The sequence below is a fragment of the Diabrotica undecimpunctata genome, chromosome 1, assembly GCF_040954645.1.
Source record: "Diabrotica undecimpunctata isolate CICGRU chromosome 1, icDiaUnde3, whole genome shotgun sequence".
NCBI lineage: Eukaryota > Metazoa > Arthropoda > Insecta > Coleoptera > Chrysomelidae > Diabrotica > Diabrotica undecimpunctata.
In genome coordinates, this window is record NC_092803.1 from 77,873,935 (window position 1) to 77,995,655 (window position 121,721).

The window sequence follows — 121,721 nt, forward strand, 5'->3', positions numbered from 1 at the left end:
AGTTCCTATTTTTGCATTATTTGCTAAGGATTTACAAAAAAAACATTTAGAATGTTCGTTTTCATAAGGTTCTCCTAGACCCGATGCTCCGACTCGTGATTCTCTGTAGGGGGCGCCCCGACTGAAGAGCCAAATAAGGTTTTCGATTGATCTATATGCTTTAAACACTCGAAGAAGATAGACTTTTCTTCCACTAAGATCTAAGATCGTCTAAGATTTTCTTGTTTACTTTGTATTCACATTTATTTATCAGTTGATATAACATCAATTTTTAAAAAATGTTGACTATGTTGACCATGTTCGAATTGAAGTATTGACAATTGTGATAATAAATCTACGTGGAATATTGTATTTCTTATGCCTGTCTTGTTTAGGAATGATGGGGTGTAGCAGGATGTATCGTGTAGTGTTAGTAAAACTAAATTCTTTCTAGGTGTAGGACCATTTTTTGTCATTGTTGGCTTTTAATTGCAACAGAGAAAACCGTATAAATACGACATAGAACTATACAATATGCATACAGACTTAAACAAGTTTTTAATAGTTTGAAAAGAAACAAAATGCTGGAAAATATTCTAAACCTGAATATATCTAACAAATATATCAGCGTTATAAAAATGACATTACAGGCGTCAAAAGCCGCAGTAAGAGTACACTATCAACCATGCTGTTTAACCTAGTTCCTGACGCGATCATCAGAAAAACCAATGTAACAGGCCAGATAAATACCAAACCGATACAAATTACAGCATATGCAGATGCATATGCATAGCAAGCAACGACTAATTTAGTATTTAATAACGGGAAATTTTTCTCGAAGCATGAAAAATGAGGCTTCAAAAGGACACCTGACAATGAATATATTATCGTACACGATACAAATAAACTTAATTTTAAAGTAAAATTGTGGCTTATTCCCAACAAAAATAGTAGATTGCATTAAGATGCCACCCACAAGAAAATAGCTTCAGAACAATATTAACCATAGTCGTTATAAATAAATAATTAAAAAGCTAATAAGTAGTTAAAACTGTATTATATTACGTATTTGTCATCAATAAAAAAGAACATTTAACGAAAACTTTTTAATTTTCACCCTTTAAAATATTTTACAGCTTTTAAATTTGTATTCAAACTATTTTAATTTCAGAAATGCTATTTGTTTACATTTACTTAAGCTCACAGCAACAATAAACACCAAGACAATAGACGAAGAAATTGCTTTTCACAAAAAAAATAAAGACATTTGGACCAGATGGTATCCATGGGTAAGTATGGACAGCGTAAAGGGAGACTGAAACAAGTTGGCTAACAGGTTTGTTTAATAGAATTTTGGAAGTGAGACAAATGCCAGATGAATGGAGAAGCAGTATCTTAATAATATACTAGTGTAAACAAACAAAGATATTCAACAATACACAAACTAAACGGCCATAAAACTACTTAGTCACACCATAAAAATATGGGAAAGAGTAATTGACAGGCGGATACGTAAGGAAACCGAAATATCTGAAAATCAGTCTGGAATTATGCAAGGCAGATTAACAACAGATGCAATTTTCATTATAAGGCAGCTGACTAAAATATAGAATGTTCCTATACTATAGGAACAAATAAACAAATGCTCATAAACATGGTACCTCGAGAGGTTATATGGTGGGTACTCAATAAGAAACGAGTTTACATTGTATATGTTAAGATTGATGGTAACAACTAATGTAAGAACAGCTGTGATTAAATCAAGGCTCAGTACTTAGTAGTTATTTATTTTGATTATTGTTGGATCAGATCATAGAAAAATCACAAAATAACATTCCTCGGTGTTTAATGCACACTGGTAATGTGACGACAGTAGGAAATACTGAAAAATAATTACAACAACTACTGAAACATTGTAGACACGTGCTTGAAGAAGAAGGTTTAAAGCTTGGTAGTACAAAAACAGAGTATGTAGAATGTTCAAATAGCTACAGAATTATCATTTCAGTCTCACAAAATCTTAGTTTTCTCGGTCTATAATTCGGACATGTCCGCTTTTCTGATTACTTCCGACCTTTAGTACGTTTGATTTTTGGTTGCGCTGTGTATTTCCTTTGGAACTGTCGTCATCTACTCGCCAATAAATTGCGCCAGTGGACCCTTAATCAGTAGAGGCAAAACAATCAGGTTTAGCGACTGAAAAAATCAAAATCACCAATAATTCACTACGAGTAACAGCTGGTTCGAACAGCAAAACAAGGTGTTGAAGCAAATACGCTAATAGAAATTGCAAGACATTAAAATTCCAAACTCTATAAAGCCGTATCATCAAGTAGTTAAGGAGAAACGATTCAAGTTTTTTTGAAAAATACTTGAATTTAACAAACTCAATAAACAGTGCAGTAATATCAAAAATAGTTAGCTTTATAAACTTACAGTGAAGTGAAAAACTTGTGTTAAATGGTAAAATAAATGAAATTTTTTAAATGGATTACAATTTCATTAGAACGTTTTCGGTCTTATTAGACGATCGTCAGTGAACACCTAAAATTTTATAATTGTGTTTTTCACTCCAATTAATGTATTTTTTAGTTTTTATTAGTGTTGTAATATTTCAGAAATATGTGTCAATGTATGTTCTTTAGATACTTTCTTTTCATTTATTTCTTTTATTCGAAAAATATTTCTACCTAATTACACCAGCGTGTCAAAAGATGTAAAAGCGATATTTTTTTATTCAAACATGTTAGTAAAAAACTGCATTCGGCTATAAATATATCTTACACATAAGTCAAGTAAATTCCTAGTAAGTATATAACCACGTAACGTAAAAGAAATTTACTAATTTAAAATAATGATGACAAGGTATCCATTTATATAAATAATAAAAATATCCTGAAAATAAAAATTATAAACTACAATGTTCTAAAAGTAGATGTTATTAACTCTTAATTATTATTACATACACATTCATGTGTTTTTCCAGTTTTCAAAAAATATATTTATATTAAAGTTGGTTTTAGAAAGTGTCACTTGTGATAAAAATACGGTCCACCTGTTTGATTAATGTCTGAAAAACGGAAAATGGTAAATACTCTAGTTTCTTACCTTCTAATTCCACAACCTTTCCTGCTCTTTTGAGAGCCTTCACAGCCTCGTCATGTGTCGCCTCCCTTAAATCATCTCCGTTGACCGACAAAATAGCATCCCCAACGTACAACTGCTCCGTCTGATCAGCTGCCATCCCTTTGAAGATCTTACTAATGAGTATCGGCATCTTATTCTCCCGCCCACCCTTAATCGAAATCCCCAAACCATTATTCTCCGACTTGATGACACGCACCAATCTCTTCTGATTAGCTACGGCCTCCGGTATGTCAGGTGTATCGCTTAGACCGGAAGGAGTTTCTATGTTATTGTTTAGGGTTCCGTTAAGAGTTGTGGTATTTTCGTAAGATTCGTCGAGAGTGATACTCAGATAGTCTTCTTCGAGGGTAACAAACACACGATACCACTGACCGCGAACGTGAGTCTCCAAAATACCGGATCTACCGAAAAAGCCGGGAGACGTCACTTCTTCACTCATTTTCACATTTGACACTATCCGCTTCCGCCTGTTGTCAACAATAATAACACCTGCACTCTCGTTTACTATACCGATCAGCTGATTCGGTCGAGACAGCAAAGAGAGAGAAATTTTAAGTCACTCGCTAGTAGACTGACCGACGTGATCACATCTTTTACGTACGCACTCGATGGCACGCTGGTTGGCCTGCGGCCCACTGCTTACTGGTGCTCCTGCTACTGCTACTCTTCCTTACAGTTACGTTACGGATCAGTGCGGTGGTAGCGATGTTTAGATTGCCGGACTCGTATTTTACCGATGATTCGGCGCGTCAAGACCCCTTCGGTCGTCATGGTAACGAGCGTCCCACGGGGTTTTTTCAGCACTTTGATCTGAATGATAATGTGACGGTCTGCGCCCTCTATTTGTTAATGTCGAAACTATCTTGCTGAGTTAGTAATCTCTATAGTCGACGCAAGATGTACACGAAGCGCTCTCGGTAGAGGGCTTCAGAGTAAATAAATTTTTAAAATTCGTAATTATAAAGTAAGGGACATTCGATAACTATGTGACTTAATATGAACAAAAAATGTGTAAAAAGTACACTGAAATGCTCAAAAAAATATGGTTTTTCGGGCGAGAATTTTTTAATTTTGAATTCTTCATTTCTAAGTTCTGTGTATTATTTAGAAGATATCGATTATGTCCAATATTTGACATACTATTACGAGGGTGGTCTTTTTCGACCATATATGAAGCAGTAATAGTTTTTGACTGGACAACGCCCAAATTTTGCATTTAATAACTGTATGCTAGGTAGTAAATTCCAATAGTTCATTACGATTAACTTTAATGTTACTATATCTCAAACGAGTCTACCTTAATATCTGGATATTGTGCAAGCATGTTTAGCGCTTCGTATTATTTTAATACTTATTAGAATTAGTAATTATTTAATATAAACCATAACTGTGATTAATGTTATGGCTTGTTTTTCTTTGTTTATTAATGATAGTCTCGCCATAAAATTCCCTATATCTTAGCTTTTCTTTTTACTAATTTACCATTACTATCTATAAACATTCCACAGCCACAAATTTCATCGTCACATAGCGTCCACTACTAAACATAGATATTTCGAAGTTATTCCTAGTGTTCCCGAGATTGTGCCGTGTAAATTCAGTTTGTTGTAACCATCTATATATGCCTGAAATCTAGGACGCGACTTTATTTTGTGTTTAGTCATTAATTAATTTAGTATCATTAATAATTCTCGCCACGTGACAGTTTCAGTTCCAATTTATATGTGCATAGATGCTTTTCACAGTATCTGTAAGCTCTGTTTTAGATTGTGTAGTGGTATTTGGAACTCTATCTCTTAGCGTTAATCCCATCATCATCGTTATACTTCGGTTGACACAAAGTTTAGTGTACTTAACTCTTGGGATTCTTTGAGACCATCTGAAATCAGCACGACATTTTCAGCGAAGCGTAAGTGGTTTATTCTTTCACCACCGGTGTTCATTCTCATGTTCTCCCACTCCTTAAGTTGCTTAAACATATGTATATTCCAGCAGAATTGTAAATAGTTTTGTTGTAGAGATATCACCTTGCCGTACTCCGCATTCCACTTTAAATGTTAATGTATTAGTGTGAAGTTTGAGACTTGCTGTTGCGCTTTTATATATAGTTTAAATTAATGTTGCATATCTTTAGTCTACTCTACGATCAGCTACTGTAAGAATTATTTTGCATTAATATTGGTCCACCGAGTCAAACGTTTTCTTTTAGTCCACAAATATAAAGACCAGGGCTCCATTGTTTTTCTATAAGTGTTTTTTATAAATAGTAATTGGTCATTTGTACCATAATTGGATCTGAAACCTGCTTGTTCTTTAATGCTTGTTCTTTAAGTTTACAGATATCTAGTTTGGAGGTTAATAATCTTATTGGCATATTTATGAATAGTTTGTATATATGGGAGAGAAAACTAATCAAAAGGTAGTTTTAAGATCTGTAGGGTCGACTTTCTTATGCATAATTACAATAATTGAATTTTTTCATGATGTTGTGATTCTTTCAGTTTATAAACATCTATTAAATAACCTCATCTTCTACTGCGGTTGAGATGTACAGCATGCTATTGAAATCTTCCAATATTTAGATTATTTTTTCTTTCATCTGATGTTACTATACCTTCTGAGTCACGGAGTATCTTTTATTCCTTGCGCAGATTTCTTCACAATGCTTCTAAACTTTTATTCTCTTCTATTACTACCGAAAGTTTTTGTATTATATTTTTTATTAAGTTTCTGTATTAAGATTTATTTGATTATTTGTTTATATTCTGTTGAATCCTTCAATTCGATTTGTTGTCGTTTTTGTGTATTGTCTTATTTAATCAGATGTTTTATTTTGTTTATTACAAGATCTGTCTATGGCTTATTTCAGAAGAGCTATTTCTATTGGATTATATATATATATATATATATATATATATATATATATATATATATATATATATATATAATCTGCAAGTTTATGCAGATTCTAGTTTTGAAGGTCTACTTCCACATACTCTGCGTAATTAGAATGGATTTTTGAGGATATTCACTTCGTCAACTTCTTTCTTTTGACAAGTTTGGTTCATCCTCTTTTTAACCCTCTGTTGGTGTTCTGGGGTATACGGTATACCATACCTCAGGTACTCCTTTTATTTCTATAAAATCGAAAGTAGATGAAATAGCGCCTTCTAGCGACTAGTAGCTGTAGTTTATACATGTTTTCCCACGATGACCTTGTTACCAGTTCTACATACAATTTCAGTTTGAATCATGAGTTGGTCAAAGATGGTTGGGGTATGTGATACCCCGGTACACTACTGTTGTAACTTTTAGTTGTTTTGTGTTCTAGAGGTAAATTTACATGATATTTTTGATATTTTTTCGAGATGTACTATTATTTTTATTGTTCTTTCAGCGATACTGAATTGTAGAATAATTAGGTATGTCTTACGAACAAGAGCAGGAAAGGTTAAAGCGTTTATGGGCGGAGTTTGACAGTATTTCTGACGATGATAAATCGTTCATTGATGGTGAATCTAATGAAGAACAAACCGCATTAGAAAGTCAAGAGATAATCATATTGGAAGAAGGGGCTCGAAAGACAGTACACAAAAGAGAGGATTCTAAAGAAATGGAAGCTAAAGAAGAAAATGAATTTTCAAGTGGTTCAGAAAGTGGTAGTAAGAATAATGGTAAAAGATACTTTTTATATAAAGAAAAATCAAAGTGGTTCAAGCTTCCAAAAAACAAACGAGTGAGTGAGTCGGACAATCTATAATCAATATTACATATTTACCTGGTGTAAAAGGAATAACACGAGAAAAGCAGAGTGTTCTTGATTGTTGGTTGTAATTCTTTACAGAAGAAATGTTAGACGACATTGTTGACTAAACAAATGTAAAATTAGTGACGAAAGCCCTACGGTACGATGCACGACATCAGTATTTAGTCAAAAAGACTGACAAAATAGAAATCAAAGCTGTTATAGGCCTGTTCTATTTGACGGTACAAGTCAAACCGATAAAATATTTCAGATCTTTGGAATACTGATGAAAGCGGTATTGGTCTCGTTCGAACAACAATGTCACAACAAAGATATTCCATTTTGTTGCAATGTTTGCGATTCGACAACGTGCACAATAGAGTAGAACAGAAACAGATCGACTAATTGGCAGCAATTAGAGGTATATTTGATCAACTGTAAGACACTATATCGACACTATATAAAAACTGGAATCGTTTAGGGGACGTGTGTCATTTCTTCAATACATACCGAATAAGCCAGCGAAGTATAACTTAAAAGTATTTGCGCTAGTGGATGATAAAACTTACTACTGTCTAAACATGGAAGTTTACGTCGGCACAGAGCCAGAAGGACCTTTCCGACAAAGTAACAATCAGCAAAACATAGTTGAACGTTTGATTGGGCCAGTTTCTGGTACTAAACGTAATATAACTTTTGATAACTGGTTTACCAGTTATCCGCTTATGATCAATATATTTCAGACTCATCATCTTACATCGGTTGGGACAGTTAGGAAGAACAAAAGGAAAATTCCAAAAGTACTTCTGAATACACGAGGAAGAGAAATTCGCAGTTTAAAATTTTCCTTCAAAGAAGATATAACGGCTCTCTCATATGTGCCAAAAAAGTCAAAAAATGTAATCCTCTTTTCTACATTGCATCATGATGATACTATTATTGAAGAAACTGGCAAAAAGAAATTGCCTGAAATTATCGACTTCTACAATTCAACCAAAGGCGGTGTAGACACATTGGATGAGCTGTCTGCTAATTACAGCGTATCAAGAAATAATCGTTGTTGGACTTTGACACTATTTTTTTTTTTTTCGTTTTTGAATACAGCTGAAGTGAATGCTCAAGTTATATATAAACCAAATACAAAAAACGATAAATTAAAAAGACGAATTTTTTTGAAAGAACTGAGTGTGCAGCTGATTTCTGAGTTTCGAAACCAACGAATACAAAACCCTTCCTTGCGTCGACCACTAAGTAATAATCAGCAACCAACGGCACATCAGTTGGGACCTAAGCGACGAAGGACAAGCAGTATATATATAGTATATATAATATAAGACGCCATATCGTTAAATTTCAAACCAGTGTAAGTCAATAATTTTAAATGAAACACCCTGTATTTTATTATAATTTTAATAAAAAAAGAAATTTGTTTTCTTTCGATGTCTTTCAAATAATATTAGGGTTCTCTATGCCTAAAGTTAATACTTTTGGATTTTGATGTAATGTTAAAGATAAGATATTATTATTGTTTTATTAAAGCAGACCGTGTATGAATATGTCATAATTGCCATTATTTGTGGTTATTGGCACTTTTACAAAAATTAGGAGGAATGCGTAAATTTACATTTAATATCTATATGTAGAATGTGACACGAGTTATTTCTACAATATGTGCTTTATTTGCTAAAAGATATGCAAATCGACCACGATCCACCCGTGACACTGTGAAGAGGGTACTTAAAAATTTAACAGTTTTGGTTATTTGCAACAAAACGTTAATAAAGCGAAGCCTATTGTTGATAACCGTTTATACAATTAATGTTCTTGGTTACTATGATGCTTATGTCGAAGCGTCATTATATTATTTAGAAAACTAAAAAAAAAAACAAAAATTTTATCTCTATTCTTACACCACAGTTTAAAGTTTAAAGAAAATGGAATTTAATAAAAGAATAAGATTTGTAACGATAAATAATTTCAAGAACATAATGAATTTTTGGAAAATATTCATGGTGTAACAAATCAAAATTTACAAAAAATGGAATGTTTAAAAAGCAAAGTAAATTTACTAATTTTTCATTGTTTAATTCTAAACGAGCTCTTTATATCAGTTTGTTAAAGTGCCAAATCACAAATAATGACAATTATGACATCTTCAAAGTATTACCTGCTAAAATAAAATAATGAAAATCTTACCTTTAACATTTAACGACACTCATCTCCAAAAGTATTAACTTTAGGTGTAGGGAATTCTAATACTTTTTAAAAGATAATTGATTTCTTTTTTTTATTAAAATTATAAAATATAGAGTGTTTTATTTAAAAAATCCACTTATTGTAGTTTGAAGTTTAAAGAAACGGCGTATCAATTGTGAACACCCTGTATCTAGATATTAAGTTTGAAAAGTTTGTCTCTAACTGTCAATTAAAAAAAAAGATGAATAGTTAAAAAAATATGAAGTTTTGACCTTCTTCTTCTTCTTAAGGTGCCGTGCATTTCTGTGTAGGCGTCCACCGTACATCATCTTGTCAGGTGAGATGTTAAATAGTCAGGATTAAATAATTCTGTTTTTAGCAGCATTGCGAAGCATTTCATAGCTGTGGATTCCTGTCCATTGTCGAATATTGGAAGTTTTGACCAATGATACCTTCAGAATTTAAAAGTGCAGCAATTATACAGGGTGTTCCATATAAAATAACAAAGCTGCTCTTCACTTCCGGTATAACCGGAAGTGGCATGTCTGTCAAAATATTTTTTTTAAGTTCGTCATAGCTTCTAATCCGCATAAACCACTTTGTAAGTAGTTTCCTCTAGGTATATAGATAGTGTAAACTCGTAAATTTTTAAACCGATTTTCGCATATTCTTGTTTAACCCATTAACGCCTACGGGTCCCATATGGGGACACAAAACCGCCCTCTATTTATGTGCGTGTACTAACTGACAAATTTAATTTGAAAGCCACTAACTGAGAACTAATCGTTCAAAATGCTCATCGGATGCGCCTGACAAGATCAGTTGCTTGTTGTACTCGCGAGTGAGAGGTTGTGCTATTTTTTATTGGACAGATTATTTTCGACGACGAAAATATGGACATCCCGTTACGGTAAGTTAAATTATGTGGATCTTATTTATTTTATTGTATATCTAGGCGATCGATTTTATTTAAAAAACGTATTTTCGCAATACTGTTTGTTGATTTTCTAAATATATGGTTCTAGTTTTTCATAATTTCCTCGTAAACGTCACTGTCACCATATGGGACCAGTAGGCGTACTACGGAAAATATGTATTAACCTATAGTTTTATACGATAATTTTAGTTTCAGAGGAATAACTCTTCAAGAAGCGTTAGATATCGCCTACTAATCTGATAACGAAGTCACTGATATATACATACAGCCACCTGACTGTCAGGATCTGGCCGATGAGGATTCAGGGGATGAAGATGAGGGTGGAACTGTTGAAAATTTGAGTAGTCGTCAACTGTTAGCTCCAGCTGAAGTTGTATTCCAGCTGTTCAAATGGTACGAGAGTGGAGGACACATCTGAAGATTTAGCAAATGAGCAATTACATACTGTGGTACAAAGTGACGCTAAAGCAAATTCAGTACTGATGGTATTCCATGGTATTCTTTATGTGAGGTGGATAGACAATAATGTGGTAACAGAGGCCAGTACGTGTTTTGGGGTTACTTCAGTGAAATCTGTAGAGAGATTTTCAAGGAAAGAAACGTACCTATACCACGTCCGGATGTAATTTCCAAATACAATAAAAACATGGGAGGCACCGATCTGATGGATGCAAATGTATCTTGGTATGTAAAGTATATTGATTATAATAATATAATAACATACATTGTTTCAGTTATCGTATTGGTGTAAGATCAAAAAAGTGGTACTGGTCGATATTCACATATCTTATTGATGTATATATACAAAATGCTTGGATTCTCTACCGCAAAAGTGGCAGAAATATCAGCCAGTTGGAGTTTAGGCGAAGTATTGTTCAGGTAATGTTATAATTTACTACATATTTACGTAGTCTTACATGTTGCTGTGATTTTTAGACATATTTGGCAAATTACAAATCGACAGCTAAAGGTCCAGGTCGAATGCCTAAAGCTGCTGGAAGTAACAGCCGTGTTGGAGACGATGTCAGATTTGATGGGTTAAACCATTACGTAGTAGTAGTGCCAGAAGGAAAAAGAAGATGTGCCGGGTTCAATTGTATAAGCAAAGGGCGTACAATGTGTATTAAGTGCGATGTTGGTTTATGTTTAGAATGTTTTATGAAATTTCACACAAACACTTAATTCAGATAATATTTTGTGTATACCCTGGAACGCCTACAGGGCTTATATGGTGACAGCATGTTTTATTTTGAAATAAAAATTTATTTTTTTCCAAACGTAGGTTAATTTTACACCTTTCTTTATGAAAGTTCAAATAAAAAAATCGTAAATTCAAAAAAAATTTTTTCTCGGCGTTAATGGGTTAAGCTCTTTTAGAATGTAGAAGTAGATGCTCTTTTGATTATGATCTTCAATGTCCGTCTCGACGATCAAAATCAGTACACAGAACTGTAATTTATCCAGCACTGTACTCATTACAACTAAGTATTCTCAAGTCAAAATGGCAGCAGGTATAGCAGCTAAAATCTGTCATACTAAAAGATGATTTAAAATTTGTTTTTAAAAATGTGTTTGGAAAGAAATTCGTTAGAAAATTATAAGAAGGCCTTTTAATTTATTGTCAGTTTTAGAATACTAATGATCGTATTCACAAACCAACTAGTTTTACCTTTTTTCTTCTTAAGTTTCAATTTCATAAACACTTCATTATATTTGTTATAATTGCCTCTTTCAATAATCAATTTGTTTTTCAACAGATCTTATAATGAAAAGCCTTCTATGTCAATTACTTTTATCAGGAGATGAAAAAGACACACAAAGAATACCAGTGCAATTAAAAAAAAACGGGTGTGGCAGTCCAGTGGAACTGCCGGTGGAAGTTGTACTTCTATACACGCGTTCGCCGTTAAAAATTTTTATAGGGGTCAATCTGCACAACCATTACATATGTAATGCTATAGGTAAGAGAGAGCAGAAAGAGAAAAAGAATTAGTTATATAGGTATATGGTGCATCGTTTGCTGTATATAAACATTTGACCTGTAATAGGAGTATAGTAAATGAAGGATTGTATCAATATTTTAATGAAAATATATATTTTTATATATGTATAAAAGGAGTTGAATGCAAAAAAAAATTTACACATACTCTGCAGTAAAATTCATTGTTTATTTTGTTATTAATATAAAAATTACAATACAATATATACACTGTAACATAATTCAATATAATAATACAATATAAATTAAAATGTAATATTCATAAGTATTTAAAACTGTCAATATACATAACTTACTTTACGAAGATAAAAATAAAAAACCAACAACTCGGATTATGTTGTAAATTTTCATTTTATTTTAAAATTTATGTTTTTTGCGTATATTACATATATTTAATAAGATTAACGTGAGGTTTTTAAATATTTCAAAAATAAAAAAAGAAATTCATAATTGGGATTCGAACTCACAACCACCAGCGTATGAACCAAACACGTAAAGGATTTGCCAATTAGACATGACACTAGCGGATTTCAAAATTGACAGTTCTCGGTAAAACAGTGATTATTTTGAAATACAAAACCCTAAAATAATTATAAACGTTTAATTTTAAATAATACAAAACATATCACATAAATAATAATATTAATACATATAATATATATTATAATAATATATAATAATATATAATAATATAATACATATTATATTATATATAATATTAAATATATATACAAAAGGAACATTTTTATTCTCGAGAGAGGAAGAGAGAGAAAATATATCTTCTATCTCTCTCTTACTCATTATCTTACATATGTAATGGTTTCACAGATTCACTCTCATGCAAATTTCCAAAGCCGACCGTGCGTATAGAAGTATAACTTCAAAAAATATTTATTTTTAGTTTGAAACATACACACATTTTTTATCAATTTTATCATAAGAACAATATTTTTTTTTTTTTCATTTTCTATAAAATTGTATTTTTAACATAGTCGTTTTCACACTTCACCATCGATATTTGAAATAAAGAAAATTAATAAAAACTCAAAAACTGACTAACATATAAGCCCATAGTGAATAATTAGTTTATTTCAAATGCATATCTGACTTTTGGAATAAATTTTACATAAATATATTACCAGTACTTAAAAGTTAATTTCCGAAAACAACGAGACTTGAAAACATGAGATAAGGTAGAATAAAAAATACCAAATTATCAACATGAGTAGTGACGTATTATACTTCATGATTTTCTTTTTATCTTATTAGTTAGAAATAGAATATGAGACAAGATACAGGTATACATAAAATAGTTGCAATTTTCCTGATATAATTAGTTTTGCATAATTTTCGAACGCGGCTGTGTCTTCCTTGTGTAAATATTTATTTTTTCAAAAATTTTGTTTGTTTTTAAAACATGTCGATGATTGTTATTCCTGGGAACTTTGAAAATGAAGATAATGAAAAGTAAGAAAATTTTTCTTTTTATTTTTTCTGGTTTTTATTTTATGCACATTTGTAATTGTTTCTTGAAACAGTTTACCTCTTTTCTGCTATTTGGTTTTGTAGTTTGTAAATTTTTGCTTGGAAAGTAGGTACCATTTTGATCCAAATGACGATGACTTTAATTCAGATACCTGTATTTTGGCAACGTTAAAAGAATAGTTTTAAACTATAATAAGACACCGTTTTACCCCTATAAAAACGGCTAAGAAACGGAATATACCCACTATTTTTTTGCATTTCTAACGCATCAAACCTTTTTTGTTCGATTCTATATATTTTTTTAAGTTCAAATATATATTTTTTAAATTTTTCCCAGTGGACTGGAAATTTTTATTAACAAATAACTTATAATAAAAAAAAAACAATTTTCCGAATCAAGTCATATTCTTAATTTTTAATATTTTTGTACTTATCAAAATTTCAGATAATACTTTCAAAATGTTGTAGCTTGTACAATAATGTACTGATATTATAAATAAATGTATATTACACAATTTTTCAAAAAAAAATATATATTAAAAATATGTTTCTTCTTCTTCAAGTGCCGTCTCCATCAATGGAGGTTAGCGGTTATGGTGGCAAACGTTTGTCTATCTTCAGCTGTTCTTAAGAGTTCCTCAAATCCAAGTCCTGTCCAGTTTCTGATATTACGTAACCAGGACAATTTTTTTCTTCCAATTCCTCGCTTTCCTTCTATTTTGCAAGACCACAAAAGAGGTGGGCAGATGATATCAAACAGCAGTGGACGAATGCAAGCTGAAGAAGAAGAAGATACGTGGATGATACTTACAGAATTATAAGAGCATCTGAAGTTAGTGATGGATCTCTTGTGAAAAGCTAGTGAGAGAATGAGACTGGAGACAAACACGGAACGACTAGCATATGTCTAGGAAAAAAACAACGTTAAACTAGACCATTCAAAATAAATTAGAAAAATACGAATTAACGTAACAAAAGTGGGGTTCATCAAAATGTGCGAAACGTGTTGTGTTGAAAAATGACCAAACATCAAGCACAACATGGATTTTGAAATATGTATAAAAAGCCACATGAATTTGAAATGTGGTTTTATATGCCAATGTTAAATTTTAGCTGAAGTAGGAGAATGACCGGTACAAAAATCCTAAGAAAAATCAATACTTATACGTTACCTACTTACATCTACAATTAACACAAGGAAAACAGCCTAGCTGTATAGCAATAACAGCCTACGTGGTGCATCAAGTATCCAAACAGGACTCACCCAGAATATCAATAGATAAAACTTATGTCTATTCATATTCTCGCTTGGTGATATTGTTTTTAATTATTTTTTTCGTATACATCGTTTGATGTCTCTTGGAGCACAACCTTTCTGTACTGAATCTATTTCTAGATGTTTCGATTCTTCTCTCAAATATTCAGACATGTATATTCAGGTAGAACGGTCCATTAATGCTTTATGGCTCCTCTCTTTTGTTTTTTCTTCTTCTTTTATGTAGACATGATTCTGTCTGTTTTTCAACGTTCCTCCAGTAAGTTGTCGTCCCATCGTTGTTTTCGCGGTCTTCCTACTGATCGTCTTCCTATTAGAGAATCGTCTTTTGCCGTCTTTACTACTCTATTTTTTGTCAATCGGCTTAAGTGATTATTCCATTCTACTCTTCTATTTCTTACCCATTCCTTGATACTATATTTGTACTTCTAGCTCTGTCCCATAGTGTTTTACCATCATTTTTTTAAGTGTTTTCATCTCTACTGTTCTAACATTTTTTTTTGCTTTCTCTGGTCAGGTCATGTTTTTGCCGCTTATGACATTTTTGGTCTAATGACTGTTTTGTAAATTCTGCCTTTCATTTCTTTGCCAATATTTTTATTTCTTCATAATGTTTTATTCAAGCAACATGCAGCTCTGTTTGCTTTATTTATTTGATTTTCCACTTCTGTTTCGAGCTTTCCCTAGCTAGATAATGTGATGCCTAGTTCTTGTTCTATTATCTGACCTTCTAAAGTTTGTTTTTTTTTAGGGAAATTAACATGTTAAATTTTCTGGCAGTATATTAAATTGGTGTAGCATACGTTGTAAATCATCTTCACTTTGAGAGAGTAGTATTGCATCTTCTGCAAAGCAGATTATTTTAAGTTGTCTTTCTTCCTTTGGGTATCCTTTTTTAGTTTTACTTTTTTTTAGTAGTCTTACTTTTTTTATTATTTTATCTATAATCAGGTTAAACAATAGAAGATTCAGAGAATCTCCCTGTCTTATCCCATTGCCAGCTTCAATAGGGTCAGTTAGTTCTTCTTCTACTTTTACTTTTATTGTATTGTTTTGGTAGATATTTTCGATTGTTTTAATTATTCCTAAGGATATTTCTCTTGAATACAATAAGTAGATAACGTCCTTTCATTTGACCCGGTCAAAAGCCTTGTTAAGGTTTACGCAACATAGATATGGCGTTTTGTTGTATTCTAGTGATTTATCTTGCACTTGCTTCATTATAAATATAGCGTAGGTGCATGATCTTTCCTAGCTAAAACCTTGTTGTTCTTCTGTTAGTGTTATAATGTCATTCATTTTATTTGTTATCACTTTGGTTGTTAATTTTAGTGTTGTTTAATAAATTAATTCCTCTGTAATTTTCCGGGTCCGATTTGCCTCCCTTTTTAAAGAGTGGTATTAGGATGCTTGATTTCCATTATTGAGAAATTCTCTTTGTTTTATTATTTTTTGGATAAATTTTAGTAGTTGTTTGGTCGGATCTACTCCTCCGTACTTTAGGAGTTCGTTAGGTATTTTTTTTTTGTTTAGTGTTTTTATTCGAGATGTTCAAATAACGGCCCGCGTGTTGTGGTATACTCTTTGGCGCTATCACCACTTCGTGAATATAATATTCGAAAAAAATGCTAATTTCATCCCGAGGGTGCTTTAAAAGTCCATCAACGGGAGGAATCCAATCTCAAGTGGTCCAGACCGATGAAGTTGGATCTGACATCGAGTCATCCATCTATTATTATAATAATCGACTTCCATATTTTAATTCCTCATTTATCTTCTATTTAATGCTATCTCCATTTAAGTATTTATTTATTCCAATGTATATATTTATTATTATTATCTTCTTTTCAAATTGTATTCGATATTAAAGTTTAAATTCTCGAAATGAGAATGCCGGCATCAATCCATTGTCTACTACTTCTTCTTCGGTGAAGGAAGGGTAGATGGTAATAAACCACAGTATTTGTCGTGGACAACCATAGCCCAACAAAAGGAGTCAATTTCTTGAGGAAATTTATAAAGGAATTTTTTAAATAAAAATTTTTATGATTCATGGTATACAGCCAACTACAGAAATTCAGTTTCCTTGTGGAAGGTAACTTTATAGTAGTGGAAAAGGCCTTTCATTTAAGATCCAGGAATACGTCCAAGTTCACCAAAAACGTGTAGTCTTTTTCTGTACTTTATGGAAATTAGGGACTGTTCATATGATATGACGTGTTTATACGATAGAGGAGAAGGTGTTAATTAGTGTAAAACTAAAAATATTAGTTTTTTATGTAAAATTTTAACGTTGTAGTTACCTATTTGTATAGTCATCGAGGAAATCCTACATCGAGTTTCTTTCTTTATTTTCATGCTTAAATTTGCAATTTAATATCGTACAATACAATTATTATAACATTCTAAATACAACATATCTCACAAATTGCAAACTATTATATTTTAGAGTTCTTTACCAGATGTCTTTATTCCTTCTTTCCATTAAAATTCCTTCTTAAAATATTCTGTCTTTATGCTTTTTATATCTTGCCCATTACTAGTACATTTTTATACCAAATTTCGCAGCAGGAGTAATTTAGATATTCTTTTATTTTTAGGTTTTGCAAATTTTCTAACCCAGCTGCTCTTCGTGAGTTTATGGGATTTGTTATTTTTATGTCGTTATATAGAGTTTCTGTTTATTTATTTTTATCTTCTTCTCCACATAATTTCTGTATTTTTGGTAATTCCTTCATATATTCCTCTTAGCATTTTTTACTCCTATCTTTCAAACATATCTATTAGATTTATTTCTCACTAACTAGTTTTCAGATTCATATATTCTTCTTCGCTCTTCTTCTTTTAATGCCTATCCTCTGCAGATCTTGGCAATCACGTTGGTCCACATGACTTTTTACGATGCCAAGCATACTTAGTAGATTTATAAAATTGTGAACATGGAAGTTCCATATAAAAAGGTGGAAAGCGCATAACTGCTCCATGCTCTGACTGAATCCTAGAAATGACAAAAATGTATACTTTCCAAAGGTTTTTACTTGCTCTAGATTGATTTTGCCATTCACCGTTTTTGCTTACCTACTATAAGAATTGCAGACTTGTTACAGTTAAATTTAATGCCGTATTTATCACATGCTTCCACTACACGGTCGGTAAGTGTCTGTGTATCCTTCGTCCCATATACCCTTTTTATTTTCAATTTTTTCAAGATGTCGTTTCCTTCCCTTACAGTCGCCCCTTGTTGTAAGTGTGAATACCTGATTTGAGGCAAAGTATCTTATAATATGTTTTTGACGTTCCAGATACAATTACGAAACACTGAAAGAAACTGCAGATTTTTTAAAGGAATCAGTCTCTATTAGTCCTAAAGTTGGCATCATTTGTGGATCTGGCTTGGGTGAGTATCGAAATAAGTGCTTATATAACCTGTACTTTAATTTTTATTTGTTTAGGTACACGTTTCACAATAAGGTAACCTAAAATTGCTACGTATAATATATAATATATGTATAATATATAACAAAGTATTTTTATTTTATCTAAAAGAATAAACAATTTTTCTACGGTAAATTGAATTTATATTTATTTATGAAAAACAAAATATTAAATCATACAGAGGTTAGTATTTTTAAATACTTTCAAGTCTCGTAATGATAATAAAAGAGGTTAAAGGCCGATTGAAGGTTGTTTCCATACTCCATTTTGAATAGACGAAAAGTGATATAAAATAATGTTTTCTAGGTTGTATCGTTGATTGAAATATTTTAATCAACGGTTGTATGTAGTTAAATAATATTCCATAAACAGTTGTAACTTATTTCATATAAAATAATTAAAATATAAATATACTTTTTCTATTTTATATTTACTAATATATCGTCGGTATACTGCGAAAACCAGGTAAATGTCAGAATACCGAAATCGAGAAAAAACGTTTTTAAAGTTTAGTTCTTTATTGTGAATTAAGCAGTCAGCTTGTTTTTGATATTAGATATTCTAATGAAAGATGCATATATCTGAAACGATATTCTATCATTATTTTGAAAAAGTTGAGACACCTATCTGACTAATCCTAAATTTAAGTTGGAAATGCGATCACTTACCTGGTTTTACCTGTAAATCTAAATAAATCAGTTACTCTTCAAATAACATATTTAACACAAATATAATAAACCAAGTATATTATTTGTCAGTTTTGTGATCGAGATATGAGGCTTTTACTAGGTAATAGCAATGTTTTAAGGTATTAGTCGATAGTTATGACATTTAATTGGTTTTCCCTGAAAATTTTATTAACAGCTGTTTGTGTTATTATTTATATGAACGATAGGCAGTTTTATAGAAAAAAACAAACTTATTTCGAATATCATAAAAACAATATTATATATTATAATAATATAAATATTATTATGAGGCTTCCTCGCCCGATTCGTTACTGAAAGCAGGCTCTGGCAAGATGTCTGTTACATCATTTCCCGTTTTCAAATTACGATGCCACCCGTGATATTCTTCCGGTATCACTCCCTTATCACATAGCAGTACCAAATTTCTCTTTCTTGCTATGCTACTTGGCGTGTTTATTCTTGTTTACTACACGGCAGTATCACTAAGGAAATAATTGAAGCTTGTTGACATGTCATCATTAAAATAGATTCTGTTTGTCTCTCCTTTCACGAATCTCATTATTTTGATCTTCAACCACATTATTTTTTCGCTTATAGTAAGCTTCCTATTTCAGAACTTCCTCGTCTACCGTTAATTTCGGATCAGGCAAAACAGTAAGCTGTTTGCAATCTACTTGGAATCTGTAGTACGGCCTGTAGATCGACACTAATTGAAACAAAATCCCGTTGTTCATTAGATCGTTTTTTATCATTATGTTTTTCAAGGTTACATACTTCTTTTCTTTTCTGATGTTCTTTGTAACTGTCTTCGATTCGATTTGTCAGTGGGATTAAACCTATCATATTTATTACAAACTAAACATTGATCTTTTTTAGGAACAAAAAAGCTTAAATTATAGTCGTTAATATTCTTCGATATGTAATTTCGCTAACACCTTCCAGTTTCTTCTGCCCACAGTCATTTATATAAAGTTGGTACATTTTTCTTATGCTTAAATTTTTGTCCAAATATCTACGCTTTGAACTTTGGCGAATATAATGTGGGCCCATGGTTGGAAAAGACTCAATATGAGCCTTCACGATTTGTCGGGTTTCACTGTTTGTTTTATTTGGCTGTGTTTACCGCTGAACAATTAACTGGTTTTGAAAATTTTGCTGGTCTATTCTTTTTTTTTATCTCATAAGGCAAACCCTTAGCACGCCTCCTTTTTGCGACATTTATTACCCATTCTTTGGAGTTAGCTTTTCACCAACGTTTTAGTGGATGTACGTCTTTCCATACTTTGTCAGGAAGTAGATTTACTAACCTAACCTTGCTATTTCAGTTGACACTAAATTGTTCGTGGGTGCCCCTATTTCAATATTTTCTTTCTCATAACTTAGGCTATCAAGGTCAGCTGTTTGTAATTCATATAGACTTCCTACAGAAAGTGATCCCTCTTCACTTGGCTGATATGTGGGGTCTACATCTGAAAAGTCACTATCAAAAATGGAGTCCATCATTGAGACTATATTGTTTTGAGAATCATCAACAATTGAACTGCTGTCTTCAGTTTCAGAGAAATTTAAAAAACAAAAGATATTGCACAACAAGTAACTAATTAATACCTATTAACAAAGTATTTTAAAACTTTTTTCCTATCCACAAATATAGAAGAGAAGCAATTTTATTTAATAGTCTGCTTAATTTTAGCATAATCTTTTAACTTAACACCATTAAGATCATTTATAGTTTTAGCTTAGTAATCACTTCTAAATTTTAACTCAACCCGTTTTCAGGTAGAAGGAAGTAAGTGTACTTAAAGGTTTTTACTAGTCGATATGAAAGAGAAATTTTAATAAATCATACACGTAAAATGTATTAAAGACACTTATCACCTTTTTACTAAATATGGTATGCAGTAGTAGAAATATATTGTTGTCCAGCATGATAATATATGCGGGCTTACTTTGTTTTACATGCAACAGAACTTTAATTTTATGGAAGTAAGTAGCGATATATTGTTTTATTTGAATATGAAAAGTTAGTTAGGTGTAACTTATTTGTTTATTACATAAATTATCTGCTGCATGGTAAGTCGTATCATTTATTGGGTTTTACCTGTATGTAGAGCGGAAAAGCTGAGAATTTTGGTATAGGTACTTAACTCAATATTCTAAAATTTGTCATTTACCTGGTTTTCGCAGTATACCGACGATATTTTATGTTACTTGCGTTATACTGTAAAAACCAATTTCAGCGTCGCTGTTTTTTTTGAAAGCCTTCAGAAACACAATACGAGTAGGGTATCATGATCCAAATTTTCAGATTCAATATCTAATAGGCTGACTAACAGTGTCTAAGAACTCACTTTCAGGAAATATGTTTTCATTTACTTAATATAATCCTGTTTTTTTGAACGCATTAACTATATTGCTCGGTGTAAAAACTAGTGGGAATGCTCGTCTTACTAGTTTTGCTGTCATAAATTGTAGCTTGTTTACCAGAATTTTCTGGTGTACCCATCCAGTTCTTCATGGCAGTATTATAGTAGGCCTTGAAGAGCCCATACTCCCCTGTCAAGTGGTCTCTGACTGGTGTGGGGATGAATGTAATCAAAGTTACTCCTTTGGCATTTTGATGGTCTTGACAGATATATGGCTTTCGTGGTTGTCCATTAAGAGTATATCTGGATTGGCTTGGCTGGCATAACTAAATTTAATGAAATGTTTCATGAAATCCAGAAATAGGTCTTCATTTGACCAACCACTTGGATTATCTCCCCCAATGGTTCCCACTGGAGCACCCTGTAACATGTGGTCTTTAAAGTTTTTGCTGGGGAAAATTAACCTTGGTGGCATAAACGTACACCCATCATTTACTGCTGCAACCATTATGACATTAGTACCTCTTTCAGCATTAGTCATGCTTCCTACTTGCTTGATACCTTTGGTAGCTAATATTTTTGGTGGCACGTGAACTGTTAAAATACCTCTCTGATCACAATTCCATAAATTACACAGTGATATTGCAGGATTCTTATCTAAATCCTCTTTGCATTCTTTGCATGAAAGGCATTCTTTGCCAACCATCTTGTTAGTCTCCCATGAAGGATCATAGGATTTTTTATTTTCTTTAGCAAGTTGATAGGCTAATTCCCTAAATTTTTTTTTAAAGTCAAGCTGTAATAAAGATTTGATGCATTGAGTATGTAGTTTAAAAGAAGATCCTTCTCCTTCTTAAAGGACGATTTTATATTATTAATTTTATAATTGTAATGTGATAACTCTGTCAATATCATTTTGTCTTTATTTGGTTTAATTAGAGCCTAATGCGTAGGCCTACATTTTCTTCACTTTTTCTTTAAATTTAAACAAGATTATTAGGACAATTATGCTTTATTTAATGTTATGGTTTTAACTACAGCAATACATTTAACTACATTAAACACATTTATAGCATTATTATTAATTGTTTATAATTAATCATTGTACAAAAGTCATACTTTTTAGCCTAAATATATTTAATGTAACTAATGTATCATCATCATCATAAGTGGCTCGACAATCCGTTGTGGATCTTGGCCTGCTCACAAAGAAGTCGCCACTCCTGTCGATTCCTGGCAACTTCCCTCCATCTTCTAACCCCTAGAATCTGTAGGTCTTCTTCCACATCATCAATCCATCTCATTCGTGGTCGTCCTCTGCTTCTTGTGGCCTCTGGTTTTGAAAATGTTAATCTCTTCGTGTATTCGTGATCTGACATCCTAGCAATGTGTCCAGCCCATCTAAGTCTCTGCACTTTAACGAATTTCACAATATCTGGATCGGTGTATAACTGATACAGTTCAAAGTTGTATCTTCGACGCCATAGCCCATTTTCATTTACGGCCCCAAAAATCTTTCTAAGAATTTTTCTCTCAAAAATACCAAGAAGTCTTTTATCATTTTGAGATAAGATCCACGTTTCAGCCCCATATATCAAAACTGGTCTTATTAAGGTCCTGTATATATTAAGCTTTAGTGCACGTTTTATATTTTTATTTTTTAAAATAATGTAACTAATGTATATGTAATATATTTAATGTAACCGATTCAAGATACAATACTTCTACTAGGTTCAAGGTACACGACTTGCCTATTTATAATAAAATTAGTTGGCTGCCATCTTGTAGGTTAGGTTTACAGCATGGTACTTGTACCATGGGTTTACAGCAGCCTTCTTCTTGTTCTTTTTATATAGACATAACTCTGTCTGTTTTTCAATGTGCCTCTAGTAAGTTGTCGTTCCATCGTTTTCGTGGTCTTTCTACTGATCGTCTTCCTATTGGGGAACCTCTTGCCGTCTTAACTACTTTATTTGTTGTCATTCGGCTTATATGATCGTTCCATTCTACTCTTCTATTTTTTACCTAGTTTTTGATGTTCTTCACCTTGCATCTACGTCGTATATCTGTACTTCTAGCTCTGTCCCATAGTGTCTTACCATCAATTTTTCTAAGTGTTTTCATCTCTGCTGTTTCTCACATCCTTTTTATCCTCTCTGTGTCAGGTCTTGTTTCTGCCGCGTATGTCATTATTGGTCTAATGACTGTTTTGTAAATTCTGCCTTTCGTTTCGTTTCTGAAAAAAACTGAACAATCACTAATAAATCCACGACATCTTTGTAAAGGTGTGTCAGTAATATTCTAAAAATAAATTATTTGCCCAGCAGTAGGTATGCATTTGAATAATAGGAAATCAGAAAATATAAAAGATAACTAAGTTGTTTTCTGGACACTTTTCTAGTGTATATGATACCTAATTTAGACTACCAAATCCTCATGTTCAACTTTAACACCCACACCACGATTGGCATAAGCAGCCCTCAGGTTTATGTCATCTGAGTACTGTCTGAATCTGTCGTAAAATTCCAAACCTACTTTTTAAAAACAAATGTCGTCCAAACAAAATCTCTAATACATTTCTTAGAAACATTGCAATAAACATCATAGAATGTAGTAAGAAGTACGTATTATCGTTTATAGTTAGCTATATCGAGTAAGTATAATTATCTAGATACACTAATAATTTAAACCAACAAGTATGAATATACTGTAAATATGAGAACAAGACGAAAGCATTGACGAAGAAACACTACGAAAAATAAATAAAGACGTATCAAAAGCTATAAGGAAAGATTTAAGAAAATTTAAGAATGAAAAGGTCCACCGAACTATAGAAGAGAATAACAGTCTGAAAGTCCTGAGAAGACGGCTAAACAATGGAAAATGTGAAATACACAAACTAAAGAACAAAGAAGGAGTCCCCATATCAAATGGAGAAGAACTACTACACATAGTTGTAGACTTCTATCAAGAACTATACACAAGTCAAGAGAAGACCCAACGAACTTGGAAGCCGCCGCATCACGCAAAATCATCAACCAGGGTTCAGAGCTCATACCAGAGATCGCACTAAGCGAAATCCAAGACGCAATGAAAAAGATGAAAAACAACAGCACCAGAGAAGATGGAGTCGTAATAGAAGCTATAAAGATGGGCGAACGTGCCCTTCGCAACCAAATAAAAATTTTGTTTAATCTTTGTTAAACAGATTGTTGCATACAGGAAACGTGGAACAATGCAGTAACAAGAAAGGAGACAAGGCGCACCTAGAAAACTATACACCAATCAGCTTATTGAACCACATCTATAAAACGGTTACCCGAATAATTACGACAAGACTAGAAAAAAAGTTGGATTTCTACCAGCCCCGAGAACAAGCTGCCTTCCGCTGAAAATTCGGATCAAACGATCACCTACAAATAGTAAAAACCTTAATAGAAAAATCGATAAAATGTAACAGATCACTGGTACTTATCTTTGTAGACTTTCACAAAGTCTTCGATAGCGTGGAATTAGACAGCATTATAATTGCTCAGAAAGCTAGAAAGCAGAAAGCATCTGCCAGGAAACCCTTTTGCAAGCAAACGAAGGAATCGTAATCAATGGAGAGGTTGTAAATAATATTCGATACGCAGACGACACTGTACTAGTTGCACGAACAGTAGAAGAATTACAACGATTACTTACAAATATAAATATTGCCTGCAACAATTATGGCATCAAGTATCAATATCAAAAAAACCAAGTATATGGTCTTCAGTAAGAACATGACACAACCAGCACATATTAGTATAAACGGCATTTAAATTGAAAAAGTATCAAGTTACAAATACTTGGGTATTTCAATAAACGAAACTGGAAACCAAAACAATGAAATAAAAATACGTATCGAAATTGTCAGGGCCACCTTCATAAAGATGAGAAAATTCTTCTGCAACAGAGATATAAGCATCCCTTTACGAATAAGAATGCTAAGGTCTACATATTTAACACGCTATTATACGGTGTAGAGGGCTGGACGCTCAAACAGAACAACATAAAAAATATTGAAAGTTTCGAGATGTGGTGCTACCGTCGAATGCTGAAGATAAGTTGGGTTGAAAGAGTCACAAACTATGAAGTAATGCGAAGAATAGGAAAGGACCCAGAAATTTTGTTAACGATCAAACGAAGAAAACTCAAATATTTGGGTCACATGATGAGAGGACATAAATACGCATTACTTCAAAATATAATGCAAGGAAAAATAGAAGGAAAACGGAATCCAGGATGTAGAAGAATGTCATGGTTGCGTAATTTGAGAGAGTGGTCTGGCAGTACCACTAATGAACTCTTTAGGTCAGCTGTAAACAAGGTCAGGATAGTCTTGATGATTTCCAATCTCCGATAGGAGTGGCACAAGAAGAAGAAGATAACTGCTTTGAACAATAGTAGAATAGACTACTGGCTTACAAAGTTAGCACAAATATTGTACCAAAACGTCACAATGCGTGTAAAACTACATGATACCACCAGAGAAATTCGTATAAAGCGATGTGTGAGAGAGGGCGACACTCTCTCACCTAAATTATTTACAACGGTCATCAAATACGCCTTTAAAATGCTAAAGTGGGAAAATAGAGGAATAAAAATAGACAGGAAAATGCTCAATCATCTGCGTTTTGCCGACGATATAGTACTTATTACCAAAATCTGCGTGAAGTACAACAAATGCTACAAGAATTAGAAAACGTATCTTCAACAATAGGTCTATTATAAAAATGAACATCAGTAAGAAAAAATTTATGACAAATTTGGTTCCCACCGAAAACATAACCATCCAAAATCAAGTGGTAGAATTGACAGAAAAGTACATATATCTCGGTCATGAAATTAGAATAGGCAAGGATAATTAGAACTGTGAATTTCAACGGCGAATAACACTTGCTTGGGCGGCGTATGGTTCATTAAGAGACATCTTTAAGAGCAACATCCCGATAGCTATGAAACGGAAGACATTTAACCAATGCGTTCTTCCTATTATGACATACAGGGCAGAAACTCTCACTCTCACAAAAACAACAAAGGCTCATGGAAAGATCAATTCTGGGCGTGACAAAAAAAAAAAGACAAAATAAGAAACCAAGACCTAAGGAAAAGAAGAGGTATCACCGATGTCGTCGAACATATAGCCAAGCTGAAATGGAATTGTGCAGGTCACATAGCGAGACTAAAAGATAGATCAGATAACTAATTGACTGGCGCCCAAGAAAAGACAAACGCAGCAGAGGACGACCACCAACACGCTGGATGGACGGCATTAAACGAATATCCAAGAAATGGTAACAAGACTCACAGAACCGTGAAGAGTGGCGAAAAATGGGAGAGACCTATGGCAAGCAGTGGACAGAAGAGGTTGCATCATGATGATGATGATGATGAAGAGAACAAGAATAAAGAAAGCACTAGAAAATTTTGTCATGTTTTGAATGAAGAAAATTATATTTGGTGATGATTTGTATCGGAATGTAAAGACGCGATTAATTAAATGTTACGTGTTCAGTGTATTTTATTACGGTTTCTAAGCGTGGATACTATACAAAAGTACAATAATGGAAATTAACTCTTTTGACATATAACTGCAATAAAGCATCGGAACAAGACTATATCCTGACTCAGAAATTTGGATGGGAATGCTTGGATATAGTTCAAATCAGCTCACTAGAGCAGATGTTCCAAAATCGCAATAGTCATAATTATAGCCGTCTTTCGTAACGAAGATGGTATCTGAAGAAGAATGCAGTTGACTTATAATGAATTTATAGACATTATTTTGTCCTATACTGCATACTTTTTCTTATCTTTCTATTATCTGACATATTTTCCTGCTTTGGCCCTTCAACGCGTAGTAATGTAAGATGTCAACAATGGCTTACTAAACCTGAAATTCGGCATATTAATTCCATTTGTATATTCTTTAAGAACAAAAGCCATATTTAACAAAATTGACCATTTGTTTAAAGGTACCTTGGCAGATGGTTTGGAAAACAAAGTTACTGTACCATATGAAGACATACCCAACTTCCCAAAGAGTACAGTGCAAGGCCATGCCGGTGCTCTCGTTTTCGGTAATGTTGGAGGAATCCCTGTAATTTGTATGAAGGGCAGATTCCACTATTATGAAGGGTATCCTTTATGGTTATGTGCAATGCCTGTACGAGTGATGAAATTATTAGGAATCACCCATCTTATAGCTACCAATGCTGCTGGAGGACTAAATCCAAAGTAAGATACTTTTCATATTATTACATGATATGTTGAAAATTATTTTATACTTTAGTTTTTTAAGTTATCTTGTGTAAAAGTCGTATTTTAAAATGAATACAATTTTATTAATATTAACTGAAGAAGAAAACCTCTATCTTCTAGCATTATTTTGGATGTTTTAATAAGATAGGTCCCCAAATTCTTTCTTAAGTACTCTTCCCTGCTCCTGATATCTTCAATCTGATTTTTATTACAAATTCAATACCAGTAAAATAAATTTAGATATATTTTAAATTCTTAAACAACTTTGAGATTAGATTAGCTTTTGCTTCAAATAACATGTTTTACTAATTTAGCAATATTTAATCACTCGACTTACTACTATAATCACTATTCTTCCTCGGTGACTCTCGTCATTACTCATGTATTATCTGTGCCTGTATGTATTCGCATATCAAATTACATTAGGTAATTCACCAAGTAATCAATTCAAATAGGTAAAAGAAATAAAATAAGATTTACTCACAATCAATTTAATTTTACTACCAAAACGACCGGTTTCGCTTTCTACACTTTGCAAAGTATCTTCAGGTCAAACGGTACAAAGTACATTAAACGCTGAAATTATAAAAAGCCCATATTAGGATGCTGTCTTATAAAGATAAAGATCAAAAAAGTTATAGTAATTATGCCAATATTACATGTCTGTGTTTATTAATATGCATAAAATTGATTTAGCAGACAAAGTAAAAACCCACAAATTGGTAAGAGATAATCTATTGAATTGTAATAAATTAGTAACAAACAAAATACTACTTACATGCGGGTACAAGAATGATTAGTTAATGAATCTATGTATCACGATGTAACAAAAACAACTGAGGAGTGATATAACAAAACAAATAAATTAAAGCTGGCTAGCTGAATGTGCCGGAGAGTGACTACTCAACACTCAAAAGAGGATTCGGCAAATTTGCATGCCCTACAGAGACCGTAGAATAAGAAAATGAATGACAAGGTAATAAACAATCTATAGGTATATAACTAAGGTAAATAAAAATGATTATAGAAGTTGCTCCAAAATGTGAGTGGGCGCCAGGAAAGTATTAACATAAACTTTCCAAGGTATCTTGTAAAGCTATTTGCTGAAATACAAAAAAAGGATACAGGTATAAATTGAAATATTTAGTTTTCACCAAAAATTTAATCCCTATCCAATATATACAATCTAAATTTACCCTAAAATACCCACCACCAATTATGTACAGTGAACTTAGTTAATTATATACAAAAAAAAATAAATGCCCTGGTTATACGCAACTGATCCTTGATGATCTAAATTTACCAATAATAAGATATAGGAAAAATTGTAATGATTGACCTAAAAAGGTAATTTACTTGCCTCAGAGATGCAACTCTGTACTTTGGCTTTCAATTGAACGTTGTAATAAAGTAATGAGGACAATATCCTGAAGGGATAAATGTCCAAAGGTTTGAAAATATAATAATAATAAAATCTTAATAAATAACTCTCTGATTAGATGTGTACACATAAAATCGCACAAACTAAGTTAAATGGGAGGATTTAAAACCTCGACCTGGACGTGACAATTTTAATGCTTATATATTTTATAATTATTTAGAAAAAATGACGGGTCTTTATTATTAAATGAAACAGTATGATTTAAGATTGGAAAAAAAATATTATAAACAAAATTATTAACATGAATAAAAAAAATATAAAAAATGAACAATGTTCCACACTCTAAATAAGGGAGGTCTTTCGGGCTGGTATCCTGAAGTGGTCCGAGAGTAGTCTGAGAGAGCTCTGGACCTCTGATGGAACAGGCGGGCAAATGGGCAAATTCAAAAACGTAAATTCTTTTTCTTTTCCTCCTTGTAAAAAAAAATCCCCAAAAATAAATGAAAAAAAAAAATCCTCGATCCTGGATTTAACTTCTTGGGGTAGGCTAAAAAGAACAATTGTGTTACAGTTTTTCCTTACGCTTAATAAAAAGAAGGGAAAAATACAAGGTTTATTAACAAATGAAATATTACAAAAAGTTGCTGGGAAGCTTGTATCAAAGAAAAAAGCTGTAATGATTTTGTAGATAATGTGACCTTCGCATGGTCTGACAATATTTGATGTAAAATAAATTGATCAAATAGATAATTTTTAACGAAAACTTGCTACGGATATATTTTTGAATGTAAAAGAACGATATGAGGCAGAATATGTTTACAGATAGTCTTAATAGATAATAGATAGTTTTAAAAATTGATAATTATATGTTTTTAAGGCCGGGAAGTAAAATAGAAAATTGATATAATTTTATAACATTACTATATCTAAATCCAGAATGTTTGTTAATGAAATAATGTGATAAATGACAGATAGATATATCACTAACGAAGGGAAAAATGACGATATTATAGAAGTTAAAATGGCTGATGGTTTTTACACTTTTATTTATAATTGAATCAACTTACCGACTAGAAGTAGCTTATAAATCAACGGGTATACACTACGAAACAACTAAAAACTGTATATATTCTTCCTTCCCAACGAAATTAATATTCTTTAAAACAAATTTAGCCTTCTTCCGTCGCCTACCCTTTTTTTTTGTTAAACGATGTTGTCTACCAAAAGGTTAAAACCAGAATGAGCGCTAATTGCTAACCGGATGATCATGTTGCCCTACATCATCCTAGGTGTCGCTGTTTAAGCCAACTTAGAAATTCAAAATTCAGAAAAGCATTAAGAGGATTGGGATTTTAAAATTGTATTTAAAAATGTTTACTGGTTATTAAAGTAACGGACTCGTTACAACGAATCATTAACTAATAATTCTTGTACTGGCATGTAAGTAGTATTTTGTTTGTTACTAATTTATTACAATTCAATATATTATCTCTTACCAATTTGTGGGTTTTTACTTTGTCTTGTAACGAGTCCGTCACTTCAATAATCCTTTAAACATTTTTAAATAAAATTTTTAAATCCATATCCCATTAATATTTCTTAATTTTGAATTTCTAAATTGGTATTAAACAGCGACCCCAGCGGCTGTTTTAGGCAGACCTTCTTATACGACTAATAAGTAAGAATTATCGGGCATTCTGGTCTCAACTCTGGACAGAGGAAGTTCGTTGAACTAAAATAAATAGGCGGCAAGAGATGAGCTAAATTTGTTTTAAGAAAAGTATTAAAAAATAAGAAAGTTCTAGTTTGTTTTAGTGTATACCATTTGAGTTATAGCCACTCTTAGCCGACTACAGAAGTTCAGTCCAGAATCAAGAATTCATTTTTATTTTTGTTGGGGATTATATAAGAAAAGAAATTGAGTTATTCCCTACTGGGTTGGCACCTCTGCCGTCTTCCTGAACTGTTCCATCAGAGATCCAGGTCTCATATAAGACTTCCCGGATAACTTCAGGGAACCAGTTGGAAATACCACCCTAGAGTGTGGAACACAGCTAATTTGTGTTAAGTTTTGTTATCAATTTTAATAATCTTTATATACTATTTTTTTGTTTAACTTTAAATCCTATTACTTAGACTAATAATAAAGACCCGTCATTTTTTATTTAAATAATTTTAAATAACGTTTAAGGACTAATTGTCAATTACAGGTTGAGTTTTTAAATACTCCCTTTCAACTCTGTTGTATGGTTTTATGTGTACACATTTAATCAGAGAGTTATTTATTGGTATTTTATAATTATATATTAAAACCTTTGGACATCTATCCCGTCAGGATAGTGTCCTCATTACTTGATTAGAACATTTAGTTGAAAGCCGAAGTACAGAGTTACATCTCTAGTAGGCAAGTACGTTACCTTTTTAAGTCATATCATTAAAATTTTCTTATATTTTATTATTTGTAAATTCAGATCAAGAATCAGTTGTGTATAACCAAAGAATTTATTTTTTTTTGTATATAAGTAACTAGGTTGACTGTACGTAATTGGTGCTGGGTAGTTATAAAAGAAAAATTATACTATATATTTGGATATGGATTAAATTTTTGGTGGAAACTAAATATTTCAATTAATACCTGTTTCCCTTTTTATTTCAGCAAACAGCTTTACAAGATACCTTCGAAAGTATATGTTAATACTTTCCTGGCGCCCACTCACACTTTGGAGCAACTTCTATAATCACTTCTATTTACATTAGTTAAATATATATTGTTTATTACCTTGTCATTCATTTTCTTATTCTACGGTCTCTGTAGGGCATGCAAATTGACCGAATCCTCTTTTGAGTGTCAAGTAGTCACTCTCCGGCACCTTCTGCTAGCCAGCTTTAAATTTTTTGTTACCTATACATTACTCCAAATACTTGTGTTACATTACACATACACATTTTTATTACATTGGCGTCCTAAACCTCGCAGTCCCACATATTTTGTTACAGTCTGCTTAATCAATTTTATGCATATTAATAATGTAATATTGGCATAATTATTATAACTTTTTTGATCTTTATCCTTATAAGAGAGCACCCTAATATGGACTTTTTATAATTTCAACGTTTAATTTACTTTGTACCGTTTGACCTGAAGATGCTTTGCCAAGTGTAGAAAGCGAAACCGGTCGTTTTGGTAGTAAAATTAAATTGAGTAAGTCTTATTTTATTTCTTTTACCTATTTGAAATAGAATCACACAAGCAACACATTCATGATTTTAATCAATTCAATTTATCCATGATATGGATATATGGCTGAAGAAAATTGGATTGTGCTTGAATGTGTGGAGGCAGAAAATCTTCCTATAAGTGGGATCTGGTGTTAGTTGGCACATGATGTATTTACATGATAGTTTTAACATTTAGGAAAAGCTCAAACAAATAACCGAAACAATCAAAAACAAATATTTATTTGGAAAAATTATTCTAGATGAAAATGAATTACAGGCTTTATGGATGACTGATACTACAGATTTTTCCTTGATAACATAACAGCACTTGGTACTTTCCTTGTTTAATCTAGTGAACCAAGACCGTTGGATTTACTTTATTTATCGTATGACCATGGGCACATATATGCACATACATTGTATAAAACATAATACACATATTACAAGTTTAAAACCGTACTTCTAAATTATTACGTTAACGTTACCTTACCGTTGTCAATGATGTTTGTATACCTATTTGTGACAGAGAATATGCGTCATAATTTGGGGAGTGGAATGTGGTTCAGAACAACCATTACGGGTGCGTACGCCAGTAATTATACTCATTGTGTTGTTGAAATGGACATAAATTTTTTGTACATACGGGTGTTAGCCAGACTGCGGAGCAGTATTTCGCAGTCGAGAAGACAAAGCTCAGGGTAGATGATCGCAGGGTGAATGCCAATGCTTCCCATGTTGTGCCGCATAGCTTTTGGATGTTGCTGTTTCTGAATTTCAGTTTTTCCGATGTTTTAGTTAGATGTTCTTCGAAGGATAGGGTACTATTTTTATTGTAGACGTGTCTGGTGTTTTCGAATTGTATGTTAATTATTCTTCCTGTAATATTGGTATTTAGATGGAAACCGCAGACCTGTATTTTCGTGAATTTTAGTTGGAGCTTCTATTTACCAAATATACTTTCCCAATGTGTTAACTGTGGGAAAGTACTGTGAGTTGCTACCTACAGGTCCTCATAGACTCGCCTCAGGGCCAGCAACCACAATTTGGGAATCTTACGTTACCATGAAGTAAATTTCGTTTAAAACTTAACCATCCTATAACATTATCAGCAACAATGTAATTTCATACTAATTTAACAACATTTAAAGGATTTTTACCCGTATATTTAGTGGCGTCACTCAGGTTTACCTAATAGAAGCACTGATGATCGAAAAGTAATTCCGAAAAAGTTCTGTAATGTAGCCTGAAATCGTTCTTTTATAGTATTATATCTTTTATAATGAATATAAATTATATATTTTGCAGATAACATTTAACGTAGTTCCCATTATTCATATTTTTATATAATAGGTACAAAGTGGGAGACATAATGCTTGTCAAAGATCACATTAACTACGTTGGATTCGCTGGCAACAATCCTCTTCAAGGTCCCAACGATGAAAGATTCGGGCCCAGATTCCCATCCATGAGCAGACCTTATGACAGAGAATTAATAACAAAAGCTAAAAGGATAGCTATTGGTCTGGGTTTTGGAAGAGACATCCATGAAGGTGTTTATAGTTGCTTAGGAGGGCCAAACTTCGAAACGGTAAGTACTTACTACTTTTCGTGTTGAGGTCACTTCTATAAATTTTATGCTGCCAATACTCCGCAACTTGGATAACCTTTTGATTAGCTGTCATTACGTCAAGAAGAGTGTATTCTTGTCTCAAGTACGTGCTGAGGATTCTGTATTTTGCCACAGTCACATCTATCATCCTCTGAATATTACCACCGCTTTATATTTGAAAAAAAATTCCGACGTGATAATAGTGCTAATAACCCTTGTACTTCTTTAGGGCCTAAGAAACCAACGCTAAAATCTCCAAAGCTGAAGGCGAGGCTGTTGAGCAGTGGTTTTAACTGAAGTCGTGTGACGCATGAAACTTACCGCGTGTTGCCTAAACATAGGAGGATGGGGTTCTTCTGATGGTATAAGGAGCATTTCATATTATCGGGTATATCTTATATACTGGAGTGGGTTTTAAACAACCAGATATTCTTCGGCTAGTCTCAGTAATAGCGTGATCAAAGTAGCGAGTGTGGCCAGAACGGGACCAAATTGGAGCTGGGTATTTCGCTATAGAGAAACACAAAGTCAGGGCTGAGATCCGTAGCACAGTTGGCTTAGCTCCCAACTTATTCCAGTTACGGAACTTAACGGTTAACTTTCGAACTATGTTGTTTCTTGAAGAAATTTTGGTTCTTGTATCTTAGCAGTGGTTTTTAAATGTAAGAGCCCAATCCAGTCTTACCTCAAGATATTTTGGTCCTTTGCAGTGATCTAATAGCTTACCTCCCCATGGTATGTGCAGCTTCTTCCTATCTCACTGCTTGTTTAGATGGTAAGCGCACACTTACTGAGGTTTTTGAGGAGTTTAATTTTAGAAAGTTATTTTTCTAGTAGTCTGTAAGCTCTTTTAGTGCAGCCGCCACTTTCTATTTTTTTTCTCCGAAACATTTAACTTGTACAGCCAATGCCGTTTCATCAAAACAGATAAAGGGTCTGGTTTCAGGATGGCTCGGTAAGTCCTTTGCATATATGTTATAAAGGAGGTGTGCCAATACATTCCCCTGAGTCAAACTGGTTTTTTTATTCCTCTAGCAATTTATCTAAAATCTCTGGTCATATTGTACACCTTTACTAACAATCTTTAGTGGTTAAAAGTGTCATAAGTTGCAGTTACGTCAACGTAAGGGAGGCCAGTCATTTGCTTCCGTTCAAATTCATTTTGATAAAGAGATAACTTAAAACAAATTGACTGATCAGTTGGTTGTTAAAACCAGTGCCAATAAAACACAAACAAACATTTTAGATATGCTGCAATATTTGACCACAATTTGATAGTGTGTAATCTAATCCGGCGTTATTTGTGTTATGTCCTGTGTGACGTTGTACGGTCATTGCCGTCAAGATTTTTTAACAATTTCCACGCACGATGGCTATTCTTTAGACACGAATTCTTGCTCCTTCGGCAAACTGCTACATCTTTCATTTTTGAAGTTAGGTACCGCTTTCATAAGTTCTACGCCAAGCTCAATTGTTTCATCAGAGAATGGGTCACTATTATATTTTTGCTGATCGTTCTAGAGCAAGACCTGTTACATATATTATGTTCTGTATCCTCACGAGAAAGGAAGCGGCTACAAAAATGGGTTTAATAATAAACACCAAAAAAACAAAATACATGAAAATAGGTACGCAACCACAAACACTACGGCCACTTGTTATAGAAAATGACGTCATCGAAGCAGTTAACGAATTTGTATACCTGGGAACGCTCGTCAATACTGAAAATGACACTACCGCAGAGATAAACCGCAGAATTTGCACGGCTAATAGATGCTATTTTGGGCTTAATCTCCTTTTTAAATCTACAGTTATATCAAGAAATACAAAAGTAAAACTCTACAAAACAATAATACGCCCAGTCCTAACATATGGTTCAGAAACCTGGACTTTAACAATAAGCAATGAAAACATGTTAGGATGTTTCGAAAGAAAAATACTAAGGCGCATCTATGGAGCGGTAAATGAAAATGGTGTCTGGAGAAGACGATACAACTTCGAACTCTATAGGATATACCAGGAATAAGATATCGTAAAACACATAAAGATAGGACGTCTGAGGTGGGTAGGCCATGTAATGCGGATGGAGCAAACCGACCCAGCTAGACAAACGCTCCTTGATAGACCTATTGGTCAAAGAAGAAAAGGAAGACCCAGAACAAGATTCCTAGATAACATAGACCAAGATATGAGAAATATGGAAATACGTGCTTGGCGGAGGAAGGCGATGGATAGGGACGACTGGAGAAAAATTCTTGGGGAGGCTAGGACCCACACAGGGTTGTAAAGCCAAAATGATGATGATGAACCTCACGAGATATGCTTCCTGTATTCCATTTTAACGAGTTCATAAAAATTTTCATAATTTTCTGGTATTGGCTTTAATTTAAGTTTGATTTCTTAATACCCTCCCGACGAAATTTCACCAAAAATTGACATTATCCGGCTTCATGTCGTTTCGATTTCGATGTATGATTAGATGACAAACCATACGTTGTTTTAAATTTTCTATTATTTTAGGTTGCAGAACTTAGAATGTTAAAAAAGTTTGGAGCCGACGCTGTAGGCATGTCCACGGTCCACGAAGTAATCACAGCCCGGCATTGCGACCTGAAAGTCCTAGCTTTTAGTCTTATTACAAACGAATGTATTGTCGACTATGACAATTTAGCTGTTGCCAACCATGAGGAGGTATTGGACGTAGGAAAATTAAGACAGGAGACACTTCAGAAATTTGTCAGACAAATCGTGGAGTTCATCGGAACAGCATTTTAGGATTATTAATTGTAAAAATATATGTTTGTAATTACTTTTAAATTAGTGACACACAGTGAGTTTTTTATTTCACATTACTCTTTATGTTAAGCAGGCATGGCAGTTCTCTGAGAATGGTCTATAGGTGGAAATTCGCCGTACCTTCTTTTATATTAGACCTTTTACTTAAATTGAGAACACCCAAGTTATGCATCCTTATTTCCCGCATGTTATGAATGGAAATAAATAAAAATTAAAAAAAATGGTAATGGAAAACGTATCCAAAATCATACTAATTCCAACAAGGATGTCCAGCAGACTAAGAAAGAATTACTAATCCCCACTAGTGGTGGGCTAAATTGTGATGCTGCAATCACAGGTATAACTGTGATCGTGATTTTTTATTCTTTGTGATTTTTTCCTGTGATTGGACAGATGTTTTACTTGCATGTGCTTTTTTAAATTAGATGTGCTCGTTTTATAGGACAACTTTGCCTTATTGCATGATGAATAATTATCATCCACTTCTATAAAAAAGTTTCATAACCTATTAATTTTCCTTTTTTTATTTGGCACTGGTGGCATTTTAAAAATGTATGAGAATAAAAATTATTGAATATTATACAAATACGAAGAGTTACACAAATTCAATCAACTGAAACTCTAAATACCCTTGTCATGTTCTTCAAATATTTGTTTACATACTAATATTATACTAAACTAGCGATGTTCATATTCCTCCAAAAACGATATATTATCTTTGTCTTTGCATTTATTAGAACGAGACTTCACAATACCGCCAACTACCTCTATCTCGTTCCTTATTATCCTGTTACTCGTCTCTTATTTCACAACTCTGTGATTGAGACGAAAACGTGAAATATCACGTTTTGGCGATTAAACCTATTTTCGGCGACTGAAATCACAGTCACAGTATATTTTGTTGTTATTCACAGGTCGTGATTGTTTTATAATCACAGCTGTTAAATCACAGGGTAGCGCCATAAATTCTCTACGTAGTGAAATGTCACATGTTTTATTAAATATTATACTACCATTTGCAACTAATAATGACACATTTATAGAGAATACAACATTTTTTAAATAAATTATCGAATATTGAATTTATTCGAAATAATATTTTAGTAAGTTTTGACATAAATAGTTTACTTACAAATATGTAGTTAGATAATACTTTAACAATTAGAACAAGACTAAAATTTTGGTCTAGCAATGGGCCTTGTTTTATCTCCATTATGAGCGAATACATTTATGGAAGTTTTCGAAACAAAATTTAAAACCTACAGTATGGTATCTCTACATCTTCTTAAAAAGTATGGTACAAATAATGTAGATTATGTGTTCTCAATCAGAGTTGTTAGATACATTCCTTAATAATATAAACGATAAAGAACAGACAAAAAAAGAGTAAAATAACACATTACCTTTCGTTGATGATTAATCTCAAAGAATGATACTGGATATAAGACTCAGGTGTATAGAAAACCGAAACCCACAAACAGATATCTAAATTACAAATCAAATCCCTACTGTTCCCATAATTTCCATCCCATAATTTATACCTACTGTATAAAAGAAACATACCAATCAATATTATACAAACCATCGAAAACGTCTACTTCCATAATCGAATACAGGCAAGGGTAAATGGAAAACTAACACAGTGTATACCAGTACAAAGCGGAGTCAGCCAGGGTGACTCGTTAAGCCCACTTCTCTTTAATATAATAATGGACGAAATAATACAAGCAGTACGTAAAGGTGATGGCTACAGAATGGGGAACAAAGAAATCCAAATATTATATTACGCAGACGACGCCGCATTAATCGCCGAGACAGAAGACGGACTCCAAAGATTAACACACATCTTCAATACAATATTCAAGAAATACAATATGATAATATCAGCAGAAAAAACCAAATGTATGATAACATGTAAATACCCACTACGATGTAAAATCGAAATTTATGGGAAGATAATAAAGCAGGAAGCAAGGTTTAGATATCTGGAAATAGATATAACTAGTTACGGAGATGTTGAAGAAGTACGACAACAAAGCTTAAAAGCAAGTAAAGCGGCGGGATCTCTTAATGATACAATCTGGAAGAACAAACACCTAGACAAGACACAAAAACAAGAATCTATAAAACAGCAATTAGACCTATATTAACATACACGGCGAAAACAAGACCTAAGACACATCTAAAACGAGACGACTACTAGAAACAACAGAGATGAAAATACTTTGAGGAATATCAGGGAAAAGTCTGTTGGATAGAGAGAAAAGCGAAAACATAAGAAGAGCATGCAATATAGAAGACATAAATAAATGGGTGAAAAAACGGAAACAGGAGTGGAACGAACACATTAGTAGAATGGCAGAGGATAGGATAGTACGAAGAGCACGAGATAGGTCACCAAATGGACGAAGAAGTATTGGCAGACCAAGAAAAAGATGGTGCGACAATTTAAACAATTTAGGAGGCTAATATTGAAGAAGAAACATGCTTTAAAGCCTACATACAAGAAGTAAGAAGAAGACAAATCAAATCACAACGTCAATATTATAAACGGAATCATTAAATACTCATATGATAGAGCCAAAATTACTTTTAGGATAGGAAATTTTTTAGCATCTGTTTTATTAAAAAATGATTACCTTTGATATGAAATGATAAACATTTTAACAACACTAAAAACGACGAACACATTCTGATCTACTTTATCTAAAACTAAACCTAACAATGAACAAGAAAGAACAAAGAATTGTATTTATAAAATACCTTGTGAATGGGAATATTTTTATTTAGGTGAAACATCAAGACCATTAAATTTTAGAATAAGTGAACATCAACCTTATATAAAAATAGAGAATTTGATGGATCTCAAATATGTAAACACGCATGGGATAATGAACATAGGGTTCAATGAAATGATTCAAGTATAGTCGTAAAAGAAACGGATGGTAAAAAGAGAAAAATCAAAGAAGCGGCTCCTATTATGTTAGATCTCAAATATGTAAATGCGCACGGAAAAATGAACATAGAGTTGCGTGGTGGAAAGATTCAAATGTAGTCCGGAAAGAAACAGATGGTAAAAAGAAAAAAATCAAAGAATGTTAAATTCTTTAAGCAACTGCGTCGTAAATTTTTCGACAGAATGCAGTAGGATCTGGTTACTCATCTTAAAAGAGGAAATCAATATAAAGAAAATACCACTGTCAGTAAGTCAATAACATATCGAGTATACGTCATTTATGTTTTAAAATAAAATACATAAAAAATTAGAGTTTGATGTCAATATTGAGACTAACTAAATGTAAGGAAAAATACTTGTCGGGCCATGTTGAGCTAGTATCATGAGGTTTTTCCTTATGACTTACTATGGGATCACTAACAGGAGAATTTTACTGTCATCATTGCATGCAGTTATCGAAAGACAAATCACATGCTATGATTTTTCAGTTGATGTCATGTAATCGAATACTCTCGAATACTTATACTCCACTAGTCGTCCCAGGAACGCAAATTAAAAATATTTACAATATCATTTTAAAGTCAAATGAATGACAATTAAAGTCATATGTCAACTTGTCACTATGTCACACTTTAGTTAAAACAGTTTATATTTAAAAGGAAAAAAAATACCGGTATATTTTTTAAATGTATTTACTTTCTTTTGAAAATATAAATTTTTTATCGAGTCTTTTAAATACGCACACAAAATTCTTATCCTATGCTTAATTAAATCAACGAACATAAATTAAATCACATTTTATGAAATGCCTATTAAGAATATCTGTTGACAAAATTCATATTACAATTAAACAATAGTTGAAAATAATATTAACTGTAATATTTCTTTTTCGTTAATGGTGATGATTCTTCGATGACCACAAGGAATCTTATTTGAAATTAAGAGAAGAATTAATACCAACCGAAACCAAAGTAGTGATGCCGACTCTTAGTCAACTTTCAAAATTTCTTCTGTCTAGCCTAATAAAAAAGTCCATGTCATAATTGGTTACCAATAAAAGTGCGTGAGATCAAGTATAGTCGATCTATCAAATGACACTGAGAGCAGAATTTTAAATGAAGAATTATTAATAAAAAAAATACTCCACGCGCTGCCACGATTTCTCATAGCGAAGTAAGTCTCATAACTTTTTAGCACATTTTTAGGATAATCCAAGGATTGAAAAAACAATAAATATTGAGTGTGCCATTGTTGAAACACGTTAAAAAACGTGAAAAAAATAAAAAGGAACGGTATCATTTGGTAAAAAAGAAAATTATTTTCCAGCCGGATAATGCAACAACCAACAACAATTCATGGAATGGTTACTGTTTCCAAAAATTAACACCTGTTGCCAAAATTGGAAAGAGGTGATAATCACTGAGATTCGACATTTGATAATACAGGAATTGCTAACTTTGTATATAAAAGCTTTTTACTTTTTTAGGCTAGGTACCAAAGAATCATCGTAATACACAATCAACCCCAAAGGTATTTATTGAGACTTCCTTAAAATAGGATACACAAGAAAAACATCCAAAAAAGTGTTTCCAAACTGTTACACCAATTTATATATTAATAAAATTAACTGTGTGTTCACTGCTTCAAAAAAATTACATTTTTGTCAAGATATTCGACACAATAATAATTACGCTTAACCTTTAATTACAGCTATAGGTCTTAGTTTAATAGCCTTCTTCGAAATTCCGGCAGCATGGCATGTATTTACAACATCAGTGACGTTTTTGTAAGATTCTGGAGCCTCTTCCATAACTAGCTTCGGTGATGCGACTCGAATGGAAATTCCCATGTATTCGAGCTTCCGTAATACATCAGTATAATCCAGATTCCTTCTTGATTTGGCTCGGGACAAAGCTCGACCCTAAAATTAAGTTATTAGGCTCATAAAACACGTTTCCTATATTTCTAACACAAAAACATTTTTATAATAATTGAACTTCGGTTGAGTTTCTACAAAAAAAACATTCATGATTCACTTATAGACTACTTAAACCTAACCTAGCTAAACCTGACTCTATCATTTGGTGACGTCTATCTAAGCACGAAACGATGAGATCCGACATTACTGAAAACATTTAATTGTCTTGTCTGTAGTACGTTCTCACGGAAAGGCAAAGTAGAACTAGTTTTTGCGTAAGTAAAAAAGTTTGAGTATTTATTGTTTTTCTGCTAATAGTCGTTTGTAAGACTTTATATTGGATACCAAAAATTTAAGTTAAATTATGTGTATTTTAATATTTGTAAACTTTCTTTTATAAACATAACCGATATTTAATATCTTTACAGGAAAAGTAACAATAAAAAAGTGGTACATAGCTAGGGAGACAAATTATTTTTAATTTGTATTACAATATAAAAAGATTTGGGATATTGCACAATTCTGTTATCTTTAATATAGCGAGTAGATCAAGCAACTGGTGTCTCAGAAAGTATTGTAAAGAGGGTAAATAAATAATGTCACAACAAACCATTAACTTCAAAATTTGGTTCACCCCAAAGAAGCATTTGCAAGGCCAGCCTCAAGTCGACGGTTAAGCGTTTTGAGGAACACATTATAAGAAACTAGTAAATTTGAACATCGCATGCGGCGGGGATCCAATCAGTTGTCATCTACAGTGTCATTAAATTTTTAAAATAATAAACTTTTGCATATAATCCAAGTAAATATCTCCGCTACAGGATGGTTAAATGTTATGTATGGTCCATATTGTTATACGGCATGGAAACATGGACGTTAAGAGTACCTTCCATTAATAAGTTGAGGCCTTCGAAATGTGGACGTTGCGAAGAATGTTAGAAGATACTGTGTAGTGCCCTTTTGGCAGTCGCCTTGTTTGTTTTTTGTATCTGAATATATTCGTTATATCCTCTTCTTTTATTTGCTATGTCGCATTTGCTCTTCCATTGAGAGAAAAAGTACTTTCGTCCCTAAAACCATTTTTTTTATGTAATCGGGCTGTTGGTTAATTTTATTGGACATATTTTCACAGAATTCTAGTCTTCGGTCGGGGTCATCATCTGAAAGTTGGTGTACAATTTTTAATTTGTATGGATGAAATTTGTTTTCAGCCAAAACTCCGTGTACTGTCTTTTGAATGATTCCATAGATAGATGCAACTTGCGCTGTACAAGAAGTAGGGTTCAGTACCATTTCTGAAATTATGTCAATTTTTTTGTCATCACTGACTGTTGGTCGACCAGATAGTTTGACATCTTGAACACTACCTGTTTTGTTTCTTGTTCCTTCCTCAAATAAGCTCTCGATGTAGGGCGATCGGGGTACCTCTCATTAAAAAGACGTTCCGCTGTATGGAAATTATTTCCACATTCACCAATTATTAACACAGCTGCTACTTTGTCGGCTACAGTACGTACCATTCTGCCTTTGTAAAAATTTAAAAGTCTCAAACAATAATTAAACTAAATATTAACTAAGAAACAACTAACTAAAAACAACTTGATTAAACTTGAATTGACTAAACTAAGCAGAAACAGAAACTAAATATTCAGGTATAAAAGCGTTTGCAAACTCAAAATAACTAGAGAATTGACTAAACTAAGCAGAAACAGAAACTAAATATTGAGCTGTAAACGCTTTTGCAAACTAACAACAACTAGAGAATTGACAAACGTCAACTTTTTTGATAAATAACCAAAGGCGGATTAGAATTTTTATTAATTAACTGCCAAACTAGAATTTTAGTATCTATTTAATTTATTTTTAAAAATCATCTTAAATCCAAACAAAATTAGTATGCTTAAATAGATATATTAAATTAATTGTAGTTTCGCATTTAATAAATAAATATTCTAACGTTTGCCTCTGGTTAATTGCCAAAAACTTGACGTTGACGTAAAAAGTAACCAGAGGCGGAGGTTTTAATATTTATTAATTAAATGCGAAACTACAATTTTAGTATTTTTTTAATTTATTCATCAAAATGAGCTTAAACTCAAATAAAATTAGTATGGTTGAATAGGTATTTCCAATACCTTTCAAACGAGGTATCCCTTGCCATAAGATCCTATTTAAAATTATCAGTCACCGTGGCGCTGTAACGGCATCTGTCACTATTACGTCACTTGTTATGACTAGTTAAGAAGCTTACGTCTGTTTATTACCTTCCTCCAAATTTCACTATTATAAGTATGACCGTTCAAAATGTACGAGGGGAGAACGGACTTTTGACTTAGCACTGTATATAGTAATGAGACATGCATACATAGGTTCCCACAGTTCCAAAAGGTTGGGATGATGGACAAAACATTGACTTACAATCTCCTGCATCTAAAGGACAACGACTGATCATTTTACACTGTAGTGGTAAAAATAGATTTGTTGAAAACGCTGCTCCCATTTTCAAATCCGGACTAAAAACTTGTGATTATAATAACGACACGAATCACCAGAATTATATGAAATGGTTGAATGGAAAACCTTTCCCAATTTAACTTCTAATTCAGTTTTAGTAATAGACAACGCTTCATATAATAATGTTGAAATGAAGGTTGAAAAAATTATACATTAGCTTCGAAAAAAGACGTCATGAGAAAATAGTAGAGAGAAAGGAATATATTTTTTGGGGAAACTGAAACATACCGGAACTGTAAAATAAGATATTCTGTGCTAAACCTAAAATCCCTGTGTATGCTGTGATCAATTACTAGAAGACTTTACCGCCATATCATTCGGAACTTAATCGGATCGAAAAGATATGAGACATTTTAAAAAATGAAGTGGCGTCCTCTTTCAAATAAAAATCCTATTATTTTTCTATCATACGTTGATTCTTTATTTATTTTCTCTCTAAGAATTTTTTTCACTTCTTCAAAGGTTTATTTATAATCAAAATTTGTGCAATGTAAATTGTTACACAAATTGTAAATATTTTACATAAACATATATTATAAGGATTAATGTTTTTCTCCATGAAAAAATTAAATAATCCTTTCAAGTGTAATTAGTGGGTTATCTCTATTAAAAATAACCTGTCGTATTAATAGGTTTTGTCACAAATTATTTAAAATTGATCGTATAATCGTATTTATTTACGTACTAGTTTTAATAAGCGCAATTCAGTATAAAATTAAAATAGTCAATGTCTTTCGGATTAATTTTTTAAATACAAGGCATGGGTATTTTCAAGGAAGATTCGTAATGAGACAGAAAATTAATTAAAATTGATATGTTTAATATAGCAAAAATTTATTTGTTAGGCGACTCAACGTTTAATGACTGAAATCAGACATAAATAAGTAGGTTTTGAAACGTGGCATACAATGATTATTCTCATTATCTCAAATAAAACGCAAACTAATCTACAAATAATAATAAAGATCTAAAGTAATAAAAAAAGTACTTACGGCCCCGTGACATGTAGATCCAAACGTCTCCAACATTCCCTGTTCGGTACCAGTTAGAACATAACTACAAGTTCCCATAGTACCACCAATCAACACTGGTTGTCCTGTAAGCTGATAGTCTACAGGTATGAGTGGATGATGTGGTGGAAAAGCTCTTGTAGAGCCCTAAAATTATTAAGTAATAATAATTTGTTCATAACTCAAAAATAAATATTAACTAAGGAAAGAAACCACTAGCTATGATTTTAAAAATGAGGGATGGAAGGGAATCTCGAGAGTAAAGAAGGCATCAAAACCTTTTTCACTATTACTTCGGATTAATACAAAATTAATATCAAACATGGGCAAAGTACGACCAGCGGGCCAAGTGTGGTCAATTGGTCTATTCAATCAGACCCGTGACATGGTTTTGAGTAATCTCAAAACTCACGCAACATAGGAATGTACTTCAAATGTTTCCCTCTGTTGCCTCGTCAACTTCTGCGTTTCCCCACCATCACAGTCCCCTTACCAGCAACTCGTGGTGAAAGGTGATCTTGAGTATAATGCGTGTGTTGCTCGGCTAAGTTCGGAACATATCGGGCGCTACCATTGTAGTTTCGCCTTTTCTAAAGGTCAGTTCTGTTTATTTGGATTTGGATCACTCAAATAGTCATGTAGGCATGACATCCATCTCGGAAAACTGTTTCCACAGTTTTGCTTTGTCTATAGTGCTTTTATTAGTGACATTTTTATTGTTAAAATGTCAATTAAAAAACGTAAGTAGAATGTAGTGCTTTTAAAGATGAGTGGACTTGTAAATACTTTTTCATACATATTAAGGATAAACCTGTGTGCCTTTTTTGTAATGAATCTGAAGCCGTATTTAAGGAATTAAACCTATAAACAACACTTCATAACAACACATAACAATATCACCTATGAAGCTATGGCCGAAGACGAAAGCAAAAAAAGCACGAGCTCTACTTAAAAAACTGTCAGGTCGGCAAAATATTTTTAAAAAAGAGCGTTGTTCTCAAAAGCAAGCTGAACATGCTATTATAGTTAAGTCGACTTTACACTACATTATTTATCATATGACAATATCATATGAGATTGGTTACGATTCCTCGTTTCTATGATGTTTTAAAAAATTATGTTTACACTGAATGACATGTTGTGACTTATGGTATGAGTGACAATGAAGTTATGTTGATTTTTCTTCTTGATTATGGTCATAAAGATCATAGATAAATAATACAGTATGATATAGATATTACACAGTATAATTTAACAACTATTAGATTTATTAACTTATAATGTAAAATGAATCTTTGTTTGCATTGGCTTCCTTTGCTACTGACTTTTAATAATAATAAGTCAGCAACAACTGCTTACAGCTAATAGTAAGAAGAAAAAGATCAGACGCCTTTATAGCTCGCAGGTTACTCTTACGAAGGGTTAGTGGACTGGGTATATCATATTTAGTGTTACGGAATTAAAATTCGAAGAGCCAGAAAGTTTTAAAATTTTTTTTCTCATGTCATAAAATGCTTTTGACGAACTTCTATATACTGTTGAACCTCTTATAAATTTATAAAACATTCAGATACACAATTGCGTGAAGGTGACATAAGAATAAGGCGCGATATTTAAATATGTTGGTGTTACCGGTATTACATGGAGAGATATTACCGAGAATCATATGATTTTATCATGCGGAATAGGTACCGTCCTATTCTCTTTTGACGAGCTATGATGAGCACATGAGAATGCTTATAACAAAATTATATTACAAATTTCACAGTATAGACATGTAAATTTCACAGTGTAAACATGTAAATTTCACTCCATGACTAAATCCTATGATAAATTATGTAGTGTAAAGTCGACTTTACGTTTTAGCATGTTGTGGGGTATTAACAAACAAATGTACTATTACAAATTAATAGTACTTAATTAACAGAACTATTCCTTCGACAACTCTGGCGAGAAAAATGGACTTTTCCTCATTGGTGCAAATAATTATTAAAATTTAAATGGTTGCAATAAACAATCAAAAACAATTTATAGGTTTAGGTAAAACTAGGTAAAAACTTACCGCTGGGTCTAATTACCAGGGTTTGCACTACAAAACAACGAACGAAATCAATTCAATATGCGTGCATGGGTTCCCGTGCCGGGTTGCGTCTTTTCTTTTCAACGACTGGTGCTCTTCTCTCTCTTAAAGGGACGCATTCCACGAGCCCGATGGCGGTACTTATAGGGATCGTAGGAATACAGGGAGGACAAATGTATTGATCAATTTATACAACCATATTTAAATTTAAACATTCTCCCCCCCTTTAAAGGCCATAAGGTCTTTAAAAAACAAAACTAATTCCAAATACTATCATTACTTAAACAACTAAAACGATAATTAATACAAACAATTCCTATACAAATCTTACACAAATATTCAAAACTTAAACTACAATAAAAAAATTAAAATTAAAATGGTGGTTTCGTCGCGGTTATATTGACAAAAGTCGAACAAAACAAAATTAATAAAAACGTTGTAAAGCGGCCAAAAAAGCTTCCGCGGTCAAATCACTAGCTAATTCGAGATTTAAAGCCTTAGTACCGCAACATACAAATAGACACAAATAGGCCTTTTGAGTTCTAACTCCCCTGTAACGAGACATGGTTATCGAAAACGGTCCACCATAATCTAACCCACAAATCGAAAAGGGTTTAATGGCACCGAGACGAAATTTAGGCAAATTACCCATAGGGGGTTGTAAGTTTTTAGGAGATTGTTTCCAACATCTAATACATTTGGATAATACCGAATTAACGGCTTGTTTAGAAGACATTATCCAAAACCTTTGACTAACCAAAAACTGAGTACTCTTAAATCCAGCATGTAAATATTTCTCATGATAATGACGAACTAGAAGAGTAGTAAGACGAGATTTTTTTGGTAACAAAAACGGGTGTTTTGCTTCATACGATAACGAAGACTGAGATAGACGACCACCTACTCTTAAACACTGAGTACTATCATCTAAAAATACTCCCAACTTACGAAATGGTTTTGGAAAAGAATTTGATTGAAGATGTTCTTCAAAATACTTTTCTTGTGTAAATCTGACAAGAATAATCAACGAGTCTTCTAATTCTACGAAAGTCAAGGGTCCTGACCGTTTCGACCTTTTATAACGAGAGTTGTGCGCGAATCGCAACATAAAAGCCAAAATTCTTTGGATCGAGGTAAAAGACGATTTATTTTTCAGCAAACAAGACAGAAAATGTTCCTCACGAGTGGAAACAAACACTAAAGCTTTCTTTATCTCTTCCAAAGAGGATTTTTCCTGCAATGAGGGGGGAACCTCTGGAAAAATTAATGGAATATTATACAAAAACGAAGGACCTGTTAACCAGTCTAATTTTGATAGAAAAGCGGCCGGTAGCATGCCTCGCGAAGGCGCATCGGCTGCATTATTTCGAGATTCGATATAATGCCAAGAATAATTTTGACTATGGGACTGGATATACGAAATGCGATTTGCGACGAAAGTTTTGAATCTCGAGTGGGAGCTTTTAATCCAGTGCAATACGATTTGAGAATCTAACCAAGCATACACATTTTGAAATATTATATGCTTCCACGACTCTAACACAAACGACATAAGTTTTACCAAATGAACAGCAGCTAACAATTCTAATCGAGGTATAGTAATCTGTTTTATAGGAGCTACTTTCGATTTGGCACACAGTAAATTAACTTGAACTAGGTTACGAGTATCAATACTACGAATATAAACGACACAAGCATATCCCTTCTCACTAGCATCGGCAAATCTATGAAGCTCTAAGATGGGACATGAGGAAATATTCAAAAAACGAGGAATTTTGAACTGTGAAATAAGAGATAGTTCGCTCTTATATTGCTCCCATACACGAATTATTTCCGAAGGAGGGCGATCATCCCATTTAAGACCGGTTGCCCAAAGTTGTTGGATTAAATGTTTAATAAAAAAGGTAATAGGTGTTAAGTAACCACAAGGATCATAAATTCGAGCTAATTCGGACAAAAACGATCTTTTGGTACAAGGGACGTCTTGCAATTTGACTGAAAAATGAAAGACGTCGGACTGTGCAATCCACTTCAAACCAAGGATTTTTAATGAAGGACCATTTGCTTCTGGATCAAAATTAATGGAATGAGGATTAATATGGGATTCAGGAAATTGCGACAACAATTTGGGTTCATTCGAACACCATTTCCGTAACTCAAAGCCTCCTAACTTTAACAAAGCGACTAATTCGTCAACTAAAATTTGTGCTTCTTCGAGAGTCGAAGCACCAAAAACAAAATTATCAATATACGAAGCGTGACGAATAAGCGAGACGGCGTTAGGAAAACGAGAGCCTTCGTCTAATGCTAATTGTTGGAGAGTTCTTAAAGCGAGATACGGCGAAGATACTATTCCAAAAGTAACAGTTAATAAACGATATTCCTGAATTTCCTCAGCGCTAGAAAATCTCCATAACACGCGTTGATAATCCGTGTGTTCAGGAGCGACTAAAATATTACGATACATCTGACGAATGTCCGCACACAGCGCAAAACGATTAAGTCTAAAATTCAACAACAGCGAGACTATGTTCTGTTGCAGCTTAGGACCGACCAGTAAATAGTCGTTTAAAGATTTACCGCGACTGGGACTTTTCTGAGACGCATTATATACAACTCGAATTTTACTTGAAACACTATCTGGTTTCACAACGCAATGATGTGGAATATAATACTTTCCTCTTTTCTTTTCGGCATTAGAGACTAACTGCATATGACCTAAATCAAGATACTCCTGCATATGAAAAGAATATTCCTTTTTCAAACTTGGTTGACGAGATAAGCGTCGTTCTAATGATAGCAATCTATTTAAAGCAATATCATAGCTATCTTGCAAACAAGGCGGCGATTCACGAAAAGGCAAAGATACAACATATTTACCCGAGACGTCCCGATTATGCGTTTCCAGATAAATGTTCTCACACAGAACGTCTTCTGGTTCTGAAACTGGCTTTTCCGGTACGTTTTCCAGTTCCCAAAATTTCGTTAACGAAGAATTTAGTGGGTCTTCAATATTTGAAAGACAAACAAGCGAAGTCGACGAAAGGTTAGGTGTGCTAGTAGGTCCTAACAAAATATAACCAAAAACGGTATTTAGGGCATCTGGTTGTCCCGCTTTACCTTCAATTTTACCTTCTAACAACACCTTCGAAAATATGCTACAACCAATTAACAAATCTATAGATTGACTACAGTTAAATTCGGGATCGGCTAACTTCAAATTTTTAATATAATTCCACGTCGATATGTCAATTTTGGTGCTCGGCAAATCCGAGCAAACCCGATCTGTAATAATAGCCTCCAAGTGAAACACCGGTGACTTCTGATGACGAGGTTGGATAGAAAAACTTATTTGACCTTGATTCAGTTTCGTTTGCATCGAATTGAGTCCGTTAACTTCAAATGAACAAGGAGTTTTAGGCCAACCTAATCTACTGGCAGCTTTACGACTAATGAACGAACTCATTGAACCTGAATCTAGCAGACATCTCAAGGGCTGTTTACACCCCTTACTATCAATCGCGTGAACTAAAACGGTACCGAGCAAGATTTCCTTTTTTGTCTCGTTTTTCTTCCCTACAAAACTAGCAGCACAATGTGATATTTCAGGCGAATTTTGTTCTACTCCCGATGCAACTGAATTATTAGTATTTTCTGTGGACGACTGATTATTGGAAAGATTTCTATCAAAGTGCAACAAACTATTATGAAGCTGACTATTACATTTACTACATTTAAAGGCCTTTGGACACGACTTGACAGAATGATTAGCCTGATTAAGACACCTAAAACACGAGGAAGATTCTTTACAAAATTGGTATCTTTCTTTTGGAGATTTTTTCAAAAATAACGAGCATTGGTTTAGAAAATGACTTTGTTTACATAAAGCACAACATATTGACGACGAATTTGTAACAAAGGATGAACTACTATTATGCCTTGACTCCTTGGAATGTTTATAATTACACTTTGGCTCCGTATAAGTTGGAGCCCTCGACGATTTCTTAGATTCACTTAAGCTACTATTCAAATTATCGTAAGCAATGTACTGAGTTTCAATAAACTCTACCAATTTTTGAAATGACGGGATTTTATTCGATTTATTTTCTAACTCAAATAACTTTACTGAATCCGCGTCTAATTTCGACAAAAGTAAATTAAACATAATAAAATCCCAATGTTCTGTCGGAAGACCTAATGTTTTCAATGCGGCTAAATTTTCTAAAAACGTATCTACTAATTTAGCCAGATTTTTCGAATTAACTACCGATATTTTCTGTACACCCAAGATCGCATCCCAATGCGCGGTCGCACAACGACGAACATTTGTGTAGCGTTTAACAATTAGATCGTAAGCAATTTGATAATTATCGCTATTTATTGACAAATTACGAATCAAACTAAGTGGAGTCCCTTCTAAACATCCTTTCAAATACTTAAACTTTTCTACGTCTGCTAGGCCTGCGTTATTATGTACAACCGAATTATATAAGTCTAAAAACGAACTAAACTCCTTAAAATCACCCTTAAATTTAGGCAGCTCTATTTTAGGCAAGCGAATATTTGATTGTGGAACTACTACTGATCTAAACGGTTCTGGAGTTTCAAATTGTGGCTCAAATAATTCCGCACTAAATAGTTTTATTTTATAAAATTGTTCCAAAAATAATTCCCGAACATTTTCTTCAACCCTCGTATCCGCGTCTGGTACAGAAAGAATATTACTAATAATATTAGTGTGATGTTTTAAGAACTCTTCGCGAATCGAATCTAATTCTTCTAGTCTAATTTTAAATAAAGGGCGAATAGAAACGTCTGAAAGGGCCTTAAAACCTAAATCGAAAATTAACTGAATATCATTTAAAGCAGTTTTTCTTAAAAATTTGAGCTTCCTATTCTTTTCTTCAAGTTTTTCCATTTTAAATTCCTAACAAGTTCCAATAATATTATACAAACGAAAATGTACAAAATGTGGTCTAAAACCCCGAAATTACCGATTTGTAATTCGATACTTTATTAAAACGAAGATAATTCCCTTCTAAAAAGTCCCATATGGTCGACTTTACAAAAAGGTCATAAATTATTCTCGAGCCACGACAAGAGACGCAAACTTAAGATAAGAACCCTCAAAACGATAAAAAATACGACGAGACGAAACCAACCATTCAAATTTAAATATAACAAAAAATATTTTTTCAATAAATGAGTTCAAATCCGGCTAGATAGGCCAATGTGGGGTATTAACAAACAAATGTACTATTACAAATTAATAGTACTTAATTAACAGAACTATTCCTTCGACAACTCTGGCGAGAAAAATGGACTTTTCCTCATTGGTGCAAATAATTATTAAAATTTAAATGGTTGCAATAAACAATCAAAAACAATTTATAGGTTTAGGTAAAACTAGGTAAAAACTTACCGCTGGGTCTAATTACCAGGGTTTGCACTACAAAACAACGAACGAAATCAATTCAATATGCGTGCATGGGTTCCCGTGCCGGGTTGCGTCTTTTCTTTTCAACGACTGGTGCTCTTCTCTCTCTTAAAGGGACGCATTCCACGAGCCCGATGGCGGTACTTATAGGGATCGTAGGAATACAGGGAGGACAAATGTATTGATCAATTTATACAACCATATTTAAATTTAAACACATGTATTATTGCAAAAAGTAACAAAGCATTTTCTGATAGTGAATTTTTAAAAACTTGTATGCTCCAATTATGAGAAGTATTCTGTCCTGACAAAAAGAAAGACTTTGAGAATATGTTTGTCCCGATAAACAATCACTCCTATGATTCAAGTATTCGATAGACAGCTTAAAGAATTTAATTTCGTTTCTTTTGCGTTGGATGAAAGTACAAACATAACTAACACGGCTCAATTACTCAATAGTACAATTATAAGAGGTATTGATAAAAACTTTTGTGTTACTGAAGAATTAACTTGTGTGCGTCCAATGAAGGGAACAACAAGTACCTGTACGCAATATTTGTAACACTACTACTGATAAAGCACCAAATATTACAGGGGCAAAATATCCTATGCATAATTTTTTTAATCCCGTATTACCAGATTCTACTAAGGGCCTAAGAAGGTATACATTGAATTCTGACAGGCAACGATGGGGGAAATCTTTTTTGGACATCTACGTCACGGAGAAGACACTGCTGGTATCTTTTTCTCTTATGGACCTGTCAGTAAAGTATCTGTCAATTACATTGACCAGGTACTCACTAACGCCCAATTATCTCAGCCTGGACATGATTTTTTCCCATGACGCCGTATTAAAGGCATTCTTGACGTCAAGCAGGATGAGAGCCACCCATCTCAGCGCATGCTTTTCTTCTAAATCTCGCTCAAGGCGGCCTTTTACAAGCTGTTCGTACACTTTAGCTATCGAACTAAGAAAACAAATTGGCCGAAATCGTACCTCTTCCTCTTCACCTCTACCTTTCCGGATAAGGACAACCTTAGCTTCTTTTAACATTGTTGGAAACTGCTGTTGTTCAAGTAGTTTGTTTAGTAATCTCAGGAAAACCTGCGGGTATCTGAGTGCCGTGAGTCTTACTGTCTCCGCCATGACTCCATCTATGCCAGGTGCCTTTCTGATCTTCGTCCGTCCAACAGCCCTGCCGAGTTCCAACTCAGCAAAAGGGTCCGCATCTACGAAACCAATAACACTTTCACGCCTATCCTCCAAATGAGGAAAGAGTTCCCGTATTAAACGGAGTTTCTCCTCCTAAGGCAGGGGTGTCTTTTTACCCTTCAATTCAGTACAGACAATCTTGAAACCCTGTCCCCAGATATCCCTTTCGAGATCCTGAGGCAGGTTACTTCAACTTTCTTTCTTAGATCTTCTTATCTCATTCCTGTATTCATTCTGCATTCGCTTTAATTCATTTATTCTCTCTTCCAAATATCCTGCTTGTACTCTTCTTAACCTCTCACACTTCCTTCTTACTCTCATGCAATTTGTCCTCAGATTTTCAAGCTGCTTGTTCCACCAGTATGGTTGTTTTCTTTTATAACTCCCATTTGATCTTACACAAGCCAACTCCTGTGCATCACTTAGACCCTCAATTAACTCACGCACATTCTCACATCCCGGACCAATCAAGCCAAAAGCATCTACAAAAACTTCCTCATTTAAACATCTCTTTATATTGATATCCCCATTTTTACGTCTTTTGCTAGCTATTTCAAAACTCACATACTTGTGTAAGCTAAGCGATTCTTCTTCCAAAACAGTCCAGCTTACGACCCTGTGTAGAAATGTCGTTGAAATCAGTGTGATGTCCAGAAAGGATTCACTATTACCACTCACGAATGTAGGTGCCTTATCGTCATTTAACACGGTAAGCCACATGGCGTGGATCCATTCTGATAGGTATTTCCCGCTCCCATCTTGCACTCGTGGGTTCCATGGACGATCCTTCGTATTCAGGTCATCAGCTATGACGACCGGTACAGCCTCCATCTAGCCTCTTGCATAATCGAGTCAATGTACTCTTCATATACTCGAAGCGTGATGTTTGGTGAAACATAGCAATTATACACTACCAGGTTTCCGACATATACCTTAACATAACCATTCTTAACGGAGTGTCTGGTAATGCCAGCTCCTCGATTCACCACGTATACGGCCACGTCAGATTTTCTACCTTTAATGATCCCCTGTCGAGAGGCCAACTTTACGTTGGGCTCTTGAAATAGGATCATGTTATAACCTCTCCTTCGTGCAAGTGCCTCCGCAAAGTCGTGAGCAGCCCTCGACCTTCCCACATTTATTTGTAGAAACTTCGTAATGAATGGTTCTTATCTCTTTAACTTACCCGTACGCTGTCTGATTACTGGCCGTAAGTGCTTTCACCCACTCTTTCCTCCTCCCTTCTGGTAGGGTCTCTCTTGAGATTCCGTTTTCCAGGATGAGTTTTCTATACTCCGGACATCGTAAGCTGTCGGCTTTGTGCCCGGATTTTTTACAAGTGAGGATATTTGAGGATTAAATATTAATTAAGTGATTCCCTATGCATATTTAAGGATTAATTTCCTGAGATTGAAGTAGTATTTCTTCATTGTGTCATACGTCAAGAAGCCATGTGTAAATCTGCTCTAGATATTAGACATATGCATTCGTTTCAAGAATTTCTTGATTCATTGCAGTCTGAATATTCTGATGTGCTGTACTATACTAAAGTAAGATGGCTAAGTGCAGATCGAGTTTTTATTCGCGTTTGGGATTTTACAGACGAAATAATATCTTTCATGGAAGAAAAAGGAATGGATAAGTGTGAACATTTAACAGATATTTTATGGATTTCGGACTTTGCATTTTTTACAAATCTTCTCAATCACATCGATAAATTGAACCTTAAACTCAATCAATTAACCCATGATATTTGGGGTTATATCAGAGGATTCAAAATGCAATTTAATCTATTTTCTAAACAACTAGTCAAGAAAGACCTTACTCATTTTCCAAAGCTAAAAAGTATTACAGTTATGGAAGACAATCTGAATATGAGGTATGAGAAAAGCGTGAAATGTCTTCATGACAAGTTTGAATCAGTAAAACCAGAATTGCAGCTCGAACTTATTGAGTTGCAATACACCACTGAATTGAAGCAACTATTTCTCAATGTTTTTAAAATTTTTAAAACTGATTTGCTATAAGGCCCTGTCAAAAACCTGAAATCGCATGCTCAGAAGATAATTATTGCGACGTTTGCCTCCTTCTATATTTGTGAACGAACAGGTGTTTTCTACTATGAAGCTTCGTGAAAATAGCATTAAAAACCGATCGACTGGCCAGCACTTAGCTTCATTCCTGAAGAAGCTCAGTTTCATATGTCACATACACCTTCATACTCTGTGTAGTTAATTTTTGTTTCGGCCCGCCTAGAGAATGTTTTTTATTTTATGTGGCCCTCCGCGTAAATAATTTGCCCATGTATGTTTTATATAATATTAATATAAGACAGTTTACTCACCTTTCTGTGAACTAAAAGTGTTTTTGGTTTCCCATCTACGATATGTTCTTCAACTTTTGCTATGTTGTGGGACACATCATAAATGACATGCATATCGAGATCATCTGGAGCTAAGCCGAACTTCTTGGCAAATGCCTAAAACCAAACACAAGCGGTGTTGTTAAGTTAAGAAAAAATTACAATCTGAAATATAGGAAACAGATGATGCCATATATAATGATCATAAAAAGAAATAATGATACTAATTAAAAATTCCAATAGATCTAACAGACGAATGCATTGAATAGATACGACTACTAGAAAATTAGAAAAAATGCCATAACTAAAATGGTATAAAACATAAATTTCTGGATAATTCGACTAATAGAATTTTTATGGCGTTTTTATGTTTTTGTGACGTTATCATTAAAAATGATAAACAGTAATACCTAAATTTAAAAGCTCTAGTATCACTTAGATACTTGTGCGATTCTGTAGAGCTGTTTCAAACTGACGGTCATTCAACGTTCAATAGCGGCTATGTCAAAATAATAATAATTTGGAATACCGCTAATAATTAAGTAGTCTTCAGCTTTTATGTATTTATTGGCATCTCTCAAAAATATGAGATCATCTAAATTTTCTTTGAGAGAAAATATATGGCTATATAATACTATATCTTAGTAAACACAAGAAAGAGTTATAATCTTTCAATGGGAGTAAGTTTGGGAAAATTTTCTTAATTGCATGGTAACGATATTAAACAGCGCGAAACAATCGCACAAAAATTAAGGAACATACTGAGTGACACAAGCGTTTTAAAATGATGTAAGTTTCATATATTATTATTTATGAAAAATGTTTATCGGAATGTGCGAAATAAGAAAAATAACTTGGGCTATTCAAGTATTTTCCACCGAAGTGCAAAGCTACCAAATTATGAGAGTAGGGATTAGGTAGGTAGAATTCTGTTTGTGCTGTCGCCATTTTAAAATTTCGAAATACAATCTACAAAAAACGAGAAACGTTTTGAATGTCACAAGAGCTGTCAAAAGATATATGACATATCATAAAGTGACGCCACTTTTGTTAAAAAAAACCTTTCTGATTGAAAAATAAATAAGGAAGGTGACGTCTTATTTTGACAGATACCGATAAATAAACAAACCTATCCTATCATAACGTGGGAAAATGGCGAAAAAGTGATGTAAAATGTAACGTCAAAATGGAAATTACGTCCAAAATATGACATCATGTTTCTCATAAAAGAAGCATGTCATATTTTGAAAGACACCAATAAAAAACAAACAAATTCTATCATAATCTGGAAAAATGGAAAAGCTTAATACCATCGGTGCCTTAGTTCATTGACCACAAATTTATTACATTAAGTTTTACGTTATTACATTAATTTTTTATTGTTTTACGGTTTAGAAAATAGTTTAAACGAACTCTACACGTGTGAAAATGATTCTTAATAAATCTTAGCAAAGGACAAATGTTCACAGTGGAAATGAAATCAAAAACTGATAGATTTGGAGAAACGTGAATTACCAATAATAAAACTTAACCAACAAAACTGAGATATTGATGGAAGAGTTATCTTGAGAACATTAGAATACAGTAAATCACGGTAGACATAAAAAGACAACATAAATCTACTTTAAGATATATTAACTAAATTGCTGTAATGTTTGAAAACAAACAAAAAGAGGGAATACATCTTGTGTTCTACTATAAATCATTTAAATAATAATATAAATGTAATATTATTCAGCTGTTAAACGTATTAGGGGATGATCCATTTATTTTAGCGGTACAAGGTATGTTAAAAAAATATCCAGAATTTTTAAATTTCGCGGGTTTGGAGTGGCCAGTCGTAAAAGTTTTTTTATTACGTTGGTATACATGCCCTAAAGTATAAAAACTTGCAGCTATATTCATTATTTATCTTGTCTGTGACTGCCATTAGGGTTCGAAGGTTTTAATGAGCTCGGCGATTTTCATTTACTTATTTAAAAAAAAGTGGAATAGTAAGCGGTACTGCAGATTATTGTGGAGCTTCATACTGCTTTCTGTATTTTTAAAATTTACATTTACATTTACAATAAAGTAATTTTATTATTTATTTATTTTTTATATTTTAAACAAATTCAGTAAACTATTGTGTTTGCTCCGAACGTCACCTGTTAACGTATTAACAAAGCATACTTTGTTTACTTATGACAAACCTGTCAAATTCAGACCAACTATTAATAAAATATAAATAATTATCATTTGATAGTAAAGTTAACTATTATATAAACCCAATTCCTTAATATGTTTGAAAATATTAATTTTATTGATATGAAATTATTTTAAAATGAGAATTATTAAAAAATTTAAACAGATTATTCATGGTTTTTATTAATGGGATGACATTTATGCCTTTCTTAAATTTTGACAATGGTTACAATTTGTTGAATAATTTGTTGACTTCTCATTTAATGTCTATATTTTGTTAGCTATTTTTCATGCTGTTTTTAATTTAAACCTGCTTAGAGTAAATATATTACTAGAAACGAATTGATCGGGAGTAGTGAATCGATGTCAAGAACCACTATTCTATGACGCTACCCGTGACGACGCCAGGTTGTGGCGATAGTTACATAACGCATGCCTTAGCATTTTACTGTAGAGAAAAGTAGTATAGAAGCCTATAGTTTCCTAGTATAGAAGCCTATAGTTTCCTAGTATAGAAGCTTCGATTCAAAAATGGATCAAAAAATTTGTATTAAATTTTGCGCAAAAAAAAGTGTAACAAAGTGTGTAAAATGTTAACAAAGACCTATGGTAAATATGTTATGAAAAAAACAAGAGTTTAGGCGTGGTATAAGCGTTTCTAAGATGGTCGTGAAGATGTTGAAGATGATATAAGCCCCGGACGCCCCAGCACATCAAGAACTGATGAAAACATAAAAAAAAACCACAGAAATGGTTATGAACGACCGCCGAATCACAATCGGAGAAGTCGCTGATAAAGTTGGCATATCAATTGGTTCATGCCATGATAATTTTTTAAACGTTTTGGGTATGAAACGTGTTTCGAAACAGGTGACAAAGCATGGATTTATAGACACGACGTTAAAACTAAGGTTCCATCGTCCCAGTGGGGGCATTCTGGTTCGCCAAGATCAAAAAAGCTCGACAAATGCGGTCGAACGTGAAGGTTATGCTCACTGTCTTCACGAGATCAAACTGTCAATAAAAACTACTACCTACAAGTTCAACGCCGTGTGAGACATTCCGAAAAAAAAAAGACCTGGTTTGTGGAAAAACAAACTATGGCTTTTGCTTCACGATAATGGACCAGCTCCCACTTTATAGTTTGTTCGTGATTCGTTTTGGCCAAAAAAAAAAACGTCATGTGGTACACCGAGGAGGGGAAACATAGCTTTATTATCGTCTACGCATGAAGCGATGGTTTTTAATTTGATTTAATTTAATAAAATTTAACTTGAATTGAATTTAATTGAAGTCAATTGAATTGAATTCAATTTAATTTAATTGAATTCAATTACATTCGATTCGATTATTTTATTTTTTAATACGTTTATGTATTTACTGCATTTATACACTCCAAGTAGTGTGTGGTCGCACGATTTGCGTTTAACTGCGCTTCATCGCGTTTTTATATTTTCATACCTCTGCGCAATCCATTTCACCGATCAACACATTCTATCCGGAACCGCGATAAGAAAGCTATGCTTCTAACAATACTGTAATGATTCCCCAGCCTCCATATTAGCCAGTCATGGCTCCGTGTGACTTTTTCCTATTTCCAAAAATAAAGAAAACTTTAAAGAGCCGTCATTTCACAAGCTTAAATGACATTAAAAGCGCATCGCTGATAGAACTACTGCTATCCCAAAGATCGAGTGTGAGAAGTGTCAAGGATTGGCAGTATAATAATAAATATTTTTCTCAAAAAACGAAAATTCCGGGTATTTTTTGAACACAACTATAAATATAATATATTAATTCAATCCGCACAAGTGCAAAAAAAGTAAAGACGATACCATGTAAAACATACATACAATAATAAATATATATCAACAAACCTGCCGGCTTAAGAAAGTCATAGAGCTTCTATTAACCCATGCAAAATTGGCAGCAGCTGCCATACTCTTCAAATAATCCTGACCTTCTTGACTGTTGATTCTGGCACATGCCAACTGCCTGTCGTTAGTTTCAATATTGTCCCTCTTCATGGCTTTTTCCATCTGAACAAGAGCATCTGTAGCAACTTGATGACCAAAACCACGACTTCCTGAGTGAATCATAACACAAATTTGTCCTTTTTCTTCAATACCCATCTTACTGGCTGCCCATTTGTCATAGATTTCTTCTACTACTTGGATTTCGGCATAGTGGTTGCCAGCTCCCAACGTTCCTAACTTTAAAATTATATTAATATAAGTATAAATTGTAACATTTCATTTACAATGTAGTAGAGTTTTTATGATCTGATTTGGACAAGCATAAAATTAGTCGATTTTAAGTACCTCTGTCGATCATGGCCATGATCATTTTTAGAGATTATTGTCCAATATTTATGTAAAATTTATAGATTTTTGGTTACACCTGTTAACATTCCTATTGGAATAGTTAGTATTATGTTAAACCGCAATGAAAAATCTCACATTTCCAATTTTAAAAATTGGTAATCTAATCATGACGCAGAGATAGTTTAAACAACAAAAATCAAAATTAAACAAATTTTGTTTTTATTACTTGGTGAAAAATTCTTTAAATAATTTAATTTTATCTGACTCATTTATATTGACAATTCAGACATAAATTATGCATTTTAGAGTACACGACTTTGCGAAATTAGACAGACAGACAGATAAATTTTAGAGTAGACAGACGAACACTGCCTCATGTTCATGGTTTTAAGATCCTCTCTACGTCGTCTATCCATCTTTTACGGTGCCTTCCTCTTGTTCTATTTCCTTGGAGCTTCCATCTCTGGACTACTTTTACAGCTCGATTTTATATGTCTGTTATTTAAAAACATAAATGATATATATCCTCGATATGTTATTGACTTACTAATAGTGGTATTTTCTTTTTACTGATATCTTCTTTTAAGAGCGTAGGCGCAAAATTTCGGGCTAATGCTTTTTAAATGCAATCATTTTTTTCGAATCCTGAGAAAACTAACAAATATTTTTGAAAAATTTAAACGCAGAATGAAAGATTACATTATTACCGAGGGCCGAAAGTCCCTTAGAATAAACAAAAAGTATTTTTGAATGAGATATTTGAAATTAAAAATCACACTAAAATTTTCTCTTTTTTTTTTCACCCCTGTAACTTATTAAAATAAACATTATAGAAATTTTCATGGACTTTCGGCCCTCAGTAATAATGTAGTCTTTCATTCTGCGTTTAAATTTTTCAAAAATACTTATTAGTTTTCTCAGGATTCGAAAAACATGAATGCATTTAATTAGCATTGGCCCGAAATTTTGCGCCTACGCTCTTAATATGGGTAACCAGATCCTACAGCATTCTGCCGAGGAATTTGCGACGCAATTGGAATTATTTAGCATAATTAGAGCAGCTTCTTTGATTTTTCTATTTTTACCATCTGTTTCTTTTAGGACTATACTTGAATCGTTCGGTTGAACCCTATGATTATTTTCCCATGTGTGTTTACATATTTGAAATCTATCAAATTCTCAATTTTTAATATAATATTGATGTTCACTTATTCTAACATTTAATGGTCTCTATGTTTCCCCTAAATAAAAATGATCGCATTCACATGGTATTTTTTAAATACAAATGTTGTGAATTTATTAAAAGGTTCAATATTTATAACACTTACGGATTTAATTTATTTCTTTATTTATATTAACTTATCTGACAATAATTTATTATATCCGTACGTACAAATTCGCGAGCGCGGGTCTTGAGTATTAACTGCCCTCCATATAAAAATGTTGTATTTATATACGAAATCCTGATATACTAGAACAGCATCGAAAGATCGAGAAGTTTAGCCGGCTCATTCACCATAATTTTGGTTCTAGACTTCCACCGAAATTTCTACAATAAAACAGAATAATTAGTCATAAAAGTTAGGCCAGTATATTTATCGTAACATTGCCCCCCTCTTAAAAGATGGTTCCTCCTGGAACCTTGTCGGGACTGGAACCGGAACTGTATGCTGGTATCGGCAACTGGACCCTCTTTTACAACTTCCAGTTGTATAAAAATGACAAGGGACGGTTTTCTCTCCGCACCAGTAACTATGCGGATTGCAACAGACTAACACCTGGACTTCGGTGTCTTTAAAGATCTCCTCCACCATATTTCGGATAACCCTCCAATCTAATTGGCGGCACTCCAACTTTGGCATGGCTAACTTTTGCACGTCGGACTCTAGTACGTGCCCTCTCAATTGAAGTAAGGCTTCCCATACATCTCGGTAGGTAGGTTGGTCACGGGCAGTGTCTTTTGTTACCAGGTAGAAAAGGTAACGTGATGCATCTTGGAGTTTCAAGGTTTTACCGGGAGCTGGCACTTGGCATTGAAGTTCTGCAACTCGACCAAACTTCCTTCGAAAGACGGATGCCAACCCTGGTGCGTCTTTGATACTGGCCGGGATGGTAAGGGCCAGCGAGTAGTCATCGGGGAGCGCGAGTAGATCTTGCTTTTCTTCAGTGGTAACACCATGTCTCGCTTTACCGGTACCTCCATAGGCACCCATGAATTCCTCAAACGTGAGGTCAGACACATCTTGGACTTGGTTTACTTCCACTTCTTCATCTACGTCGTGGTCACCTTCGAAAGATGCCAACCGGTTATGGTGTACTATCATCGGCTTTCCCCTCGGAATCTTGTTTATTCGGTAGATGACATCGTTGATCTTCTCCATGATGAGGTATGGACCTTCCCAAAACTGCTGCAATTTGGGAGAACAACCTTTTCGCTTCTTGGGATTATACAGCCATACTTTGTCGTTCTTCTTAAAGCAACCCTTTTCGGCTTGTGTATCGTACCGTTTCTTCATTCGGTCGCTAGCAATCTGAAGGTGGGAACGGACCAACTCATGTACATCGTCCATTCTTCTTCGTAATTCGATCACATAATCTTCACCTGCTACATCTTCTCCAGGTCGACACCCAAATTCTAGATCACAAGGTAGTCGCATTTCGCGTCCGAATAGGACTCTGGCTGGTGTCTGGCCCGTTGATTCGTTAACAGCAGATCTGTAGGCCATTGTGAAGAACGGAAGGTATTGGTCCCAGTCTCGCTGATGATCGGACACCATCTTTGTCAAATACTTGCCAACTGTCCTATTCATTCGTTCTACCATACCATCCGATTGCGGATGATACGCGGTAGTTCTTGTTTTCTTCATGCCTAGTCTATCACATATTCCTTGGAATAGATCACTTTCGAAGTTCCTGCCTTGGTCACTATGGATCTCCAAAGGCACTCCAAATCGGCTGATATATTCTTGGATCAACTTATCTGCAACGGTGGCGGCCTTCTGGTCTGGAAGTGCGTAAATCTCGACCCACTTAGTGAAGTAATCCATTACTACCAACATGTACTTGCCCCCATTTTCACTTTCTGGAAATGGCCCTGCAATGTCCAAAGCTATTCTTTCAAACGGGCTTCCAACATTATATTGTCTCATAGGAGCTCTCCTTTTCCGGTGAGGCCCGTTACTCGTAGCACAAATAGTACATTTCTTACACCAGTCTTTTACGTCGTCGGAACTGTTCATCCAATAAAACCGTTCCCGAATTCGCTGAAGGGTTTTCCTTACACCAAAATGCCCTCCCGATGGACTGTCGTGTAACTGACGAAGTACTTCGGCTATTCTGCTCTTTGGAATCACCAACTGTCTTCTTTTCTCTGAACCGTCATCATTTTCCAGGACTCGTTTGAGCAAGCCATCTTCGATGATAAATGAGTCCCACTGGGCCCAATACGTCTTAACTACTGAGCATAGGTTTGATATTTCCTGCCAAGGTGGTCGACGGTTTTCCTCTTTCCATTTTCGGATTTTCTGTATAACTGGATCTCTCTCTTGTTCTTCCCTTATCTTAGTGGGCGTCCAGTCGTCGTTGACAATCGTCGTTCTTAGCACTGCTGCTTCCTTGGATTCCGTTTTGTTGCAGTGGGGACACTCTGCTGGGCATGGCCGTCTGGAAAGAGAATCAGCGTTTCTGTGGCTAACTCCGGCTCGGTGCTCAATCTTAAAATCGTATTCTTGGAGTCGTTCGATCCACCTGGCTATCTGACCCTCTGGATTCTTAAACTGCATCAACCACTTAAGGGCGGCATGGTCGGTTCGGATTAAAAACTTCCTTCCATAGAGGTATTGATAGAAGTGCTCTACTGATTTCACTACTGCCAGAAGTTCTCTTCTCGTGACGCAATAATTCCGCTCAGGTTTTGAAAGAACTTTACTAAAATATCCGAGGACTCGTTCCTGTCCTCCTTGAATCTGAGACAGCACTCCTCCAATTCCCACATTACTTGCATCTGTATCTAAGATGAACTCTCCTTCTGGCAGTGGATACCCTAAAATTGGTGCTGTTATTAAATGCTTTTTCAAGGTCTCAAAGGCATTTTGGCAGTCTGTATCCCAGCGGTAATCTCTTGCTTCCTCCGTAAGTCGCGTTAATGGCTTAGCGATATCTGCAAACTTCTTAATAAACCTCCGGTAGTAAGTACATAGTCCAAGAAAACTTCTCACTTGATGTTTGTCAGTTGGTTTTGGCCATTCCTTAATGGAATCGATTTTTCCCTTATCCACGGCCACTCCTTCTTTACTGACTATATGACCCAGATAATTGACTTTACCTTGAAATAGCTGGCACTTCTTGGGGTTTAGCATCAATTGGGCAGCTTTAAGTCGATTAAAAACGTTTTCTAAATTCCTCAAATGATCTTCGAATGTCTCCCCCAAGACGATTATGTCATCTAAATAAACCAGGCATGTTTTCCAAGATAACCCTCTCAACACATTTTCCATAAGCCTCTCAAATGTCGCAGGAGCATTACAAAGTCCAAATGGCATAACGTTGAATTGCCACAATCCAGATCCTGTGGTGAAGGCTGTCTTTTCTTTATCTACTGGGTCCATTTCTACCTGCCAGTATCCAGACTTCAAATCCAAAGTGGAAAACAATTTACTTCCAGCCAATGTGTCCAATGTGTCATCGATCCGAGGCAGACGATAACTATCTTTCTTGGTAACGTTGTTCAGCAAACGGTAATCCACACAGAACCTCGTCGTTCCGTCTTTCTTCTTAACCAGGACCACCGGAGAGACCCATGGGCTCGTAGAAGGTTCTATCACCCCGTCTTTCTTCATTTCCTGAACAATCGTTTCAGCTTCCTCTCTTTTCGCCTGTGGTAATCGTCGAGCTGTTTGACGAATTGGCTTAGCATTACCAGTATCAATTTTATGCTTAACAACGGTAGTTCTTCCCGTCTTTCCTCCTTTCGGTACGAAAATATCACGATACTGCCGAAGAAATTCCCTTAATTTCCTTTTTTCCATCTGATTTAGAGACTGTCCTGCAACTGCAACCATTTGGTCGAATTTGTCGTTGGAATTATCAGATGTTGTCGCCTGACGGATTATGGATGTCACAGGTACACAAGTTCCTACTTTTGTCTCTTTCTTTATGGTCACTGGGTAGTCGTTGACATTGATAAGTCTCACAGGAATTTCCTTAGCCGAAGTCACCAATTCCTTTCCAATTATGATTCCACGGCCAACCTCATCGTCGTGGTTCCAAGGCTCCATCATAACAGGTCTCCCTTCGTCCACAAATCCCTGTAGCCGCGCTACTATGATCGTTTCGCTTCTCGCAGGCACGACTGTATCTTCTGTAATGGCTGCTTGCACAGTGTTGTCATTATGTGGATGGAGAAATACCTCCTCGTTGCCAACTTTGATTACCTTATTCTTAAAATCCAATTGGAATCCATGCATATTCATTACGTCCATTCCTAATATAACATCCTCTTCGATGTCAGCAACTATAACAGTATGGACGAACTTTTCTGCTCCAATTCCCAATTGTACCTGGATTTCTCCATGAATGTTAGCATTTTCACCTGTAGCGGTCCGAAGTCGCAACCTCGTTGGTAACAGTTTCTTTCGGCTGTTTATAACTGTCGGGCGTATAATGGTTCTGGTCGCTCCGGTATCCACCAACAACGTATGTCTTTTACCATTTATGTCTCCATCTACATATACACTATCTTCACGACATTTCAAAGAAGCTATTAGTATGAGAGGGTCTTTGGAAAAGTTTTGGGTCGAAGCTGCCCCCCTAAGGCTGACCCGTTCTAGTTTTCCTGATGGTGAGTTTCTTGATTTGCGTCGTACCTAGGGTGCTTACAGGAGCTTCGCACGTGTCCTATTTCGCCACAATTCCAGCATCTGATGGTCTTCGTTTTCTTGTATGTCATACTCTTAATCATATTAACGAGCTGGTCAAGTTTATCTTCATCTTCTTCCTCTTTTACAGTCCTAACTTTACTGTACCCTCCAGAGGCCTGCGTAGCTGACTCGTATTCGAGGGCGGCGGATAAGACATCAACCAGCGTCTTGTGACGAGCTAATCGTAGTGTTCTCTGCATTTCATGATCACGAAGACCATCAATAAACGTTTGAACGGCCAACTTTTCCATCATGTCTTCGGGAGCTGTTGGATAAGCATATCGTACTAATCTGGCAATATCTACCTCATATTCTTGAAGAGCCTCATCTTTCTTCTGTCTACGATTTTTAAGCTGCGACTGATATACATGCTCCAAATGTTCGTGGCCATATCGCATATTTAACCTCTTCTTCAGTTGTTCGAAATCATCGGTCTCCTCTACGGCTATGGTCTGAAGCACATCTAAGGCATCTCCTCGAAGAGCGATAGTCAGGTTTACAGCCTTTTCTTTTTCAGACCATCCATTTGCTCTTGCGGCTGATTCGAACTGTTTCATGTAGTTGTTCCATGATGATTTTCCGTCGAAAGTTGGGACTTTAACATGAATAGAACCTCCACTTCCTTCAAATTTCGGCCGTGTCTCCAACTTAAATTTCGTCTCGTCTTCTTTTATCTCCACTGTAATCGGATTGTTACCTCTCTCTGCTGTCCCTGTTTCTTCCATCTTCCTTTCCATCTCTTTAATCTTTTCTTCGAAGGCCAACTTATCGGCAGCAACTTGGTTTTTTAACGAAGATATTCTATCGTCCAGGGCAGACATCTCAGAAGTGACTTTAGAGATTTCTGAAGAGATGTTAGCAGAAACTTTGCTTTCCAGGGAAGAAATCTCGTTAGAAACTTTGCTTTCTAAAGAAGCGATGTCGCCGGAAACTTTCGAAATATCGCCAGAAACTTTGTTCTCTAATGATGCGATATCACCGGAAACTTTGGCTACATCAGAAGAAACTTTCGAAATATCGTCAGAAACTTTGTTCTCCAATTTCGAAATCGACGAGATGACAGCATCTTCAAATATATAAGTCTCTGGATCTAGACCTTCTTCTAGCAAAGCGTTCTTTAGTCGTTGGACTAACTCAGCCTTTTTTCCGGTAGAAGCTAATTCTCTGTCTTCGAGATGTCTTCTTAAATTCGTCACTGTGAGCTCATAAATCGTAGCCATTTTCACAATTTATTTTACGTATTCACTTGTATTATTATTATAAGTCTAATTTATGTTCGATCTCACTTCTGGCACCATTTGTTGTGAATTTATTAAAAGGTTCAATATTTATAACACTTACGGATTTAATTTATTTCTTTATTTATATTAACTTATCTGACAATAATTTATTATATCCGTACGTACAAATTCGCGAGCGCGGGTCTTGAGTATTAACTGCCCTCCATATAAAAATGTTGTATTTATATACGAAATCCTGATATACTAGAACAGCATCGAAAGATCGAGAAGTTTAGCCGGCTCATTCACCATAATTTTGGTTCTAGACTTCCACCGAAATTTCTACAATAAAACAGAATAATTAGTCATAAAAGTTAGGCCAGTATATTTATCGTAACACAATAAATTTGTTCTTTCTTGTTCATTGTTACCTGTTTAGTTTTAGATAAAATAGATCTCAATGTGTTTGTTATTTTGAATGTTGTTGATATGTTGAATTTATTTCCTATCGTTTTAAGTTCTTCTGATAATCCTTTTATGTGTGGTATTATTTTTCTCGTATTATTCCTTGTGGATGCTGTAGAATTTCGTTCTAAGTTGTTCTGTTCCTTTCGGTTGATTCTTAAAAATTCCTTGTTATAAACGATAAAAGATAATCATTTTTTAATAAAACAGATGTTTCTCCTCTAAGAACGAATTTTCATTAGAACAAGTAATTTTGGCTCTATCATATAAGAATTTAATAATTCCATTTTAAATATTGATATTATGATTTGATTTGTAATTTAGATATCTGTCGGTGTGTGTTATTTATATTCTTTTTCTATGGTAAATGTTATTGTCTCTTCTTTATCGGTTATATCATTCAAGAATGTGTCCAACAACTCTGATGGATGAGGTCGTATTGAGAATACATCATCTACATATCTCCACCGTACTGTGGGTTTTCAATTTTGTTTAGAAATAATATTTGTTTCAAAATCTTCCATAAATATATTGGGTAATAATGGAGATAAACTAGAGCCCATTGCTAGACCAAAATTTTGTTTATAGAATTCTTTATTTAGTCGAAAATGTGTACAATCACTACATAATGTCAATAACTCCATTATAGCTGATACATATAGTATAGTTGCCGATGTATCATCAGTCTCTAATTTTGTTTTAAAGTCTTATCTAATGGCACATTTGTAAAACTTACTAAAATTATTTGAATTACAATTCAATATTCGATAATTTATTTAAAAATATGTATTTTTTATAAATGTGTTATTTTTACTTTCGAATGGTTGTATAATATTGAACAAAAATTTTGTCAGCTTAATGAATTTTCGGTACTCCATAAAAATGAGGTGTCTTGCTGTAATGAGGTGTAATTAATCTTCTTTGATAATTTTTTAAATAATCTTTAAACTTGTATGAAGTTCTATATATTCTGTTGTATAAAGGCTTCATTGGACCCTTTGTTAATTTTGTATGAATTTATTAAAGGTCATTAATTTTGTTTTAATATTGAATTGTATATAATTGTTTTTTCATATAATGAAATTGAAACGTCAATAAACTTATTTTAAACTTCAATTGAGGCTTATTTCCCTTAAAATAGTAATTACTAAAATCCGTGGACACCCCCGCTTTCATAGGAGGTAAAAGCAAAACTACGAGTCTGATTCGGCTGAAATTTTGACATTATCTGTCTACGAGAATGTATTACACGATAGTAGATTTCTCATGACACAGTGATGCCATCGGGAGGTGAGGCAAAGTACTTATCCGACCGCCTTATAGAAGTGATATAATATTGAGAGATGTGGTCATAATTGAAATTATTTTAAACTTAAATTGTGGCTCATTCCCAATAAAAATTGTAATTTAATTTTTCCATGTCTCTGTCGGTTTTTACTTTTCCATTATGGTCTTGAATGGCTTGAAGTTGTGAAATGAACTCTTGGGCCAAATATTTAACTTTTTTAAACAGTTCATGATTTTCATGGCGGTTTGCATGTTCTTCCAGTTCTTGACACACATTATTTATATGGTTGTTTTTATCTCTGGTGCATATACATTTTACTCTCCTGTTAACTTTCACTATTTCTTGGGTGTGGCTTCCTGTTTTTGTGATATGTTATAACATAACTGTTCTTTTTCCACTTATTCTAAGGTTTCCCCTGACAACCAATGTTTGTTTTTTTTTACTCTTTTTTCACTGAATATATCCAGCTTTTTAATCCATTCCACGTTTTATTTATGTCTTCTAATATTTGTGGTTTTTCTTTATCAGTTTTATCTGGAATTCTTGTGTATTATTTACCCTTAGCTGTATTTTTCTAGTTGTATGTAGTTTGAGCCTGCAGTTCATTTTTAGCAGTTTATGATCCACAGCATGCTCCAGGCATAGCTTTTATATTTAATAATGAGATCTTGCATCTTTTCCGCACGAGTATGTAGTCAATTTGATTTTTATGTTCTTTATTTGGACTAGTCCTTGTTGAGAGCTTGTTTATAAAGTGTATTCGTTATCACGCCTACTCATTTATTCGGATTTGTCCTTCTTTGGTATCCATACCATGTAAGTGTCTTTTTCTCATTATATTCAATTATATCCATATTCAATTGGTTTCTTATCTCTTGATTCCTTATTTTATCCATTCTGATGACTCCGCAAGAATTTCGCCGGAACTCCATCTCCACCACTCTTATTTTTTTGTCTAGTCCTCTGATTTATAGCCCATACGACACAATAGTTTTTGCTGTATTGAAAATTTTATAAATGTTAGGGAAATAAATCTTCTACTCACAATCCGTATCCATTCAAATTGAAAAATGATTGGGCTATCAAATGAATTGAAAATGATTGAAAACAGATTGGGCTATTTTTTCAGTTTTCCAATTTCTTCAATTTTAATAAAACCTATTGTGGATTGTGAGTAGAAGAAGACTTATTTCCCTAACATTCATGAATATGTGTTCGCGCCAGCAACCCTTTCATCATTTGAAAAGTTTATGTTTGTTGTTATTGTGTATGTTTTTATAACAGATAATTGGATACAATTTGTTAATGCAGATTCTTTTTGTCCTAATCTGTTCCTTGTTCTTTGTCAACATTTTTTGTGATTATGAACCACAGCTATTTACAATTTGCGATAGCTTTCATTTCTGTCATTCTCAATTGTCAGATTCTATATCTGTTCGCTGCATGTTATAAAATATTATGTTTTTTATAATTGACTTTAAAGTCCTGCTTTATTCTTTAAGTTTACTTAGTGTAAAGCTAGGTCCTCTTCGTCCTGGGCCATAAAGATTTCGTCAGTAAACCAAAGCCTGTACAAAGGAATAAATAAAAGATAAATTTTATATAGTGTTGGGGATGTGCAGGAGCCTCAGAGAAATCTTTGTGTAATTTAGTGGTTTATATAACGATGTTCTTTGGTTGCATTTATTAAACCGGTGTAGATCTGTAGGTTTTCCATCACCTCACTCTGTATGAACAGCTCTTTTCGCTCTCTTCGCTCCATTTTTGTCAAATAGACCCTTTCCATAGACTGATTCTGTAGTCGGCATTATGACTATTGCTCTGTAGTTCTCGCACTTACGTCGATTACCATTCTTAAAGAAAAACGGTATAGTTAAACTTTCCGGTTCTTGTGGGATTTTTGTTAATGTCTTTATTGAAAAGCATTAATATCGCCCAATTATGTTTTACCACTACATTCTTGATTTTAGTTCTGCTGTAATCCCTCCTAATTCTGTTGATGTATTGTTTTTAAATAACCTAATGCCATTTCTAAATTATTCACCTGTGTTATGATCATTTATTCTGATTCCAAAGTAGGTCTTCCCCCATTCTGCTCTTTAAAATGCTTTCGTGACTCAGTTAGTAGTATCAGTTAAGCTTGATATTTTTTCCATCCTGTTGAAATTATCCACCAGATGATTACTACGCTCTTAGTCTACTCTTACATTTACGATTATTTTCCATGATTCGAAATTTCTCGCGCCTCCTATGTCTGTTTATTTGTGTGTAAGCATGCTTCAACATACGCACTTTTCATTCGTTTTTTTTTTTAGTTTTTTTTAACCCTAATATTTTGCTGTTCGTAATCTTGATGATCTTTTGTCCTGATGATTTTTGATATATTGTTTTTTTCTTCAATATTTCTTGTTTAGTGTTTTTTTGGAGTCTATACTAGTGTCTTCTATTTTTTTATCCATGTAAATATGTAAATTTCTATACATCATTTATGTTTAAAGAAGCCATTCCATATCTCAGATTTTGTGGTTCACACAGTTCAACAATTCTTTTTCCGTTATTGTCACCATTCTCTTTGCTATAACATCCTATTACTTCATTTGTTTCTTTTCTTCAACTCTGTCGTTGAGGTCACCGGAAATAATTATTTCCTGTCCCTTTTTAATTATTAAGTTAAACATCCTATAAAGCTATATTTTTTCTCTTGTTTGGAGTCTTCAGTAGGTCCATAAGCGCCGAAGACTTTTCATCCATATCCAAAATAATTTCTTTTTTACCTATTTTAGATTGTTAACGCCTAATGCCCGAATAGCCATTAGGAGGGTCTTTTTGGCTCTGCTGCTCTCTTCACCATTGTGATATTTTCACCTTCAGAATGAATTCAAGCAAAAACTGTTCTATAAAATTTTACCATTTACCATTTAACATTTCGCCGAAAAAAATATTGTACACAAAAATCAAGCTTATAAATTATAGAGTGATTAGTTTTTAATTTTTGTAATCACAATACCAATGTTGCGTTATGCCCCATTGTAGGTAAATTTTTGTCCTTTTTTAAACAAATACTAAACTTTCAACATTACATAATGAAAAAAGGGTAAATTTTTTGAGGAAAATGTATAAAAACTTTTTTGAAGAAACCTTGAAAATTAGCTTTAGTAAAAAATGTTTGCATGAAAACTAACTGAGGTAATGTGCATCGTAAATAGATATTAGAATCATATTATAAATTATAGGACAAAATGTATATAACAGGAGTGGTAAAAGAAAAAAAATGCAAATATTTATGAAAGAACAGCATACTAAGAGGATCCTTCATTTAAAAATAATTTTCAAATAAAACAAATATTGCTTTCATGGGAAGGTCCAGCTATGTATAAGTGTATAAATATAAATAACTGAATTATGCTAATTGGTACTGATATGGATAAAAAGGCAAAACTATTAAAGCAAAGATAAAACCTTAAAATATTGGATATTGGACAAAAAATGCGCAATGTTAGTAGAATGAACAAAGAAGTGTTGTTAAGATAAATCTTAGACAGGCTACGCCATAGATGTACTAAATGCATAAAAAAAGGAATGATCATATTAATTTAGGACCAGCAGGGTATTGAAAAAAATATGAAAGTTGAATCTAACAAATTGAAGATCCCTAATGTCTAAGAGTTCAACAAATATAAATATAAGCAATAGTCTTATATAAATAACTGATATAAAAAATAATTACCTGTGGTAGGCCTCTCTTTTTGGCTCTCATACTGACTTTTGAAGGGTCGGCATTTAACATTCTCCCATACTCTTCACAATGTTCTTTATCCTCAGCCCAGATGTATCCCTCTCGAAGTGACCAGTCCATTCCCATCTCCAATGCTTCCTCAAGATCTTTTGCATTCATTGGTATAATACCTATAAAAATAGATTTAAACATTAATTAATTAAAAATACATGTACTTATTTAAGATTGTCAAGTGAAATTGTCCTTCTATGTTGTCTTCCAACAAAAGTATATTTATGAGAAGTATATTTATGTTAAATATTATTACTCTTTTTTGAGCTAATCATCTCAATAAACATCTTGTGGTTATAGTTAAAAAAAAACGATTTTAATTGGCATTTCTTGATCATTTCTATCAGATATATAATCTTTTTTAATTTACTTCAAAGGTTTCAGTTCCCAGCAACGTTATTTGTCTGTTACTAGTTTACCTATGACTTTCTTTAAGTTGGTATTAATAGCACAAAATAAGAAAACATAAGAAATGTAACTCAACATCTCGGAGATCATGTGTTTCTTTACCTCTACTCTGCTACGATCTGAAAATTAGGCTATATTCTGATTCCCCACTTTGGAGGTGATAGTATTTAAACTGAGCATAATGGCAGCATAACTAGGGACAGTTAAGACAATCTCTTTTTTTAAATATATATATATATATATATATATATATATATATATATATATATATATTATATGTATACACAAAAAGCAGTAAACGTACACAAAAAACAGTATCAATGCTGATCAACACAACTATTTGGATATACAGAAGAAGACATGACAAAGAAGTACCCTTTTTAGTTAACCAAGATTTCGCAAATCTTTTTCGCCATCAGGGTGCTACAATAAGTAAGATTAGTACAAATTACAGAATAAAAAATTATTTTATATCTTACACTATTTGAGAGTAGTTGTCAAGGTGTAAAAAAATTAAATATAAAACTCATCTGGCTCCTACAAATAATAGCATGTTTGTCTTAAAAAACTTTTTTACACAAAACACATATTTAAAAAACTTTTACAGACAAACATGTAAAATTATGTTGTAAAATCATCGCAGAAAATGTAGTTATACTATAATAATCCTAGGTTATACTTATACTTAATCAGAAACAAAACAATTGGTTGTAAATTAATAATTATTAACTTAAAACGACAGAATGTTGGATTTTAGTCTTCTAATGATAAAATATGTAGAATAGGTAGTATACCTGACAGGCGGTGGATTTTCTGAAAAAGGATATTCAAAAAGGCTTATTTTATCAAGTAGAAGAGATTATATCACTTATGAAATGAAACTTATATAATTGATGATTAATTGTCTTTATTAACAGATTTGTAGTTATCTAAAGTTAACAACCATGAGTATAAGTTGCTTAAATTGTTAGTATCTGTCTTTTTATTAATGGTTTCTTTCTCTTGAAAAATGAATTTTATAACTATATAGTATATATAACTATATAGTAGGTATATTATGTAAGTATATATAACTATAATCATATTATGAATATACAAAATTTACAAAAAGCTTGGAATTAGTGCAATATTTTATTATTTTAGTCGTGTTTTAACACTAGAAGCGCGACCGTTCCAATTTTGACCCATTTCGAAATTTATCTCTGTGCAGTAAATATTCTATACTTGCTATAGCCTTAAATTTTTATGATATTTTGTGAACTATCTGGTACATTACATACACAAAACTATATATCTACTATGATAACTAATTTTTTGTATTTTTACGAAAATACCTTAAAGCGTGGATGGGTCATTCTTGACCCAGCTGTATATATTAGTATAAATTATTTACAATTGATACATACTAATTTATATTGGAATTTAGGGGTTTACTACTTATAACTAATGACAATAGAATGAGAATGTCGAAATACATAATACCGTCTGAATGGAGGGGATACCATACTTCATTCGCCAGATCGTCCATCGAATCTCGATCTCACGTCGTTCCGTTCGTTCAGTTGAGTTTGAACTAGTGAAGTGGTAGTACGTCTATTTTTACTTTTATTGACTAAATATATAAAGTGTCGTGACCATGAATAATCGGCCTTTGACTCATCAACAACTTGTTGATGCAATGAATGAGATTTTAGAAGGCGAATCTGAAGGCGAAGTATTATACTCTTCATCTGATAAAGAGTGGTAACAACCAGCCCAAGTTGATTTTACGTCCGATGACGACACGGAACCGATAGTGCCTCAGTCTGAGAGTAACGTTGTTGAAGGTATGTTATATGTTTTTATGTGATAAGATGATGATACTATTTCGTACTTTTATGTATTTTGTCGTTCTGATGTAGAATGTATTTTTTTTTTTGATTCAGTGAATAACGACAGCCTATCCGCAGAAAGCAGAGGACTTGGTCGACGAAGCATGTAACGATGCGCTGGACTTTCAACAGTTCGAACCGTGGGAGTGTCGATAATCGCGCACCCATTTCCACGACGACACGACGAGGTGGGATCCGGAGCAGCTATTTAAAGCGAGCGACTGGCGGAATTAAGTGAGTCTTGTGGCTAACCGTCTAGGCTCCCTGGCTCGCTGGTGTATTGAATCTGCGAGCCGACAGAGAGCGGACAGAGAGACTTCCGTACTGAGGATTATACTCTGTCCTCAATCAAGCAGAACCGTGGGTATCGTGCATTGAACGTTACCGTATAGCGTGGATCTGCACAACCGAACATTTCGATTGCGAGTGCCTTTGGCGCTTCCGCTGGGTTGGAATTGGAATTTTTCTTTTACAGGCATCCGCCGGGGAATTCACTCTCGCGGGATCCAGACGGGGACATAGAATACATTTTATTTTTATTTTTTATTTTTGTATATACGTTGAAACTAATAGATTTATTTCTATTTCAACCTGTGTTTTACTAAGTCTGTCGCTTCGAAAGAGCTACCCGTTACAAGCAGACGTGGAAGTAGACGTGGCCGTAGTCAACCAGCGGTCAGAGCAGAAGGATGTAATTATGATGTTCTTTCTCAAATTCTTGTTGGCTCCGAAATTATAGCTCCTGATGGTACACTTTAGAAAATCGACGCATTGTATAATGCATCTGCTGGTAGAAGAGCACATCAAAACGTGTTCAAAGATATTTCCGGGCCTACACCATATGCCAAACGTCGTGTCGATGAAACGTGTAACAGTGTTTGACGACTTCTTATTCACGATAAAATTTTAAAACATATCACCGACTGTACTATTCAAGAAGCACGCAGAGTTCATTCAAACACTTGGTCTCAAACAATAAAAGAGTTAGAAGCATTTATAGCTATAATATATGAACGAGGAGCCATGGGAGCTAAAGGTATAGATTTGGATTCGCTGTGGTCCGAGAAGTGAGGCAATGCTTTTGTAAAAGCGGCAATGTCACGTGACAAATTTCGAGAAATAATGAAATATTTAAGATTCGATGTCAGGTCTACACGAAATTTGGTACAATTTCATTGCAAATTCAGAGCAGCTACGTTCCAGGACTATACATCACTGTCGACGAGCAACTGTTTCCATCGAAATGTAGGTGTAGGTTTACTCAGTTTATTGCCTCAAAACCCGATAAATATGGTCAAAAATACTGGATGGCCGTGGACAAAGACACAAACTACATTGTCAACGCCTTTCCGTATTTAGGGAAAGACGAAGCGAGACCAAATAACGAGCGCCTCGGTGATTATGTAAAAAAGTTGATGCAACCATATTTAAAAAAAAAAGGACAAAATGTTACGTGTGACAATTTCTTCACGTCACTATCACTGGCTGAATTTTTGAAAGCGAATAGTACTAGTCTCCTTGGTAATATGAATAAAGATCGACGTGAATCGGCTTGTGTAAAGAACGCGAAAGAAAATTTATACAGTACAATACTTCTAAAGACAGGTGATATCTCATTAATCGTTTATCAGGGCAAAAGCAACAAAAATGTGGTCATGCTTAGTACAATGCACTCGGATGTACAAATTGCATCCACTGAGAAAAAGAAACCTGATACTATTAAATTTTATAATGAGACAAAATATGGTGTTGATGTAGTGGACCAAATGGCACGCAAGTATTCAGTGAAAGCATCATCTAGGTGTTGGCCACTTCACACATTTTACAATTTACTGGACTTAGCTGGAATAAATGCCTGGATCTTATATAAATCAATGAATAAATCGCAAATAAGTCGCAGAAATTATATTCTAAAGCTAGGAGAAGAACTCTCAGAAAAATACGCAGGGACTAGAGCTGCTGTCAAACGAACTGCCATCCCAGATGAAATCGATGAACCTCAAAAAAAGTGAACATGTTGTGAAATCAAATCAGAGTGCTCTGGAAACAAATCATTTGTAAAATGCCACGAGTGTAAAAAAACAGTCTGTAAAAAATGCACTTCCACACAATATTTTGTATGTTCATTATGTAGGTAAGAGCACTATCTAGTAATGTTTTATATTAGATTTTCACTTCGTTTATTACTATTATTAATTATCAAATAAATATATGATATTTTGTTTCAAGTTTCCTTTTACATTTTCGACTCAGATCATACAGGTCAAAAGTGACCCGTTCACGCTTATAGGACTGGCAGAAATGTCAGCGCTTCTAGTGTTAAGTAGCTCAAGTATCAAATTTATAATTATGTCCACTTTATCAACCATCATTTTTAGCATATAACCAAATCTGGTAAGGCTGATTTTGCATGGAGGTCCAGCTGTGGATTCAAAACAAAATAATTATGTGACAAGCAATCAACCCTTTCTTAAGGAAGCTAATCAAATAGTGGTCGTGCAACTTAAAAATGTGAGATATTTATTTCTTATCCCAAAGATATTAACAGGAATTTGGAATTTCCTACTCGTTAGTTTCTGAGAGGGTTAAATCGTAAACAAACTGCTAATAGTATTTCATTGCAAGACCAAAGTATTGTTTAATGCTTTATTCACCAAACACTATAAAATAAGTAATGTCTTTAAGTCTGAGTACCAAATAAATAAATAGCCAGGGGCAGACAATTTCTTCATGTTGTAGAAATTAGGTAAAATTTTTCCAAAGGTAAAATGTAGTTCATGGTTAAGTCCTCTTGAGGACTACAGAACTAGATTTAACTTTTAATCGCAAACTGGTTAATTACAGTATTGATTGCCCTGATTTATAAAGTTTTAGTACATTCAGATGCAATACACATAATTTTTTTGCAACTATTTTCCATATAATATCACTATACAAACTATGGTTAGTTTTCTCCCTTAAAACATAATTCTGATAATAGCATATGATTTCAGTACATAATAAAACAAAGTTAGCATTATTGCTGTTATTTTGATAATGACAGTTGATGAAATCAAAACCACCTTAATTTAAAAAGCTATTGAGAGGTGAAGTTCTAGCCCCTTGTGAGGAAATCAAGCAACAAAGTCTCATTGGGTTTGTCAGACTTCGTGGAATGATTGTAAAATTGTTAAACTGCTTAGACATGTTACTTATTATTTTACTTAAATTTCACAACAAATTAAAAAATTACCTACCTTTTGAACCTACTCCAACAGGGATGTGGTCAAACAAACTTTGAGCTAGCTGTTCTTTTATGGGCATTACATCTTGCTCGAAAAGATTTGTTCTTAATAACCTTACTCCACAATTAATATCAAAACCTACACCACCAGGTGAAACAATAGATTTGGGATCATTGACATCAAAAGCTGCCATATTACCAATGGCAAATCCATATCCAGAATGAACATCAGGCAAACCTACTGATTTACCTAAAAGATGTAATTTTGTTAAAGTAAATTGCATTAATTTTATATATCGATACACTCATGAGAAAATGTAACTCCAAAAACCAAAATTTATCAAGGGAAGCAAAAAACCTCATAATTTTAAAAGTTTACTTCTTTAAAATTTTCTTTTTTGCTATACTATTATAGTTTATTATAAAAATCTGACAATTAATTACAAACTACTAAATTTGGAAAAAAAATAGAGGAGTTATGGGATTTTCTTCAGTTTTAAAGATTCTACTTTAGAGTTACTTACATGTTTTTAGCAGTATGTAAGTTTTATAATAAATTTTTTTGGGGGGATATTTGTAGGCGATAAAATTGAAAACAGTAAACATGAATCATTTGTTGAAAGAACTCAAGAAATAATGAAAACTGAAATACTCTTAATATACAGAAATATATTATTCTAACAAATATAGAATACGGATATTATTGGTAATGAGGCAAAGAAACTTTACAGGATTGATATTCTTATCTAAGAAATTTTTATTTTTTTTTTTTTATTTTTATTATAAGCTTTTGAAATTTCTGTATTAAAAGATTTATTAATTCTAACAGATACAATTTTTCATACATAATGAGGTCTTAACTTGTAATCTATAGATCCACCTGGATTATAATGAAGATCTTGAATGACCAAATTTGAATGTAAGTTTGGTCACCTACTTTTTTTCTTGGTCTTATTATATTTACATTCTGCATATTTGACTTTAGATTTGAGTTATTAAAAGTCATGACTTACTTAAATATTTTAATACATAAGGATTGGGAGTTTGTCTAATCCCAAGACAAACCTAGATGTAATCAACTGGCACATTTATTTTTTTACTTTTCAATTTTAATTGTAGTATTCATCAAGTCTGCCTCCACTTCTGTTCCACTTCTTTTCTAGGAACTTCTGTTAAATTGTAATTTTCTTCCCTATTGATAATTTTAACAGGGTATTGGAGATGTTTCTATTTGGACCAGAGCATCTACTGCTATATAAAATTAACTATTCATTTAAGCCAAAATATTTACTTTCTTCAGTAATAAAGGCATTTAAAATACTTGCAAACTCGTTTGAACCTATGCCATCTTTGGTTTTTCCATTAAATACTTATGGTTAAGTTGTAGGTATACAACCAACTTCATTTTGTAGTAGTGAAACTGTTTATTTAGGACATAGTGGGACAGTAAGTCTGTAAGTCCATTGTGTAAACTTTATGTTTGTCACTTTTTAATCTTTGTCTTTCTCTTCTAACTTCCACTTTTATGTCTTGGTGTAGCTGGTGCTCAGTTTCATCAAAATTGACAACTTTTTGTGTCCAAAAATAATGGTTCTATGTGTTTCTCTGGATGCCACAGATCAGTATAAAGTGTAGTGTTGAGACTTTGAAGTCTACAATGGCTCAAGATACAATTTGGTAGTCCTGACCCAAAAATAGCGACACCTCATTTTTGGAAGGCTCTTAAAAATAAACAAATTTTGTTTTCTTTCCTTTGGTTACAAAATCTTGGTTTTACTTGATCTTCATCCTGTTTACCTTTCGTCTTCCGGGAAATAGCAGCAGACCCACCTAAACAAATTTTTACATATGCAGAGTGTTGTTTTGGTACAGATAACGGTATGAACATCTGGATTTCTCAAGCTCCTTTCTATCTCTTGGTCTTTTAATTTCTTCCAGTTTTTAATTTGTGTCAAAACTTTACCTTTCAAAACTAGAGATGAAGACAGTTTTATAATAATAATAATAGCCACTTTTATATTTTATGAAATATTAAAAAACAAATAAATTTACTTTATACAAAACCATTGAAACACAATATTTATCAAAATACTATCAATAATTACACCTGCTACAGCTCTTGGTATGTAGTTAATCAAAGAATATAGTATAAAGTTTATTCATTTAGCAAATTCCCATCTGTAAACATAAGCACATGTTGATATTCGCCATCTCAATCAAGAGGCTATTAAATATAATTTATTGCCTTAAGCCAGACGGATTCTCATGCTACAGATCCAAACTTGCCAGTCTGTTTAACCCCGTAACGTACGTGCCCGTCTCAGACACGGGCGCGCCTTACTGGTAATTTTGTATGTGCTCTTCTGGGACACAGGCGCCAGTTAAATGTTATCCATAAAATTTTTCAAGCCTTGCAAAGCGGATATTTGTATAAAGAGACATATGTAAGCATATATCTAAATTATTTTCCTATTATAAAATAGATGACTCAGTCAGTATTGAGTTACTTTAAAATATATTTATTATCTCATAACTTGCAATTTGCAATCATCATCATTTATAACCGATATTATTGTCGAACTTTTGTTTTGATACAAGCCTTCTGTCTTGCCGGTGTAAAGTCGTCTGAAGTCGATATTTATTGTTTTTTGCATTTGAACTAATTTGTGCCTTATTTTCAACATATTATTATATTGTTTGGTAAGTAAATTTTGCATATAATATTCGGTAGGTTAGAGTAATGTGTATATTTTTTGTTTTACTAAATTTCATTATAATTCATCTAAAATACAATATTGTGTGTGGGTGTCAATAAAATATATTTGTATTGTTCATATAAATCATACTACTATTTACCTATTCAAAGTATTTCGTCTGAACAAAATTTTTAAATTTCAACGGATTTGCATACACCCCCCCCCCCTCCACGAGAAAAGTAAAGGTTTTACGCCACTGAAAATATTTTTTCTATTCAATTATAACCAAAACAAAACATTTTTACTAAAAAAAAATTCGATCATTTTTTGACCATAACTTCAAAATTAATGTGTACATTAAGGGGTGTTAAATTCAAATTGTAGCGTGTTGCTTTTTTATTCAAACTGTTTACTTTGTTATGTATCTCTCAGTTAATAAATATTTTATTTTAGCACATTTTCCTTTAATAGAACATTAAATTTTGCTCACAGTGATTAAATTTCAAGAAATTCTTACACTAATAGTTTCAAAAGTAAATATTTTTAAAAATCATATAATATACCTCAGTACAACCCTATTTGGATTTCACATGCATTTGTTGACAGATGGGAATTTGTAAAACGAATGTAGTTTAGAAGCATTGAGGCATATTCATGTATATTCTTTGGTTATATCAAAGAATATAGAGGAATATTTTAAATGGAAATTACATAAAAAAGAAGGTTTTCCAGAGAATAAAAATCATTGCACAATCATTAGTAAGTGAAGCAGAATTCATTGATATAAATTTCATCTCCGTAGACATCGTTCCGTCTTACTACACTAGTACCTCACAAAACTGTGTAGTCCCATGTGGATACTCATTAGAGTAGGGATATGTTAGAACTGTTCCTTACCTACAATTCCTGGAAGAGCAGCAACATTTGCTATTTGTTTTACACCAGGTAAAAAGCCACCTACCATGCCAGGTCTACAAGCATTTCTAAGTTCGTCAAACATAAGCTTTTCTAAGGTTTGGTTAACATAAAATACACCCTCGACATTCATGTTGGGTTGAAATCCTTTTTTGATTCTCCAGCAATGCGAATTAATTTTTTCCAGATATTCAAGTTCTTGGTTATATTGTCTCACCACCATTTTTGCTATTTAGGAATATTCTCACACTTAACAATAATTATTTAGATGTATGTAATATGTAATTGCAAAAAACCAAAACTAAAAACTTTAGCTTCTTTACCCTCTACCGGTGAAAAGCTGTCAATGTCAATAAATTTTCTTCTTTCAATATGTAAAAAAGTATATCAGCATCAGCCACGATGCGGTCTTTGTTACGGGGGCTATGCATTAGGTCATAAAATAAGAGATTATATAATTTAGATTTTTTTATCAGAAAATTAAGTACGTTTCACTTACTTTAACTTTAAGGTTTAAGTTTAAAGTTTTTATTTTTATAATATATTGCGTTATGGCTTAAAAAGGCAATCTGTAAATAAATCGAATAAATAAGAAGAAGCAGATTACATCTTACACAGTGTTGTTAACTCTACGGATTTATCTGTAGATCTACGGATTTTCGAAATTATTTAGGATTTTCGGATATCGATCACATTTCTACGGATTTTTCAGCTGCAGTAATCAAGAATAAAATTGGGATTTTTACCCTTAGCTTTTTATAAAAATAGAATTTTTACTCTTAGACTTAGCTTTTTATAGAAATAGAAATATTTTTCAAATAATTAATTGACATCTAGTTCTCTGAATTTCAATTTTCGTAACAAATGAATTACCGGCGCTTAGGGGAATAACAGTGATCTCAGATGGAATGCTAAGATTCGCCTTGGGGACTCCCCGCCCTAACATTATAAATACGAGCTATTCGGAAATATACAGTTTAAATGTGTTATCAGAGAACAACCCATTATTCTAGGGTGTTATCATCAAAAAAACATTGTTAGTATTTTTAATACGTTTGTATTAAAATTTATTTGATAATTCCCTGTATTGTTTAAAAATTACATGCAAAGAATGGGAAATCCCGGAAATTCGTAATTGTAATTTGATACCTAAACCATAACAATTAACATAATTCGGTATCGGCACGTATTGGTAACAATAAATCATTCATCCACTCTTAAATTTTAATGTAAATATGGTAAATATTATGTCCTAAATTCTAATGTGAGTCTTTGGTCCCATAAAATTTGAATTACGGATTGGAATAATAACTTCAAATTAATTATTTACGGTCTTTAACTTTTGAACAGTGATTGCCATGCCAGTAATCACTGTAAACATCCTCGCTGTATACGTTGAATTAGATATACGTTAAATTTTATGTATGTATTATATAATATATAAAATAAAAATAAATCTACTGTTTTTGAAAGGAAATCTCCTGTTTTGTATTGCCCTTTTCTCCTATTGTTGAAAATATCCATCTGGCAACACTGTACCAAGAGGAAGAGGAGTCAGATAAAGCCGCACAAATTGCTGTTTCTGTTCTACGGATTTCTACGGATTTTTGAAGCGCCCTCTACGGAAATATTCAGTTGCGGAGTTAACAACACTGATCTTACATCACAATCACATTGACATGTCGTGTTCGGTAACCTTAAACTCACTAAAATGAGTAACAAATTGTAGGAATAATGTATTATTTAATATTTATGGCAGATACATGATACCTTTTGCATTCCATTTTGTCAGGTACAAGGTAACCTGTAGCTGTACCAATTTATCATTTAATTGGTTTTAGTCAAGATGGCATCAATTTTAGCTATGACTACTATCAAAACAAAACTAGGTAATATTTTAAACAAAGCATTTAGTAGTAAATACCTATTATTAACCAATCTTGGGTTATCTGTCTCTCTATCAGCTGCAGGAGATATAATAGAACAAAAATATGAAATCATGGCAGAAGAGATACAAGAAATGAGCCTTGAAAGGACCAAAAATTTATCTGTAGCAGGATTTACAGTAGGTTTTGTTTGTCATTATTGGTACAAACAGTTAGAGAAGTTTTTACCAGGTTACACGTTCCGGATAGTATGTAAAAAAGTTGTATTAGACCAAATTATTGCATCACCTGTATGTATTGCAACATTCTTTGCGACCATGGGTTATCTGGAGGGTAAAAGTAAGGCAGAATTTTTAGAAGAAACCAAAGAGAAATCAGTCAAATTGTATGTTGCAGATTGGATGATCTGGCCTCCAGCACAGTTTGTTAACTTCTATTTATTACCTTATCAGTACAGAATATTATTTGACAATGCCATATCATTAGGATTTGATGTGTACACATCAAGAGTTAAAAACAAAACATAACACTCTGAAACATTCAAAATAAAATCTTGCATTTCTGTAAAATTCCTATTTATAGTTACTTAAGTACCTGTGATATTTATGAAAACATTGTAAATTAAATTTGATAAAAAATATATTTTTCAAATAAAAATAGTGTTTTTGTGTTTCCTTTTTAAACCCTAAAATAGAAAACAGAAGAGTAAATACATAGTATTCTTTATTATACCTATACATATGGGTATATGCACAACACCAATATTAAGTGTGCCTAATAGCACACATATGACCAGTGGATGTCCCTCGAACGTCCTATATTGGTCCGAATGTCGCTGTGCCAAACGTCATATGGACGTCCATTTAACGTCCCAACGTAGAATGTACAGGGACGTTATGTGATGTCTCTAGGACATCTATTTTAGTGCTGAGGATGTAAATTAGATGTCAACACCATTGTATAAAGTACTAAAAGTGGCGGCATCCTGTGCATATTAAGAATGTATTTTGGGAAATAAAAAGTAAATGTTTAAACAAACTTACATTTATTTATTATTAACAAACGGGACAAATCCACTCAAAATTATACAAAAATGCAACATTATAGAAATATAAAATAATTTTGTATAATAAAACATAAATGTTTAAAGGAACTTACATTTATTATTACATATATGTATTTATATTTATTTATTAACAACAAGAATAAATTCACTGTCAAAATTATACAAAAATGCAACATAGAAATATACACAAAATTGCAGATAAAAATAAAAGATACATGAATAAAATAAATAAGTACACATCTATAAAAAGTATAATTTTGAATTTTAGTGCTTCAAATAGTACCTAATGCTATTTATACAGAAGTTTCAGACCATACCTATATTTGAACCATAATTAGATCTGCGGTAAGGAACATGGAAATGTGAATTCTGAAGCAGCGAATGGGGAGGAATATGAAAACAAACTAGCTGAAGCAATTCAGGAGATTGGTTATTTTATGAACAAGCTTAAAAATAAAGATTGAAAGGTAACTCTTCTGGTAAGAGAATCCAGATTCAAGAAATGAATCATACCAGAATAAGAATATGGTCTACACAATTTACAAGAACAGTAGATGCTTGTAGACAAATCAGTATAAATCTAATCGACATAAAAAATGTTTTTTAATGCAATTATAACATAATCAGTGTAAATTAGTAGAAGTTGAATGACCAGACAGGAAACCATGGTGACAAGTATGAAGCTGATTCTTCAGATTTACTGTCACAAAATCAGTCAGTAAGCCTCAAAAATTTTAGGAATAGCAGAAAAAATTATAATGGAATGATAATTAAAAATCAATGATTTAGGGATGAAATCAATAAATAAATTGTGATGAAAAGTGACCCTCAGTCAGTGATTTATAAAAAATAAGCCATAGAGGCCTACATAAAAAGAATGCACAATTCCTAAAAAACAAGTTAGGATATTCCATCTGGAACAAGACCTTGATTAGTATTAAGACACTGTAAGCATGCTAGAATGTCACAAATTTTACTAGTTAAAGAGTGAATATGGCTGTGACTGATATAGGGTCTTTGACTACACTTGTCTAGACAGGAGAAAGAAGGATTGTGGATACTGCTAAAGAAATTGGCAAAATCCTTGAAAATGACTGTGACTCACTAAAAACAGAATCATTTAACTTCCCTTATTCTTTCCCATTCTGAATTCCCTTACAATTGTGTGGTCAGCAATTAAAAGCAGACAAGTCAATTTTTGAGTTTTAAAGGTGAAATCATAAGTATGAAAAAGATCAATTCAAAGTAAGAAAGGTTTGAAGAAGGAATATCGTTTTTAATAATATTTTCAACAATATTCTCTACGTTTTTCGTAACCATCTTCTGTTGATGACGCTTAGAAACAAATCGTTTTCTTTTAAACAACAAATTTTAGATAGAATTACATTTACCTTTTTGTAATTCGCGATAGCCAATTCCGACAGCCGACAGGGAGCGCTCCTCAAGATTTAAAAAATGGACGATAACTTCGGGAAAACAAATCATTTTGTCATTTGATCTCGAAGCTATAAAACGTTTAATATAAATAATTTACACCTGTGTTTTGCCAAAGTAAAAGTTGGAGTACGTTCTTCAAAGTTTATTTGTTTGTGATTCGAATTTATACATGCTGTAATTGACTCCCAAACCTGAATAAAAATAAAATTAAATGTTTGTTTTTTTACAGTACCTATGTCTGAAACACGGAAAGTAAAATTTAGTAAAATTATCTCAATTATTTTTGTGCATAGTGTACTATGTTTTTGTGGTTGCAAGGTCGGCAGAGATAAGGATCCTGATTCTATTTCATTTCGATGTCGAAATTTAAAAGCGACTACGCCATGACAGTCGCAATCGCTAGCGATTCTCATTCATTTCGATTGTAGTTAAAACTGGGGATATTTACTTTATCATTTGACACTGCTGAAAATTTGGGTTGGCCCTCTTGTTTATTGGCTGCATGCTGCACTACGCTTGTTCGGCTTGTTGAATGTTTGTTTTGTTTACGTTACGTGAACGTCTTTTTTTTCTTGTTTGAGTTGTTAAATCATAAATAGTGGACATTCGCAATTATATTTTGAATTGAAAGAAAATATGGCAGGGAAAGAAAAAAGGCGATGTGGGAGATCCTTAAGTTATAACGGGGTGGCTATATTAACCTTAAAAAGGTTAATATAGCCACTAAGATTTGACTTAGTGGTTATATTTTAATAAATTTACCGCAGCCTAGTAATATTAAGCCCTAAACTTTTTGGGTATCCTAGAGGCATAAACACCCTCTTCCAAATATTGTTCTAATACCCTTATCAAATAATTTGCAGCTTGTTTATTAAGCCGGAATTGCTGCCTAAATTGAACATCACTTAAGGAAAAAGGATTTTGAGTATCCCGTAACATTCTTCTTATCCTCCGTTGTGAGCGTCGGATATCTATCCTCTCTAATTCCTCCAAAACCAGCAAATGTCCGTAAAACACAGCCATATTAATACTTTTTGCCTCTAAACTGAACCTAAGTTCACTTCTCCCAGTCCAGCCAGTCATGTCAGACTCGAAATGAAATTTCAACCACTTTCTTGAAGTTGAAATTAATTTCGATAAATCGAAAATTAGTGACGTCGTTTGGTTAGTTCAGCCGAAATCCACAAGGTTCGCAAAGTCGCATTTCGACGTCGCCATATTAATTTCGACACGTTTTGAATTTTTTTTAATACAAAAATAATTGAATTTATAAATAAGTTAAAATAGCAGTGGTTTTGAGTCGAAATCTCAATTAGAATCAGGGCCGAGGGTGAGGCAGTTTTTGGAGTTGGCCACGTTATATTTTGCAAATTACGCCTTACGTTTTCTACTAATAACTTCATGAGACCTTTGGGGCAATTTAGCTGATGGAACAGCATTTTTCAGTCTTCTCAATTTAGTTTCAGGTGTTACTATAAAGTAAATTAGATATAAATATATTAAAATATAAATAATATTTTAATCAACACTTATTTGGAAAGTAATCGTTATCAGTAAAATGTAACCTGCACACTGCACAGTCATGTACTTGGTTATACGAGTAGATAGGTCTGCCAATTCGCAAAATGCAGTTCCAAATTTTTTTCATATTCTTGTCCAGCGGAAACTTATGTATGGAATTTTTTTGTGAATTATAATAGGATGAACATTGAGGAACACTGCAATAGTTTTTTGAAGTCGAAGTCATTGTTAATTACAATATAAACCGGTCGCTAATATGTATACAAATTAATGACAATTTCAAGGTTTTCCTGAAGTGGATGCTTTTGAAATCTACCACCAGGCGTCGCCCACTTTGCGGTTCCTTGCGAATAAATAAAAAACCAGAGTAGGAAGTAACCTAGCAAATGGTACCAAATCTTTAATAATATACTGTGTACTGGTTGTTATTTATACTGTGAATATACTATAAACTATAACCAAGCAAGCATCAAAAAAAGTTGCTAATTCACACCATTTGCACTGTATATTGCTGAAATAGAATCCTTTTATTTCTTTTAAGCATTAATAATATTACGATTAAACCAAAGAATATAGACGCATATCATGGTAGACGCATATGCACATGCACTATGCAGTGTCGTGTCATATGCGTCTATATTCTTTGAATAAACGGTGCCTCGTGCCTGTGCCATTTGTTTAAATAGGTATGACATGACAATGACAATTGACAATTATTAATATCTCCATCATCATTTTGCCCAGCCAGAGTATATACCACCACTTGTTCATCTTTGAAAAGATGATTTCAAGATTCATCTTGTTGATAAAAATCGTATTTTTACTTATTAGAATTAGCAAACCTAATATATCGTAGTAACTAGAATAATAAAACAATTGTAACGAATTATCTAGAAATAAAAGATTTTTACACTTTACCTAAAAACAAAAACATGTTTTAGATATATTGAACTTTACAATTTTTAATTAATCATGATTTACCTTTTCGCTTTTAATTATTTTATTAACGTAAATAATTTTTTATTCTCTTGAAATATTTGCTATTTGATCCCATAATTGGTAAGAAAAATAAATGTCGGACGTCCAGAAAACGTCCGAGTACGCTCGTCCAGGGACGTTATAAACAGCCGTAAGAAACTATTACCAACGAGGTTGCGACTTCGGACCGCTACAGGTGAAAATGCCAACATTCATGGAGAAATCCAGGTACAATTAGGAATTGGAGCAGAAAAGTTCGTCCATACTGTTATAGTTGCTGACATCGAAGAGGATGTTATATTAGGAATGGACGTAATGAATATGCATGAATTCCAATTGGATTTTAAGAATAAGGTAATTAAAGTTGGTAACGAGGAGGTATTTCTTCATCCACATGATGACAACACTGTGCAAGCAGCCGTTAAAGAAGATACTGTCGTGCCTGCGAGAAGTGAAACGATCATAGTAGCGCGGTTACAGGGAATTGTAGACGAAGGGACACCTGTTATGATGGAGCCTTGGACGACGAGGTCGGCCGAGGAATTATAATTGGAAAGGAATTGGTGACTTCGGCTAAAGAAATACCTGTGAGACTTATCAATGTCAATGACTAACCAGTAACCATCAAGAAAGAGACAAAAGTAGGAACTTGTGTACCTGTGACATCCATAATCCGTAAGACGACAACATTCGATAATTCCAACGACAAATTCGACCAAATGGTTGCAGTTGCTGGACAGTCTCTAAATCAGATGGAGAAAAGGAAATTAAGGGAATTTCTTCGGCAGTATCATGATATTTTCGTACCGAAAGGAGGAAAGACGGGAAGAACTACCGTTGTTAAGCATAAAATTGATACTGGTAATGCTAAGCCAATTCGACAAACAGCTCGACGATTACCACAGGCGAAAAGAGAGGAAGCTGAAACGATTGTTCAGGAAATAAAGAAAAATAAAGAAAGACGGGGTGGGTCATAGAACCTTTTACGAGCCCATGGGTCTCTCCGGTGGTCTTGGTTAAGAAGAAAGACGTAACGACGAGGTTCTGTGTGGATTACCGTTTGCTGAACAACGTTACCAAGAAAGATAGTTATCCTCTGCCTCGGATCGACGACACATTGGACACATTGGCTGGAAGTAAATTGTTTTCTACTTTGGATTTAAAGTCTGGATACTCGCAGGTAGAAATGGACCCAGTAGATAAAGAGAAGACAGCCTTTACTACAGGATCTGGATTGTGACAATTCAACGTTATACCATTTGGACTCTGTAATGCTCCTGCGACATTTGAGAGGCTTATGGAAAATGTGTTGAGAGGGTTATCTTGGAAAACATGCCTGGTTTATCTAGATGACATAATCGTCTTGGGGAAGACATTTGAAGATCATCTGAAGAATTTAGAAAACTGCCCAATTGATGGTAAACCCCAAGAAGCTATTTCAAGGTAAAGTCAATTATCTGGGTCATATAGTCAGTACAGAAGAAGTGGCCATGGATAAGGGAAAAATCGATTCCATTAAGGAATGGCCAGAACCAACGGACAAACATCAAGTAAGAAGTTTTCTTGGACTATGTACTTACTACCGGAGGTTTATTAAGAAGTTTGCAGATATCGCTAAGCCAATTACGCGACTTACAGAGGAAGCAAGAGATTACCGCAGGGATACAGACTGCCAAAATGCCTTTGAGACCTTAAAAAAAGCATTTAATCACCCCACCAATTCTAGGACATCCACTGCCAGAAGAAGAGTTCATCTTAGATACAGATGCAAGTAATGTGGGAATTGGAGGAGTGCTAACTCAGATTCAAGGACAGGAACGAGTCCTTGGATATTTTAGTAAAGTTCTTTCAAAACCTGAGCGCAATTATTGCGTCATGAGAAGGGAACTTCTAGCAGTAGTGAAATCAGTAGAGCACTTCTATCAATACCTCTATGAAAGGAAGTTTTTAATCCGAACCGACCATGCCGCCCTCAAGTGGTTGATGCACTTTAGGAATCCAGAAGATCAGATGGATCGAACGACTCCAAGAATACGATTTCAAGATTGAGCACCGGGCCGGAGTTAGCCACAGAAACGCTGATTCTCTTTCCAGAAGACCATGCCCAGCAGAGTGTTCCCACTGCAACAAAACGGAATCCAAGGAAGCAGCAGTGCTAAGAACAACGATGATCAATGACGACTGGACGCCTACTAAGATAAGGGAAGAACAAGAGAGAGATCCAGTTGTACAGAAAATTCGAAAATGGAAACGTCGACCACCTTGGCAAGAAATATCAAACCTATGCTCAGTAGTTAAGACGTATTGGGCCCAGTGGGATTCATTTATCATTGAAGATACCTCGCTTCAAACGAGTCTTGGAAAATGTTGACGGTTCAAAGAAGAGAAGACAGTTGGTGATCCCAAAGAGCAGAATAGCCGAAGTACTTCGTCAGTTACACGACAGTCCATCAGGAGGCCATTTTGGTGTAAAGAAGACCCTTCAGAGAATTCGGGAACGGTTTTATTAGATGAACAGCTCCGACGACGTAAAGGACTGGTGTAAGAAATGTACTATTTGTGCTACGAGTAACGGGCCTTACCGAAAAAGGAGAGCTCCTATGAGATAATATAATGTTGGAAGCCCGTTTGAAAGAATAGCTTTGGACATCGCTGGGCCATTTCCAGAAAGTGAAAATGGAGGCAAGTACATGTTGGTAGTAATGGATTACTTCACTAAGTGGGTAGAGATTTACGCACTTCCAGACCAAAAGGCCGCCACCGTTGCAGATAAGTTGATCCAAGAATATATCAGTCGATTTGTAGTGCATTTGGAGATCCATAGCGACCAAGGAAGGAACTTCGAAAGCGATCTATTCCAAGGAATATGTGATATACTAGGCATGAAGAAAACAAGAACTACAGCGTATCATCCGCAATCGGATGGTATGGCAGAATGGATGAATAGGACAGTTGGCAAGTATTTGACAAAGATGGTGTCCAATCATCAGCGAGACTGGGACCAATATCTTCCGTTCTTGACAATGGTCTACAGATCTGCTGTTAACGAATCAACAGGCCAGACACCAGCCAGGGTCCTATTCGGACGCGAGATGTGACTACATGTTGATTTAGAGTTTGGGTGTCGACCTGGAGAAAATGTAGCAGGTGAATATTATGTGATTGAATTACGAAGAAGAATGGACGATGTACACGAGTTGGTCCGTTCCCATCTTCTGATCGCTAGCGACCGAATAAAGAAACGGTACGATACACAAGCCGAAAAGGGGTGCTTTAAGAAGAACGACAAAGTCTGGCTCTATAATCCCAAAAAGCGAAAAGGTTGTTCTCCCAAATTGCAGCAGTTGTGGAAAGGTCCATAACTCATTATGGAGAAAATGAACGATGTCATCTACCGAATAAGCACGATTCCGAAGGGAAAGCCGATGATAGTACACCATAACCGGCTGGCGTCTTTCGAAGGTGACCACGACGTAGATGAAGAAGTGGAAGTAAACCAAGTCCAAGATGTGTCTGACCTCACGTTTGAGGAATTCATGGGGGCCTATGGAGGTACCGGTAAAGCAAGACATGGTGTTATCACTGAAGAAAAGCAAGATCTACTCGCGCTTCCCGATGACTACTTTTTTCGTATTTCGAAGGAAGTTCGGTCGAGTTGCAGAACTTCAATGCCAAGTGCCAGCTCCCGGGAAAGCCTTGAAACTCCAAAATGCATCACGTTATCTTTTCTACCTGGTAACGAAAGACACTACCCGTGACCAACCTACCTACCGAGATGTATGGGAAGCCTTACATCAATTGAGAGAGCACGTACTAGAGTCCGACGTGCGAAAGTTAGCCATGCCAAAGTTAGAGTGCCGCCAATTAGATTGAAGGGTTATCCGAAGTATGGTGGAGAAGATCAAGACACCGAAGTCCAGGTGTTAGTCTGTTGCAATCCGCATAGTTACTGGTGCGGAGAGAAAACCGTCCCTTGTCATTTTTATACAACTGGAAGTTGTAAAAGAGGGTCCAGTTGATGATACCAGCATACCGTTCCAGTTCCAGTCCCGACAAGGTTCCAGGAGGAACCATCTTTTAAGAGGGAGGCAATGTTACTATAAATATTATGACGCATAAAACTGTAAACATATTATTTCTAACCCATTCGTCTTTTCTAGATCATAAATATACCCGTCGGCAGAAATTTCTAGATGCATGGGTCCCCCTCCGATATAAAAAACCTGCTTTTGATGGAATTCCTTCGAAGGAAGGTCATCGAGTCTTCGCCGTAACTCCAGAACTAAAGGTTTATATATATATATATATATATATATATATATATATATATATATATATATATATATATATATATGTATATAAATATATATATATATATATATGTATATATATATATATATATATATATATGTATATATATATATATATATATGTATATATATATATATATATATATATATATATATATATATATATATATATATATATATATATGGGACATTTTATTTAAAGGGACGGTTAGTTTTGAACATCGCGTCGAGTTTCGAATTGTAACGCGTATTGTAATAAATGTAAATAAATGATAATATAATTATTAGTGTGAAATAAATTAGTTATATTGTACAAATAAAGACTTTAAACTTTGTAAGTGTTATAAATGTAGAACCTTTGATAATAAATAAAGACAATATTATTAATATCTTTTTTAATAATTATTAAAATTTGTTTAAATATACTTTAACTTGAGGGTCTTTTCTTGTTAGAATTCTGTGCAAAAGATGGCTCAGATTGGTTGAAAAGTTTTTGCGAAATTTTATTTGTTTATAATATTTTTTGAAAAATGAGCTAATTTTTAAGGCCGGTCTAGATAAATTGAATGTACTGTACATATCTCAATAATCCGGGGCTTATTTTCTTTGTTAAGGCGTATGTTAATAACCTATGGAAAAAAAAGTTTAAATAAATATATTTATGTACACAAAATTATTTAATAATAAATAGCACTTTTTAAGCTTATAAATATTAAAAACATCATCTAAAGTGATATGAAACCACCACCACAGATATAAAAGTAAATGATCTAGTTCTAATCACAAGTGAAAACACACCTCCATTATGGTGGCCTCTAGCAAGAGGGATAGAATCAATTAGCAGCGAAGATGGAAAAGTTAGACTTGTCTGTGTTCGTACTGCTGATGGAGAATATATACGCCCCATCACTAAGCTGGTTCCCCTTTCATTGTCTGCAGCCGATATCCTTCTGTAGCACTGTAGTTGTGCTTAAGAAGTAAGTTTAGGATATTTCTAGCTGAAGTGATACTTCACCTAGCCGCGCGCCCCCCGGTATGGATAAATTTCTGTAAAAAATTTATACAAGCTTTGGTACGACACTGGTAGTAAACAATTTTGAATTTCATAAGATCTACCGAGGTAACTTTTTTCGAGCAAATTCCAAAGAAATCGCTGGTGTAAAACATTCACAAGCTATTTTTAACCAATGAAAACTGGTACCTAGAAAATTCCCGGTTAGCAATCATTCAAAAGGAGGTTTTAGATACCTAATAGAAATTTCGAAGAAATTTCTTCTGACCCCTGATAGGTGAGGCAGTGATAATTTGAAAATAGTCACGTAGTCAGTGTCACATTGTATCCCAGCTTGGTCGTGTCTTGGTTAGAGTTTTCAACTCTCTCATATTAGTCAGTGTCAGTTTAGTATTCGATCAAAGGGGTCGACGTATTTCTGGTTTAAGAGTTTTAGAATCTCACGTATTGAGTATACCTAGTTATTGTTATATAGCTTATAGTGTAAAGGCTACATGTTTCACAAACGCTCATTATTAATCAAGTATATTAATACAGAAGGAAACATCCTTGGTTCATGTGACAATTTTATAAGAAACATATTTATACTGTAACAAAGCTCTCGTGTAATGTTTCGCGGTCTCGTGAAAATTCTACAGTAATCGGCGGTTTAGATATAAAAACTTTGCGCTAAAACCTTGGCTAGATCTTAACTTAGTTGTAGTAACAAAGTTAATCGTTAAATTACCCATTGTTTAATGCTTGTGTTCTTATTTCCCACCTTAGTTGGTGGCCCTTAGAATTGCAATTAATTACATTACTTCACTCTAAGGAAAGAGTACACTCTAAATGGGAGTAAGATCGCCATCCTAATTTGTGGAACAATTCTTCCGTTTATTTTTACCAGATTAAAAATATTATGAAATTGTAAAGAGAATAGTAAAAACAGCATTTTTGTTGATTAATATAAAGATTTGGCTAGTGTACAGTATCTCCTACTGAACGCTTTTTTTTAATCACTGCTACGTTGATTAACAACATTAATGGCTGAAATTAACTAATCTTTATAAGAAAAGTTAAAGTTTTTAACAAAACTTTTAGCAAACAAAATTAAAAAAACATGAAAATTGTTTAAACAGAAATGTTCTAAACAAAGGGCTAGCTGCGCACTTCAAAAAATCCAACAGTTTCAAGATAGAGCGCTCGAAAACATAATGAGATATCTCGGGTTCTATTGGAATAAATTTGTTATTTTTTTTTAACTGGAGCACAACGTTAAAATAAAACATTTATCGTATTTTAATTGCAAAGTTATCCAAAATAAAGCAGCTAATAACTACGGGATGTACAGCTGTTTCCTAAAAAAATTGATACGACTCTTTAAGCGTATTTTGTAAAAATTGAGCAGTGTATTTTGAAGGATAAATACTTATTATTTACATACTGTCACTGTCACTGCCAAATTTTAAAATTTGTTAGATAACTAATTCTGTTAAACCTCAAAAAATGGCTCCACATGCTAGCAAAGAACTAAAAGCAAAAATTATAACGAAATTAGAAGATGGTTGGTCACTATCTGCCGTAGCGAACCATTTTAACGAAGCAGAACAACAGTTTTTAATATTAATAAAAGATGGAGAGAACAAGAAACTCTCGAAAGAAAGCAAGGTTCTGGAAAATCAAAACACTCATGAAGATCGTACGCTTTTGGAGAGATTAGAAAAGAATCCTTTTGAAGATGCGAAAACTGCAAAAATTATGTCACAGTTTCCGCGAAGAAAGACAACAACTTGGCGCAAAATTAATGCATCGCGTCTTAGGTACCGAACTGCAGCAAAATACAAGCTCTTACACCACAACAGAAGCAATCAAGACTTATATTTGGTTTAAACCATCAGCTACAAAATCAAGATTTTTGGGACAGGGTAATATTTACAGAACAATCATTAATAAAAGCATGCAAATACTAGCATTTGCAGATGATGTTGACATAATCGCAAGATCAAGAAGAGAAATGATAGAGGCATACAACCAAATAGAACGAGCTGCACAAAATAGTGGTCTTAAAATCAATCAGACCAAAACAAAATATACCAATCAGACCAAAACAATAAGAGAATACAACATAGAGGGGGTAAAAAACTTTATATAAATATGTATAAAAACTTTATATACTAACTTTATACCTCAAAATACTGAAGAGCTGTGGCACGGTATAGAACAGGTTTGGGAAGAGCTCTCCGATGAAGACAATTTCATAGTTCCTTTTACGTAGATGAACCGAAGACTACAAGCTGTTATCAATGCTGATGGAGATATTAAAATATTAATTTTATTTTTACATACCTAAATTTAATGTAGTACTTCCAGACCCTCGCTTTCTCTCGAGAGTTTTTTGTTCCCTCAATTTTTTATTAATAGAAAAACTGTGGTTCTGCTTATGTTAAAATGTTTTGCTGCCTCTGATAGTACCCAGTTATCATTTAATTTGGTTACAATTCTTGCTTTAATATATTGTTGAGATAAGTCGTTTGTTTTATTCCTTAATAATAATAAAAATAATAACAACAACGCTATTTTATGTAAAAACTATCATTTATATACTGTTTATAAATTGCAGGAATTAAAAATAATATCACAATTTAGACCTTAATAATTATTACAATTTACGAATTAAAAAATTTAATCAATTGTTTGTTTATTTATTTATTTTATTATGTGTCTATCATAATAAATATAATATAATGTCAGACCAATCAAATACACTGCTCAAAATGATCCAATCTTACTAAGAGTGGTATCACTTTTTTTAGGAACGAGCAGTACAAGTGCACTTTGTTTCCAACACTCCTGTTTAAACAATTTTCAATAATTTTGTTTGCTAAAAATTTTGTTACAAACTTTGACTTTTCTCAGAAAAGATTGGGTAATTCCAACTCTTTTCTAAAAACACAACTTTTTTCTAAAAGTTTTGTTTTTTAAGGAGCTTTCCGAATAATTTTCGCGATTTAATTTAAACTAAATTCTACGAAGTTATTATAAATATTTGTAAGCTTAAAAAGTGCTATTTGTTTTTAAATCATTTTGTGTAGATAAATATAATTTTTTAAAACTTTTTTCCATAAGTTATTAATATCCATTTTAACAAAGAAAATTATTGAGATACTTTATTGAGATACATTCAGTGGAATTATCTGGACCGGCCTTACAAATTAGCTCATTTTTCAAAAAATCTTATAAACAAATTAAATTTTGCAAAAAATGTTTAACCGATCTAGCCCATCTTTGCACACAATTTAAATACGATAATACCCTTAAGTTTGGAGACATTTAAACCAATTTTAATAAACAATAAAAAAGTTATTAACAATATTCAAAAACAGAGATTTTGTTGCTCATTTTGCAATAACTTTTTTGTTTATTAACCGATTTTAGTTTAGCATAACTTATTTTGCGTATATTTTTTTTCTGAAAAAGTTGTATGTAGACCTCAAATCTCTAAATAGACAAGTTTTTAAGTTATCAGCAAAATAATGAGTTTGACGATTTGATTATTTGTTTAAAAATAGTTTCACTAAGAAATTGATAAAACCCTAGATGAGAGACTTTTTGTATTATTTCATACTACCTTCACCTTTCAACTTTCAAACCTGTCTACATAGTTATGATGAAAAAAATTCGTATCTTTACTAACTTGATTGATCTAATTGGAATTTTCTATAACCGCATACACAAGATCCACAAAATCTTAATGTGTGTAAACTTGAAAGCGATATGTTTCTTCCTATTTTTAAAAAGACTTATTCATTTTATAACCCTCGAGCTGAAAACTCGAATTTACGCAGAAAGTTCTTTTAGAATTTTTTTTACATTTCCAATACGACGCTGCTTCAGGTCATTATTTATTCCTTATCCTACAGTAGTTTAATGGATAGTTTCCGAATACATGGATTGGCAGAAGAAAAGCAATTGGGTGGCCCGTGGCCTCCAATATCACCGGAATTAAATCCGTTAGATTTTTTGAATCTCCTAAATTTTTTGTTTATAAAATACAACCCGACTTTAAAATATTGATGAATTTAAACGACGAATTACAGTTTTTTAAAATGTTAGGAATTTAGACATGAATTTGAAATTCGGAAACAAACTGTATTATAGCTTAAAGTAAAATAGACAATTTTGAACAATTATTAAGACAGAGCCTATTTGTGCGTATTTTATTTTTCAATTATTTTTTTTTTCTCGAAGGAGGTTATTCTTATAAAAGAAAAATATCCAAAATCGAACGTGTCTTATGTAGACTACATTTTTTTCTGGTATTCTGTTGTTGAACTGGAAACAAACTTTATTATTGTTTAAATAAAAATTGTTTACTTTAAGGTTTATTAAAAAGTAAAGTTTTGCCTTTTTTTTTCTTTATTATTGCTGTATTATTCTGGAAACGACAATCAGCAGATAAATCCAAACTGAGTCGGAATTTCGGTGAATAAAATTACCAATAGACCAATCACTTTTATTATTTCTCTATTAGTTAATTACAACTTCATACCCCAAAGCACCTACAGCTCAGAGTGAAGACAAGGATATCGAGGAATTTCACGGTTATATTGAATAATATTATTTTAAACAAGTAAATATTGAACTCGATAAAAAAAAGTTAATGAAGAACAGAAGGATCATTAAAACTGTAAACAAAACAAGATAGGCCAAGATACACAGAGAAATAAATAAGAAAATAAGGGCAGCAAAGTAAAATTGGTTAAATGAGAAATGCTGTGATATAGAAAATCTATAAGAATTACATGACTAGTTTAACTATAAGAAGATTTAAAAAGTTGCAGAGTCAGATATGGAAATAAACCAATTAACTGCAATGGACAAATAGCAGCAGACAATAAAACAAGTATGAACATGGAAATAATATATAGAAAGCCTTTTTCAATATGAAAGACTTGTTCCAACAATATCAGATGAACCAGAGAGCGGACCGATGATAGGCTCCTCTTTCTGACGACAAGTCCAGAGATGTCTGTTAAAATATTTCGGTCTATGAAATATGACAAATACCAGAATATTAGTTGACCTCTACTTTCATTGTAATTCTTAAGAAAAACAACTCTAAAGTTTGGTAAGGTTATAGAATAATAAGTTTAATGAGATTAGGTATCATTGAAATTATTTTTAAATATTATACATAACTGTATTTATAAAACCGCCAGAAAATTTAACATGTTAATTTCCCAAAAAAGACAAAATGCAAATTACAATAGCAAATTTACTAAGATGTAAATTGGAGCTGGAAGGTCAGATAATAGAACAAGTTACGGAGTTTAAATATCTAGGCATCACATCATCTAGCTACGGAAAGCTCGAAACTAAAGTGGAAGATCAAGTGAATAGAGCAGAGCCGCAATCTGCTTTAATGTAACAATAATGGGAAATAAAAATATCGGGAATAAAATGAAAGGCAAAATTTACAAAATAGTCATCAGACCAATAATGACATACGCGGCCGAAACAAGATCTGACATAGAGAGGACAAAAAGGATGTTAAAAACAGCACAGATGAAAACACTTGGAAACATTGATGGTAAGACACTACGGGTCAGAGCTAGAAGTACAGATATACGACATAGATGAAAGGTGGAGAACATCAAGAACTGGGTAAGAAATAGAAGAGTAGAATGGAACTCGTATAAGCCGAATGACAATAAATAGAGTAGTAAAGACGGCAAGAGATGGTTCCCCGGTAGGAAGACGATCAGTAGGAAGACCACGAAAACGATGGAACGACAACTTACTGGAGGCACATTAAAAACAGACAGAGTCATGTCTATATAAAAAGAAGAAGTAGAAGAAAAAGAAGTATTTACAAACAGTTTTATTCTAGCATAAATTACACACAGTTTGGGTTCGAGTTTCGCAATTGAGTGGGAATTAGAGAGGCTTTATTCTGTTGAAATGTATTAACGCAATGCTATTTGGGCGTGAATAAATATTAGAACAAAAGGCGTTTGACAGAGTAAGGCATGACCAGCTCATAACAATTGTGACACAAAAGCTTTCGGATAAAGACCAAGTAGGAAATCTACAACACTAATATATATCACGTAATTTAATGAAAAAAAAAAACTAGACCAGAAACATAAAAACCAAAAACTACAGGAAACAAACATATGAAGTACCTATCATGAAGTCATGAAGTACTTATGCTTATACTTCGTAGAATAAAATGGAAAAAAGGAATGTTTGTAAAATATAAAAGAGAATAAAACAATTACAAAAACACAAAAAACGAATTTAGATAACAACTAGCTAAAAAGTTAGAAAAGTAGTATGTAATAATAAACAATTCAAATCCAGCAGCAAATATTTTTAAGTTATATTAAATCTTAAAGTAAATGTTTATCATGGCATGACAATAGTTGGTATGTCAATCTAATAGCACATTTTGAAGTGTTTTATGTTACCCACAGATATATATATATATATATATATATATATATATATATATATATATATATATATTATATATATATATATATATATATATATATATATATATATATATATATATATATATATATAAATATTTTCGAAAACTGGAAATAATATTACTAAAGGGCATATTAAAGAGCACACTTGGTCGACATTGTGATACATAAATTATTTAACTACAGATATAATAATAACAGAGACTTACTAAAAATAATTTATTTAAAAAAAAATACAAAACATTTACCAAAAATATCGAATATCGTCATTTTGATTCTAACGGTAGTACTTCTGTGGGGCTAACACCCCTCACACCAACATTTCAGGCTAGCGCTGCAATGCCCACTTACTCGTCCCTCTTCCTTGCATACTCTGCGGCAGGTTTCGTTGTCCCATACTGCACATGGACCTCCATATCTTCCGGAAAGGCAGTCACCAAAAGCCAATTCGGTGCCGATGGTGAGGATCAATAAGATGGCGAAGATGAAGTAACCTTTCATTTTGTAAATGTTCTTTGTAGATCGGTAGTCTACTGTTTGCTTGTAGTGCTGGCTTGTTTGTGTCGATGAACAGTAAAACAGAAAGTTTATATACTAATTTCGAAGTATTTGTTGACCACCTGGGAATTTTATTGGTTTTACCAGTAAGAAGAATATATTTTTTTTGGTATTGTTTACGCGAAATACAAGAAGTGGTTTTTCCATATTAATCTAGTTAATGTTGATACTTGATGCGAATTTTTGAATTATATATTTCACTGAATTATTGTTTAATTGTTAAAATAGCAAGGCTGTGGTAATACAGAATGTCTCATATGTGAAAAACTTTTCAAGAAAAAATATTTCTGAAAATAAATTTAATATTTTTAACGTTTGGATGTACTAGTAACCAAAATATGATAACGTACGATAATTTTTTATTAAAAATATAGCTTGACATTGACTAAAAATTGGAATTTGTTGAAACGTTGATGACAATTTTTTTTACTGTTGTATTTTTCGAAAAAGGTTAATAAAAGGGTCACTAAGATATATATAAACAAAGGGTCACATATATAATAGCCCAGTCTGGTTATACAAAAATCATCGATTTCACGGCAAAATGTGTCGCAGATATCTGAAGCTTTTAAGACATAGGTGGGGGTTACTAGATGACGAATAGATAAAAAGATACTCCTATTTTTACCTTGCGTTTTTTTAAACAATAATTTATGGTCAGAATTTGATTTTTTATCTATAAGTTTTTTCCCTTATAATTTAAATGAACAGTATTTATACAATTTTTTTATATCAAGAATATCTTTATTTTCCCGTTTTTTCAATTAAAATTGATAAATAATTTACGGAGATATTTGCAAAAAAGCAGTTTTTTTGCACTAATTTATAAATTTAACTAATTTTTTTATTAACAAAATAAAATGTTATTAATACATTTCAACATTGAGGAATTACCGTCCTTTAAATTTGTGCGAAATTTCCCCCCGATCGGTCAAATAGTTTAAAAGTTATTTAATTTGTTTATCCCTGGGACTAATTATTTAAACCATTGAAGTTGCCCTATGAATGATGCTAGACATATTTAACAAATTTCATATGATTCTTTAAGACTTATACTATCTTAGAAATTAAATGAATATTGAGTTTTCATCGAAATTATTTACAAAATAAACGTTTGAAAAAGGGGTATGTTTTTTACTTATAAACAATTGTAATAACTTCTACATTTTGTAAGCTACAGACTTGTACGTACAACCATTAGATAGCTGGTAAAAAAACTCACATTTAACAAAAAAATATACCTTCTATGAACAACAGGAACGAAGTTAGCGACAATTTTTTTGTTAATTATATCTCCATTGTTTATAAACATTAAGAAGTAAAATTTGCACAAATTTTGAATGAAAATCTAAACTTTATATTGAATTTTATAGCTATAAAATTCATCCAATTTTTCGAAACTTAAAACCTTTCGAAACGAAGTTACTTTCGAAAGATCGACATAGGAAAGTGGGGGGGAAACTGTTTTAGCTCCTCGCTGCAAAATTTAATATTATGGTTACGGATTTATCATTCAAAAGCTTCAACAGTTCTGTAGGAATTTCATCAGGTCCATTTGCTTTTCCATTTTTAGCGTTTCTTATTGCGTATTCTACTTCTTCTTTCAATATGTCTGGCTCAGTTGCATTAATTATCTGAGTTAAGTTGTTTCTATCGTCTTCAAATAATTCATTCAGGTATTCTGTCCATTTTTTTATTTTATTCTCTAGATCTACAATAAGATTTCTATCTTTGTCTTTAAGTTTACCTATTTGGCTTTTCTTTATGCTTCCTGTTATCTCTTTTACTTTTTTGTGCATATTGAACGCATCGTACTTTTTCTCATAGGTTTTCATTTCTTCACATTGTTCTTTAATCCACTTCTCTTTGGCTTCTTTTATTCTCTTTTTTATGTGTTTATTTATTTCTTTGTATTTGTCTGGGTAATTCTTCATCTTTTTTCTTTGTTCCATCAAGTCTAGTATATATTGTGTCATCCACTCCTTATTCTTTGTTCTTGTTTTTGTAAGATGTTTCTTTCCTGCTGTTTGTATAGCTGTATTTATGTACTTTAATGTTTGGTTAACGTTGTTTGTATCGTTAATTTGTTGCTGCACTGAACGGAGGTTTTCATTTATTTCTTCTCCTGTTTCTTGTCGTATATTTTTGTTTCTAAGTTTATTTAAATCAAGTGCCTTTCTGTGTGGTCTTCTAATCTATTTTGGTCTCGCCTCTATCACAGTAACTACCGGGTTATGATCTGAGCCCATATCAGCTCCTGGGTACGTCTTAGTACATTTAACAGCATTATGATACCTCCTTGCTATCATAATGTAGTCTATTTGATTTCTCACTATTTTTTCTTTGGTATGTTGTGGAGATTTCCATATATATAACCGTCGAGGAGGTAATTTGAAAAAGGTATGTGTTATTACGAAGTCTTCACTTTTTCAAAATTGAATCAATCGATCTCCTCTGTCATTTCTGTTTCCAAGCCCATATTTTCCTACTTGTTCTCCTACCTTACCTTGACCCACCTTGGCATTAAGATCGCCCATTAATATGTTAATGTATGGAAAGACTGACTTAATAAGTGAAGACAAACAACCTGCAACAAAAAGGTTCAGACGTGACAGTGAAGTCGAATAAATGAACCAAATTTTAACTTTTAAACCAATGTATGTAAAGAAAATAAAAAAAGTAAAGTTCAATAAACATTGCAAAATTTAATAAGGCAAGTGATGAAAAAATCGACTTATTTTATCAAAGCAGTAAGGCAGATTAGATTAATATTGTATATCATATTTGTGAGAAAAATACAATAAAAATCAATATTGTTAATTATAAAAATACAAACAATTATAATTATTATAAGGAATATAATAATATAATGTGTAAAAAATTACCTGAAATTTAATTTATAAAATATATAAGTATTATTACATCATTGATATAAAATGAAAAAACATATGTTGATTTTCCGGGATTTTCCGAGATTTATGGGGGGTGAAAATTATGTCATCATTATTAATACTGCGACAGACTATTCGAGCAAAAAAAAAAGTAAGTATTTAGGGTGAATTTCAAATGGACTCAATTTGTCCGAGTTTTCCCATATTTTCCGGCCTGTGAAAACTATGTAGTTATTCATCTTTCGACGAGCTACCCCAGAATAAAAAAAGAGGCTTGCAGCTGCAAAGGAAGCTGAGATAATGTAAATTTTTCCTACGTGTTGCAATTTGAAGTTCCGATGCTGAAAAAAAAACGGAGCTGAAACAGATATCCTCTCCACTTTCCTATGTCGATCTTTCGAAAGTACCGTCGTTTCGAAAAATTAGATAAATTTTATAGCTATAAGTTTCAATATAAAGTTTAGATTTTCATTCAAAATTTGTGCAAATTTTACTTCTTAATGTTTATAAAAAATGGAGATATGATTTTTTTAAAAATAGTGACTAACGTCGTTCCTATTGGTCATAGAAGGTTTTTTATTTTTTAATGTGAGCTTTTTTACCAGCTATCCAATGGTTGTACGTACAAGTCTGTAGCTTGAAAAATATAGAAGTTATTACAATTGTTTATAAGTAAAAAACATACCCCTTTTTTCAAACGTTTATTTTGTAAATAATTTCGATGAAAACTCAATATGCATTTAACTTCTGAGATAGTCTAAGTCTTAAAGAATCCTATGAAATTTGCTGAATGTGTCTAGCATCATGCATAGGGCAAGCTCAATAGTTTAAATAATTCACCTGGGGGATAAACAAATTAAATAACTTATTATTAATAATAAAATATTTGACTGATCGGGGGGAAATTTCGCACAAATTTAAAGGACGGTAATTCCTCAATGTTGAAATGCATTAATAATATTTTATTTTGTTAATAAAAAAATTAATTAAATTTATAAATTATTGCAAAAAAACTGCTTTTTTTGCCAATATCTCTGTAAATTATTTATCAATTTTAATTAAAAAAACAGGAAAATAAAGATATTCTTGACATAAAAAAATGACATAAATATTGTTTATTTAAAATATAAGGGAAAAAATTTATAGACAAAAAATCAAATTGTGACCATAAATTATTGCTTAAAAAAACGCAAGGTCAAACTAGGAGTATCTTTTCATCTATTCATGATCTAGTATCCCCCACCTATGTCTTAAAAGCTTCAGATATCTGCGAAACATTTTTCCACCTTTTTTTTAACCAGACTGGGCTATAAACAGTTCTGTAATTTTTTCAGTAATGAAAACATGTTGGGATGTTTCGAAAGAAAAGTACTAAGGCGAATCTATGGAGCAGTGAATGACAATGGAGTGAATGAAAACCTGATATCGTAAAACATATTAAGATAGGACGTCTGATGTGGATAGGGCATGTAATGTGGATGGAACAAAATGACCCAGCTAGAAAAACGCTCCTTAATAGACCCATTGATCAGAGAAGAAGACGAAGATCCAGAACAAGCTTCCTTGATAACATAGATGAAGACATGAGAAATATGGGAATACGTGCTTGGCGGAGAAATGCGATGGATAGGGACGACTGAAGAGAAATTCCTGAGGAACCTAGGACCCACGCAGGGTTGTAAAGCCAGAATGATGATGATGAGTAGTACGATGAGTGATGAAGTTTCACAGCTCCTTGAAGGCGCACTCTTTGCTTTCTACCGAAAAATTTTTGATTCTATAAAACCTGAATATAGAGAAATGTTTATATCAAGTTGATTTTTCACAACTATGTCCTTATGTTAATTACATACCTAAGGCACAAAGCTTTTAGGTGGGAATAAAACGTATTCCATACTTCAAAAACCATTTTTTCTGGTACTATTTTGTATAGAAAAAAATAAAATAAATAAAAGCGTTTTATTTGTTTAATTATCTTTAAAAAAAAGTTGTTTTAATTAAAAATTATACTTTTCAAATTCAATTTTTCTTTTGTTTTTGTTGTCATAATTATTATTGTTCTCAATAATTGCTCTCTGTTTTAGTTTAAATATGTTTGTTTTGATTAATCTAAAAAATACCATGTGCTATTTGTTTTATTTGCTAACGGGTTGTGTCTTCAATTTCAGGTAATTTAAAAATGTGTTAATAAAAACAGTAAACAACCTTTATAGCGATAAAATGTAAATCAGTGTAATAAAAACGATGTTGTATTTTGTTAAATTGAATCAAGGTTTTATTTATAGTATAATTGCGAACATTAACTACTAATTTAATGATGCATAGTTGTAAAAGAAAAACAAGTAGCGATTACTATTTTTTATAACAAAGTATCATTTAAGTATACAGAAGATTTGTTGTTCATTTCCTAAATTACATATAAAAAATTTTTCTATCGATTTTTAGTAGTAGAAATTAATGATTTCATTAAATAAAATGTTGGCCACATTTTTTACTTTAACAGATTCGATAAATATTTCTTCTAACTGACGTGTAGGATTGGCAGTAGTCGCAGATCATCTGCGTGAGCTATAATCTGCAAAGTCTTAAATATTTTTTCCTGTTACCGTATTTGACTTATCTTACGACTTTCTACAGGACAGTGTTTAAAGTATATTGCTGTTGCTGAAGAAAAACGTGATAAATCAAAATAATTTTTTTTAACAAGAGACATTTTAACTTTTATAAAGTTTAAACAGTATCACAGTGGGGCGAAAACGCCAAAAAGCGCTTAAAAATGTTTTTTTTCCTTTATCCAATCAATTAATTGTTAGTAACTTTGCATGTGCCTACCTTTCAGGCAATCAGAACTAGAATTTTATAGCATTTTGTCTAGTATAAAGCTAATGGTAGCCTTTAAACGACGAAGAACCAAGAGTGCGAGAGTTTGAAATTTTTTTTAAGAAATAGTCTATAATTTTTTTATTAGTAAAGGCGGGTATATTAATTTCTCTCAAGTTTAACGATAGATATAGGAGGAAGAAAATAAATAATTCAATATTCAAATCTAAAATCGGTTTTGATCAGTTCCGAAAACCTAAGGAATTCATGTTTTTCCTTTCCAAGACCCTACAAAAAATAGCCTCCTATGTACTCTTTGAAATACATATTAATTAGTCATCAAGGGTCTGAGCAAACCAGATTTTTGTATAAACTCCATTGCTGTACGGGCAATATGAGAAATTACGTTATACTGTTAAAAGATCGCATTTGGAATGGATTATATGTAGGGATGTAAAACAGGTTGCACTACTTCACCAATATATCGTCGTGCTGTCATAATACCGTTTATAAGAACTAGAAGTGATCTGCTTAAGAAGCATATAGAACTTCATACGTATGCTGTACTTCGTCTTGCTGTATAACGTTTAACAACCAAGTCAATATTTTGTCTCTTACCTCCAAAACGTCTTCCTTCGTGGCCCATTAGAATCACCCAAACAAAACCTAGATTCTTCACTGAAGCAAACAAAATTCACAAGGAAACTAAGTTCCTGTAGCTGGCTGTATACCATGTATCACAAAAATTTTTAAGTAAAAATCCTTTATAAAAGGTATATAAATTCAAAACTCAAACGGGCTATATCCATGTTCCATCATCAGTTTCTAGGTGTACATGTTTTGAGCCACTAAATATCAGGGTAAAAACCAGTAAAAAGTTATATTTTACAATTTAGATTACATTATTTGGTATTATATTTTTAAGATGTTAAAGTTATCAGTGGATATGACTGATATTTAACGGGTTTTTACCCTGATATTTAGTGGCTCAAAACATGTACACCTAGACACTGATGATGGAACATGGTTTCCGAAAACGTGTTGTCTTCATGACAGCCCGTTTGGGTTTTTAATTTATATACCTTTTATAAAGGATTTTTATATAAAAATTTTTCAAACAAAATTTCATTGGCCATTCCAGTTTTTCTGAGCTCTGCACCAATCTATGCGTCGAGCCTTATGTTGTGGTGTCTAAGGTAACACCAATAGCGGACAGTAAGCTCTCAGTCCTATTTCAAGTAATCTTTAATTAACTGTTCTTCTAGAGACTACCCTTCCTGTAGCTGCAAATAAATCATCTCGTACTTTATGTACATAGACCTGTATATTTCTGAGAGCAAGAAGTCTAAGATGGTTCAAATCACGGCCTTTTAATATTCTAGTACGGCCAAACCCTCCACGAAGCCAATCAGTCTCGTCATTACCAGCTTCTCTAAACTCTTAACACCGTTGATGCATTAGATTTAATTATCAATTAAATTTCACGTGAACTAAAATCGAACTTTTTCATTTTTTCGAAGTTGCATAAATGGCAAAATTGCCGACGTACGCAAACTTTTGACATTTTAATTTTTTGCTTAAATAAAAAACAATCAAAAGTAATTAAAAATTACAAATAAACTAAAGTTAAATACATAGAAATAGACTTTCTTATCTTTATGTTTTTGTGAAAAACAAAAAAAAAAAAGAAAAAAACTTCAGTTAAAGACAAGACAGTGAGATAAAAACTTTATCACTTATACTCGTATATTTTAAGATAAGATTTACAATGAAATACTTTTTTAAATTCAAATAATTAACCGTATACAAAATGTTGTATTTTTTGGCCATCGGTATATATGTACCCATCGACTAGACCTGTATAAGCTAGTACGTGGTTAGAGAATTCTGGAATGGGTATCATAAAGGAATGGAAGATGTACAATAACATTTGTACATGAAGATGTACATTTTCAGTTATTCATTTCTACTAATTTGCATTTGAGAAAACGTTTACCATAACATAAACATATACACGCAACAAGTTTTGATCTTCAACTTTCATCGAACTTTACATAAGTTATAGTGAAAGACCAGGGTAATCCCTTTATCGACCGTTCGCAGAAATAAACGAAAACAACAATTTTGCGAAAACTGCTAAATATAAATTATATTTTATTGGAAAACTCGTAAACACTCGTTCTTTATGTAATTAACTAGATTTATTAATATATATAAGAGCTTCCAAAACAGTGTCAGCACAAGAGTCCAACCAACGATAAAAAGAACTACATTTATATTCAACGTAGACCACAGATCTGCAAAATAAAAAATTTCAACATGAAAAGTTATTTCATCTTTGCCGTTTTGTTGATCCTTACCATCGGTACCGAACTTGCTTTCGGTGACTGTCTTTCCGGAAGATATGGAGGCCCATGTGCAGTATGGGACAACGAAACCTGCCGCAGAGTATGTAAGGAAGAAGGGCGAGTAAGTGGACATTGCAGCGCTAGTCTGAAGTGTTGGTGTGAGGGGTGTTAGCCTTTCACACCCATTATACAATTTAGTTAGTTTTATATTATCACTATGTTATATTAGCAAATAATAAAATATAATTTTTTTTAAAATACTTGAATTTTATTTTTACGATACTAAACTATCATTAGAGTCTTCAAAAAAGTAAACAGATAGGGTGAATTTACCAAAATTTGATTGTATTGATTTATTAATTTCCAATTATATTACACCTATTCGTATCATGTTGTTTATATATAGTTTTTTATTATCTACTTTATTTATTTATTATCTATTTTATTTTTAAAAGCTAACTAGGAACAAAAATATAAGAAAATTTTAGTTGTTAGCCAAACGCCACAATTAAATGCCATATGCCCGTAATAACTTACGGTAATACAACAATAGGCCAGTAAAATTGAAGTTGGATTCGCAATTGTTTTCTGTCGAGGTGCAAACTTCTTTTTTCTGACTAATAGTTGTCATTTAGTATTACTGCTGAAAACGTATTTCGCCTTAGGGCGAAGATGACATGGATTGATTTAGTCTCGTTAACTCTGATTTTTCCATATTCTTAATCATTTTTGGATTTTATTTAAGATTTAAGATAATTTATAGGTGAGACAGCCACTGCATTTTTATTGTGGGAAGATAATGCAGTATTACTGTGGTTCTTGTGGTTGGTAGATCTGCAGTGAAAATATTCTGATTCATATTTAACTGAAGAATATATATCACATAAGTAGCATTTTAAGAAGTCATAGAATTTATAAAAAGTTTTTAGTTTGTAGAGTAGTCCTTTGGATCAGCCTTTATCGAAGGCCTGGCTTATTATAAAAAAAGGCTGCTCGAGCACTATCGTTTATTTTGAAGGTCACTACTGATTTACCTGACTAACCATGGGCTTGTTTTACGGTTTCACGTTCTTGTCCAAACCCAAAATGGAAGCATGGAATAGCTCAAACCACACATCTCTTACCATTATGTAATAATAAAATTATTATTTTCTTAAAATTTCAAATTAAAACCGTATGATAAGTCATACTGGAGTTACCTAAAATTACTGGAAATATATGGTAATAGCAATTGGTTTCTTTTATGAATAATAAGTGCACCATTATTAAGGAATAATAATTATTATTTTAAAATGAATAATATAATAATATATGTGGTTATAAAACATGCAATAGCAAAATAAAAACTTAATTGCTTAAAGGACAAAGTACATGGTTATTACAAATAATTTATATGATCATTCCGAAGCATTGAGAATAATAAACTATAATTGCGCTTGCGATCCTTGTGGATGTTTTTATTTCGAATTGTGATAGGTTAGTGGCAAGTAACGTTGTCGATTTTTTTCTCCTTTATTTTTATATAATTATAATATAATATAATTTATATAATGTAATTTTATATTATACAACTTACACGTGTAATTTCTTCACCAGTGTATTATCGAATAGAATATCTCCTAGAATACACGAATTTCATAAACCAGATCAGGCAGAATCTATAAAAGTAAACAGTATGATTAGAATACATACATATAGTAATAATGAAATTAATGAATCTACTATTGATGTATTCAGAACATTATTAAAGATATACACAAGGACGCTACTGTATACAACGTTTAACTTATTTGCCAGCACGCAACCAATTAAAATAAAAACAGGCCTTAGAGGAGTTTTGTGACTGAAACTGCTCATTAACGTATCGGACAATCTAATAAACATTTTATATTGGCAAAATCTATCTATCTATATAAGGATTTTTACAGCTGTCGCCGCCTTCCTTCTTTCAGCCACCGTCTCCAGTCCTTTGTGTTCTGCCATTCTCCATCTCTAAGGTCTCGTCTTTCCATGGCCTCGTCCACTTCATCCCTACATGATCTTCGGGGTCTACCTCTTTTCCTCCTTCCTATTGGGCTCCAATCCGAAATCTTTGCTATCCACCTTGTATGATCTGTTCTTCTCACATGTCCATACCAAATTAAACGTTTTTCTTCTATGTAGCTGAGAATGTCTTGTTCTACTGCCATTCTTCGTTTTATCTCCTCATTTCTAATGCGATCCATTTTTGTTACTCTGTAGCTTCGTCTCATGAACTTCATTTCACTTGCTGTGATTTTGGACCTGTTTCGTTTATTTATTACCCAATTCTCTGCTCCATAGATCATTATACTGCGTACCAAGATGTTATAAATTCTCTTCTTTGTATTTCTAGTAATCTGTCTATCCCACAGTACCCCGTTCATTTGTTTAATACATGTTCTTGTCTGTGCTAATCTGCTGGTTTTCTCTTGCTCGGTGTTTCCATGTTCGGTCTTTTCTAGATTTATTTCCAGTCCATTTTTTGTGTATTCCTTTTCTAATTTTCGGAGCAAATAGCACAGATCTTCTTCATCTTGAGCCGTTACCACTTGGTCATCTGCAAAGCTTAATGTGTACAAGAAGTTGTTCCGGATTGGTATTCCCATCCCTTCACATTTCCTTTTCCATGGTTTTAATATTTGTTCGAGGAATATCTTGAACAGTGTCGGAGATGTAGAGCATCTACTAGGATGCTCTACATCTCCGATTGGCAAAATAAAGGAATAAATATTAACGGACGATATATGACAAATCTGAGAGAATATGCTATTAAAGAGTATGAACGAACTGGAGCAAAATCATATCAAAAATAAAAATGATAGCATACTGTTAAGATGTTACGATAAGTTGGGGAAGAAAATAATAACATAAACACAGAATATTTACACGTATATTTAAATCGAAATCTGACAATACAAGAGCAAATACCATTAAGCCAACATTAAAGAAATAAAACAAAGGGTACAACTTGCTGGGATAGCATTCTACAAAGTAAAATCAGCCTTTAGAGACCCTTTTACCCATCAACAAAAATCAAAACGATTCGAAACCTTGTCTCTTATAGGAACCAACATAGAAAACGTGAAAGTAACTCAAAGAAAATAAAAATGCTAAGATAAAGACTGAGAGACCGGAAAACATGTGGATTCGCAAGACAAAAGTTCAAAATGTAAGAAATCGCATAACTACCTAAAAATTGATGTTGCAGAATATTTAATCAGAACAGGGAACGAAATATGGAGCTAAGTGGTGCCTATCTGAAGACTGAGAACAAGCAAAAGGAAAAGAGAAATCCCAAGTATATGACAATTTTTTTGAGTTTAACGGACCTCAAAACTAGAACATTTATGTTTCCTAGAGTGATTTCGGCGGACTTTTAAAATTATTAACAATTTATTGCTAAAAATGCATCACTTTTAAAGAATTTTTATCTATCTGTAAAAAGTACAGCATTTTGAACGGATTTGAAGGTAATTATCAATAAAAAACGTTTAAGCTTTAAAATGGTAATTTATGAATGTTGATTTACTAATTAATTACTTAGAAAACTGTAAAAAATCTAAGAATTGTACATTTTCAATAAATGTTGTAATACTAAGTATTGTAAAAATCAAACTAGTGTAAAAATGAACCTAGAACCTTGATATTGCATAGAAAGAGCAGTTTGATAGTATTAAAAATGTTATTAAAATTTTAAATTTCCAAGTTATTCATTAATAAATTTCAATATATTTAAATTATTAAATTTGTTTATTCCAAACTACTTTTTTTGCAATAGAGAGAGAGAGATAGAGATAGAGAGAGAGAGAGAGCTTTCAAAGTTTGAAAAAGATTGCCTTTAAACAGAGTCGACTACAAAGCTTCAAAATGTGGAGCTCAAATTCGTTCAGCTTGGAGTAGTGGAGAGGTTATTTTAAAATCCGCGCTAAAAACTGTATCTCTTGTTCTTATTAATGGATTTAATAATAGCATAGCAGTGTATTATCTGTAAGCTATATCGTTTATTGGTGTTCTATTCTTCGGTTGACCATGAAAGCCACTCCTCCTTGGCGGTATGGTTGGTATGGTTCTGTTCTGAATTATGTTGGTATAAAGTGTGCCCAGATTTTAGGGTGGTCTTTTTCTCTCCTTGAAGTCCCGTTTCACATAAGCTTACAATATCCCATTTAATAGCCCCTAGTTCCTGCTCTAATTCTAAAGATTCTTAGTTATAAACTCTACCCACCTGGGGTACTATATTTCTGAATCTCGATTTATGCATGAATATATTGAAGGGAAAATGGCAATTAAAACGCCAGTCTTGCCCAGCGGGTTGGCGAGTTTAGATTTCAGCCGCCCCTAACCTGGAGTCAGACGCTGTTTGCAACCATCCATTCTGGATCAGACGCTACTTGATTCTATACCAGACCTAAAATAACGCATTGCCACTTCCGTCATCCACAAGACTAAACATATTGGTCATTAATTTTCGACAAGCATATGATACAATAAACAGACATAAATTGATCGACACATTAAAATATTTTGACTCTTCGGATACAATTATACGATTAACTAAATCCCTTCTGAATAAAACCAAAAGTAAAGTTATGATAGAAGGTCATGTCTCTAACAGCTTTAATATTACTAGAGGCCTTTGACAAGGTGGCCTCTGTCTACTGTATTTTTTAATCTAATACGGGAAAGAATTCTAAGGGAAAGCCATATACACACTAAAAGCTCAATCTATGGATCTGGAGACCTGGATCTTAAGCAAAACCATAGAAATGAAGCTAGATATATAAGAGCGAAAGAAACTTAGAAGAATATAAACTCACAGACTTTGCCTGTGAGAAGTAAACAACAAATGCTTTGTTGATACGCTAGCAGGTGGCGTCAGGAGAAAACATAATAATTTATTAAATTATTTTAATATAATATAATTTTTTTAAATATAAATAATAAGTGAATAATAAAATTACTTTCTTTAATTTTAAAAATATTTAAATTTTTAAAATACAGAAAACATAAATATGTAATGAAGCTTTGCGATAGTCTACTGTACCGCCTGTTGTACCACCCTTTTTTGAACTTGTCAGGTTTTCGAATATGAAATATAACTTTTCCCTGGGCAATAGCTAAAAATTATTTAAATTGTTTATAAGTAAAAAATTGTAACGTTTTTGCAATCAAATTGTGGAATATTGAAAATGGTCTTTTCTAACTTTTTTTTTTTAATTCTTTTGATAGAATAACTCTTTCCCTTGCTTATGCTACCTGTAGAATCATTGTAAGCTAATTTTTTTCTGACTCATGTTATTGCAAAACAAGTTATTTTGGATAAACAAATTGGATAACTTTTAAATTAATTTATGAATTATGTACCGAACTTACTGTAAGAAACATGTGGTTTTGGTTATCGAGGTTCATAAAAACGAGGTTCACTATTTTAAAAATAACCTTTTTTGAAAACTATTTCCCGAGTGGAAATCGAAATGCCAAACAACAATTATAAAATGAAATTTTCATTACAATCAATCGTGTCTTAATCCCTTATAAACATAATATTTTCTTTTTTGTGTCGTCGTTTTTGACGATTTTTTATTACAAATTAATAAATATAATTAGGACATATTCCTTACATTTATTTTAAGATTCTGTTTTAGGTTGTTTTTCCTTTGCTTTTGAATTTTTCTGTTGTACAGATTAACAGACAAATGAATTAGTGAATTGGACAGAATATCTTCATCTATATTATAAGTATTACTGAAAGAGAATAATATTCTTTAAAATGTATCATGAAAAAATCGTAAAGTTGTCATTAGGATTTATTATTTATTCCTTGTTAGCGAGAAAACATTTTTGATATACATATTAGCAAATTGTTATGTAATACCAAAGATACATTTTTTCATGATCGTCGACATAACTCATCGAACTTAGTAGTTTTTCTCAAGAACGTATATGGAAATTCTATTGGATATTATTCTCAGAAATTTAATATAATTCAAAACAAAGATTGCGAATGCTCCATACATACAAATATATACATACAAATTTTTCTAATTGGAAAAACCGTAATGGTGGTATTTTTATGTAATCAACTAGATTTATTAATATATATAAGAGCTTTTTGAACAGAATCAGCACAGTAGTCAAACCAACGACAAATATAGAACTATATTCAACGTACACCGCTGAACTACAAAAGAAAATTTTCAAAATGAAAGGTTATTTCATCTTCGCCGTTTTGTTGATTCTCACCATCGGTACCGAACTTGCTTTCGGTGACTGTCTGTCCGGAAGATATAAAGGCCCATGTGCAGTATGGGACAACGAAACCTGCCGCAGAGTATGTAAGGAAGAAGGACGAGTAAGTGGGCATTGCAGCGCTAGCCTGAAGTGTTGGTGTGAAGGGTGCTAGCTGTTTGACAAATATTTTTTAATTTCTTAAATTTTATGTTATTACGATGTTAATTTTGTGATGGTTAATATATACGTTCAGATTAAAAATGTTTTTTCTTGATATTCTAATAATTTATATGACCTTAAAAAGGTAAAACCTTAAACTAAAAATAACTATAACTATTTTTCAGAATACGTTTTTGATATCCAAATTCATCTGCAAAATAATTTGAAAATCATTATACTTATAATACTCTCTACTTTATAATAATATATTCTACAATATTCTCATCTCATTTTAAAATACAATCGTTAATGCTAAGATAAAAGAAAGAAATAAGGTTAATTACTCAAATTTTGTTTATTCAATTAAGATGACCGCTTTTGAGATTTAAAATTTGCACCTCATCATCAGGTCATATTCAATATATTTAACTGCTAAAACAATATAAAATTGGAATAAGCCACAATTAAAGGTTAAAATACGTTTATTGACGTTTCAATTTCCACTTCTATAATTTTAATACCAATATAAAATTGGTATTAACCTTTCGCTACCGAAGGGTCAAGTTGTTTTGTAGTTGACGGAGGGGGTACATTATGTACCCCATGCATTTTTATAGATTAAATATTAACATAATGCAATAATTTTAGTTAAAGCATAATTAAAACAAATGCAAGTATTTTTTATTAAATATAAGTAACAATAAAAAAATATATGGTGTCTTGAAAAAATTAATTATCGTTTTTTTGATTAACTTTACATTTCGTACATATTATTGTTTGAATTGTTGTGGTTGTTTGATGTTCAGCACAAACAAAGAATTTACAAGAATTGCACGTTTTTCTGCTTTTGCGGTCCTTCTTGCGTGGACAAAGTAAACATCGCCCTGAGGATTTCAAGATGGTGGCGTCGTTTTCGCGATTCTTCCTTGGTGGCGGTGGGCATAATTCGTACATCGTGTTTATAATTCGCTTATGGAATTTTTGTGGACTTCGTAGTCGCCTATCGACATGGGGCTTTATAAGTTCTTGACCCAGGTTTAGTAAAAATTCTCTGCGTCTGTGAGAAGCTTCATACGCACTAATGGAATTCTTTGTCGTCCACAATACGTATGTATTCAGACCTGCAATGTCTAGAAGATTTTGAAACAAAACAAATGGCCATCTCTTAGAGGCTCTTTTACAAGAATATTCATTTACCATCTTATCCATAGTATCTACGGCACCTTTTGTAGAATTGTAATGCAAGATTATGTCTGGCTTATAGTCCGTCTCTTCTCCGCTAATTTTATCGTCGTTATGTTCTGTACTTAATCAAATTACTGCCTTATTCTTTTTAGGAACGTAAGACGCCAGTGTTATTTCCTCAGTGAAGGCAAAAACTGAGGACTTTTCTTGTCTAGAAATATTGGGTAGTAGGGCTGGAGGGATATCCTGCTTGTTTTTTCGAAGTGTTCCACATAATGTTATTTGTCGATCTAGGAGTTGTTTTGCCAAGGGAACACTGGTAAAACAATTATCAGTAGTGATGCCATAACCAGTTTTTAGAAATGAGACCAAATCAAGTACTACTCTTTTGCCCTGGTCTTTTTCTGGTTTGTTACCATCTTTTCCAGTATAAATCTGAAGGTTAGCAGCATAGGTGATTGTTGCATCAACTAGAGCCCATATTTTGATGCCATACTTGGCTGGTTTTGATTAAATGAAGACTCTAAATGGACACTTACCTCTAAAACTTACAAGTTGTTCATCAACAGTTAGATGAGAGTGGCACTTAAAACTTTCTTTACAGTGTTCTACAAACTTTGTAAACATTTCCCTAAAAGCTGCTAGTTTGTCAGAACTTCTACGTTCTTCTCTAGTGTTCAAATCATCGAATCGCATAAGTGAAATTAAATCTAGAAATCGGTCGCGTGACATGGCAGCCGGAAAAATAGATCGACTGTACAAAGGGTTCCGACACCACAAAAAGTGCACTGGTTCCCTATTCGCTTTTAGCGCACCCGCCGTAATCAAGAGTCCCAAGACCGCCTAAATTTCCACTGAATCAGTAGGCAACCAGGTTCTTGTTTTATTAGCATTTTTTCCATTCCAATCCTGAAAGTATTTCTCCGCTTTCTGGTTTTTACATTTGACGATGATCTTTACAATTTTCTCATCTACAAATAATTTGAAGCAATCACTAATTTTAGCGACATTTTTAGATTTTTCTGTAAGCCCTGGTTTTTCGAGCAAGTTTTTTGTGCGACATCTAGTTTGTCGTAAAGGACGATTTTTCCAAACTGTACCATTCTTGGAAATAAATGTGGAATCTACTGCCCCCAAAACTGGTTTATCAGAATAGTTACTGTTGCTCTCAGATGGCTAAAATATAATAAACTCAAGATAGAAATATCGTACATAAAACAAAAATAAAAATTACCTGCAGAATTTCAGGCTCATATTCCGCTACTTCTAAATTATCATCTAATTCTGAATCATCCGATAAACTATCTCTTTCAGAAAGGTAATCATCATCACTTTCCTCTAACCACTGCACCGCAGTTTCACGATCCTGTTTTTTCCGAAGGTCTAACTTTATTTTTTTCGACATATCGGTAAATCGTGTAATCACAAATGGATAAACTAAAACGGTATGATAGCACTAAGTCATCCACAGAACTGATTTGTGTATTATTGCAAAGAACAGGTTTGGTGCCGTGCGCAAAACGTCTGGTTTAGACAGTGGCGTCGACCGCAATGAACTGTACCGCGGTTGACGGAGGGGGTACAACTTGTACCCCAAGCACTGTGCTGCACTTTTCATAGGTAAAAATATGTCAAATTGAAAACAAATGGTTGGATATGCTTTTACACATCCCAATGAAGAAGTAACTAGAACAGTTAAACAAAATTCCATTATTTTTAAAAATTATTCATGAAAAATCGAATTTGGGGTACAATATGTACCCCCCTCCGGTAGCGGAAGGTTAAAATCATGCCGAGTTGTAGATTTTATAATTAAATCTGATGGGTAAATGCAAGTATACTTATATAACTCAATAGGTCTATGTTGTTTAGCATTATCATTTAAATTTAATGCTAAATAACATATACTTGATTAGATATTATTTTAAACTTCTTTTTCTTCTTTTTATGTAAACATGACTTTGTCTATTTTTCAATGTGCCTCCAGTAAGTGATTGTTCCATCGTTTTCGTGGTGTTTGTACTGATCGTCTTCCTATTGGGGACCGTCCTTTCCCGTCTTTACCACCCTATTTGTTGTCATTCGGCTTGTATGATTGTTCTATTCTACTCTTCTATTTATTACCCAGTGCTTGACGGTCTCCACCCTGCATCTACGTCGTACATCTGTACTTTTAGGATTGTCCCATAGTGTTTTACCATTATTTTTTTTAAGTGTTTTAATCTTTGCTGTTTTTAAAATCCTTCTTATCCTCTGCCGGGTCGTGTTTCTACCGAGTATGTCATTATTGGTCTTATGACTGTTTTGCAAATTCTGCCTTTCATTTCTTTCCCACTATCTCTAAGGAAGAAGAAGAATTTATTCACAAGAACTTAGATGAACCCTACCAGATGTCACATCCTATAGAAAATATCAAAATTAACGAAATTAAAGAGATGGTTAAATATCTCAATACTAAAAAAGCTCCAGGGTATGATTTAATATCGGGAAAATTCTGCAAAAATTTACCCGAAGAAGGATTTCGGCTGGTTATATACACATTTAACGCTATACTAAAGTTAGGCTATTTTCCGTTTCAATGGAAAATGGCACAAATTATTCTTATACTGAAACCTAATAAAGATCCACACGAACTATCATCCTATCGTCCAATCAGTTTGCTTCCCATTCTCTCTAAGATATTTGAGAGGATACTCCTTCAAAGAATGAATTCTATAATCGACAGACAAAAGTTAATACCTGATTATCAGTTTGGATTTAGGCAACAACATGGAACAATTGAGCAGGTACCTAGAGTTGCCAAAGTAGTAAGAGAGGCAATTGAAAAGAAAGAATACTGCACTGCAGCCTCTTTGGATGTCCCACAAGCATTTGATAAAGTATGGCATGAGGGGCTGCTATCTAAAATAAAAACTCACTTTCCTCATTCTCTTTATGTACTTCTGAGATCCTATCTTACCAATCGATATTTTCAGGTAAGATACAATGAAGCAGTATCAAACATATATCCAATTATATCGGGAGTACCTCAGGGGAGTATATTGGGACCAACCTTATACTTACTCTATACGGCAAATATTCCCACAAGAGTAAACAGCACAATTGCTACCTATGCAGATGATACTGTGATTTTTACAGCTGTCGCCGCCTTCCTTCTTTCAGCCAACGTCTCCAGTCCTTTGTGTTCTGCCATTCTCCATCTCTAAGGTCTCGTCTTTCCATGGCCTCGTCCACTTCATCCCTACATGATCTTCGGGGTCTACCTCTTTTCCTCCTTCCTATTGGGCTCCAATCCGAAATTTTTGCTATCCACCTTGTATGATCTGTTCTTCTCACATGTCCATACCAAATTAAACGTTTTTCTTCTATGTAGCTGAGAATGTCTTGTTCTACTGCCATTCTTCGTTTTATCTCCTCATTTCTAATGCGATCCATTTTTGTTACTCTGCAGCTTCTTCTCATGAACTTCATTTCACTTGCTGTGATTTTGGACCTGTTTCGTTTATTTATTACCCAATTCTCTGCTCCATAGATCATTATACTGCGTACCAAGGTGTTATAAATTCTCTTCTTTGTATTTCTAGTAATCTGTCTATCCCACAGTACCCCGTTCATTTGTTTAATACATGTTCTTGTCTGTGCTAATCTGCTGGTTTTCTCTTGCTCGGTGGTTCCATTTTCTGAAAGTATGAATCCTAATTATTTGAATTTGTCAGTGACGTTAATTTCCCTATTATCATCCATTTCCAAGTTTCTCACTGGTTCTTGCTCTGTTTTTAAATGTTCGGTCTTTTCTAGATTTATTTCCAGTCCATTTTTTGTGTATTCCTTTTCTAATTTTCGGAGCAAATAGCACAGATCTTCTTCATCTTGAGCCGTTACCACTTGGTCATCTGCAAAGCTTAATGTGTACAAGAAGTTGTTCCGGATTGGTATTCCCATCCCTTCACATTTCCTTTTCCATGGTTTTAATATTTGTTCGAGGAATATCTTGAACAGTGTCAGAGATGTAGAGCATCTACTAGCATGCTCTACATCTCCGATTGGCAAAATAAAGGAATAAATATTAACGGACGATATATGACAAATCTGAGAGAATATGCTATTAAAGAGTATGAACGAACTGGAGCAAAATCATATCAAAAATAAAAATGATAGCATACTGTTAAGATGTTACTACAAGTTGGGGAAGAAAATAATAACATAAACACAGAATATTTACACGTATATTTAAATCGAAATCTGACAATACAAGAGCAAATACCATTAAGCCAACATTAAAGAAATAAAACAAAGGGTACAACTTGCTGGGATAGCATTCTACAAAGTAAAATCAGCCTTTAGAGACCCTTTTACCCATCAACAAAAATCAAAACGATTCGAAACCTTGTCTCTTATAGGAACCAACATAGAAAACGTGAAAGTAACTCAAAGAAAATAAAAATGCTAAGATAAAGACTGAGAGACCGGAAAACATGTGGATTCGCAA

At 33.2% G+C, this 121,721-nt stretch overlaps 6 protein-coding genes across 6 annotated transcripts; 4 read left to right on the forward strand and 2 right to left on the reverse strand.

The window, feature by feature from the left end:
- Positions 1-13,263: 13,263 nt before the first annotated feature.
- LOC140450794 (purine nucleoside phosphorylase-like) lies at positions 13,264-36,597 on the forward strand. Its single transcript, XM_072544470.1, has 5 exons — positions 13,264-13,470; positions 18,067-18,161; positions 27,257-27,518; positions 33,493-33,730; positions 36,272-36,597. The coding sequence occupies exons 1-5, from the start codon at positions 13,421-13,423 to the stop codon at positions 36,524-36,526; spliced, it is 900 nt and encodes a 299-aa protein (XP_072400571.1). The 5' UTR covers positions 13,264-13,420; the 3' UTR covers positions 36,527-36,597.
- Positions 36,598-40,179: 3,582 nt separating this feature from the next.
- RtcB (RtcB RNA ligase) lies at positions 40,180-82,687 on the reverse strand. Its single transcript, XM_072544476.1, has 7 exons — positions 82,319-82,687; positions 78,739-78,975; positions 73,164-73,342; positions 60,099-60,434; positions 56,020-56,154; positions 44,928-45,092; positions 40,180-41,424 (listed from the first exon to the last, which is right to left on the reverse strand). Exons 1-7 carry the CDS (start codon positions 82,557-82,559, stop codon positions 41,197-41,199), a joined length of 1,521 nt encoding a protein of 506 aa, XP_072400577.1. The 5' UTR covers positions 82,560-82,687; the 3' UTR covers positions 40,180-41,196.
- A 1,285-nt stretch (positions 82,688-83,972) lies between these two features.
- LOC140439327 (mpv17-like protein 2) lies at positions 83,973-84,881 on the forward strand. Its single transcript, XM_072529170.1, has one exon. It carries the CDS (start codon positions 84,183-84,185, stop codon positions 84,747-84,749), a length of 567 nt encoding a protein of 188 aa, XP_072385271.1. The 5' UTR covers positions 83,973-84,182; the 3' UTR covers positions 84,750-84,881.
- Positions 84,882-101,224: 16,343 nt separating this feature from the next.
- LOC140439333 (drosomycin-like) lies at positions 101,225-101,597 on the reverse strand. Its single transcript, XM_072529182.1, has one exon. The coding sequence runs from the start codon at positions 101,518-101,520 to the stop codon at positions 101,320-101,322; it is 201 nt and encodes a 66-aa protein (XP_072385283.1). The 5' UTR covers positions 101,521-101,597; the 3' UTR covers positions 101,225-101,319.
- Positions 101,598-109,522: 7,925 nt separating this feature from the next.
- On the forward strand, positions 109,523-109,894 carry LOC140439343 (drosomycin-like). Its single transcript, XM_072529192.1, has one exon. It carries the CDS (start codon positions 109,608-109,610, stop codon positions 109,806-109,808), a length of 201 nt encoding a protein of 66 aa, XP_072385293.1. The 5' UTR covers positions 109,523-109,607; the 3' UTR covers positions 109,809-109,894.
- Positions 109,895-115,786: 5,892 nt separating this feature from the next.
- On the forward strand, positions 115,787-116,162 carry LOC140439352 (drosomycin-like). The gene has a single exon (XM_072529204.1). The coding sequence runs from the start codon at positions 115,860-115,862 to the stop codon at positions 116,058-116,060; it is 201 nt and encodes a 66-aa protein (XP_072385305.1). The 5' UTR covers positions 115,787-115,859; the 3' UTR covers positions 116,061-116,162.
- Positions 116,163-121,721: the final 5,559 nt, after the last annotated feature.

Excerpts from the sequence above, each read along its gene's own strand:
- LOC140450794 (XM_072544470.1), top strand. The coding sequence starts at position 13,421 with ATGTCGATGATTGTTATTCCTGGGAACTTTGAAAATGAAGATAATGAA. Across the intron at positions 13,471-18,066 it reads GAAAATGAAGATAATGAAAA|ATACAATTACGAAACACTGA; the intron begins GTAAGAAAATTT and ends TTGACGTTCCAG. Across the intron at positions 18,162-27,256 it reads CATTTGTGGATCTGGCTTGG|GTACCTTGGCAGATGGTTTG; the intron begins GTGAGTATCGAA and ends ATTTGTTTAAAG.
- RtcB (XM_072544476.1), bottom strand. The coding sequence starts at position 82,559 with ATGGTGGTGAGACAATATAACCAAGAACTTGAATATCTGGAAAAAATT. Across the intron at positions 73,343-78,738 it reads TGTTGGAGTAGGTTCAAAAG|GTATTATACCAATGAATGCA; the intron begins GTAGGTAATTTT and ends CTATTTTTATAG. Across the intron at positions 41,425-44,927 it reads GATCTACATGTCACGGGGCC|GGTCGAGCTTTGTCCCGAGC; the intron begins GTAAGTACTTTT and ends ACTTAATTTTAG.
- LOC140439327 (XM_072529170.1), top strand. The coding sequence starts at position 84,183 with ATGGCATCAATTTTAGCTATGACTACTATCAAAACAAAACTAGGTAAT.
- LOC140439333 (XM_072529182.1), bottom strand. The coding sequence starts at position 101,520 with ATGAAAGGTTACTTCATCTTCGCCATCTTATTGATCCTCACCATCGGC.
- LOC140439343 (XM_072529192.1), top strand. The coding sequence starts at position 109,608 with ATGAAAAGTTATTTCATCTTTGCCGTTTTGTTGATCCTTACCATCGGT.
- LOC140439352 (XM_072529204.1), top strand. The coding sequence starts at position 115,860 with ATGAAAGGTTATTTCATCTTCGCCGTTTTGTTGATTCTCACCATCGGT.